Raw genomic sequence first — 144179 nt, 5'->3', positions numbered from 1 at the left:
TTTATAATATTCTCTCATATTTTTTAAAAGTCAAATATTTGAAACAGAAACATCATTGTGGAATGAAAGAAGTATTTTCCTTCTTTTCTATACGATTTTCTTGAACTTGACTGCAAAAAAAAATTTAAAAATTAAAAATCACCGTTATTGTTTTAACATGTGATCATGGTACACATTAGAGAAACTGAATTTAAATCTTTTCTACTTAGATATGATAGATTTCTAATGAAAAAATCAAATTTATTATCCAATTAGAAAGATAAAAAGATTATCTATTATCTGATGAGGTTCTGGCGGTTTTCCTTCCATATTTCCAAGAAAAGATTATTTGTTCATTGACCAATATATTTTGCCGTTAAAAATTCATGATAAGTGATATTCCCCAATTGTGTGATTGATATGAGGAACGTGACGATGAAGATTGTATAAACTGAATCTGTTGTAATAAATGCTGAGACATGGGCTAAGTTTATGATTACTTCCGAAGTAAGAACAAGGCAACCGGGCATGTGCCTCTCACATGGCCTCTTACTAATTGTGGATTTTGCTTCTCTTCACCTTTTTTCATGCTTAGTGAACGTGTACACATGCAGACAATTAATGGATTTTATTTTATTACCTAAGGAATTTATTGATTCTTTATGCTTTATTTTTTATTTAATTTAGCTTAGTTGATTAATTGGTTAAATAAAAAAATTAGTTGATTAATTTATTTAATTATATAACATGTAGTAGAATTTATTCCTTAAGTATACTTAACTCCATTTAATCAATGTAATTTAAGACAAATGTTTTAGTTCACCGCGTCATGCATTATGGTTGAATTATAGAGATTCAGATTGATTAATTATTATAATGATTGATGCCTCAAGCACGCAAGTGCTACGGATAATGCATAGACTGTCAATGGAGAAAAAGGGTTATAATTTTCGTACGGAATTTATAGTGGCATATGAAAGCTGTGTGTTACTAGCTAATACCTCGAAATATTAAGTATATGAAACAAAATTGCTTAAACACTGTTTATAACTTATAAGCCTTTATGACATGCATGTATCCATATCAATTAAATTTGTAATGAGTTTGATTAATTAATTAATTTTATAAATATGATTGTTTTTAATGGGTAAAAAATATTTTTAAAAGGAGAAATTGATTCTAATAATCCCACCTTTTATTGGTTTGTCAATAATAATCCTACCTTTAGATTATTATTCAATAGTTCCACCTTTATAGGGGATGTTCTTCTATTGGTTTATAACATGTTGATAACCGGTTTTGATAGGTTAAGATGACACGTGTCATTTAATAATTAGTTAAAAATAAAAATTAAAAAAAAATAAAAAATAAAACTACCACCTACCAGCCATCCCCCACCCACCACCACCGCGAAACCCTCTCCTTTACCATAGCCCCACCAAAATCGGCTGACAGCCACCCCAAAGCCTCGAAACGGCTAGCCACGAGACCCCCCAATACCAAAAACCACCTTGCCGACATAATATCACCCTCAAAATAACCACCTGAACCAAATCCCATTCCTGAATCCACCACAGCCACCACCTTGAAACTCCCGATAACCCCCCCCCCAAACCGCCGAAACCCACTAATACCAAAAACCACCAGAAAACTGTCGAAAACCTCTTCAAACCCTCTAATCGTCCCCTCGTTCGTTGTTGCTACTGCTCCTGCTATTCCTGTTGCCAGTGTTTGACCTGGGTTCGAATCAGATTAATTTGTGTAATTTTGTTGGGGTTTTGGCTGGTTGTGGAGGGCGATTTTTAGTTGTGGGGCAGCAAGAATAGTGGGAGCAGCAGCGAGCGAGCGAGCGATGGGGAGTCAGGATGTAACTCGCCGTTGGGGTTGTGTAGCCTGGTTGTCGGCAAGTCAAGGGGAGGGGGATGCGGGTAGAAGTTGTTTCGGGGTTTTTGTCCCTCGGGAGAGTTACAACACTGAAACTGGATTCAACTGAGGACGTCTGTACCTGAAAATCAAACAGACCTCCGGATGGTTGGGGGTCCGCCTCCGAAGATTAAGTCAGCAAACGTTCGGAAATAAAACGTGCGAAAGTAAAGTTATCTACTTGGATTCCAAGCTCAGGTAAAGTGAGATAAGTGATGTATTGTCTCGTATTGCGTGTCAAAAATTCTCTCTCCGTCATAAATGACATAATGTCCCTATTTATAGGGTCCTTTTGAAAAGTGTGCCTTCCTAGGATTTGGTGACCTAGTAATTAGGTTACGTCGTTTTGCGGCGCCTCGGGATTTGGGCCTTAGAAGGCCGCCATCCTAGGGCCAATGCCTGAGTGACACGTGTCACTATGCCCAAAGGATTTTGAAGCACTTTTTGTGTGACACATGTCGCCACCTGAATGGTCCCTGCTGGACCTTCAGTCCACGTAGGACGGTGAAGAGTCCACCCTCCACGTGTCATCATTCCATAGGTCCAAATGACACATATACGGAGGACACGTGGCACTTTCTGATTGGGCCACATGGCCGGGTATAAAATACCCAAATCATTTGCCCCTCACAGGGGTCACGTGCATTGCACGTGACTCCTGTGACAGGTGTCAGTATATGAGTGGTCAGATTCAAAAATTTATTGGAGGGAAAAAATTAGGGTTTTACCCCCCTATAAATAGTAAGGTTTGACCCCCCCTCTTGGATTCACACCTTGGCGAATCTCTGGAGAATCTTGGACTTTTTGACTTAAAGAATCTCAAAATTCCCTAAGCGTTTTTCAAGCATTCGACACACGGCTACCAGTTCGACCGTTCTTTAGTCAACCAGGCGTCTTTCTCCCTTCTTCTAAAGGTAACGCCTGTATTTTCTTTTTACTCTTCATTTTTTCTTTGTTTTCGAAAAAAATGGCTCCCCAATTGCATGCGGCACGGCATAGGATAGTGATTAGCCGGTCACCGGGGACGGCTGAATCTAGAACTAGCAGTATCGAATGCTTGGCCAAAGACCCTGCTTTGCGAACCTCTCCGAATCCGACCGTTTCCGTGTCTGTGCAGGACAATATGGACAGAATCAAAAGAACAAAAAGGCAGTGTAGCTCCGATGGAGTTTTCTACCATTCGGATGGGTCGACTGTTTTTTCAGACGGCTCAATAAGAGTGCCTCGAAGTGAGCTGTCGGAACACCCTGACAACCCTTCCTATCTTCCTCCTACCCCCACTGATTACCATTCGCCCACATCTAGTGGAACTCCCAATGATGGAATCTTGGGGGAGGCGGATGAAGAATATCAACCCGGTCCTTCTGGACAGGCGCCGGAAGAGAGTCTAGGGGAGGACCCCGCTGGCACTAGTCGGCGGTCCCCTAACTCTGATGAGAGCTCTGATGACGAGTCGGCCTCGTCATCTTCTTCAGAGAATGCCTCCGTAACTTCAGAGGAGGCTAGATCAAACATAGATTCTGCCAGAGAGTCCCTGGCAGTGAATAGGGGGGAAAGCTGGGCCGAGCCGAGTGCTTCCAGGCGTTTGGAGAGAGCCCCCTACTATCAGCATGTTCCGCCAGGCAGGCGGAGCGCCATGACATCCGGCCTTGCCAATTTTAGGCGCAAGGTCTTCCTAGGCTATGGCTACACTTTGTCGGTCCCTAACGAAGGCGACACCATAACCTGGCCGAGCCTGGCCAGCTATCAAGACAAAGCATTCGGCTGCTATGAAGCGGCCTTCCAGGCTGGCCTCCGCTTCCCTCTCCATCCGGCCGTGGAGAGGATCTTGGACGGATACCAATTGGGTATCTGGCAACTTGTACCTAACTCCTGGATCAATATTCTGGGGTACGTTGCCGCCTGTGAGATGTTGAAGGTGGAGGCGAGCTTTGAAGCGTTCGCCCACATGCACTATCTGAGCAGGGCGCCTGCTAAGGGCGGTGAAGGCTGGTACACCTTGACCACTTGCAAGGGGTACATGATGGCTGTTGGCAAAGAGAACAAGTGGAAAGACTGGAGGACTAAGTTTTACATAGTCAAGTCTGCCGACAGCCGCCTGAACCAAAAGTATAACAGGTGGAATAAGGATCCACCTCTCCTAGCAGGCAGGAGCGCATTGTCGCCTATTCCCAGGCGGGCAAAGGAGGAGATCATGGACGCGGGGCTGTTTACCGTGTCCGTGTGGACGAATGATGAGGGGGACAAGGAGGTCACCCCTCAATGTTATCTCCCTTTGTACAAGTGGTTTGAAGAAGGGACATTCTTAGCCGCCTGTGGGCTAAGTTCTGAGATGCCGAGAGGTAGTCGGCCGTCTGTTTTATAAGCAATTTACTTTTGCTTTTCAATACTTGTTTAATGATGCTAATCACTTGTTCATTTTTGCAGACAAAGCAATGGAAAAGCTCTCGGCCACAAGGAAGCCGGCTGTATCTGCTGCTCGATACAGGTCGAATGTCCTAAACAGGGCAGAAGTAACCACTCACACCAAAGTGGACGAGCAGAAAACTGGCGGCACCTCCAAGGTAGAAAATTGTTATACTTTCATTTCTGACCAATATTAAATTTGCCCGAATGATTTCTAACTTGCGTTTATCTTGTGTTGATGTAGGGTGCGCCTTCCAAATCTCCTTCAAAACCATCCAACCCTAAAATCCAAAAGACTAGGGCGGGTAATGTGAGCGCATCCGGCAAGGGCGGCCGGAAGCACATTGCTCATAGGCCCAAGAAGGGCCCTGACGCCTCTTCTCTCGAAGCTGAAAAGGAGATCAGCAAACCGGATGCCCAGAGGGCATTGAAGGGTGGCTTTAAGCAACCCACCACTACTGTTGGCTTAGTAGGTAAGAAGAGGTAACAGTCGCTAAAGCTCGAGCCGAGTCCGCCTTGGATCGAGCTCAATTTGATATTGCTCAGAATGAGTATCTGACGCTTGATATAATGTATTCGCAGGCGGAAGCCAATATGCAGGTGAAGAAGGACCTGGACTCGGCCCGCCTGCGCATCACTTCCCTTAAGAAAGAGATTACAACTCTTAAGGAGAAGCTCGTGCCTCTTCAAGATGCCAAAGAAGAGGCCGAGAGAGCCAAGCAGAAGGTGGGCCGCCTGGAGCAGTGCCTCAGCAACCAGGAACATCAGCTGAAGTCCAAGTTTAAGTCCGTGGCTGATCAAGAGAGAGAGGCTCTTGTTAAGAAAATGATGAGCGATTATGAAGCCATCATGTGGGACACTTGGGCGGCTGTACAGCCGGACTCGGACTATCAGATTTGGAAATCCAAATTTGACGAAGCCAGCAAAGCATACGACGCTCGCCTTATTGAAGAGGCTGAGAATGCTGAGGCCGAGGAAAGTTCTGGGTCCGACTCTTCTAGGGAGTCGTCCTCTGGTGGCGAGGAGGAGGATCAGGCGGAGGAGCAAGAGAAAAAGGACGAAGAGCAGCCGAAGGACGACAGGCCGGCTGCCATTAAAGAGGCTCTCCCCTGATCACTTAAGCTGTTATGCTTTTCTGCGGCCGAATGGCCATGTACTTTTCTTTTCCGGCCTGCGTGCCGAGTATTTATATCTTTACCGACCGAGGGGTCGGGTAATTTGACAATCTTTCTGGCTTTGCCAGATAACAATCTTAACCAATCGTCTGGTGACGATTGGTCTTTTTAATTTGAATCATTCGGCCATTTGGCTAAAGTTATCCATATTGTTGTGCTTTGCATTTTGAATTTTTCATTTCATGTTTTTGGCCAAGTAATATAACCTGTATACCATGCGAATGTTCTTGCCCCTGGACGGATGTCGAGTGGTTTCGGTTTATTGGATTGATTGGCTTAGAAATTTTTGATACTTAGAAGAGTATGCATGGTTTCTAAGTCAATCAATTACTATGGTGATTGCCCCAAACCACGCGGCAGACGTCCATCCAGAATTGGCAAACATAAAGTGTTCATTCGGCCATTGGCTCGAACTAACTCAAATTTCCAACTTAGCTAATTTGCTAAGGGTAAACCTCCGCCTGTTCTGCCCCACAAGCAAAAACAAGCGCCTCCGGCCATAGGCCTCTTTGAGATAAAATGCTAAGTTTGTAACTTAACCAATTTCCTTTAATAATAATTGTCTGCCTGTCTTGCCCCATAGGCAAGGATCAGGCGTCATTCGGCCAATAGCCTCAATAAGTTCTAAGTAGTTAAGTTAACTTGTATATTAATCAAATATTCTGCCTGTTTTGCCCCTGAGCAATAACAGGCGCATCCGGCTTTATGCCTCGCTTAGCCTCTACTTATGAAACAGTGACCATTTCTGAACTGCGCTAGATAGAAAATTCAGGTCTTTTAGATTTCACTTTCGATTAAAACAAACGACTGCGAATGCTGCCTTAGCATTCGGTAGGGCCGCTTGATATATTCGTAGAGCAATGTGCCACCCAAATGGGAGATGCTTCTCCTCGACGAATTCGCCCAAATGGACGTTGCCGGTTATCTGACTCATGTTGGAGCAGACGGTCATACTCATGTTGGAGCAGACTGTGACCATTCGGTCTCTTTTTGTTTATTAACATCCGGCCATGGGCCTCATCATGATTTTATCTGGCCTTAGGCCTCTTAAATGATTAAGTAAATATTCGTCAAGTGTTGGTGTAAACTTGATGAATTTCCTAGGAACGACTGTTCTAGAACAATCGGTTCCTTCAGAACGATTGGAGTGTCTTCTGTTGAGACAAACGCTCTACAAAAGTATTGGTCGTTTGTATTGTATACATGCGACATTAAGAGCTTAAATAAAAAGACAAGTTGGAAAATGAAGGCATATTCTCATTAACAATACGTGAGATTTACAAAATTGAGGTTTTTACATTCGTACTTAGAAGTAGTACTTTTTCAAGTTGTCTACATTCCAAGTTCTGGGCAGCTGCCTGCCGTCTGGGTCTTCCAGGCGGTAGGTGTCATCTCTTAATTCCTCATAGATTCGGTAGGGGCCTTCCCAATTCAGGGTTAGCTTTCCCTGTTCGTTCGTCCTATCGACTGCCTCCATTTTCCGTAGCACAAAGTCCCCCACTTTGAGAGGACGCTTGTGTACTCTTTTGTTGTATGCCTGAGTCATTCTCAGACGGTATATCTCATGACGCAAGGCAGCATTGCCCCTGCGCTCTGAAAGTGAGTCCAATGCTAGGCGCATGGCCTCCCAATTCGCCTCTTCATCATACAACATGATTCGAAGGGTCGGCCCATAGTGCTCAATGGGCAGAACAGCTTCTGCACCATACACCATTAGGAATGGGGTTTCTCCCTTTTCCCCTTTAGTAGTCGTACTGATGGACCAAAGGACGTGTGGTAATTCATCCGCCCAAAGGCCACCAGCCTGCTCAATTTTCTTTTTCATCCCGTCTGAGATTAACTTGTTGAAGGCTTCGACCTGGCTGTTTGCTTGCGGCCGGCCGACTGATGCGAAGAAGCTTGAGACCCCCCTGGTCTCCCAGCCAAGTCTTGAGTTGAGGCGTCTCAAATTGAGGACCATTGTCAAAAACCATAGACATGGGCACCCCGAAACGAGTGATTATGTTCCTCCAGATAAAGGAAATGACGTCTTTAGTCTTGAAGTTTTTGAGTGCCTCAACCTCTACCCACTTGGTAAAGTAATCCACAGCCACCAATATATAGCGCTTGCCGCCTGGTGCAGTTGTATATGGCCCCAAAATGTCCATTCCCCATTTGGCAAAGGGTATTGGGCTGTGGATGGTCGTCAAGTCTGTAGCCGAACGATGGATGAACTTGTAAAACTTTTGGCACTTGTCACATTTTTTCACCATTTCCATAGCATCCGACTCCAGAGTTGGCCAAAAGTAAAGTCGCCTCGCCTTGGCCGCGAGGGATCTGCCGCCTATATGGGAGGCGCAGAATCCCGAATGCAACTCTTCGAGAACTTCCTTTTCCTTTTCAGGGGTAACAAACTTCAACAGGGGTTTTAAAAAGTCAGCCCTGAAGAGCTCTCCTTGTCGCAACTCGAAGTTAGCTGCTCGTTTTTTTAGAACAGCCGCCTCTCGTGGTGAGTCAGGGAGCGTGCCGTCTGCAAGATAGGCCCGGATGCTGTCCATCCAGGTTGAGCTTCGGTCAATAATTCCAATGGGGTCTTCCTCAGATATACTTCTTTTTTCCATGACCTCCCAGAAGACTGACCGAGGCGTTTCACAGGAGGCGGATGATGCCAACTTTGACAGAGCATCCGGCTGATTGTTTGAAGACCTGGGCACTTGAGTTAGATGAAATTCTTCAAGTGACCCAACTTCACTCTTGACCGCCTGCAAATATTTTATCATGGCCGGATGAGTGGCCTCGTATGTTCCATTAACTTGGAGTACGACCTGTTGAGAATCAGAGCAGGCAGATATCTTCTTCGCCCCAGCCGCCTTGCAATACCAGATGTCGGCTAGCAGGGCCTCATACTCAGCCTCATTATTAGAGACCTGAAACTTGAACCGTAGTGCGTATTCGTACTTATCTCCTTCAGGAGATTGATAGATAATCCCCGCACCACAGCCATTCACAGTGGAGCTCCCATCCACATGCACTTTCCAAACCTGGCCTGTATTGTCCGGAATAACCGGCCTTGTCATTTCGACAATAAAGTCAGCGAATGCTTGTCCCTTTATTGCCTTCCTTGGTTCGTAAGTGATTTCTAATCCTTGCATTTCAATCGCCCATTTGAGCATTCGTCCAGAAGACTCCAAGGTTGTGAGTGGCCGTTTGATCAGTTAGTCAGTATAGACCTCTACCGCATGCGCCAAGAAGTAAGGTTTAAGCTTCTTGATGGCCATGTAAAGGGCAAGGCCGAATTTCTCAACCATGGGGTACCGAAGCTCCGCATTTCTCAAAACATGGCTTATGAAATACACCGGGAGCTGGATGTCGTCTCTTTCAGCTAAGAGGACGGCACTGAGGGCATGATCAGAGACGGCTAAGTACATGAAGAGCTTCTCTTTAGGCAAAGGGCTGACAAGCCTCGCCAAAGAGTGCAGATGAGTTTTTAGCCTTTGAAAGGCCGCCTCTGCATCATCCCCCCATTCAAAATTTGTCTTCTTTTTGATTGCCTGGAAAAAGTAGAGAAACTTGTCGCCTGAACGGCTGAGGAATCTCCCCAGGGCCGCCAGACAACCTGTTAATTTTTGCACTTCCTTCACAGTACGGAGCGACTGCATGTCAATCACCGCCTGTATTTTCTCAGGGTTGGCCTGTATTCCCCTTTGGTCAATCAAAAATCCGAGAAACTTCCCAGACTCAACACCAAAGACACACTTTTTTGGGTTAAGCATGACCTTGTGCCGCCTGAGTGTGGCGAATGTTTCTCGGAGATCAGCAAGGTGATCCGCCTGCTGTTTGGATTTGACTATCATATCATCAATGTACGCCTCTACATTCCTTCCGATTTGGTTAATGAAGACCGTATTAATCATTAGTTGGAAGGTAGCAGGCGCATTCTTCAAACCAAACGGCATCACCTTATAGCAGAACAATCCCTGATCAGTGATGAATGCCGTCTCTTCTTGATCTTTTTTCCACAGGGGGATATGATGGAAACCTGAATAGGCGTCCATGAAACTCATCAGGGCATGTCCGGCTGTTGAGTCGACCAGACTGTCGATCTTAGGCAGTGGATAGCTATCCCTTAGACATGCCTTATTGAGGACTGTGTAATCAACACACATCCGCCAAATTCCATTCGGCTTTTTTAATAACACAACGTTAGCTACCCACTCAGGGAAGTTGCACAGCCGAATGAACTTGGCATCTAACAACTTTTTTACTTCGGCAGCTGCCGCCTGACTTCTTTCTTTTCCATAGTTTCTTTTCTTTTGCCGGATGGGCTTCGTTTTAGGATCCACGGCGAGTTTGTGGACAGCGAGATCCGGGATGATGCCTGGCATCTCCTCCACTTCAAAGGCAAAGATGTGTTTGAATTCCTTGAGCAGCTGGTGAAGGTTTTCACCCAACTTTGCAAAGGCAATCGTCCCCAACTTAACAGTCCGCTCTAGACGGCTGTCATCTAGAGGGATATCAATGTACTCACCAGTAGGCTGGGGAAGAAGATCATTCGACCTTTCCCCGGTTAGTGATTGCTATTGCTTTTCTTTTTTGATCACCACCAGCTGATCAGTCTTTCTTTTCTTTCCGGCTGGTGGGGCCGACTGTTCTTCCTTGACATCGTCGAGGTCAATCATTTGCTTGCCCCGGCCGGATGCTGCGGTCGCAGGCTTGACGTCCGAGAGATAACACTCTCGAGCCGTCTTTTGGTCCTCATTAAGGGAACCAACTGTTCCATCATCCTTCTCATACTTGAGTAGCATGAGAGCAGGGATGATGACGGCCTTACACTCATTAAGAGTGGGTCAGCCAAAGATGAGGTTGTAAGCCGTAAGCTCTTCAACCACTAGGAAACGGATGGTCATGTGCCGACCGTCTCCCCTGCTTCCCAAGCGTACAGGTAGGTCAATTCGTCCGACAGGGTGCACAAGTCCTCCCCCAAACCCAACTAAGGTGTGGGTGACCTCCATTATGCTATCCGGTTTGTACTTGAGATTGGACAAGCATTTGAGGCTGATGAGGTCAGAGGAACTTCCTGTGTCAATCAGAATTTGGCCAACCAGCTGGTTGGCGACTTTACACTTAATGACAACAGGGTCATCATGCGGCCGACGGACTTTTCCTCTGTCATGTTCGGTGATGACAACTTTAGGGAAGGTGGATGTGCTAGCTGTATCCCCCTCCTCAACAGAATTGACCATCTTTCTTAGATGGTCCTTGGTACCCCGAATGGTCGGGCCACCACCGGCAAATCCGCCTGCTATTGTGTACACCGGTTCTTCATCAGTTTTGGCACTCACAGCAGGCTGGGGAGTCTTTTTCTTGGACTGCCCCGGATTTGCTTTTGAAGTCCCTTTGGACTTCACATAGGACTTCAGCTGTCCTTTGTCGGCCAGACAGTCGAGCTCCCGCTTGAGACTAAAGCATTCGTTCGTGTCATGGCCAACATCCTCATGGAAATGGCAATGCTTGTTCTTGTTCGATTTTCAGCGGAACCTTTCATAGCAGTCGGCATTTCAAGAGTTAGCCGATCCTTAATTTCCAAAAGGATGGAGAAGCAGTCCTTGTGGAATTCGTACCTTGGGACGTACGATTTCCACTCTTTTTTCTTCTACTAGGCCGGTTGATCAGAGTTATCAATGCTCTCTTCTGGCTTAGGAGCCGGCTGAGCAGGCCAACTCTCTTTCTGCCGGTCGGACTTCTTATGGTCCGACTGCTTATTGGAGGAGCAGAGTTCGGTCGCCTGTATGTAGGCTTCCGCCTCTCGCAAGACTCCTTGTAGGGTAAAGATTTGTTTGCGGACGAGTTCGTACTTAAAAGTAGACCCGTCCTTCAGACCCTTAAAGAAGACTGTGAAGGCGACCTCATCAGACAACCCATGAATCTGGATTCGGACCAGATTGAACCGCCTGACGTAGGATCGCAAACCTTCTCTATCTCCCTGCTGTACATTGCCCAAGTCAAGACTTGTCTTTTTGGCAGGGATGTTCATAGAGAAGTTTGATGCAAACAAGAACGCAAGCGTCTTGAAGCTATTTATGCAGCCAGCCGGCAGGTTGCCAAACCACTGCTGGGCTATGCCCTTCAGGATGGCTGGAAAGCAACGACACCATGCGACATCATCCAACCCCTGTAAATACATGAGGTGGGTGTATGCCAACAGGTGGTCCTCTGGGTTGGAGGTCCCGTCATAGGCTCCAACCAGAACGTTTTTAACTTTAGCCGGCTGCACGGCTTCAGTTATTTCTCTGGAGAAAGCAGAGGGTTGATCTCCAAGGTGTTGCAGCCTAAGCTGCCAGTCCATCGGTTGATAGCCGTATGCCGCCTGTCCTCCATAGAGGGTAGGTTGCATGTAAGGTACGACTGGCGCATGGTACAATGGTTGTGCCATGTACAGGGAGGACTGAATCACATGCGGCCCAGACTGAACCCTTTGGATGCTTGCTGGGGTCTCATATAAAGACTAGGAACACCTCACAGAGGTATTCTGAAAGCTATCAGGATAAGTTGACGTTGAAGCCGACTCTGATTGCTGGGTTCTCCTCTCCTCAATGTATTGCCGAGCGTCAGAGAACGTTTTCTTGCTACCATCCGGATGTATGTGCCGGATGGGTTTTCTTGCGCCCGTTTCTGGGAAACGGAGCCGGCTAAGGTCAAATTGGGGCCTGGCCTTCTCCTTAAGAACAGGATAAGGAGTCGGCTGACGGTCCCTGACCGACTTCTGTTTGCCAGCTTGGGCTGGCTTCTTGGCCGACTGCTCCTTTCTAGGAGTACGCGACTTCTTTGAGGCGAGCTGCTTGATTTCACCCCTGAGGCTGCTGAGGAGTGACATTAACTCATCCCGAGTGACGGGAGTTGATCCTGCCGCCTGGGAAGGATCAACCGGCCGCCCCGAGGGCTTCTTTGGCTGACCAGCAGTTTTTCTTGGTCCTGCCTGAACATGGGGACGCTCTCGCCGTTCCTTACTGCGGATGCGTTTAGAGATGAGGGATCCATTTGGATCCACATAGGTTTCGACATCAGCGTCGTCACCTAAGTCATGGTCCGTTTGGACCAGTACATCATTTGGAGGCCGAATGGCCTCCGGGTTTGGTACAGGTTCTTGTGAAGCCATTTCAGAGGTACTCTCCCTACAGACGGCGCCAAATGTTTCGGGGTTTTTGTCCCTCGGGAGAGTTACAACATTGAAACTGGATTCAACTGAGGACGCCTGTACGTGCAAAGCAAACGGACCTCCGGATGGTTGGGGGTCCGCCTCCGAAGATTAAGTCAGCAAACGTTCGGAAATAAAACGTGCGGAAGTAAAGTTATCTGCTTGGATTCCAAGCTCAGGTAAAGTGAGATAAGTGACGTATTGTCTCGTATTGCGTGTCAAAAATTCTCTCTCCGTCATAAATGACATAATGTCCCTATTTATAGGGTCCTTTTGAAAAGTGTGCCTTCCTAGGATCTGGTGACCTAGTAATTAGGTCACGCCGTTTTGCGGCGCCTCGAGATTTGGGCCTTAGAAGGCCGCCATCCCAAGGCCAATGCCTGAGTGACACGTGTCACTGTGACCAAAGGATTTTGAAGCACTTTTTGTGTAACACGTGTCGCCACCTAAATGGTCTCTGCTGGACCTTCAGTCCACGTAGGACGAAGAAGAGTCCACCCTCCACGTGTCATCATTCCATAGGTCCAAATGGCACCTATACGAAGGACACGTGGCACTTTCAGATTGGGCCACCTGGTCGGGTATAAAATACCCAAATCAGAAGTCTAATGGCAGGAGCTGGGGTGGGTTTAACTTTTTCCTTTTTAATTGTTTTACCATAAAAAAAATTATTGTTTTTCGACCAATTATTAAGTGGCATGTGTCACTTAAATAAAATAAAATAAAAATTACCCAATATACAAGTTATCAGTCATAAAGGTGGGGTTATTAAATAGTAATCTAAATGTGGGATTATGAATGGCAAACCGACAAAAGATGGGATTATTCTAATCAATTTTTCCTTTTTCAAATAGTAGGTTTCATAACATACTTCTTCTTTTTTATTAGTCGTATATTTTTGGAGAAGGTTTTGTGTGAGTCCATTTCATGTGAATACAATTTACAATGCATATTCCCATCCCCTAACCGCTGTCACTTACTAGCCGCCCCAGCCGGCGGCCGGTGACCTTCTCCCTCATATTCCCTGATGTCGGCGACCCTCCCCCATCAATACTTAGGTGTCGCGAATATATTTGAGGGTTATCGTTGGGGTAGCATATATAGGGGGGTTGTTGGAGGCAGGTTTAGGGTAAAGGAATATTCCGTGGTTGGGAACCTCTAAGGTAATTTGTTCAACTATAATTGGAGAATACATTTCCATGATTCCACATGTTGTAACAACCTAAATCATGTTCTTTGGTCCTGTTGTCTTCGTGGCTTCGGCCTCGAGACGACGTTGTTGACGATGGTGATAAACTGGTGTTGAGGTGGTAATTTTGGTGTAATAATCTTAGATTATAATATATATATATATATATAAAAAGTTGCAACTAAAAAAAATCTGAGGTAGTATATATATATATATATATATATATATATATATATATAACCTATTTTCTGACAATTATAATACAAAATGTGATATTTATAATCTAATATCTAACAATTATAATCTAGTTTTGGACAATTAAGACCTAATATCTGACAATTATAATCTAATACCTGATAAGTATAAGGAAAATTTGTCAAAAATAACACCACCTTTGGACGACGGTCTTTTCATAATAGCACCACCTTTTGATTATTTCAAAATAACACCACCTTTCATATGTATTTGCCAAAAATGAAAAAAAACCAGTTGGTAACATGTTGTACTAGTTTCCTATGACACGTGTCACATTGTCATTGGTCAATCATTTTTATTTATTTTTTTTAAAACCTAAGTAATTAAAATCAAGTTAAATTTTTTTTTAAAAAAAAAATACCACCACCTAGCCTCCCTGCTAGCCTCGCCGGCGCCCCTCCCCCCACCCTCGTCGTCGATCGACCTCCCTAGCCTTCCCCCTCCCCTGAACGACACCCCTCCACCCATTCCCCCACCCATAAACAACCCACCACCGAAACCCTAGCCTACGGAAATTAGGGAGAGGAAGCCGAAATTGAAAAGGGAAGGAGGGAAGGGGCCGAAATCGAAAAAGGGAAGAGGGGAAAGGGTCGACCGGAAAGGGGTAGGGAAGGGGAGAGGGTGGTGCAAAGGGGTCGAGAAGGGGAGGTGGGTGACGAAAAGGGGTAGGGAAGGGGAAAGGGTGACGGAAAGGGGAGGGGGTGCTGGAAAGGGGGTCGGAAACTAGGACGGGGGGCGGGGATTTGGTTGTTTCAGGTGGATGGTCTTGGTGTGGGTGGTGGATGTTGGCGAAAGGTGGTGGATGCCGGCGAAAGTTGTGAGAAGGTGTTTTATTTTTTAAGTTTTTTCAAAGTCAAAAATAAAAATAAATAAATTGACCAATCAAACTAGAACACGTGTCCCAGGGTTACCTGTAAAACAGGTTATCGGTTTTTTGTTTCATTTTTGGCAAATACATGTGAAAGGTGGTGTTATTCAGGAATAATCAAAAGGTGGTGCTATTATAGGAAGACCGCCCAAAGGTGGTGTTATATCTAATTTCTACACTTATAATCTAATATCTGACTATTATTATCTAATTTCTGACTATTATCATCTAATTTCTTACAATTAACATTTTTTTTTCTTAAACAAAAAAACAAAATTGTTTTTGTTTGTATGATTGGATTCACGTGAATCCGTTCTACACAATAATTTGTGATATTTTTGTAATTGTGGACTCGTAAGCAATTTTTGAAATAGTAAAATATTGATTAAACAAATCAAGAAGGCCCATATGAAAGGAAAGAGATAGAATTTATCAATAAAAGGGAAAGGGATGCATTTAAATTGAAATTTATATTTTAAAAAGTAATGCATCTAATAAGTTTAGGTTTTAGCGTAAGACAACGCAACTCGATTCTACTTGACTAAGCCCTGTGCTTGTTTAGGGGGGTAGGGGGGGTGGGGGGTTTTCCTTCTGATTCAATGATTTGTAAATTGAGACGGGACAACTAGTTCAACATTAAAACACTATTTTTGTTGTGATCCACTTGAAAAACTTAATGTACAGTTTGTAATTCACCGTACTTCTACTTTATATGACTAAAAGTGCTTTAATATATAACATAATTAAGCTTGTTTGACTTGGTAAGACTAAGCTAATATATAAATTATTTAAAGAGAGAAACACAAAGTTTGTATTTGTAATTTATTGGAGCTTTTGGCGGGAGGCAGAGAACATGGTTTAATTAACACAAACCTTTGACCATAAGAAAGCTTTAATGCTTTTAAATTTGAGCTACTTGTTTACTACAATGCTTTGCAGGAAGGAAGGAGAACATGAAGCACTTACTTCCTCCGCTTCTCAATGATTTCTTTTACATTCGGTTTAGTTCACCTTTTTTTTTTTTTTTTTTTTTTTTTTTTTTTTTAAGTTCCACTAAATTTTTATTTTAGGGATTTTACACAGTTCGACTTACATAAACTTTGCCCATTTTATTTCATAAAGAAAATGTTTAATTTAGGTATTTTACACTGTTCGATTTATAAGGTCATGGCCCAATACTGGTATAACAGTCTGCCAGTTGAGTGCATAAATTATTTTGCCACTCTATGCTAGATTTTTATTTTAGACATTTTACACTGTTTGACTTACATAAACATTAGAGTAGCTCAACAACTTTTACTGTAAATTACCGTTGATTTATGACATTAAATAATTTATGAGACAATGTAATGATAAATATCTGTTTTTTATATATACTACACAATTAAAAAAAATAGTATTCATGGTTAATGTAGTATATGTTTAACTAATACACAATTAAAAAAATATTCATGGTTAATAATCTATTTTTTAATTTGAAGATCAAAAGAAGTAAATGGTATAAATGTTAAGGGGCAAAAGGAATACATTAAGGTGTTGTTAAACGTCGCTCTCAAAAGGGAACTCTCGCAATTTCTTAAGGAATTTCCATTTTTACCCCTAGCATATAAATACTCAAAAAAAGGGAACGTCATACGGGACGTGTGCTCGGTTAACATGGATATGACTGCGGATGAGTTGACTGAGATTTGCAGTACTAAGATGATTTGGCAGGGCAGTGGGGTGTTGACTGATAAGATTTTTGGTACGGCGTTGGAGGCTCAGAGGCCCTTTTGTGTCCATTATTTTGCGTACATGTGGTTAGTGCTTGGAGGTTCACTGTTTTTAGAGAAGAGTGGTAACCAAACTCATCCTTCGTTCCTCCATGAACTAGTTGTTGAAGATACCCCTATTATGAGTATTGTTGGGTTAGCGCTACTTTGGCTTACTTGTATCGGCAATTGGGTACGACATCATGAAAAGATGTTGATTCGATCGCTGGTTGTCTCACGCTTCTACAAGTGTGAATTACAAGTACTTTTCATACTTTCGGCCTCAACGGTGTACCATGACGAGGGATCTTAATATCCCTCGTAAGTCTACTTGGGATGTTGGAGCGGGATGTCCTAGCAAGAACGTGGAGCGCCCCCTTTATTTTCGTACTAGATTGGATGCGTTGACTGACCTTGAGGTTAACTGGTTCCGAATGGAGTTGATCCTGCGCGACACATTCTGACCACCTTATATATTGGCTGCATCCAATACCGTAACACCATTAAGTCGTACATGCCTGATTGAGTGGTTCGACAACTTGGATTCGTGCAAGATATTCCAAGGAGCATTATCAGGCCAAAGAAAGCCAAGAGGCCGACCAACATGAAGATGTACTGGGTAGACTTTCCGACTGAGATGACATCTAATTTGTGAAGACTGTTTGTCCCTAGTTCATCTTTCGGTGTAATTTTAGGTGCCTTCACCAGACTTAGTTCTAGAGCTCCTACATTTGCTCATGTTTATAAGTAGTGGTTGTACAGATTTTCTCACCCTCGGGTATCTTCTGATTCAGGATTTTCAAACAATCTACCTGGGAGAACTAACACTGATTATGTAACTTGTTGTCTTTTATTATACTATTATTTCGACTACTAGTAATTGCTATTTATATAAGGAAAAATTGATTTTAATAATCATACCTTTGCACGATTTACTTTTAATAATCCCACGTTTAGATTATTATTTAATAGTCCTACCTTTGTAAGGGATCTTTTTCTATTTGTCCTTAGTGACTGCTAACCTATACATTAGGTAAACTATTTTGTTTTTTAAGTTGAGTGACACATGTCACCAAATAATTGGCCAAAAAGAAAAAACTAAAAAACTTTTAAAAAAGAATTCTCTTAAAAATACCCAGCCAACCCCCAACCCAACCACTCTAACCCCCAACCTCCACAGTCCATCCTCCCCATCCCCACCGTAGGAACGCCCATCCCTACCGTTGGAATCCACATCTTCACCGCTGGAACACCGGGACCACTATTCCCAACCCCACACAGCAAAACCTACCATTATTTTCAATGTATTAAGAAAAAAAGATTAAAAAAAAACCTTCAATAAGAAAAGGGGATGTCTTGGGCTGGAGTTTCGGCGGGTTATGGCGTTTTTCAAGGTGGTGGACCTGGTAGTTATGGTGATTTTGGGGTTGGGATTCGTTTTAGAGGGTGATTTCGTGGGTGCCTTTTGATCGGATGGGTGGGTTCTTGTATTAGGGGGTTCCGACCGGCCATTTAGGGGGGTTTAGGGTGGCGGCCGACTGGTTTTTGGTGGGGCTAGGGTGAGGGTTAAGGGTTCACGGTGGATGAGGGTGGCTGGTGGGTTTTTTTTCTTTAGTTTTTAACTTTTTTTTTAAATTTTTTTTCAACCAATTATAAAATGACACGTGACATATTAACTTATCAAAACCGGTTACCAACCGATTAGGCACCAATAGAAGAAAATCCCCTATAAAGGTGGAATTATTAAATACAATTCAAAGGTGGGATTATTAACATTGAACCGACCAAAGGTGGGATTATTATAATCAATTTTTCCTTTATATAATATGTTGTTGTCTTATTTGCATTGGATGGATCAGTCCATGGAGATTCACCATAGAGCACTGAACGAGTATCCTTCCATGTCGCGTAAAGTAAGAGCAATAACTAAGCAGCTTGTATTTGATTGGAAGTCGAAGATGGGGTTGTAGATTACTCTTTATTCGTAGTAGTGGTTGCATTTTTAATACTTGTCTGAACTATATTATATTTGTTTTTACTTGGCGTGTAATCCAAGAACTGAACTCTTTTATATTTTGTTTTTTTTTCTTGTAGTGTAAGAACTTAAATACTTAATTAGTTTATAACTTTACATTACACATAGCTACAATCATTCAGACTGAGTGAAAGCACATTAATAATTACATAAATAAGTTTACTACCTAATTAATGCATCCCACATGTTCCTTCTAACTTCATAATGTTGATCCCATCTATCAACACTAGCCTTGTGGTTCTCAGTCCACCAACCTGCGATTGGAGGAAAAGGTGAATCATTTGCAAGTTCAAGACGAATGAAATGTTACTCACCAACTATAGCGATCACGAACTCTCTACTCGGTGCCTTGACCCCGTTTTGTGCCCTCAACAGTAACACTGTGATGCATGGGTAGTAGCAAGGTTGTACTAGGCCTACACCGAGACAAATCATCTTTGCGTTGAACCAAGTAGCAATAAGAAATAAATCTTGGATTATTACCATCGAATGCCGCTCCCCAATCGTACCACCATCCCGTCGAATACGCTCTATATTCATCAAAAGTCTCCCAATTCCATAAATCTATTCGTACAACTATGGATGACCGGCGATCTCATTTGCTATTGTTTCTCGAGCGTTATACCATTGCGCTTGATGACCAAAGAAGAAGTCTGCCAAACAACAAAAGCCACAACTCCCATCACCAATGACATCCTTCCATGACGTGATGTACAACAACATTGGTCCCAGAACCTGCCGTAATTACCTACACTGACTACTGTCACACAGATCTTCTAAACAAAACTAATAGTCAATAATAGTAAAGCTACAAGATTATTTATAAAATTAATAGTCATTCAGTAGTACCTATTTCCTGGTTAACACCACGTTCAATTGACGGTTTACATGCTCGAAATAACTTTGATCACGCCTGGTATCATTGTTCCTCCGTCGAACTGGAACGTTGAGGTTTACATATGATATTATTATGGTCAAAATCATATGATATCGTGTGTTAATTAGTGGTAAATTATATCATAATAACTACATTATTAAGATTAATTATCATTATTGGATATCTTATAGGGTACCCAATAACGGATCCGAAAATAAGGGTACCCGAAGTTCGGGTACCCAAACTTATCAGTTTGGGTTATGGATATCACTTTCAGGAATTTTGGTTATTGGGTACCCGAACCGTTAGTAATAACGAAATGGGTACCCATCTCATGCTCACTCCTACATAGACCTGGTAACTCAAATCCCGCATCCTTGTTGTCTCATCATCAAATACTTTCAAACAATGTTGAGACACTTTACCATTTATACGTGACAGTGGCAATTGTCTGTACTTATGACCAATTTTAGATCTTGATGCTTCCAAACCATTACGAATTGTAATGATTTGATTACCAATATGACATTGTACTCGGGCCCGTACGGTATCCAAATAACATGCCATTGATTCATATTATTAAAAACATTATTTTTTTTAAATTACAACAACGAAGTAAAGACAACAAGTAATATAGTAAAACAACGAACATGTAGATAATTCAAACCACGTCTTCACTGTTGAATGTTGGCTCTCAACACTACAGTTGCTCGTGTTACCAAAGTGAAGAACTTGGTTTGTCCAATATATCACAAATTTTGTTTTATGACAAAGCCATGTTCTCTCAACATAAAGAATCACTGTTGAAAAACTTGCCCACCTAGCTTACATTATAGCTAGAACATGATCATACTCCACCTCAGTTGTAACATCCATGATACGTTTCCATTTTCCATTTTTAAAACTCTTACCAATATTCTTGTTTTAAAACATATCAGTCACCCTAGCCTCCACATCTTTGTTACTGTACCATCGACACAGTAAATGCGACATCCTTGGAAACACTTCTCACAAAGCCTCACAAAGGCCAAGTTCACGGTCTGACAAAAATACCGCTGGCTTTTATCAAACCCAATCAACTCCCTTTATCTTTGCAACACCCACCGATAGCTTGTCATGCGCTCATTGCGCATGAAAACATAACTAACTAGAAAATTCTGGTTTGTCGGTGTGACACCTACTATATCAAAGAACAGCATCCCATATTGGTTTGTCTTGTAAGTCGAATTCATACATATTACATGTGGGTATGTGTAGAGTATGTTGACCATGATTGGCTGCACCATAAATGCATGTTGCAGGACGCCGAGAGCATCGGCCATGACCCAGTAAATATACTTACTCTCTCTTGCCAAATGAAGAAATTGCTGAACAACTCCTCTTCCGATCCTTCAAACATCTCCGTCATCAAGTCATTTCAGCAATTGTAAATGTACCCAATGTTTGGATGATCATCAAGAAATTTCCCTGCAATAGTTGGCATGATGTTACGAGGCGCAACCTTAGACTTTGTCATGTCACACACAACCTGTTTTGCACTTGGGCTCAATCCACTAACTTTACGATGACCCTCTTGATACACGATCATCGGATGGTTATGGGTGCCGGTTGTTTCGGGGGTTTCTGATGTCCTGCGGGAGAGTTACAATTCCGAGACTGGTACCGGACGCCTGTACCTGCAAAACAAACGGATGCTCCGGATGATTGGAGATCCGCCTCCGACAGTCAAGTAAGTACTTGATTAAGGAGTAATTAATGCGGAAATTAAAGTGATTGGGTCTCTCTAGGTGAGAGTGTTTAATGTGTGTAATCTGCGTTTTTTAGCGTGTAATCTCCCTTAATGAGGATTAAGGGAGGTATTTATAACCTCGGGAAACGTGTCAATCTAGGTTTAGGTTAACCTTGGGCTGATTGGGCTTCCCTCGGGAGTTGGGCCTAGGTGACCGGTTATCCCAGGTGTCATGGGAAGGACACGTGTCGTGTCGTAATTGGTCCATGGTGGACGGATCATTGCTTGACACGTGGCAGACTCCTATTGGCCCATGTGACGGACACATGGCGGAACCTGATTGGTCCACTTGTCAGATGGTGATTGGTGGGGAAAAATCCCCTAATCACCGGTTTCATCATTTTTTACACGGATCTTCCAACTGTCAGTGGTGAATTCATAATATATCTTGATGTAGAAATGACAAGTATCGCATTCTCAAATTCTCTCGGCTTGGTCATCCGTCCCCGATCACATTTCAAATATCGATACGGCTGTCCATCTCTGGATTTGTTATAAAACGATTTCACCAAAAAAATATTAGATTTTTGGGAACATCATCCGCCCATTTACCTGCATCATCGAACGTTGGAAACGTGTCTGTGACGAAATTCATACTATAATTCACACCATCACCGCCTCTTTAGATTCCAAATCCTAGAAAAATAATATAAACAAAAGAATGGTCTAATACATTACGTTCTTTTTTTTCAATATTAATAATTATATTTTTAAAATAATATTAGAACTAATAATATAACTATTCACATAATAATAGAAGTAATAATGACAACCATAATACTAATAACAACAAGTACAAAAAAAACATTAATACTAATTAAAAAAAATAATAACATTATTACTAATTACTCAAATTACCAAAAACATAATAACCACAATCAAAAATAAAATTTAAAAACAAATTAATTTAATAACCACGTTAATAATTGTAATTAATTTAAATTAAAAAAAACAGAAAAAATTCTGGAAAACTGGACATCTGCCCAAAACTTCCAGATCCACCTGAAATTTTCGGATCCACCTAGGCAGATCCAGAAATTTTAGGCTGAAGTCATTATCTGCCCAGGTGGATCCGGAAATTTCAGGCGGACCCACCTAGGTAGATCAAAATTTCAGGCGGACCCACCTAGGCGGATCCCTTTTTTTTTGAAAAATAAAAAAAATTCTTACAGATTAATCCAACGACATCTTCGGAGTACGAATGTTTTCATCATCCTCCGTCCAAAACCCGTCGGTAAAACTTGATAATTAAAAAAAAAAAAAAATTTGGTGGTGGATCGAAAAAAAGTGGGGTTGGATGTTATGGGGACCGATGTGGTAGGCACATGATTTACGTGGAACAACTTAGAGGGGACCTTTTCATATAATGATGGTCACCAACGAAGGAGTTTTTTATACTACAACTTGCAAAAAGGGCAAAATTATCCATTCGTGTAAAAAAGGGAGTGTTCCCCTTGTAAATTGGGAGTGAAGTTTAGCAACTCACATACATTATCATCATATCCCACTTGCAGAAAATAAGGAGTACTTTTCCTTTTTTTCTTTTTTTTTTTCATTTTTTTTCGCTGCCCTGATCTTCACCATTCGCCATATTCAACCCCAAAAACAGTACTACACTTCCTTCTCTCTCCTCTACAAACCCAGTCTTCTTCTTCCTTTAGATCGACCCCACCATTCCTACTTTATTCAACCCACCTTACAACCACTAGCTAACGGCGACCACGATAACGACGATTAACCACCACTCTCTTTATCATACCTTCCCCTAAAGAGTTGATATGGCCCCACTTTACATATTTTGCTACCAGGGTGTCTAAATATTCGGCCGGCCGGTATCGCTGCGAAGCGGCGAATGTGGTTGTTGTGGCCACGGGAGGGGATGACAGGAGAAGAGCATACCACCTTCTTAACTTCAGCTGCCGCACCACCTACCAGATAAGTCAATTCGGGTTTCAGTGAAACTCTTAGGATGTAAAAGTAACACCGTACCAACAAACCATAGTTAAGGCTGGGACTTAACAACAATGAGAAAGTAAAATTCTTTATACTAATGAATTGACCTTCGTACCCCTTACTTTTTACGCGTAAAGATAATTATAGCCCTAGATAAATAACCCGGGTTTATCTAGAAGATCAACCTAGGCCAGCTCCTCATTTAAGGGAGCAAATTGGTATAAACTTGGATATTCAATCTATTTTATTTATTTATTAATGTTTTGGTTTTAGTACTGTAGGCGTCGTTCAAAGTGCGCCTACGTTAAGCATGTGGTGAATATGCTTGGCACTCATAGGAAGTGGGAATTGACATATACGATTAGGGGACAAGGAAAGTAGGGAGCCACAAACAAGTTTTTAAGGAACTTGTAAACCGTTCACGGATCATTTAAGGCGACCACAATTTAGGGACAACGAAAGGCAACAACGATTGACTCGTGAAGGTTACACCCCATTCATAATCCATGAGATTACTAACTCCATATGAATCAGAACCACGAAAGGAGGATCGGGGATTATGGTATGAAGTGAGTCATGGAGTCACATTCGCCAGTATTGGCATCTACTTGATTCTTATTATGAAAAGTGATTCCTGCGATATCAAAGGCATGCAAACAAAGATTCAATTTGCTTCAAACTATCATTAGACTAAATTGGTTGAATATTAATGTAACATATAATTCTAAAATGTCGTGATCACTTGATTAAACAACAGATTAAAAAGAAACCTAAACAGGTTGTCCAAATTATCTTATTAGGCGTGATTGTCAATTACATATTGCCTTTAAATATGAAATATGGTTATTAATAAATATAATAGAATCAACATTAATATTGGAAGCAATTTAACAATAAAATTGTTAGTCAAAGCAAATAATAATAAACCTAATCATGATACTAGCAATAAGAATATAAAATAAGTAATTAAATTAATTAACATTACGCACGTTCCTTAAAATTGCTACATCATGAATAAATTGTTAGTAACTTTAATAAAAATATAAATCAAATTGAAACAATTAAGTTAAATAAAAAGTAGAGTTGATTTGGTCCAAACCCTCAGTTAATTCTACCTATCACTGATGAAGGGTGGAACTAGGTCGTTGAAACTAATCCTCCCTCAGTCAAACTAAATTTATAAACACTTAACCAACCTAAATACTAGTATAGATGCAAGTCAAGGGTCGAACCCAAAGGAACAGTAATGTTCAAGCGCTCTCAATTATGAGCCTAACCTAGGTCGAAGACAAATATAAAGAGAGAACACTAACCAACTACCAATTATAGAACCAAACAAATAAAACACTAGGAATGAAGATCAACAAGTAATCATGACAATTGTAGCGACTCGGGAACAATATGCAAATCAATGGTTGTGAAGACTAATGGCAAGTTCAATCAAAAGAGTGAACAAGCTATCTCCTATAGGTCAAACTAGCGCCAACTACGAGAGACTCTAACTAGGAGCATCACTAATCAAGCTCAATAGACAATTGCAATTCCTAAATCAATGGTCCTTATCATTAGAAACTACAATGAAATCTAGCATAATTCTCAAGGCCTAATCAAATTACACACATGCAAACTTCCATTAATCACTTTACTCACAACAATTAATCAACACAATCCCCAAATTAAGCACAATCAATCAATCATACAAGTTTCACCCAATTCCTACCAAACAACTACTCTAACATCATCATCATATAATAAACTATCAACTAAAGAAATCAAGAATCAACAATATATGAAGAACAACTACACTAATAAAAAATCAAACATTAGAATCAAACCAAACAAATATGAAATCAAACAAAGCAATAAAGAGGAGAGAGAGTAAAGAATGCTCAATGATAATAAAAAAGATCTTCAACACAATTGTCACCATTGAATCTTCAATCTCTCAATCACCATTGAAATTCCTCATTTTCTCTATCTAAAATCTAATTCTAAACTAACCCTAGAACTAGAGAGAGAAGCTCTCAATTAAGGTAAGAATATGATCTAAATCTAAAATGAAAACTTGTTCTCAAAACTTCTTTCAAATATCAGGTTACAAAGATATATATAGGAGGCGCGGACAAAAATCGAGCAAAGAAGTACACATAGAGGCGCGGACGCGCGAGCAGGGGTGGTTAGCCCGCGCATGCATATGGCGCGCCCGTGCCCGTGCTTTGCACACCCGCACGATTTTGGGTTTCTTCGATCTTCTCGCGGCTTCATGCGTTCGCTAAGGTCTTCGAATGAACGCACAACATGATGATGATAAACACTAAGAGAGGCAGTCCCAAAAGCACTGGATTGTGGGTTCAACACCCCATTTTCATGAGAGCACGACTTGAAAGCGCAAGACCTAGAACTTGGAGAATCCACTTCCTTGCTTCTTGAGCTTTCCAATTGCCATGAGCTTGCTCTAAAAGCATCTCCCACCTTAGTAATTCACCAATATCAAGAACTGGACCTCGTAAAATACCTACAACAACGAAAATAGAGCAAATAAAGGAGAAAAGAGTAGAAAAACAAACAAAATGCATAAAAGCTACAAAATAAGAGAGGAAAGGTAAAACCAAGACCAAATGCATAAAACTAGGCATTTATTGAGCATGAAAGCCAACATGACACGACATGAGTATGACTTGTGATTGTGTGTGTGTAGTTTGAGTGTGTGTGTGAAGACACAAGCAACCGAAAATGCAAAAGCAAAAATTTTCCATCATTTTTGTCATGAGACGAGTGGAGGGTACCGACTTTCTCCCGAAAAATAAATACGTGAAAAATGATTTTATTTTTGAACATCCCTCGATAAAAATTTTGAAAATTTTTTTGAACATCCCCAAAATAAAATAAAGAAAAAAGGGAAGAAGTTTTGAACTTCCTCCTTGAGCAAGATGAAATGAATCGTATGGATTGAATTTCTTGTCTTGAAAATAATGTATGCATGATGCATGTTCTTAGACCAGGAGGCTAAGGACAATTACATCATGTGACACGATAGATTAATGAACCTAAGTCATGGAGCTAAGCATCATATATGGTGTCAAGAAGCAATCTTGAACGTCACTTATGTCTGGAAGCTAAGCACGTATATAGATGAAGTGATTATGAACGTTGCTTAGGTCAAGGAGCTAAGAACGATATGCTTTGTATTATTACAAATCATTGATATAGAAATATTACTCAGCACATTATGCGATGCATGAAACAATAAACATTGCTCAGGTCAAGAAGCTAAGCAAGTATACAACGTTTCTTCTGATGAATGTTGTCTTAGAAGATGATGAAGCATGCGCAATAAGGAAACAAGATTTCATGATAAAGGGTTCCTAAGGGAAAGATGATATGGATATGTATGTGTGAAAGAAGTGTGTGAAAGTGATACTAAGGTGAGGCTGCAAAGGTTATGGTGATGGAAATATATGTGTGAAGAGTCAAAGATGATGACTCTTTAGGCTGGGTAAGCTAATGTGATGTGGGTTCAAGCCCCCAAGTCTAGATCTAAATGGGTAGGGATATAGAGATAAGCATGGATATTCTTTGAATTGATCATGCATAGATATGAATATGAATGTGGCCGCACCTCAATGTGAGGTTGCCTACGTATCTGTTAGGAATCAGGCCGAACGTAGCTCTAACCGAACTTTGCACAAGTGTATGTACACCTCAAAGAGGTTTTTCAAGGGTTGTAATGTGGTTAAGTTGATGGTTTAAGGAAGAAAGAGGTAAAAGGCTCAAGACTCGAGAGAATCCCCAAGATGTGTAATTTTGAATTTGAAAATTTTGAATTTTGCAAGTTTATTTTCAACATTTTTTTTTTTTGCTTTTATATATATACATATATATATATATACATATATATATATATACATATATATATATACATATATATATATATACATATATATATATACATATACATATATATATATATATATATACATATATATATATATATACATATATATATATATATACATATATGTATATATATACATATATATATATATACATATATATATATATATATACATATATATATATATATATATACATATATATATATATATATATATATATATTTTCCTTTTGAATCAATGTAGGCAATCTCAGATCATGCGGTCCATCACTCACTTAGCATTCATGTTTCTCAGGCACGGTACCAAGCACTCGATAAGAGACGCAATTCAAGACGTGTTCGTATCAAACACATTGGAACACTTGCCTTTAGACATTGCTTTTATTGTTGCTTTGCTGCTTTTTTTTATTTGCTTTTTTTTTTACTTGCTTTTTGAATGTTATACAATTACACATCTTCCAATCCCGGGGTTAAGTGAATGTGGGTTGAAGAAATGAAGGTCAAACGTTAGACGAGGCTTAAAATGGTTGATGAAGAAATGGAATGTGATTGAACTATTAACAGGGAATGAGAGGGTTGCAAAGGTCCCTAAAGTCATTGGTGTACCTTGGGTTTAGTTCGGTAATTGATATTTTTTTTTTTTTTTTTTTTTTTTTTTTTAAGAATGAATGAATAAAAAATTCTATGATCGAGATGTAAAGGAAAATTGCTCATTTTATTAATGGAAAAGGTGAACGAAACACACGAAACATATAAAAATTCTAAGTGGAAAACCTATGCTAGACATGAATGGGGGAATGGAGATGAATGATAAAGAAAGAAATCATGAAATCTTGCACGAAGGATCTATGTGCCTTGTATTCATTACTTCTTGCCGCCTGGAGGGACATGAAGTTTGTTTGCATCCATCAAGTCTTGAATGACGTCCTTCAAATTCCAACATTGCTCCGTAGTGTGGCCCCTTCCTTGATGGTACTTGCAATGGGCATTAGGATTCCATTTGGCGCTCCTTTCTTCAGGTTTTGGCTCTAGAAATGGCCCAATAGGTGTGATCAAGCCTTGACCGTAAAGGCGATCAAAGGCCGCATCATAAGTCATTCCTAAAGGAGTGTAAGTTCTTTTCTTCTTGGGCAATGGAGTATCAAGAGCTAACACTTCATTGATATCAACTTGGCTTATATTGTTGGTAGTATTTTTGTGCTTAGGAGACGAAGAAGAAGGATGGTCGTTCTTCATGTTTTTTCAAGTGTTATTATTGTTACTACCAGCAGTCTTTATTAGCTCATCCTCGATATTGATGCCGATGTCGTATACAGCTTCGAAAGTGTTCAGTGGAAGAAATTTAAGATGTTCCCTATATTTATGAGTCATATTTTGAATAAAGAGGCGAACCATCTCTCTTTCTTTGGGAGGATCTACCAAGAGTGAAGCTGTTTCCCTCCACCTGTTCAGGTAAGCGGTGAAGCCTTCATTCTCTTTCCGTTTGAGAATGGAGAGTTCAAGTTCAGACGTTTTGGTTTGAATGTTACACTTGTAACGATTCATGAAACTGTCAGTGACATCTTGCCAAGTCGCAGTATGCTTGGCATCTAAGGAATAAAACCATTGTTGGCAAGCATGTTCTAAGGAGAGAGGGAACACCATAGGGAAGAGTGTTACATCTAATCCCTTAAGAGCCATGGTTGCAGAGAACGCCTTCAAATGGAATATTGGATTGTCAGTAGGCTTGAACTTTTGAATATCAACAGTGGAGAACTTTTCAGAGAGTCTGTCCTTCACATCCAAAGGAGTGGGAGGCCGTTCCTCATAAGTGAAATCCTCAGAAATCTTACTCATTTGTTCTTTCAGTTTGTCAAGGGTGGAAACAATGACCATGATGCAAACCCTTACCACTAGGGTCACTACCATGGAACAAAACAAGGTCATTGTTTCCACCCTTGACAAACTGAAGGTGATAAGTAATGTGGAGATGGCAAAGTTCTCTTTAAAGTCTATTAGATCTGATAGATTTTTGCGATAATGACTCGAACCGTATTAATTTATCCCTGTTCCTTGACCAAGTACTGTGAAATAAAATAATTCACTTAATTGTTTGACTCAGTGCTCAAGATAGGAAAGGAAGGAAAAAAATAGACATTTGAAAACAGGTGAGAAAACTCCACTCAATTTTTATTATGACGAAAAAAGGGTGCGTGAACCTAGTATACGATCATAAACGACCTGGTGCATGACTCGAGTCGGAACATAAAGAAAGTGTGTGGACTATACTTGACTCATGAGTGACTAAGTGATGTTATAAGACTTGTGGTATGACCGTATGGCTAGACATGTGAACAATAACCAAAATGACTGACGCGAGGACCAAATTAACACGGAAAACTTGACTGGATTTATTTCAAGCCGTGACACGAAAAATGGTACCGTGTCACGGTAAAAACTGCCGTGACGCGGTGGTTTTTTTTTTTATTTTTTTTGGAAATCCACCGTGTCACGGTGTAAATAGCCGTGACACGGTGAACTTTCCCGTTTTACGATGGATGCAGACGTGGCACGGGAAGTTTTTTTTTCTTTTTTTTTTTTGGAAATCTACCGTGTCACGGTGGAAATTGCAGTGACACGGTGAACTTTCCCGTGCCACGGTGGATGCTGACGTGGCACGAAAATTTTTTATTTTTATTTTTTTGGAAATCCACCGTGTCACGGTGGAAATTTGTCGTGACATGGTGAACTTTCCCGTGCCACGATAAACATTCTTGTGCCACGGTGGATGCTGACGTGGCACAAGATTTTTTTTTTTTATTTATTTTTTTTAGGAAATCCACCGTGCCACGGTGGAAATTGCCGTGACACGGTGAACTTTCCCATGCCACGATAAACATTCCCGTGCCACGGTGGATGCTGATGTGGCACGAAATTTTTTTTATTTTATATTTTTTTTTGGAAATCCATTGTGTCACGGTGGAAATTTGCCGTGAAACGGTAGAGTTTCCCGTGGCGTGGCAGTCTTTTCTTTTCTTTTTTTTTTTTGCTGCAGGTCCACCGCGCCACGGTGGAGTGTGCCGTGACACGGTGGACAGTCCCGTGTCGCGGCAACCCTTCCTTTTTTTTGTTTTCTTTTTTTTTCTAATTACTAAGTGAGTACGGTCCATTGGCAATCATTAGTCTAAAAATAATCCACCATAGACAAAGAAAGACCGTTAGGGTTAGGATCAAAACGACAAACATAAAACACGTAGGCACAATGATGCAAAGAATAGTTCGCAACCTAAGGTTAATTTCTATGTTCGACTATGGTCAAGTTTATTTGGTGTCAATAGGGTACCATGGTTAAGAGTTTGGACGCGTTAGCAAGGCAGGCTCCCTTGAGGGTGTATGCCAACGGGCGGCTCCGCGAGTTCGTGATGAAATCGAACTCGACTCCATGGTTTGGGTGGATTTAATAACTCGAATGAACCCTTATTGTCATGAGCGTTTTTGGGTTGATAGAACTTAAATCCCCTGGGGCTAAGACGTATGTAGAACACACACGTTTTTTCAGAAAAATCGAAGGAAGTTGACTGTGAGAAGAGAAAATAAGCCACCAGACTGATTTTAGGACTGCCGTGACACGACAAAGATTCCCGTGCCACAGTACGGAACACCGTCAGACGGTGCACTGTACCGTGACATGGCAGATTTTGTCGTGGCACGGCAGTCAGAATATATGACAGGTGCCCTGTTTTCCTTCGTACGCGATCAAGTTATTCAATTTTTCCTACGGGACAGACCTAAATGCGACGTTAAAACGTCTATGCATATGCAAAAATGTCAAATTAATCACAGGAATATTTTTCAAGAATATTTCAAGTCTCATCCACTCATCTTAATTAAATATCGATCACTCAAATCGATAAATAACCAAGAATCCTCCCCAGTGGAGTCGCCAAATTGTAGGCGTCGTTCGAAGTGCGCTTACGTTAAGCATGTGTGAATATGCTTGGCACTCTTAGGAAGTGGGAATTGACATAACATGATTAGGGACAAATAAAGTAGGGAGCCGCCAACAAGTTTTCAAGGAACTTGTAAACCGTTCACGGGTCATAAAAAGGCAACCAAGATAAAGGGACAACGATAGGCAACAACGATTGACTCGTGAAGGTTACACCCCATTCATAATCCATGAGATTACTAACTCCATATGGTTCGGAACCACGAAAGGAGGATCGAGGATGATTGTACGAAGTGAGTCATGGAGTCACATTCGCCCGTATTGGCCTCTACTCGATTCTTATAGTGAAAAGCATTCCTGCGATCTCAAAGGCATACAAAAAAAATAATCAATTTGCTCCAAACTATTATTAATCTAAATTGGTTGAATATTAACGCAACACATAATTCTAAAATATTTGTGATCATTTGATTTAATAACAAGATTAAAAAGGAACCTAAACCGGTTGTCCAAATTATCTTATTAGGCGTGATTTTCAATTACATATTCCCTTTAAACATGCAACATGGTGATCATAAATAATAATAGAATTAACATTAATATTGGAAGCAATTTAACAATAATTCTAACAATACAAAATCGTTAGAAAAATAATAGAAATAAAAGGAACATAATTCTTACTTAGATTCTGTTTGATTGCAACTAAAAAATAATAAACGAGTTAGTAACTTCAAGGAAATAATAATAAAACAATAACTAAATTAAATTAAATTAAATAGAATTGATTTGGGGCCAAACCCTCAAACTGTTCTACCTTTCACGCCTTGGCTTAAGGACAGAACCACGAGTAAAGTAGGGACTCCTTGGAGTACTTGAAGAAGGAATTTTGAAAGAATAAGGATAAGCTAGTGTTTAGGCTAGAACATAGAAGAGAGAAAAAAAATATAGAATTAATTAATGCCCCGTACATCAGAAATGAGGGGGTATTTATAGAAAAAATGTGCTGAGGGAACACACGGAACCCTAAAATGATAAAAACCCTAAAAACGTATCCCGCAACACGGCAAACTGTACCGTGACATGGGAAGTCCAACCGTCAGACGGGAAATATTCCCGTGACACGATGCAATTTATGAGTGACGCGGGAAATTTTTAGTAAACGGGGAAGAAAACGCGTTAAGGGTTTACGCGGAAAGGACACGGAATTCCCGTGTCACAGCTGGTTTCCCGTGTCACGGGAAATTCCACCGTCATATGGGAAAGATTCCAGTGACACGGTGGATTCTTGCCGTGGCGCGGGAATTTTCAGTCCGCTTTTCCGTCCAAATACATTTTTAACCCTAATTTCGTTCAGCATTTTAAGTGCCGATTGAATATTTTGGGCCTTTTTCTGATTTATTAATATTTGGGCTAAAATAAGAAAATAATTAAATAAAATAAATAAAAGGTTTGGGCCAAAAATAAATAATAAAACAATAAAATAAAAAAGGTTTAGGCTGAATTTAAACAATAAATTTGGGCTGAAATTAAAACTATGCTTTTACCAAACATCAAGACTAATCCATGGATTGTTCAAAAATACGAATTTAATCAAATACGATTTTTTAAGCACTCTCGGGATTAAATGCTGAACCCGACCAATAGTGGCGGTGAAAGGTTGTTCATCATCAGGTTTTGTTTTGGGGAGACATTTTTAGGTGTCTACAGTTATTAATCTTCTTAGTATCATGCCTAGGATCTTGCTGTTATATTATGCTTTAACATGATTGTTTTAATTATTATTATAATGATTATTATTATGTTTCTTGATGTCTATTATTATTGCTTGTTCACACCTTTTACGCATGTTTAAAGAGAATTGGTACTTGTAATCACGCTTAATAAGATAATTAATTATCTTGTTTAGGGTTAATTTGATTATGATTCAAGTGATCGCCAATAATAGATTTATTTGTGCATTAATATTCAACTAACATAGATTAAACAGGTTTAGGGTAATTATATCGATTGCATGTTAGTGAGAAAGCGCACATGAATACGAGAAGAATAAAGTATAGGCCTATTATTAGGGCAGATTCTTTCTCTTTTAGATTGGATTTGTACTTTCATCCCCGAACTTCCAGTCATGGTTCCAGACATATTGGAGTTAACGATCTCATGGATCGCTAAGGGGTGTAACCTTCACCCTATGAACGGTTTACAAATTCCTAAAACTTGTTAGCGACTCTTTTGCTCTAGCTTCCTTCCCTTTGGACGCCACCATGCTTAAGTGTATGATCACAGTGGGGTTCAAGTTTTGGGTAATGCTTGAAATATTCCCTACAATTTTTGGCGACTCCCTTGTGGAGGATTTCTATTTTAATTCCTGAAATTTATTTCGGCAATGATTTAGAATGAGTGGATGAGACTTGAAAAGTTATAAGTATTTCATGTGCGTAATTTTATTAACATTATTGTCATATGCATAAAAAATGTTCTCATTGGAAAGAACATCCGTAATGAGTAAAAAACATAGGATTTTTTACACGTAGGAAATTTGAGGAATATCTTTCACAACTAGGATCGAAATAATGCTGCGAAAAACTGGAAAATTTTACGAATACAGAAAGCTGCTGAGGCATGTAGGAATTGGCGTCTAGAAAACAGAGCTTGTTGCCGAAGATATGGCTCTGTCGCCGAGCGACAATTTTTTCGCTAGGTGACAGGGCTATATCGCGGTGATAGTCCCTGTTGGATGGCGTTGCGTTCTTCCAATACCGAGCCAGAAATATGCATTTTAATTTCGACCAATTCTAGCACTGTTGGCTCGATTCTACTTCCTAATTGAGTTTTTCTCACTTTTCTGAAACCTATATGTGTTCTACATATGGACATAACCCTTTGGGAATTCATGCTCCATCAACCTTATTGAACACTCTGAGCAACAAAGGGTACATTCGAGAATGTTGAATTCACCAAACCATGGAAGCGAGTTTAACTCGCGGCGTCCCATCCACTCACGCTAACCCTTCCAAAGGTAAGGCTTCCGCGCGATGCATCTGGACTCATAACCATGGACCCTCTTTGACTAAACCATATCCCGAACTTTAGAGAGCTAGAGCCATGGTTTGATTGCAAACTCATTGCATCATATTGTGCCTACTTGACTATTTGTGCATTATTTGTTGTGCATACTCTATGTGTTTTTCCTAACCGTTTGTTTGACTTATCTTTAAGCCTAAATAAACTAATTAATGACTAAAAAGGACTTTGCCTAATTAATTAATTTGAAAAATTAAAGTTTAATAAATTAATCAGAATTGACTTAGTACGACTTTAGGTCTGTCATGTAGAGTAAAAATATTGAAAGCAGACCCAGATTAATGTTCCAGTAATGGCGCAAAAATTTGGACTGCAGCGCCAAACGCTGTTGTGCAACGCTGTGCGACAACTCTGTCGTCTGGCGCTGCGCTGACGTGTGCAGCAACAGTTCAGAATTTTGCTTGAGTCACCGCGACGAGTCTAATTGAACAGTTTATTAAGTAGTTTGATTATTTTGCTAATGGAAGTAACCTTATCTACTCCTGAATTGAGTCTAAGCACTTATCCCCATGGTCTTACACAAGATTCAAAGCATGTCACTTGCACTCACAAATAAAGCACACACTAATATGTATGTATACTTTGACCATGTCTGGAGAGTCTTGTATGCGCGTGCTTTTCGTCATTATTTTTAGGGGGTAAGTCTGATATTAATCCTCCAATTAAAACACTTGTTTGAACCCATATACTTGATTCCCAAAAATATGCACCCTATTTTTGCTTTTTTCTTTTTCTTTATAGACTCGTAAAGTCAAAGTCAATTTGAGTCAAGTCATTAAAACGAGTAAAATGGTTTAATTTACAGCGCGTGGTTAAGAATTGAAGGGCATTTAATTAGAGAAAATATTTTCATCCAAGTACAAATTTTTTGATAAACCAATCGGTCGGAAAAGAAAAGCCAAGAAGATAATGGCTATTCAAGAAGAAGTCAATGAGCTTAAAAAGCAAATGGCTGGTGTTACCGAATTGCTAAAGACCTTAACCCTCCAAATCAATGACCCTGTGAAGCAACAACAAATGGAGCTCATGCAAGAGAGCTTGAGCAAGATATCTAATGACTACATGTTCCAAGGCCTTAGCTCGCAAGGGGTCTCGGTGGACAAGGAGCTTCTTCCGCAGAAGTTCAATGCCAACGACAACCCAAAGTTCAAGGCAACTGATAACCCTTATTTTCATTTAAGAGCCTTTGAGACTATAATGAACATTAAGGGAATTGATAGAAAAGTATTTCATTCTTTATTTTCTCTATCTCTTGAAACCGTTTGCCAACAATGGTTCTTTTCCCTTTACAAAGAGAAAACCTCCACTTAGGAATCCATTGTAAACGCTTTCATTGATAGATATAAATGTAATATTCAAGTTGAAACTAATCATAGGGCACTTGAAATACTTTAACAAAAAGAGAATGGAGGTTTCACATCTTTCTTTATAAATGGAGAGAAACCTCTACTAGGATGATTGAAGAACCAAGTGAAAAAGAATCTGTGAGGATGTTCATTAAGAACCTCCAAGAAAAGTACTCCAAGCATCTTAAATACCAAAACAATTTACATACTTTCAAGGCCGTCTATGATATTGGAATTAACATTGAAGACGACCTTGCTAAACAAAAAGTTGTTAACAATAACTCCAACAGTGGCTGGAAAGGTAAGAAGAACGATAATCCTTCTTCTTCCAAAACCACCTACTCAAATAATGCCAGCACCTTTAATTTGAGTGAACTCCTTGCTATAAACAACCAAGGACAAAAGAAACCATTTAGGAGGAACTTTACTCCTATTGGTATAAGTTATGACACCGCATTCGACCGACTGAATGCAAAAGGTCTTATAACTTCTATTAGACCATTTGGGGATCCACCTATCGAAAAGAGGACAGCTAACTGGAATCCCAATGCACAATGTAAGTATCATCAAGGCATGGGCCATCTCACAGAGAACTGTTGGAAGCTTAAGGAATCTATCCAAGACTTGATTCACAGCAATAAGCTTCCATTGCCCCCTGCAAGAATGAAGCCAAGCATCAACAATGCACCACTCTCCGATTCTTTGGCTATCTATGATGAGGAAAACCATGTTGATCCCTCATCTCTCATCAAACTAGTTGAAGAAATTCATGATATCGAAGAAGAGGAGGAAACCTTTTTCGATGCCATGAGTGATTTTCCTCTTGGACAAGAGCCTGCAACTACGGAAGAAGTATAGATTCTTATACAATCAATGTGGGAGGGAATATACTTGTTACGTGAAGCTATTGAATTAGCGAAGAAACAAGGAAAGGTGCTTCAAAGCAAGCATGTTAAAGTTCCACCCACGGAGAAGAAATCATTCCCTCTCCAAGTAATTGACACAACCAAGATGAGTAGTAAGCCCTACACTTTAATTGGGACAACCTATGCTAATATGTTCAATATGTTCTCCGAGAGTGATAAAGTCAAACCTCTCAAACCGAGACCATTTGAATCATTGAAAAGGACAGATAGGTTCTACTGTCTATATCATCAATCGGGAGGACATACCATTGAGAACTGTTTTAAATTCAAAGATTTAATTCAGAAGATGATTGATAACAAGAAGCTAGTTCAAATCTCTCAAGAACAAGACATTAGCATCAATGGGGTTTGGGACATTGATGATGAAGATGTCTATCTTAAGGATATAGAAGAAACTCCACTTTCAGTCATATATCCAATAAGTGATTTTTTGGATGAAGAAGATTCACCCATAGACGTCCTCACAAGATATGGGAGAATGCAACCTCCCATCTCTACACAACCTATTCCTACTGTGCAACAAGTTCCCATACCAATTATAGAGGACAATGATGTTGTCAAACAATTTAAGAAGACCAAGGTCGAAATGAATGTATGGAAACTTCTAGCTACATCCCGAGAACATAGGTGGGTGGTAATAAATGCCTTGGACAAGATAGGGATAGACTCCGAAACCGCTCATGAGGGGTTGGCTAACTTCCTTACGAGTGATCTGCCTAGTCTCATTAACTTGATCACCTTTTCAGACAAAGATTTACCTCCAGAAGGTGACAAGCATTACAAAGCTCTAAACCTCACAGTAGTCTGCAAGAAAATGAATGTCCTAATTACTTTTATAGATAATGGATCGGCAAATAATGTCTATCCGCTTAGAAATGCGAGGATGCTAGGCATAAGGGATGAAGATTTAACCCCGTCAACGCAAGGAATAAGAACCTACGACAACACTCTTCGCCAAGCTCTTGGAAAAAATCCCCATGAATGTAACGGCGGGAGCAGTAGAATATGCCACTACCTTCCAAGTAGTAGATATTAAGGCTTCCTTAAACCTATTGTTGGGACACCCTTGAATTCATGGCCTTAAGGCCGTCCCTTCATCCCTTCACCAACAAGTAAAGGGTATAGTTGGAGGGATCCCTATCAAAATCGATGCTTCACCTATGAGGATTAAATCCGTCGAAAATCCGATTATTAATGTGGAGCACGATAAGAATGATGAAGACTTGTGGGCCTTTAATGAAGAGGTCTCCTTAATCTAGGAGGATGAAAGGACCCCTCTTTTCCATGACACCCACTCTAATATGACGGTGAATGCTATTCTTAAGAGACAGGGACACTTTCTGGGAATGACTCTAGGAAAGAAAAAGAGATAGCGAAACAAATGGAGTTTCCTGGCCTCCCTAAGTTGGATACTTTCGGACTTGGTTTCGAACCGACTCTTGAAGATCTAAAGCAAACCCAGGAAAATTCTAAGGCACATAGGAACGCTCGCACCCAAAAGAAAGAAATCCCAATGGACCAATATCCTCTTACTCTCAATGGTCAGTTTATAAGGGAAGCAGAGGACTATTCATGCTATGAATTTCCCGAACCTTTCGTTCTAAATGGCATAAGGCAACCTGGGTTCGAAATCTTTCTGGATTGTTACTTTCTAGATGAGATCCCAACTCCTATTCACAAGGAGAAAGCACCCCCATGCTTTTACTTCAACGTCATGGGACTCCTCTTTGGGCGCGAGAAGGATGATACAAAGTATATAAAGGATAATTCCTCGCTCATTCGAACGGTCCTACAAAGCGAGAGTTTCGACCCTTCGAAGTTCATCACTCCAGCAGAAGGTTTAGTACAAGGATGGCGCAAACGGTCAAGGTGAATACTCCGAGTGGATGAAAAATATCAATAACAACAGGGCAAGGACCAGTGTTTGCAGAGTCGTCAGAGTCAAAGTCACAGTCTTTCCCTGAAGAGTCTTCTTAGTCCTTAGCTGTAGCACCTCTTTCTTCTTTTAATTCTTCTATTTTAGCATCCACTCCTTGGATAGTTAGCAATCAAGTCCCTGAGGATATCTCTTTATTCGATGTAATGATTTCTGAATTTAATAACATGTCTTCTTCCTCTTACTCCTCGTGTTTTTCCTTAACCCAAGATGACAAGCATTACTTAACTAACAATGAAAATGACAAAGAAATTATTAAAGCAATGGAAATACTTGAAAATAAAACACTTGTAATTGAGGATATTGAAACGGTTAATATCTCAAATGATTCAACCATTAAAAGAGAAGTTAAAATCGAATTAACGCTTAATAAAGAAGAAAGAACCGATTTAGTTAATCTACTTAACGAATTTATCGATGTATTTGCTTGGTCATATGAAGATATGCCAGGCATTAATAGAGAAATAGCTTAACATACCATACCACTAATTCTAGGAATGAAACTGTAGACACCCATTTGTGTCTCCCCAAAACCAAACCCAGTGATGAGTACCTTTCACGTCGAATCATAATCGAATGAAGCGAAAGTGTGGAAAGTCTAGTGTTGCGGAAAGTTTTAAGTTCTTTTCTCTTCTCTCTGTTTTTAAAAATTTATTTTAAGAAAGCGGCCAATCCAATTTGGTTGGTCCATGATATGGGTCCAATAACAGTGTAGTTGGATGGGGCTTGCAAAGACCTTTCCAACGATATATTATAAGCCCAATTCCGATGAATATTGAGGAAGTTATGGCCAATTTACTAAACTGGGCCCGGTTTGAGCTTTATGTACGGCCCAATGATCTAGGGGAGGGCCTAATATGATTTATCATTCCTAATGCAATTAGGAATGGTTTTAGTCTTCTATAATCTTCTAGAAGGTTCTTTTCATTCCTAATTCAATTAGCATTGATAAATTGAATTTTGACATTTCAGAGTTTTAATTAAAATCAAATAGCACTTTCAAGGAAATTATAAGATTTTATCCTCCAGTACGGTATATTTATCTTATTTTCGAAAACGCGTTAAAATCAGGCTTGGCGCCTAACCCCAGGCCTTGGCCCCTGGAACCAGGCCTGGAGCCTGGCGCTAGCCACTGGCGCCTAGCGCTAGTATTGGTGCCTGGCGCCAGCTAGCCCAGGGTGGCGCCAGCTCTGTTTTCTGTGCGTCAGACTCTGTTTTGATATTTTATCTTTTTGGCTGATTTTCTCTATAAATATCGTATTAAAAACTCCGTTTTCATTCACCAATTCTCATCATCCACGAGTTCTCATCCACAATCAGTTTTAATTAGCATTCTCTTAATTATTCAATTCTTTCTTCTTACTTTGCTTTTTCAAATAGAAAATTCCGCATTTGCAAGGTCTAGAAACACCTAGCCATATTCGAAATTGCCTTCGCCCTAGACGTGAAAGATTTTAATTTCTGAGGGTTTGGTCCCAAATCTCTCTTTCAATTATTTAATTTAATTGTTTGTTTATTATTTTCCTTGAAGTTACTATCGTGTGTATTTTTTTATTAGAAAGAGGTACGAAGCATCAAAGTAAGTACTTTAATTGATTTATTGATATTATAATGTAGAAATCATGTTTATATTGTTTTTATCATATTCCTAGTATCATGTTTAGGGAAAAAGTTATAATATCAAATATATTAAATATGATTGTTACGATGCTTCCTATGTTCTTCCTAATATTTATGATTGTTAGTATCATGTTAGATCTAAAGATTTGATTTTTATTGCTTAGTGACATGCTAGGGTTTGTTATTAATCTTGTTAGTATCATGCCTAGGATCTTGCTATTTTTATTTTGCTTTAATATTAACATGAATATGATTATGATTATAATTGTTATAATTTATGATGATTATGAATATTATTATTATATTTGTGATGATTATAATTATTATTTTTTATTTAATGTTGCTTGATATTATTTATTGTTTGATAGCCTTTTATGCATGTTTAAAGGGTTAATTATGTTAGGGTTAATTATGATTATAATTTCAAGTGATCGCCAATAATAGATTTATTTGTGCATTTATATTCAACCAACATAGATAAACATGTTTAGGGTTAATCATATTGATTGCATGTTAGTTAGAAAGCGCACATGAACACGATCAGAGTAAAATAGAGGCTTATTATTAGGGCAGGTTCAATCTCTTTTAGGTTGGATTTGTACCTTCATCCCCGAACCCTTATTTGGTTCTAGACCTTATGGAGTTGACGATCTCTTGGATTGTTAAGGGGTGCAACCTTCACCTCGTGAACGGTTTACAAGTTCCTAAAAAAACTTGTTGGCGACTCTTTTGCTCTATCTTCTTCCCTTTTGGACGCCGTCGTACTATAGTGTATGATCACAGTGGGGTTCAAGCTAGTGGGATTTAAAGGCTTGAAATTATTCCCTACAGTTTTTGGCGACTCCACTGGGGAGGATTTCTATTTTAATTCCTTAATTTGTTTCGGCAATGATTTAGAATGAGTGGATGAGACTCGAAACGTTCTAAGTATTTCATGTGCGTAATTTTGATTAATATTATTGTCATATGCATAAAAAATATCTCATTGGAAAGACCATCCGTAATGAGTTAAAAACATAGGATTTTACACGTAGGAAATTTGAGAAATATCTTTTACAACTAGGACTGAAATAACACCGCGCGAAACTGGAAAATTTTATCGAGCACAGAAAGCTGCTGAGGCATGTGGGAAGTAGCGTCAGGGGCCAGAGCTTGGCGCCAGAATTTTAGTTGTAGCGCCACACGCCAGCATTAGCGCCAAGCGCTACAGTTAAAAAAACTAGCGCCAGTCTTTGTTTGCTGGCGCCAATTTCCCCCAATACCGAGCCAGAAATATGCGTTCTAATTTCGACCATATGTTTAGGGTTAATTCTAATTTCCTATTGTTTGCTCGATCCTACTTCCTGATTGAATTTTTTCTCACTTTTCTGAAACCCATATGTGTTCTACATATGGACATAACCCTCTGGGAATTCATGCTCCATCTACCCGATTGAACGCTCCGTGCAACAAAGGGTACATCCGAGATGTTGAATTCACCAAACCATGGAAGCGAGTTTTTTTCTAAAACTCACGGTGTCCCATCCACTCGCGCCAACCCTTCACGATTATGCTTCCGCGCGGTGCATCTGGACAATTAACCATGGACCCTCTATTGACTAAACCATATCTCGAACTTTAGAGAACTAGAGCCATGGTTGGGTTGCAAACTCATTGCATCATTTTGTGCCTACTTGACTAAGTGTGCATTATTGGTTGTGCATATATATTCTATGTTTCTCTTAACCGTTTGTTGACTTGTGTTGAGACTAAATAAATTAATGACTTAAAGAACTTTTCCTAATTAATTAATTATTTATTTAATTTCAGTCAATGAAATCTAATATTTTAATCAGAATTGACCTAGTACGACTTTAGGCATACCCCAGTTGATTAATAACACCGAAAATAGTCCCAGACCGAAGCTCCAATATTGGCACCAAGGTCTGAGCTGTAGCGCTACATTATGGAGTGTAGCGCCTGACGACAGTTCTGTCGCCTGGCGCCAAGCTCCACAATGCGACGCCAGTCCTGTCGTTTGGCCGACAATTCGGATTATTGGTCGAGTCATCACCTAGTGTCTAATTAACCAGTTTGCTAATTAATTCGGTTAATTTTCGCTATCAATAACACATTGCCGAGTCATTAATCGAGTCTTAGTCACATAGTCTCAACGTGTCACCTACACTCACTAGTCTTAGCACACACTTTGAGTATATGTCACCTTGACCATGTCTTAGGTTCATGGATGAGTCGGTCTTTCCGTCATTTGAGTTGGGGGTATATTCTACTCCTAATTCTTCATATCCCTCCATCTAAATCTTCTTCACATTCTATTCCAACCTTTCTTCACTTCCTCCATCCATTGCATGTTGAATAAAGTTTGAGTCAAATAATTAACAATAGAGATCCCTAAATTCCTTTTCCACAATACTTGGTCAAGGAGAGAAGGACGATTAATTAAGGACAACCTCTTTATTCAAGTATCGCTTTTTAATAAACCGATTTGTCAAAAGAGGAAGGCTAAGAAGATAATGGCAACTCAAGAAGAAGTCAATGATCTTAAGAACCAACTGGCTACTGTGACTGAGACACTGAAGCTTCTCGCACTTAAGATCGATGATCCTGTGAAGCAACAACAGATGGACCTCATGCAAAAGAGCCTAAGCTGTTGTCTAGCGATTACAAGTTTCAAGATCTTACATCACAAGGGGTCTCGGTGGACAAAGATCTTCTTCCGCAGAAGTTCAATGCCAACGACATCCCAAAATTCAAGGCAACAGATAACCCTTACTTTCATCTAAGAGCTTTTGAAACCATAATGAACATTAAGGGTATCGATAAGAAGGTTTTTCCCTCTCTGTTCTCACTATCTCTTGAAACCGTTTGCCAACAATGGTACTTCTCCCTTGACAAGGAGAAAACCTCTACCTGGGAATCGATAGTAAACGCTTTCGTTGATAGGTACAAGTGCAATATCCAAGTTTAAACCGACCATAGACAACTTGAGATGCTAAAACAAAAAGAGAATGAAGGTTTTACTTCTTTATTTAATAAATGGAGGGAAACTTCCGCCAAGATGATTGAGGTCCCCACCGAAAAGGAGTTTGTGAGGATGTTTATCAAGAATCTCCAAGAAAGGTATTCAAAGCACTTAAAATATCAACACAACTTGAATACTTTCAAGGCCGTTTATGACATTAGAATTGAAATCGAAGACGACCTCTCAAAACAAAAAGCTACTAACAATAGTAACCACGGTGGCTGGAAAGGAAAGAAGAACGACAATCCTTCTTCTTCCGAAAACGCCCACTCTAGTAATAGTCTTAGTACCTTTGACCATAGTGGTGTCTTAGCCGTGGACAATCAAGGATCTAAAAGGAAACCCAGGCGAGAGTTCACATCCATTGGAATGACCTACGATGCTGCTTTCGACCGTCTTTACGATCGAGGATTAATCAAACCTATTGACCCTACCGAGGATCCAACACCAGAAAATCGATCTTCAAGATGGAATCCAAATTCCTATTGCAAGTACCATCGAGGGCGCGGTCATACTACTGATGAATGCTATAGGTTTCAAAACCTCATTCAAGATCTCATAGAGGAAAATAAGATCCCATTGCCTCTAGCCAGCGAGAAGACTGGATGATGTCGGAGCAAACAACACAAGACAAGAGGCGAGCTTCAACGACAAGATTTCATGACCTCTTTTTCTATTTCTTTTCATTTTTACACTTTCCCCAATAAGTCTAGCATAGTCACCCTTTTAATCTCCTTAGATTTATTTTGTAGGATCATTATTTATTTTCTTTTAATAAAATGAGCATTTATTTCCTTGCATATGATCATTGCATTGCATTAAAAAAAATAAAAAAAAATCCATGTCGAATCAAGCACAAAGTATACCAATGATTTAAGGCACCCCTTTTAGCCACATTCTATTACCTTTCACCCTTCAATTATACAATCCTTTCTTCATAAACCACTTTGAGCCTCGTCTAACGATAGACCTTTCTTTTTTCAACCTACATCTATCTATCCTTGGGATGGGATGGTGTGCAACTTTTGCAATTCTAAAGAAACCTTGAGAAAATTCAAAAGAAAGCAATAGCAAAAAAATAAGCAAAAATAACAATAATAATAATAATAAAAAAAAAGTGTACAAAAGGGTAAGTGTTCCTATGTCTTTGATATGAAAATGTCTTCGATATAAACACGTCTCAGATTGCGTCTCTTATCGAGTGCTCGGTACCGTGCCTGAGAAATATGAATTCCAAGTGAGTGATAGACCGCATGATCGAGATTGCCCACAGTTATTAAAAAAATAAATGCTAAAGCAAAAAAGAGATAAAAAAAAGAGTAGAAACTCAAGCATAAAAATACAAAGATTCAATAGCAAGGTTGCACACCTTGGGGGCTTATCTATGGTCTTGAGCCTTTATCCCCTTCTTCTTCTAACCTTTAGCCTAACCACGTTACAACCCTTAAAAGACCTTTTTGAGGTACACACACACTTGTGCGAGGTTCGGCTAGAGCTACGTTCGGCCTTATTCCTAACGGATACGTAGGCAACCTCACATTGAGGTGCGGCCGTAATAAACATGCATTCACACACTCACACCATGATCATATCAAGGGATTCCCTATGCTCATCCCTATTCATTTAGAGCAAGACTTGGGGGCTTGATCCCTATATCATTAGCTTACCTAGCCTAAGAGTCACCATCATTTGACTCTTCTAATAATAATATTTTCCCACACACTTAGCTCTTGCGGCCTAAATTTAGTATCACTTTCACACACATCACAGATACATGACCAAATATACTTCCCTTAAGAACCCTTTTGTCATTGAATCTTAACATAACGGTGAAGCATGCCTTGTCACATCACTCATAATTGTCATTACATCGAAGTATGAAGTGCATAGCCTCCGTGCCTAAGTTACCCAAATACTTTCATCATTGAGTCAACAGTTGAGATAGCCTAGGATGGATTAATCCTTGTACCTTGAGAGATAGTATCAAACAACATTTGACTAAGCTCATTCAACATGCACCTTCAAAAACTTCGCTTCTTTCTTTTTTCGCGTTTTTTCTTTTTCGGGAGAAAGTCGGTACCCTCCACAAAAATGACGGAAAATTTTTTCTTTTTGCATTTTTGAGTCACATTGAGTCAACACTATGCACACACGGGTCATGAGTCACACGTGTCATTTCACTTTGAGTCGAGTCAACCTCGAGTCAGTCGATCACAGCGAGTCAAGTTTATGCCTTGAGTCGTGTCAAGTCAATGAGTCAAGCACTGCTAAACCTTAGGTCAACGCTAAGATAATTAAAGGGATTGGCAAAGTTCTATAGTCAAAATAAATACAGGTGCAGTAGAATAGGGAAGACCCTACTCCAATTCCTGGCGCCAGAGATATTCCAGCAGCGACTGAATAGCAATTTCGGGTTCCTTGGTACACCAGTTAGCCCCTATAAGCAATTTGACATGATTAAGTAGTCAGTTTGATTACAATCACAATAAGTGGTCGACCTGATGAAAGATCTTCTCACTTAGCTTAAGCGCCTAAGCACTAGCTCATTACAAGCACCAACGTATCGGTTTAAAAGCAAGCGTTCAGACGACAATATTTCCAAGTATGGATTGTCGCGCATTCTTATTAAACGACAAATTATTCCAAAAATTGGATTGTCATCCCCAACTGACAATATTTCCAAGTATGGATTGTCGCGCATTCTTATTCAACGACAATTTTTCCAAGATTGGATTGTCATCTCTAGTAAAGTTTCCAAGCGTGGATTGTCGTGCTCCTTCTTTGTTTGACAAGTTTTTCCAAGTTCGGATTGTCATACATTCATAGATCGCTGGAAAGTTTTCTGAGATTGATTGTCATACACCCAGTTCCCTATGGAAAAATTTCCCAAAGGATTGTCGTAGGTCTCTACTCATCATAAATTTCGGAAAAAGTTCCTCAACGTGGATTGTCTTCAGCAAGTGGCAAATTTTCCCGAAGTGGATTGTCGGTCGACTTTGTTTTGCAAATGTTCCAAGACGCGGATTGTCAAGTGTGGCAATATTTTCCTAAAAAGACTGTCGCATAGCATTGGCAAATTTCCAAGGTGGATTGCTTTCAAAAGTTATATTCGAAGATGTGGATTGTCGATTGTAGCAAAATTCTTATGAAAGATTGTTACGAGGCATTGGCAACTTTTCCAAAAATTGGATTTTGGCAAATTTTCCGAGCTACGGATTGTCGCTTCATCGTAGCAACATTTCCAAGGATGGATTGTTACGTGGCATTGACAACTTTCCCTAAATCGGATTGTCATACATTACACAAGAGTTGTGTTGGAAACTATTCCCAAATAAAAGAGGATTGTCGACATACTGGTTCAAAGCAATGGAAGAACCGACGTACATGCATAGCAGGAGCAAAGTTCAGGAGAACTTTTAAAGATCAACAGGCGTGGATCTTCGGTAATTCCCTTTGGAAAGTTATCGCATCAAATGAGGATGACTTCAAGAGAAGTTATCTTCGACAGCGTTCCCTAGCTTGCGGAGAGTTGTCACAAACAACTGGAGGTAATTTCGGGCGAAGTTGTCTTCGATCATATTCCCTTAGGCATGGAAGATGGTCATAATGCGGATGAGGATTATTTCAAGAGAAATAATCTTCGATAGTATTCCCTTGGACGCGGAATATTATCAATGTGGATGAGGATTGTTTCAAGAGAAATAATCTTCGATGATATTCCCTTGGACGTGGAATATTATCATAGCGGAGGAGAAGCGTTTCAGGCGAAGCAATCTTTCAAATTTGGAAGCAGTTACAGGCGTAGCAGTTTTCAAGCGGGATGGCATTCTCTAGCTTGCAGGAGGTCATCAAAACAATCGGTTACTTTCAGAGACGTATGCTCGACGGTGCAAGATACGCGTTTTTTAACTCTTTTATCTGTTTAACTAACGATAGTTTTGCAGATATCGGCGTTGCAAGATTGATTTAGGATCGCAGAACGTTCAGAATCATTCTCCGTCCCTATCGATACATTGACTTTTGTTTTTGAAACTTGCGTTTCTCCAAACTCAGACAAAGTGGGGGCTTCTGTAGACACCCATTTGTGTCTCCCTAAAACCAAACCCAGTGATGAGTACCTTTCACGTCGAATCATAATCGAATGAAGCGAAAGTGTGAAAAGTCTAGTGTTGCGGAAAGTTTTAAGTTCTTTTCTCTTCTCTCTGTTTTTGAAAACTTATTTTAAGAAAGCGGCCAATCCAGTTTGGTTGGTCCATGATATGGGTCCAATAGTAGTTTAGTTGGATGGGGATTGTAAAGACCTTTCTAACGATATATTATAAGCCCAATTCCGATGAATATTGAGGAAGTTATGGCCAATTTACTAAACTGGGCCCGGTTTGAGGTTTATGTACGGCCCAAAGATCTAGGGGAGGGCCTAATATGATTTATCATTCCTAATGCAATTAGCAATGGTTTTAGTCTTCTAAAATCTTCTAAAAGGTTCTTTTCTTTCCTAATTCAATTAGCATTGATAAATTGACATTTGACTTTTCAGAGTTTTAATTAAAATCAAATAGCATTTTCGATGAAGTTATATGATTTTATCCTCCAGTACGGTATATTTATCTGATTTTCGAAAACGCATTAAAATCAGGCTTGGCGCCTAACCCCAGGCCTTGGTGCCTGGAACCAGGCCTGGCGCCTGGCGCTAGCCACTGGCGCCTAGCGCTAGTGTTGGTGCATGGCGCCAGCTAGCCTAGGATGGCGCCAGCATTGTTTTCTGTGCGTTAGGCTCTGTTTTGATATTTTATCTTTTTGGCTGATTTTCTCTATAAATATCGTATTAAAAACTCCATTTTTACTCACCAATTCTCATCATCCATGAGTTCTCATCTACAATCAGTTTTAATTAGCATTCTCTTAATTATTCAATTCTTTCTTCTTACTTTTCTTTTTCAAATACAAAATTCTGCATTCGCAAGATCCAAAAACACCTAGCCATATTCAAAATTGCCTTTGCCCAAGACGTGAAAGGTTTTAATTTCTGAGGGTTTGGTCCTAAATATCTCTTTCAATTATTTAATTTAATTGTTTGTTTATTATTTTCCTTGAAGTTACTAACGTGTGTATTTTGTTATTAGAAAGAGGTACGAAGCATCAAAGTAAGTACTTTAATTGATTTATTGATATTATGATGTAGAAATCATGTTTATATTGTTATTATGATATTCCTAGTATCATGTTTAGGGAAAAAGTTATAATATCAAATATATTAAATATGATTGTTACAATACTTCCTATGTTCTTCCTAATATTTATGATTGTTAGTATCATGTTAGGGCTAAAGATTTGATTTTTATTGCTTAGTGATTTGCTAGGGTTTGTTATTAATCTTGTTATTATCATGCCTAGGATCTTGCTATTTTTATTATGCTTTAATATTAACATGAATATGATTATGATTATGATTATAATTGTTATAATTTATGATGATTATGAGTATTATTATTATATTTGAGATGATTATAATTATTATTTTTTATTATTATGTTGCTTGATATTATTTATTGCTTGATCGCCTTTCATGCATGTTTAAAGGGGTATTTGGTACTTGTAATCACGCTTAATAAGATATTTAATAATCTTGTTAGGGTTAATTATGATTATAATTTCAAGTGATCGCCAATAATTTATTTATTTGTGCATTAATATTCAACCAATATAGATAAACATGTTTAGGGTTAATCCTATTGATTGCATGTTAGTCAGAAAGCGCACATGAATACGATCAGAATAAAGTAGAGGCCTAAGATTAGGGCAAGTTCAATCTCTTTAGGTTGGATTTGTACCTTCATCCCCGAACCCTTATTTGGTTCTAGACCTTATGGAGTTCACGATCTCTTGTATCGTTAAGGGGTGTAACCTTCACCTCGTGAACGGTTTACAAGTTTCTTAAAAAACTTATTGGCGACTCTTTTGCTCTATCTTCTTCCCTTTTGGACGCCACCGTACTTTAGTGTATGATCACAGTGGGGTTCAAGCTAGTGGGATTTAAAGGCTTGAAATTATTCCCTACAGAAACCTGTAAAAAAAAAGTTGCGTCGAATGAAACCCGATGTAGCTCTTAAAATAAAAGAAGAAGTTCAAAAGCAAATAACTGCAGGTTTGATAAGGGTATCCAATTACCCCGAATGGGTAGCAAATGTGGTCCCAGTTCCATAGAAGGATGGAAGAGTAAGAATGTGTGTCGACTATCGATATTTAAATAAGGCAAGTCCAAAGGACGACCTCTCTTTACCACACATCGATATTTTAGTAGATAATACAGCAAATCATGTGCTTCTCTCGTTTATAAATGGATACTAGGGATACAACCAGATTCTCATGGAGGAAGAAGACATGGATAAAACAACATTCATAACACCTTGGGGTACTTACGGTTACACGGTAATGCCATCTGGGTTGAAAAACGCGGGTGCTACTTACCAACGAGCAGCAACTGCCCTACTCCATGATATGATGCACAAATAGGTCGAAGTATATGTGGATGTATGATCGTGAAATCGAAGGATCGCCCGGGACATCAAGTAGCCTTAAGAAAGTTTTTTGAAAGGCTAAGAAAATACAACATGAGGTTGAATCCATCCAAGTGTGCTTTCGGAGTCACCTCAGGCAAGCTCTTGGGATATGTCATAAGCTCTAGAGGAATAGAGATAGACCCAACCAAGATCAAGGCGATTATGTCGTTGCCACCGCCCAAAACCGAGAAACATATTCTAGGATTTATTGGTCGGTTGCAATACATAAGTTAGTTCATATCGAAGCTAACAACGATATGCAAACCAATATTCAAGAAGCTCAAAAAGAATGCGCCAGTAATATGGGACGACGAGTGTCAAAATGCCTTTAAAAAGATCAAATCCTATCTCGCAAATCCTCCCGTATTAGCACCAGCACTTCCAGGGATCCCTCTTAGGTTGTACTTAACAGTCACCAAAGAGACAATGGGAGCTATGCTTGCACAAGAAGTAGAAGGAAAAGAAAATGCAATCTACTATAAGCAAGAAAATGCTCCAATATGAAGTACGCTACACACCGCTTGAGAAATTGTGCCTTGCATTAGTGTGGGCCACATCCAAGCTAAGACATTACATGCTCGTGCATACTGTCTTTGTAGTTTCTTGAATGGATCCACTTAAGTATCTGTTCGAAAAGTCTACACTCAATGGGCGCATATCAAGGTGGATAGTCAACTTTGCCCAATTTGATGTAAGATTCATGCCTCAAAAGGCTATCAAAGGATCTGTGGTCTCAAACTTCATAGCGGATTTCCCAATAGAAGATTTGACGCCGGCACACGACAGCGAATTTCCAGATGAAGACTTGATGGTTACATGAGATGATACTTGGACCTTACACTTCGATGGAGCCTCAAACCAAAAGGGATGTGGCGTTGGAGTACTATTAGTATCACCTAAAGAAGAGCATGTTCCAATCTCTATAAAGCTAGATTTCGACGTTACCTACAACCCTGCTGAATACGAAGCATGCGTGGTAGGTCTCGAAACAACTTTGGCATTGGGAGTAAAGAAATTACGAATATTCGGAGACTTTTTTTGATCATCAACCAAATTTCCAAAAGATGGGAAGTAAGGAGTGAAATTCTAGCCCCTTATCAAACTTATCTAGAAACTCTCACCAACCAGTTGGAAAAGGTAGAATACACCTATAGCCTCAATGGTTAGGATTCCTACGGAAATCGAGCAAATGCCTTTAACCATAGAAAAAAGGCATAAACCGGCCTACATTCAAGCCATAGAAGATGATGAAGTGGCCCAAGATGAAGAAGAAGAAGAACCATGGCATACGTATATACTCAATTACGTCACCAAAAGAGAATATCCTCCTCATGCTGACAAAAAAGCAAAACGAGCACTAAGACTCTTGGCCTCCCAATATGTACTCATAGAAAACAAAATACACAAAAGGGTACCTAAGGATCAAGCTCTCTTATGTGTAAGGAAAAGGGAAGCCCAAAGAGCTATGAGGATATTCCACGAAGGCATTTTTGGAACCCATGTTAATGGCAAAATGCTAGTCCAAAAGATAATGCGAGAAGGATATTATTGGACTACCATGAATAGGGATTGTCATTAATATGTAAAAAGATGCCCTAAATGCGAAATATACGCTAACTTGCAACATGTTCCTCCATCTCTACTCTACACCTACATTTCACCATCTCTACATGGGGAATTGATATTACTGGTAAAATTACCCCTCCTGGGACAGGAGGTCACGAATACATCCTAGTAGCAATTGGTTACTTCACAAAGTGGGTTGAAGCACAGTCATATGCTAAACTCACTGAATGCAAAACATGTAGCACTCTTTATCGAAAGGAATATTATATGTCGATATGGAGTTCCACATGAAATGATAAGTGACAGGAACTCACTTTCAAGCAGAATGTGAAGAATTGTTACAAAAATATGGTATTCAACACCATCATTCTTCCCCTTATAAACCTCAAGAAAATGGAGCAATTGAGACGGCTAACAAAAATCTAAAGACTATTATTGATAAAATGACAGAAAATTACAAGGATTGGCTTGAAAAACTCCATTTCGCACTTTGGGGTTATCGCACGTCAATTCGTACATCAACAGGAAATATGCCATTCTCCTTGATTTACGGAATGGATGTCGTACAACTTGTAGAACTAGAGATACCGTCTCTACGCATCGCATTAGAATGTAAACTTGATGAAGTTGAATGGACTAGAGCAAGATATGAAGAGCTAATTCTACTCGTTGAAAAGCAACTAGAAGCTCTACATCACACCCAATGCTATCAAACCCGTATGTCTAAGCACTTTAATAAGAAGGTCAAGACAAGAAACATCAAAGTAGGAGATTTGGTGTTAAAAGCTTTAAGGAAAAATGTTTTGGATCCAAGAGGCAAATTTAGGCCTAATTGGTCCGGACCATATATCGTCAAAACCATTTTGTCAGGAAGTGCAGGAAAACTAACTGATATGGACGGCAATGAGTTCTCAAACATGATGAACCTTGACCAACTTAAAAAGTACTACCCATAATGACTTGAGTAGAACACTCAAGAGAGCTACGTTTGGCCTGATTTCTTAGAAAAGGATACGTAGGCAAACCTCTACAGGGTGCGGCCACTTTAATTATCGCAAACCACGCATCCCAACAGCAATAAAAATTCAACGCAATAGCAACGTATACACCTAAAAATGTCTCCCCAAAACCAAACCCGATGATGAACAACCTTTCACCGCCATTATTGGTCGGGTTGAGTATTTAATCTTGGAGTGCTTAAATCCATATTTCCATTTCATGAACCAACCCAACTTCTAGCCCATTTTTCCAAACCATAACTTATTTTCCTCTTTTCGTGCCTTTAAACCCAAAATAATTCATTTCGTGTCCTTTAAAATCATTCATTTCGTGTCCTTTTTATAAAAACGTTTAACCCAGTTTTTTTTGGTCCATAATCTGGGTCCAATGATTGAATAGTTGGATGGGGATTTAAAAGATCTTTCCAATCATATATTATAAGCCCAAATCCGAGTTATAACGAATAAGTAATGGCCAAAATATTAAACTGAGCCCAAACTGAACCTATGCCCACTTTACCTACGACCCAATGATCATGTGGAGTATCCAAATGATTTAATCCAATTCCTAAAACAATTAGGATTAATTAGAAAATTATATAAGTTTATAAAAGATCTAATTATCCTTTTTGAAAAGATAAGATTAAAGTGTTTGAAATTGAATAAAACTCCTTTTTTTAAAGTCCTAATTTTATTCGAATTGAAAGACATTCAAATATAGACATATATTATTTTCTTGCCTCATAGTTTTTATCCAAATTTTATATGGTTGGATATCCCTTGAAATTATCTTTCCAATGATATATTATAATATCAATTCCGAGCTATAACGGAAAAGATATGAATAAAATATCAAACTCTATCCAAAAGTGACACCGTCTCACTATTTCGGCAATAACTTTTATTTTACAAAATATTTTAATCTGATTCTAATTGGGTTAGAAATTAGACTTCAAGATATTTTCAAATATATCTTATTTTTTTATTCTGATTTCTGGATCAAAAGATAAGATAAAAACAAAAACCGCAAAAACTGTTGTCTATCGAATTTTATTCCGATTTAATTCTGATCTTATCTTGTTTTTTCGACCTTCTTTTATTCTATGAATAGAGGTCATATCTATTCTTTTTTCAATCATCAAAAATCTTAATCATCAAATTTATTCTCTTCTCCCTCTTTACCCTAAACACTAGCCTCCCCATTCTTTCACCATTCTTTCCTTAAACACTCCAAGGGGTCTATACTAAACCCGAGGTTCCGTCCTTAAACCAAGGCGTGAAAGGTACAAATAATTGAGGGTTTGGACCAAATCAAAGCTACTTTTTATGTAATTTAATTTAATTTTCATTTGCTTTATATTTTTTATTGAAGTTACTAACAGTTTATTCATGATGTAGCAATTCAAGGAAACGCGGAAAGTGAGTAATTATTCACTTAATTACTCTTATTTTATTCTTATTGCTAGTATCATGATTAGGGTTATTTTATATTTGATTTGACCAACAATTTATGGTTGAATTGCTTCCAATATTAATGTTTATTCTATTATTTTTATGATCTCTATATTGCATGTTTAAAGGGAATATGTAATTGAAAATCACGCCTAATAAAATAATTTGGACGACCAGTTTAGGTTCCTTTTTAATCTTGTTATTAATTCAAGTGATCACAAATATTTTTGAATTATATGGTGCATTAATATTTAACTAATTTAGCTTAATAATAGTTTGGAGCAAATTGAATATTTTGTTTGTATGCCTTTGAGATCGTACGAATCACTTTTCACTATAAGAATCGAGTAGAGGCCAATACGGGCGAATGTGACTCCATGACTCACTTCATACCATCATCTCCGATCCTCCTTTCGTGGTTCCAAACCATATGGAGTTGGTAATCTCAGGGATTATGCATGGGGTGTAACCTTCACGGGTCAATCGTTGTTGCCTATCGTTGTCCCTTTATCGTGGTTGCCTTTTATGATCCGTAAACGGTTTACAAGTTCCTTAAAAACTTGTTGGCGGCTCCCTACTTTCCTTGTCCATGATCGTTGTCCCTAATCGTAATGTTAATTCCCACTTCCTATGAGTGCCAAGCATATTCACAACATGCTTAACGTAGGCGCACTTTGAACGACGCCTACACAGCGCCATAGCAAGAAGTCTGTCGCTGGACGACAGACTGCGGCGCAAGGCGACAAGGCCTGTCGCCCGGCGACAAACAGCAACGTCTGGCGATAGACGAAAAATAGAGGCACCAATTTTCTACGAATATCTGGGCAAGTTTCGGTGTATTTCAGAAAATTTTCGACTACCGTACTCGAGAAAATTTCTGGAAAATAATTTAAGTTGTTTTCATTGCTTTAATAAATTAAATTTAAAAGTTGATTTAATTAAAAATTCTGAAATTGCATTAATAAAATAAAGTAAAAAAATTACAGTACATTATTGATGGAATTTAAATAAAATCTTAATAAAATAAATTGACTTAAAATTTAAACTAGTCTAATAAATTGAAAGTTAAGCAATGCTTCAATCTTTGTTCTCTTTCTTTGCCATCTTCCAATTTTTATCTGCATCCTCTTTATCATCCATGACTTTAGCTAGTAGGCATCCTTTAGAGGACCTACATTCAATTTTAGAGTAAATGGTTTCTCCCTTAGCTAGGACTCCATGCTTATTTTCTACTCAAACCTTCTTTTCTGAAGTGTCAGCTTTTCTTTTCCCTTTATCTTTCTTCTTAGGTATCACAGGTGTTTTAAATTCAACTTTTTCACCCAAGCGTTCCTTAACAGGAATCACTTTGTCACCTAGATGGTTCTTCACATTGGTTCTACTCTGATTTTTCTTCATGTCCTTAGTAGGCTTATTAAGAAGCCATTTCTTCACATTATTGGGCAAGGAAGGAGGAACCTTTTGGGTAATCACTTCCCATAAAGGCCTAGCACTCCAATATGTGTCAAATTTCTCCACTTCTTGTGAAACAGAAAATTCATAGGGACTAGAATTCATAAACAAGTGTATTATTCTGATAGCGGGTTCAGAATTATTAGAAAGCAAATGTATTCAGCAAGGTCAAGTGATCGGAATGCCTGGGTGGAGGCCGTTTTCGATCAGTAATATTAATGTATAATTAATATTACAGCTTAATCTTGACTGAACCCTTCAAGTCACACCCTAGCAAATATACAAACCGACTCGACGAATTAATTCGGAAGAAATTAATTCGTCGCCCGAGTATTAAATATTTAGACGTTGGAAATTCGAGCTTAGAGCGTCGAAACCGAGCGTCAGAAGTAGAGTCAAAATAATTAAAGATGAGACACGAATATAATAAGTCATAAAAACCAAAATACCCCAAGCATCGGAATGCCTCGAGCATACCGAGTGCTAGGGGCATTTGGTATAGCATGGTGGCTAGCATGCGCACCAAGCCGAGCCTAGGCTGGCTGGTGTGTGCTAGCGCACAAATGCTAGCATCGCATGCTAGCAGCGCTGGCCAACGCACGCAAGGAGCATCGACACTCAGCAGCAGCCCGCATCCTTGATGCGCGGCTTGCTGGCGAGTGCACGAGCAGCCCGCACAAGTCGTGCTAGGCTTGCTGGCCAGCAACGCCAAGTAGCCCGCACGCTTGTGTTGGGCATGCTGGCAGCCGCACATGGCAGCCCACCTGTGGTGCATTGTAAGAGGAAGCTTGAGGGTTCAGTTAGCTGGTTTTTGGAGAGGGAGTGGGGAGCAAGTTTGGTCCCCCCCTCCTCCAAATGGTCCTCACATAACCTCTCATGAGCTTGCCACTTGTTGATTCATTACTAGTTTGATTAATTATTTTATTTTAGCTTTAAAATAAAATGGAAAAATCAAATTCTCCCACATTGATGGGAGAGCTTTTTCACTCTCTTGTTTTCCCTATAAATACCCAAGTTGGGGTATTGGGAAAATCACTAGAGTGAGAGTTGAAAAAGGAATCACCATTGTGAAAACCTTTGAACTCATTTAATCACTCGGGTTTTGGTCGGACCTTGCTAACTGCAAGGTAACGGACTTAAAAGTCGGTGTTCGTCCTTTGTGGGTGGATACCGTTGGAGGCTCGGTATTTTCGGAGCTAAGCTTTCAATTAAGAGCCCATTAGGTCGGGCGAAGCATGCGTCAAAGGTAAATACCGATTTTATCCTTTTATGTTTATTTGTTATGCTTTATGGTTTCATTATTTGCGAGTGGTTCTTTGGGTAGGGGTCGTTTCCGCGGTAAGTTGGAATTACCAAACTCCAACAGCGGTATCAGAGCCACGATCGTTTATTTTTAAAATCATAATATTTTTTAAGGTGATTTCTGTGGCCTAATTTTTCTGGTTTATGTTGCTAATTAGATTAGTAGCTCGTATTATATATTTTAACCTCCTATTTAAGCCACATTCAGCCTCGAACCTAGATTTCGACCCAAAAATAGTGAATTTTGAGTGGAAAATGTGTTCTGGGAATAGTTTAACCTTCTAGTCAATGGTTTTTAGCCAAAAAACGACCATAAATGCTATTTTCGAGTTTTTTTTTCTGTTTTTACGAAAAACTTTAAGTCTTTCTAACCTTGAAAATTAATTGCATATTTATGGTGGTTATGTAATTGGTTTAATACATATTTTATATGCAATTTTAAACCTCTTTAGGCATGGTTACTTTATAGTAATTTGTGCTTGAATGCTGGATTTTATTTTTTCACGGAATTGCAAACTAATTGCATTAAGTGTGAAATTGTTGTTCTTTTAGGCTTCCAAGTATTAAAGATTTCATCTTTAATTATGTTAATTGATTGAAAATTTATATTACTAAATTCCATGAATTTTTGTTAAACTTTATTGATTTAATCATTTTTTAGTTGATTGGAATCATAAAGTTTGAAACTTTGTGATAGAAAAATTGTTTATCTTCATATTGGAAGATATAATTTTTCAAGGATTCACAAGTATTAAAGTTGGATTCTTTATTGAATTTTTGTTTATTTTTCCAACTTCCTCTTATTTTGTCAAAAACTCAAAGTTAATTTAAATTAATTAAATTAATAGTGAGTATTTGCCTTATTATTTTTGTTGCACCAAGTTAAACCAATTTAATTAAAGAATGGTTCTTGGGAATTATTTTGGTTGCATGCACTTTAAAAATTTTATTTGAGTTATACTTGTTTAAATTTTAATTTTGCTCATTAAATTAGTTCTAAAATTAATTTAGAATTAATTTCGAAAGTCACGCAAAATTTTGGGGATAAAATCCCGTGGCTAATGGCACGCAAAACATGGCATGAGTGCCCTTGGCTAGCCGGGCTGCATAGCAGCCCGCATGTGGCTACCAAGGGGCTGCCATGCCCTGTGCATGCAGCCATTGCGTGGCTGGTGTGCACGGCCGCAAGCAGCAGCAGCACAAGCGACACAGCACAGCAGCAACATGCTGCCATGTGCGTGCGTGCGTGTGCGATGTGTTGCGTGTACTTGGGGCTGCTGTGGCGCGGTCATGAGGGGCACGAGCACATGGTGCATCGTTTGGACTTGGTGCATGCATCGTGTAATTACGGTATGCGTAGACGTTGCTTGCAAAGCAATGTAGTGCAATGAATTCGTTCAACATGGCCATCATGGGCCACGTTTTTGATGTGTGAAAGTTCACTGATGTGGGCGGTGTAACGCTTAGCGACATCGGGCCCACTCCCACGTTTATTGAGCATCCAACGGTTGTGCGAAATGTGAGCACTCCATGTCTTAGTGCTAGGCACTTAGACATTTTGGACTACGTATTTTTGCTTAATAATTGTCGTTTTAATTATTTTATTGATCTTATTTATTTTAATTATTTTAATAAGTTTTGGAGGCTAGGCCTCGGTTTTGAGCGGCATTGGCAAAATTTATTTTGAGAAATATTGGGAATTACCGGCTTACTTAAATCGATTAATTAAGTTGGATGCGGAATTTAGTGGGAGATTCAAATGTTAAATTGGGCTTATTTACATAACCATTTAAAACAACTTTAACTAGTTTTAATTAGGCGTGTTAATTGGATTAACCACCTAGATTAGTTACTAGTTCACGTGTGTTTATGCATTGTTACTTCTTTATCGTTGTAAAATGCATGGGCCATTCACAAATAGTTAATGGATGAATGGAATGCATATTCTCTCACAGGTTTTATGAAATGGGAACTAGTGGGGCCCGATTAGGATAGAAAATACGGACTGCGATCCGTGATGTATTTTTGTAAATCTAAATACGGTTTGTGTACAGTTGAGTGTTTTTGTACCTTAATATTTAGATTAGTCCTAATCGTAGATACTAGTAGTTGCATTTAATTATGGTCAAGTCTTGAAGATGGAGGTTCTTGGAAGACGTAGACATGAAGTTGCAAATGAAGACCTTTTGAAGATTTAAAGATCTCAAGGGGTCATGGTAGTTGCCAAATGCATCTATGTTTATGTTTTACGATATATATATATATATATACATATATATATATATATACATATATATATGTATATATGTATATATGTATATATATATGTATATATGTATATATGTATATATATATATATGTATATATATATATATGTTTATGTATATGAATTATATGTTAGATGCATGTTTAGAATTTAGAATGTTGTGATGATTAATTAAGTTCACTTAAATCAACAATATAGAAACCCTAGGTCCCTAAATATTGAGTAAAAACTTGCCATTCCAAAACAACACTTACCGGCCAAACGAGGGTAGTGGTGGGCTACGCCAAAGCGAGGCATCACTACCTCTTCTAGGAAGTAAGGCATACCGGGTATGCAAGTTTGTTTTGGTTATACTCAACGATATGAGTGATGGAGTCCTAACATGTCGTGGCAAAGTGAATAAATTGTTGAGAGAGCATTAGATGCGACGATTTATTTAACCAAGAGTGGCTTGGAGCCATTAGCAAAGGTTGCTTACCTTAGGAGATTGAGCGTTAAGACAACCCAAAGCATGCTTAACCACTCTTTGATTAAAATGCATGAATTCAATCTTATTTAAATTTCATGAATGGTTTTCATTTAAAAAATTCTTTCAAATGTAGAATCATGTCTTCAACTATCGACAACAATCTTATGTTCCCATAACTTCCCGATAAGTTATCATTTAGCTTGAATTTGGTAAAACTTCAAGGAATGGGAAGAGAAACTCTGTTTGACCCTCCGCAATTGCTACCTAGAGCATATCTTGGATACTCCCATCCCGAGTTTCTACTCAAAAGGGATTATGAGCGATGTGGCTCATGAGGAGTGGAGTTATGATTGCAAGAGAGTCTCTCGACTCATGGCAAACTCCATTCCGGAACAGTGGAAGAAGAAATTCTCTAACTACCTTCCGGATGTACTTATCAAGGCTCTAGAAGATGTGGTCAATTTGAGGGTAACAAAGAGCGACAAGGGCAACTATGATGGACTCGTGGAAGAAGTGACGAGGTCATTGTCTAACATGAGGATCAAGCCACCGCAAGATGGATGTCTTAGAAAAGAAAGGCAAGAAGTATGCGCTAGGGTCTATAGTGCAAGACTTAGACCCGGGATGCCACTTGAAGCCCATGTGGAAAAGATGGCAAGGTTATTTAACCATATGGAACTGATTGGTAAACCGGTGGAGGATGAGCAAGCGGCTCATATTCTTCTAAGCTTACTCCACTCGGGGTATGTTGTAATTAAGACGCGACTTACCAACAATCGTAACAAACTGTCCTACAAGGAAGTTGGCCAAGAGCTCCAGAAAACCTATTCTTGCAAGGCGGCTACGTTTTCTTTGATGCTCAAGAAAAAGGAGTTCAAAAACAAGGCAAAGATGCGCTACTTCTATTGTAGTAAGCAAGGCCACTACAAAAGAGAATGTAGCGAGTATCTGGAAGATGAGGCAAGAGGAAAGATAGCTTCAATCTCAAGTATCATCCACACACTTGAAAATAAGTAATTTATAAGGTATTAGATACTTGAAAATTGACTCATTTTATGCTCTTATTTCAGGAACGAAATGAGCGATGTTTTTCAAGTGGTCATGAGTACACAAGTGGAAGATGAAGAAATTCTATCTAAAGAAAGCTTGTAATCTCATGTATTTTGTCTAAAACTTGTTAAGTTTTATCTACCATACTTTGATCTTGCGACGTCGGACGTCATTTTAAACCTTGATCACAAGACCTTTTGTTTAAATGTCTTGTTTATATTTATGGAAATTACACCTTTTGTGTGTTTAGACAAAATTGTTTATGATAATACCAAAAGATCTAAGACCATGGAGTCAAACCAAACTTACTTGTGGCATTGTCGTCTTGGCCACATTAACATCAAACGCATCAAGAGACTTCTACAAGAAGGTGTTCTTGACTCTTCTGATTTAGAATCGTTTGAGAATTGTGAGGAATGTTTATTAGGCAAGATGATTAAGCAGCCATTCTCCAAGCTAGGAGAAAGGGCAGGAGACTTATTAGGTCTAATACACACTGATATATGTGGACCAATGAGCTCAACCACAAGAAATGGACACCGATATTTTATCACCTTCACAGATGACTATAGTAGATATGGTTATGTCTACCTAATGTCACATAAATCTGAATCGTTTGAAAAGTTCAAGAATTTTAGAGTGAAGTTGAAAATCAGCTTGGCAAGAAAATTAAAGCCCTTCGATCGGATTGAGGTGGTGAATACTTGAGCCAAGAATTCGATGACCATCTGAAAGAAAAAGGTATACTTTCATAATTGACACCTCCAGGAACTCCTCAATGGAACGGAGTATCGGAAAGGAGAAATCAAACCTTGTTGGACATGGTACGATCAACAATGGGTCTTAGTGATCTTCCTATCTCTTTTTGAGGACTCGCACTTCTAACTACAGAACTAACACTTAACCGTGCACCATCAAAAGCTGTACAAAAGACTCCATATAAATTTTGAACAAAGAATCCTCCTAGGTTGTTGACAAAGGAATAATTGTGTCGTCAAACAACTACACCTAAATCAAATACAATTTATAACACTTGACTCAACCTATTACAAATATAGGGCAAGTAGAGGGGTCGAACCACAGGGAGAAATGCATAAACACCGCATTCATTACCTAGAGTCTAAGCTATCTCGGAACAAGAAGTGTGAATAACTAAGAGATTAAACTAAGAACGAAATGGATTAAAATTAATATAACTAAGCACCAAGGGAAATGGGTAGATGTAGATGTCGCTTGATCATGCAATAACAAAGTAGCAAATCAATGGTAAACTAAACATGCATGAATATCGAAGTAAGGCCCAATCTAACCGCCTTCCGGGGTTAATCGCTTTTGCATAACATAGCCTCTATGTTTCCACACTAGAACCATATATTAGAAGGTGCAATCGAAGAACTATCGATAGTAATGAATCTCAACTAAGTCAACTTATGTTCCTTGTTAGCAAAGATTCACCTTTAATCAACTAACAATGTGCACTTGCAAGAAGATCAAAGAATATCAAGGATGCAAAGACTTTAATCACCATTAATATAACCCCGACATTATAAGCATGAACAATTAGCAACTACACCATCCCCACACCCTTGGCTAAGTGACTACTCACAAATCATATTCAAGACAATATCAATCATCAAATCAACAATCATCAACATGATCAATAAGCAATGAAGGAAAACCAAAGCAAATAAGCAAAATAAAAAACAAAGGTAAAGAGAAAGAGTAAGAGATTGCTCATTAATTGAAGATGAAGGTCTACAAAGGATTGAACAAACTCCTTCTTCAAAATCCAAGTTCATCAATGAAGAAAACCACACTTTCTCTCTCTACCAATGAAGACTAATAGTGTTTCTCTCTCTAGATTAAGTTAAAAAGTGCAGAAGATTTAAACTAAGTTAATCTAATTGCCTCAAAACGTTCTAAGATGGGACTTATAGAGTCCGTACAGAGCCAGCTGAGAAAAGGAGAGGTCTGACCGAACAATGGGAAGGTTCGGCCGGACTACATGGTAGGTTCGGTCAAACCTCCCTGATCTTGGTCTGGTCGAACTTCTGTGGTTCGACCACTCCTGCAAAATTGCCAAATTGCATCTTGTCCCTGCCTTGACGTTCGGCCGGACCACTGAGCAGGTTCGGCTACACCTTGGTTCGGCCACACCTTCAGGTGGTTTGGCCGAACCTCTTCTAAATTATACTTCCTGCAGCTTCCCTTGAGCTTAGCTTCCTCCTCTTGAAAATCCTGATGGTTCCTACAAAGCATAAGCATGAAAATCACAATAAAAATAAAGCGAGAAGACTAAGAAAAGGAAAGATAGAGGAGAAAGAAAAGAGGAAGCCAAACTAAGTAAAAATGCTTAGAAAAAGGGCCAAACAAGTGCAAATAAGGGGAGAATCCTTAGAGAAAAAGGATAAAAGAGTGGCATAAATGCCACTCATCAAAATCCCCCACACTTGCCTTTTTCTTGTCCTCAAGCAAGGATACTAAAACAAAAAGACAACACACACAACAAGCATAATATGACAAGGGTTAAGAAAATCAATCAAGCTTCACGATGGGAAATGCTCCAAATGGACTCCAACATAGGGACATGAATCAAAGAATGCTTACTTTTCTCAACTCAAAGAGTGGAGCATGTTCTAAGATGCTCATGGTTGAAGGAGACAAACCTAAGCTAAGTGTAGAGAACTAATGATTTCATCCTCTGCCCTAGCCCCAACCAAGACGGTCCGCGTTCTCTCCACTAGCTTCAAATCATCCCCAAGTTAGCTCCTCATGATTCCTCGAGGGAACCGGAAAAAGAAATTTTTATGTGGAATCATAAGGTTACCCCGACATCTCAACTATGCACACTCTCTCCATAGGGTTGAAATCTATCTCCCTCCACTGCTCTTTGACCGCACTCCTCCAAGTCCAAGGGTCTTAACTCGGGTTGTAATGTCATGGCTAGGGGTTAAGGTTGGGAATTAATTTGAAACTTTTGGTGGCAAATCCTAAGTGAAGCAAAAGAGTGGCCATCTCTCAAGAACAACCTAAGAATTCAACCTAAATTCAAATTGCAACCTTCAATACAAAATTTCACAACATTACTTCATTTCTCTCATCATTTTCTCTTTCTTTTTTTCAACTCTTTTTTTTATTTTTTTTTTCAAATTCTTTTTCTTTTCTTTCTTTTGGTCTTTATACGTTGCATCCTTCCTCACAAACTTTTTTCAAATATTTTCTTTCATGAACAACTTCCAAAATCTCACTTGAACCAATATTCACAACTTTCTTGCCCCAAAACCAACACTCTCAAATTCGAACCTCACAAGCCAATGCTTCACTAACTACAAGGGTTAGTAGAACATAGGTCGATAGGTTTGTAATATGGCTAGATCAAGACAGGGGAATGAGGCCCAAATTGGTTAGCAAGTGGGTGGATATAAAAATGAAAACCAAATTTGTAACAAAACACAAAGAAAACAATGAAAAATGAGAAGAAATGCCCTCTTCCTCCTTTACAGTTGTTTGGTCACGATCTCGGGAGCTAATTACCAACACAAAGATTAAGACATGCATAGTTAAGGATCCAAAGCGCCGCTCACAAGAATGATGAAGGCTAGAACAAATGACGCTCACACGGGATAAAAATAAGCAAATACCAACCAAGGGAATCCTATTCACTACGGAGAGCAACACCATCTTACCACTTTCCCGTGAACTAGGGGTTCAAACGTCCTCAAAAGTTCTAAACCGGGCTACCTTAGCTTATAATGTATCTAATTCAACCTTAAGCATTCTCAAATCATGTAAACCCTCATTAACTAGGAAGGTAAGCATTCAAAGACATGTCATCAAAAAGGCACACAAATTCTCAAATCCAAATGTATGAGCAAATCCACATAAAAAAATATTTCAACTTGCCATAGTCATGCTTGTTACACAAAAGAGAACAAGAAAAACACACAAGAAAGAGGAAAAGGTTCATAATCGAGGCATGTAAATCAAATAAATCCCAATCGACATACAAGTGATCGTTGATATCAACATCAACGATCCCAGGTTCCTTATAACAAAAATCAATCAACCTCGAACCATTTAACTCTTCCTAAACTAGACCTAAACTAAGCACTCAAAGAAAAAGAAAAACAAAAAGAGGAAAGGTCTCACCAAATGCCGCTTGAAATAGAAGACAAGGTAATATATCCGATCTCACCAAGGGAGCTAGTGTTGCACCTTAACGTCCTTCATCTCCGCTTTCAAGCTTCAAGAAAGGTGAGCCAAACAAAAGAAACTACAACAAAACAAGAAAAAGTTAGAAAACAAAGAGTAGGACTAAAGAAATAAACAAAAAGAAGAAAAAATAAATAAAAAGTTATCTACAAAGTTTGGATTAAGGGGATTTGGATTTTCGAGAATTTTAGATTTTTTTCTTGGGAGCATCTCCACTTACAAAAACTCGAGAATCATCAAAGAAAATCATCAAAAATCAGCAAAAATAATCATAAACATCATCATCATCACCATCACAACACCATCATCATCACAACATCATCATCTCATCACAACACCATCACAACATCATCATCACAACATCACCATTACAACGCCATCAACAATAACGAGGCCACTATCCTCACTATCCTCCTTATGTGCAAGCTACTACCCTAACACTCTACCCTCCTATATACACTTCAACCAACCAAAAGGACATCCTCCCCCACCCTATTCTTTTGCTCATCTCGAGCAAAAGTTACAAGTTAGAAGATCGGGGGGAGGGAAGGGAACCCTCATCACGGGTTATCATCTCCTTGCCCCCTAGGTCGAGGGGGGTTAACAGGATCAAACCCGGGAGTATCCATGAAAGGGTGGAAGGGTTGGTTGAAGTTCTCATAGGGCCACCCTTAGTCACCCCAACCTCCATAAAAAGGAGTAGGGGTAGATGTGGATGCCGGGTCATAAGCCGGATCACACCCACCCGGACGATAGGGGTTGTATGGTGGGGTGCCAACGTGTTGGGTAGGGTCGATGGGACCTTCCCAATAGGCGTAGCAAGGGGGGTGGGGTGTTGAGGGTCATAGGGCCCCCAATAATTGACCGGACCCTCTTGAGGGGGGTGGTAGGGATAGTTAACATAGGGCGCTTGGATGCCCGCTTGTACAAGGTTATCATAATTCATCCTCCCGTAGTACCCCCATTGTTCAATGGAAGCTTGGTTATCCCGACGGATATCCTCGAGGGTACTATGGAGGCCATTCATATCAAAAGGAGGAAAGGAGGAAGAGGAAGATGCCTCACCTCCCCCTCTAAGGGGGGAAATGGTTTGCTCCTAACGGAGGACCCGCGGAGGTTGAGGAACTCCACCTCGGGCTCTAGTTTGTCTCAGCTCATTGGGGATGTTTTGCTGAGGGATCTTCCATTTGAGAGGAGCGGAGTGGTCCACCGTAGTGAGGTCGGTGTCCGGGAGGACACACCATTCGATCTCCCTATCGACCAAGAGGATGAATCGGCGCTTGCTAGTGGTGTAGTTGAGGAAGCGGCTGTGACGGAGGGCGCTTATGGAAAGAGCAAGGGAGGGAACTCGTCGGTGAGCTCTTCTCGTTTTTGGTGCACGTGTGGGAGCAATTCAATTTGATATTTGTATGCTACATTCTTCAAAGAAAGAGCAATGATAGTAATCATGCCACCCATAAAGATCTCATCACCGAGACGGTTATCCCTAGTATCTAAGAGCCGTTGGATGAAGGTGGAAGAGCATTGAAATTTGAGCCGCTGAGGGTTATCGGCCAAGAATAGGCAAGCAACCTCATCTTTTACCATGGAGCCGAGGTTTGCTTTGAAGAACACGGAATATTGGAGAAGCCGTACAAAATACCTCAAGGCTAAGTGAATTATATTGTTGACTTTTGAGGCATTAGTTTGAAACCTATCCTTGTTGGTGATACTCCTCCACCACTCTTGCTCGTTGTAAGGTATGCGATGAGTGGAGGTCATTTCGGATGGGTGATCAAGTCCGGTGGCATGCCAAAAGAATATCTCATTTAGCTCACTTTCCGTTAAAGAGTGATCCTCGTTAAACATTCTAAAGTGGATCATAAGTTGAGGATCCTCATCAACATCCTCTGGCTCAATGACTTCCTTGCAAAGAGAGGCAAGGAATTTCAAAGTTACACGCTCGCAAGTGTAAGCGTGGAGGTGAATGAAGTCACCCCATCCAAAGTTCTGAGCCAACCTGACCACCTCATCCAAAATACCTAGCTTCCTCAAAGTTGTGGGGCAAAAGAATCTTGTAGAACGGATTGGACGCTTGATGAGTGACTCATAGATGGGCCAAAATTGCTCGTCCGAAGCAACAATGCCGTGATCATTGATGCCGGGAGGAGGTGGGAATTGTGTTCCTGAAGATTCACCCACTCTCTTCCTCTTTGAATTTCCTTTGCCTTTGCCGAACATTTTGATTCTAAAAATTCATCAAGAGCATATCATTAAAACAAATTGATAAGAAATGACATAAGAAGCCAAGTAGCTAGCCAAGGTAAAAGTGTATGCATGAGAGTATACAATTCAAGGCATGCATGAATACATTTGAACCAAGGCTTGAATAAGAATTCCTATGTCATTCCTCTATGAGTCCTAACAAAGTCTAGGTGAAATTTGGCATCATGTCCCCTAATTTTCATGGAAACCATTCATCAAACCATCAAAAACAAACCAAAACAATGAATAACAATCTCCAACAACATCCAACTCATGAATTTCTCAATCATAAAAAAGTAACATGAACACCCTAGTATGAAATCAACATTCTTAAGCAAAGACATTGAGATCAAAATAGAACCAAGGCAAACATGCATAATCATCATAACAACATGTTCTACTATCAACAACCAATCATTTGCAACAAGTAAATCCAAAGAACCACATGAATCAAACAAGTTATTACTAACAATTTCAAGAATACAACAATTCATACTTAAACATGTAAAACATGGTAAAATTATGAGAAATTGAAGAAATAAACTTGCAAAAGCTAGGAAAACCATACCACAATTGATTGGAAGCAAGTAGAAACCCAAAAACACCAAAGCACTCAAACCCTTGAAATTGGGGAAAATGAAAAGATGGGATTTTGTGAGTAATTTTTGGTGGAGATTGTAGAAATTGAGTAGAGGATGGAAAATAAGTGAGAAAAAGTGAAGATTGGAGTGATTTTGATGGAGATTTGAGGTTGTAAGAGGGGTTGTAATGGAGGTTTAGAGTGAGAAGGAGGAGAATGGAGAAAGGGAGATGCGAAAATGGGAGTGATAAGCCACGAAAATCTGCAGCAATAATAAAATGGCAGCAGCTTTTTTTTTCAAAACTGAAGTATGGTTCGGCCGAACCAGGGGTATGTTCGGCCGAACTACAGCAAAAGTTTGGTCAAACATAACCCAGGTTCGGTCGAACCTAACCTGCAGATCAATTTTTTCAAATCCTGGCAGAATGTTACAACAATTTTGCAAAAATGGAGGAGTGACCGAACCTAGGGACGGTTCGTTCGAACTACAGAACAAGTTCGGTCGAACCATCCCAAGTTTCGGTCCAACCTTAACTGGAACTTGATTTTTGCAAATTTTGGCAGAATGGACTTGAAATTTTTCAAAAATTGAGGAGTGACCGAACCAAGGACAGTTCGGCCGAACTACAGTAAAAGTTCGGTCGAACCATCCCTAGGTTCGGTCGAACCTTCTGTCAAAATGCAAATTTGATCCCTTTGGCAGAATGCTGCCATAATTCCTTAAAAATGCTGCAGTGGCCGAACATAAAGTGGTTCGGCCAAACCCCTTAAAAAAATCGCACAAGTAAAAATTGTCCTTAACACACATCTAAACACCATACAGTCATTCTAGATGCAAAGCATATCAAAAATCCCAACACAATCAAAACTCATAAATCCCAACAATCCAAAATTGTAGATAGAAGGATAAAAGCAACAAGAAAGGAAGAAAGTAGAAAAGGGTTAGAAACTCGGGTTGCCTCCCGCAAGTGTTTTGGTTGACGTCTTAGATCGACGTTCCTTGAGTTGATCAAGGAGGGTCAAATTGACGATGCACATCAAGAAGTGTCACAGAAATCGGTTCATCACTTGGGAATCCTTCATAATAGGGCTTGAGACGGTGACCGTTGACTTTGAAAGGAGAGTGGCTGTCTTGGGAGATTTCGTAGGCTCCATATGGAAATACTTTCGTGACAATGTACGGCCCACTCCACCTTGACCTAAGTTTGCCAGGGAAAAGCTTCAAGCGGGAGTTGAATTGGAAGACTTTTTGGCCTTTGACGAATTCCTTCTTGACAATTTGAGCATCGTGCCAAGCCTTAGTCCTCGCCTTATACATGTCTGCGCTATCGTAGGCATTCATCCTCAACTTCTCTAACTCATTTAGCTCTAGAAGCCTTTGCTCACCCGCACTATGGAGATCAAAGTTGATTTGCTTGATTGCCCAATGCGTTCGATGCTCCATCTCTACAGGCAAATGACAATTTTTCCCGTAAACAAGCTTGTAGGAAGTGGTCCCTATTGGAGTTTTGAAGGTGGTCCTATACGCCCATAAAGAATCAATGAGTTTGGTGGACCAATCCTTCCTCGTCCTAGCAACCGTCTTCTCCAAAATCACCTTAAGCTCTCTATTGGTGACCTCCGCTTGATCACTCGTTTGAGGGTGGTAAGCAAGCCCTCGCTTGTGAGACACCCCATACTTATCAAGTAGTCAAACGAAGGTGTGGTGCTTGAATTGGGATCCCCCGTCACTAATTATTGCTCTTGGAACACCAAATCTCGGAAAGATCACTTTCTTGAAAAGATTGACCACCACCTTAGAGTCATTCGTTGGAGAAGCTACGGCCTCCGCCCACTTGGATACGTAGTCAATGGCAACCAAAATGTACTTGTTCCCATGTGAAGAAATGAAAGGGCCCATGAAGTCTATAGCCCACACATCAAAAACTTCAAGCTCAAGGATGGGGTTTTGCGGCATTTCATCCCTTCTAGAAATATTCCCCATCCGTTGACATCTATCACAAGTATTGACAAATATCCAAGCATCCTTGAATAGAGAAGGCCAAAAGAGCATAGATTGAAGGACCTTTGAGGCGGTCTTTTGAGCACTCATATGCCCACCACAAAGAGAAGAGTGGCACATATGGAGAACACTTTGAACCTCGTCGTTGGGGACGCATCTCCTCAACAAACCATCGACCCCTCTCTTCAATAAAATGGGATCATCCCAAATGTATCTCTTGGCCTCGTGCTTGAGTTTTCGACGTTGTTGCAAAGTGAAATCCGGCGGTACGACACTACAAGCTAAGTAATTCACAATATCCGCATACCACAGCTCCGATTTCACTTCAACGACATATAGCACATCATCTCTTAGAGCGTCCTCTATTGGCAAGCTATCATCTTCAAACCTTGCACCGCCCAACCTCTAAAGGTGATCCGCCACCACATTCTCGGCTCCCTTCTTGTCTCTCATCTCATAATCGAAGTCTTGGAGGACTAAAACCCATCCCAACAACCTTGGTTTAACTTCCTTCTTCCATATCAAATATTTGAGAGCTGAGTGGTCGGTATACACAATTGTCTTAGAACCAATGAGGTAGGTTCTAAACTTCTCAAATGAATGGATAACCGCTAGGAACTCCTTCTCGGTAGTTGTGTAGTTTCGTTGGGCATCATTGAGAGTTTTAGACAAATAATGTATGACATGAAGTTTCCCATCCTTTTGTTGTCCAAGAACCGATCCAATGGCCTCGTCGCTTGCATCGCACATGAGCTCAAATGGAAGAGACCAATCCGGACCTTGGACAATAGGAGCGGTGCAAAGGGCTTCTTTCAACCTAAAAAAGGACTTATGACAAGCATCATCAAACACAAACTCCTTATCTTGTTGCAATAGGGATGTGAGAGGCTTAGCAATCATTGAAAAATCTTATATAAAGCGCCGATAGAACCCGGAATTGCCAAGAAAAGACCTCACTTCCCTCACGTTGGTGGGGGGAGGAAGTTTTTCAATGACCTCAACCTTGGCTCTATCAACCCCAATGCCGGCATGGGAAATTTTGTGTCCAAGAACAATCCCACTTTCCACCATAAAGTGGCACTTTTCCCAATTCAACACGAGGTTAGCCCTCTCACACCTTTCTAAGCAACGAGATAAATTAGATAGACAATCTTCATAGGTGGCTCCTCCAACGGAGAAGTCATCCATGAAGACTTCTATCTCATCCTCAATCATATCACTAAAAATGGACATCATGCAATGTTTTCATGTTGCGGGGGCATTACAAAGCCCGAAAGGCATCCTACGATATGCATAAGTACCGTAGGGGCATGTGAAAGTCGTCTTCTCTTGATCCTTGGTGTCAATCGGGATTTGGAAAAATCCCGAGTAACCATCAAGGAAACAATATAAGGAATGCTTTGTAAGCCTTTCCAACATTTTATCAATGAACGGTAGTGGAAAATGATCTTTGCATGTACTTGTGTTAAGTTGGCGATAGTCAATACACATGCGTCAACCGGTAACAAGTCTAGTGGGTACTAGTTGATCATGATCATTTTTCACTGTCGTCATGCCCTCTTTCTTAGGCACAACTTGCACGGGAGATACCCAATCACTATGAGAAATTGGGTAAATAATTCCCGCATCAAGAAGCTTAGCCACTTCCTTCCGTACAACCTCTTGCATGGAAGGGTTAAGATTTATTTGCCTTTGCCTAACGGGTTTGGCATCTCCCTCTAGATCAATTTTGTGCATACATAAAGATGGACTAATACCTTTAATATCATCAATGGTATAACCCAAAACTTTCTTGTGTTTTCTCAAAACATTGATCAAGAGGGAGGTTTGCTCCTCCGTTAGGTTAGAATTTACAATCACGGGGAAAGACTCATCGGGACCAAGAAATACATACTTCAAGCCCAAAGGTAGAGGTTTTAAGTCTACCTTTGGTGCTCCCTTACCATTAGGGCTCTCTTCTCTTTCTTCAACTTGAAAGAGGTCATGAATGTAAGGAGCCTCTTCTTCCATGCTCGCATCCTTGCACTCCTTCTTGCTTTCCTCAAGCAAATCCTCATAGAATTGTATGTCTTCTTTGTGAGTACCTATCTTTGATTAATTCAACAACACACTTTCAAGAGGATCATTAGTAGCATGCAAGTGGGAGCGAGAAAATTCATTAAGAACGGTATCAAGAACATCTACCCTAAAGCATTCACCACTTGAGGAGGGTTGTTGCATGACATTATTCAAATCAAAATCAATAGAATCATTGTCAATCTTCAAGGATATCTTCCCCTCCTTCACATCGATTATAGCTCTAGAAGTAGCTAGAAATGGTCTACCCAAAATTATAGGAATCCTCTCATCCTCATCCATCTCTAGCACATAGAAATCCACGGGGAATGTGAACTTTCCTATTCTAAGGGGAATGTCCTCAACTTTTCCCTTGGGGAACTCAACGGAACGGTCCGCTAATTGGAGATAATGTTAGTGGGGGAGAGGGTTCCTACACTAAGCTTTTGGTAGACAGAATAGGGCATGAGACTCACACTTGCTCCTAAATCACACAAGGCTTTATCAAATTCAATGCCATTGATAGAACAAGGGATTAAAAAGTTACCCGGATCTTTCAATTTGGTAGGAAGTTTGTTGGAAAGAATTGCACTACAATTGGCAGTCAAACTCACCGTCTCACACTCCCTTCTCCCACTCAAAAGGTCTTTCAAAAATTTGGCATAGTGGGGCATTTGCTTCATAGCATCAACAAAAGGGACGGAAATATGCAAATTCTTAATGACTTCCAAAAACTTCCCAAATTGGGCATCAAGTTTAGCTCTCACAAATCGTTGTGGAAAGGGTAGCTTCTCCTCTCTAGGTTGGCGATTTAGGGGCAAGGGGGTGGCTTCTTTTTCCTTGGGCACCTCAACATTTTTTTCCTTTTCAACACTCAATGGCTTTTCACCCTCATTCTCTAACTCCACCTCTTCATGGGGTTCTTCCTCAACTAAAGGGTCACTCCCTACTACCTTCCTACTCCTAGTTGTCACGGCATACAAAGGTTTTGGGTTGACTCCTTGACTTGGGATGTGAGAAGAAGAAGAAGAAGAAGAAGAAGAAGAAGAAGAAGAAGAAGAAGAAGAAGAAGAAGAAGAAGAAGAAGAAGAAGAAGAAGAAGAAGAAGAAGAAGAAGAAGAAGAAGAAGAAGAAGAAGAAGAAGAAGAAGAAGAAGAAGAAGAAGAAGAAGAAGAAGAAGAAGAAGAAGAAGAAGAAGGGTCTCAAGCATTTTCATATGAGCATTGGTTCATTTTTGGGCCTCTTCATGTTTCTTTTGATCCTCCTCACGCATTTTCAAAAGAGCATCTGATTTAGCCATCACGGGATAAATTGGAGGGGCTTCAAGTTGAAGAGGTTGTTGAGGTAGAGGAAGTTGGGGTTGATGGAAACCCGGAGGCCTATTAGCTTGGGCATAGTTAGAAACAAATTGGCTCCTATTGTCTTCGGTGCCTTGGTTAGGAACATTGCTTTGTTTATTATTTCCCATGTTACCTTGATCACCAAAATTTTGATTTTGATGGTCATGGTATCGGGAATTAGGTTGTTGGTTTTGATTACCATACCCCCTTTAGTTAGAGTAGCCTCTTCCATTGAAATTGGAAGGGCCTCCCCCACCATGGTATTGGTTATCATAACCACCACCACTTTGGTTCCAACCACGGTTTCCACTTTGATTCCAATTCCCCATTTGATTGGATTTTGGCCTCAAGTTCCCTACATTTCCCATTCTAGGAGCAAAATTCATAGCATTGACATTTTCCATATTATCATCATGTTCATGGGAAGGGGGTTGAGCTTCACAAGCATATACACAATGAGAGGTATCATGATCATAGGTTTCACAATTAGAGCAAAACATGCATCCTTGGGGAATTTTATTGTAAGAAGAGGAGGAGAAAGTATCCATACCATTTCCTCCCTTGGTTAAAGGGGAGGTATTACCATGAGGGTTGAACCTTTCTTTCATCAATTCATCCATTTGCTTGGTCATTTTGTAGATTTGGGTAGAAAGGTTGTTGATTGCGTTGGCTTGCTCCAATGCATAAACACCCTTACTAAAAGTAGCATCCCTTTCTCCTTCGTACCAATCATCATAGTGCTTTACGGCCTCCTCTATAATACACTCCACTTCATGCACTCCTTTGTTCATGATTGGACCTCCGGCTGCGGCGTCTAGGCTTGTTCTTCCTTGAGGTGTGAGACCTCCATATAAAGTGTGAATGAGTTGATACTTGGGTATCCCATGGTGTGGGCATTGACGTTGAAGCTCTTTGTATCGTTCCCATGCCGTACTTAGAGACTCACCACTCTTTTGGAGAAAACCTTGAATCAAAGACCAAGCCTCGGCGGTCTTCCTATGGTTATAAAACCTCCTCAAGAAAGCCGTAGTCACTTGGTCCCATGTGGTCAGAGAATTAGGGGGCACCTCCTTCTCTAGCCATTCTAGACCTCTCCCAATTAGCGAAAATGGAAACATTTTAAGGCGAATATATTCTTGAGTCACTCCATTGGCCTTTATTGTGTCACAATATTTCTAAAACTCTTTTAAGTGCTCATGAGGACTCTCAACCTTTCCACCCGAGAATTGTTTCCTCTCAATCAAAGCAATCAAATTAGGCTTGATCTCGAAATTGTTGGCTTGAGTAGTAGGAGTAAGGATCCCACTTTGCGCTCTAAAAGCTTTGGGGACCCCAAGACGACTCAAAGGCGTATTCTCTCCCATTTTAGAATCTTCTTCACTCTCGAACTTATAGGTTGAGAAAGGGTTGATTTCCGAACTCGAAGATGAGTTAGGGATAATTCTTCACTTGAGGGTGAAGAGGGTGGAGTATCTTCTAATTCTCTTACTTCTCTCGTTGGAGTGTGAGAATTTCTACTCCTTGCTCTTGCTTCTCTTCGAAGTAGGGACAAAGACCTCTCTAGCTCTAGATCGATGGTAATCAAAGATCTTGAGCGGGTTCGTCCTCTGTTCATACAACAAAGCTAAGAACGTAAGCACTGACAAGTAACAAAAGTAGCAAACACTAACAAATAAAATATGAGATAGTCTCAAACAAGCAATGAAATAGCAATGGAAGCTGTCTCCCCGGCAACGACGCCAATTTGACAAAGGAATAATTGCGTCGTCAAACAACTACACCTAAATCAAATACAATTTATAACACTCGACTCAACCTATTACAAATATAGGGCAAGTAGAGGGGTCGAACCACAGGGAGAAATGTATAAACACCGCATTCATTACCTAGAGTCTAAGCTATCTCGGAACAAGAAGTCTGAATAACTAAGAGATTAAACTAAGAACGAAATGGATTAAAATTAATATAACTAAGCACTAAGGGAAATGGGTAGATGTAGATGCCGCTTGATCATGCAATATAATAACAAAGTAGCAAATCAATGGTAAACTAAACATGCATGAATATCGAAGTAAGGCCCAATCTAACTGCCTTCCGGGGTTAATCTGTTTCGCATAACATAGCCTCTATGTTTCCACACTAGAACCATATATTAGAAGGTGCAATCGAAGAACTATCGATAGTAATGAATCTCAACTAAGTCAACTTCCGTTCCTTGTTAGCAAATATTCACCTTTAATCAACTAACAATGTGCACTTGTAAGAAGATCAAAGAATATCAAGCATGCAAAGACTTTAATCACCATTAACATAACCCCAACATTATAAGCATGAACAATTAGCAACTACACCATCCCCACACCCTTGGCTAAGTGACTACTCACAAATCATATTGAAGACAATATCAATCATCAAATCAACAAGCATCAACATGATCAATAAGCAAAGAAGGAAAATCAAAGCAAATAAGCAAAATAAAAAACAAAGGTAAAGAGAAAGAGTAAGAGATTGCTCATTAATTGAATATGAAGGTCTACAAAGGATTGAACAAACTCCTTCTTCAAAATCCAAGTTCGTCAATGAAGAAAACCACACTTTCTCTCTCTACCAATGAAGACTAATAGTGTTTCTCTCTCTAGATTAAGCTAAAAAGTGCAGAAAATTAAAACTAAGTTAATCTAATTGCCTCAAAACGTTCTAAGATGGGACTTATATAGTCTGTACAGAGCCAGCTGAGAAAAAGAGAGGTCATACCGAACAATGGGAAGGTTCGGCCGGACTACAGGGTAGGTTCGGCCGAACCATGGGTAAGTTCGGTTGAACCTCCCTGATCTTGGTCTGGTCAAACTTCTGTGGTTCAACCAATCCTGCAAAATTGCCAAATTGCATCTTGTCCCTGCCTCGACGTTTGGCTACACCTTGGTTCAGCCACACCTTCAGGAGGTTCGGCCGAATCTCTTCTGAATCATACTTCCTACAGCTTCCCTTAAGCTTAGCTTCCTCCTCTTGAAAATCCCGATGGTTCCTACAAAGCATAAGCATGAAAATCACAATAAAAACAAAGCGAGAAGACTAAGAAAAGGGAAGATAGAGGAGAAAAAAAAGAGGAAGCAAAACTAAGTAAAAATGGTTTAAAAAAAAAGGCCAAACAAGTGCAAATGAGGGGAGAATCCTTAGAGAAAAAGGATAAAAGAGTGGCATAGATGACACTCATTAGTTGTCTTTTCTTAAGATATGGGGATGCGAAGCATATGTCAAGAAATTAGAAATTAATTTCTGAAAAACTTCATCCCAAATATGACAAGGTTTACTTTATGGGCTACCCAAAAGAAACCAAAGGGTATTACTTCTACAACAAATCGGAGAACAAAGTATTTGTTGCTTGTGATGGTATCTTTTTCGAGAAGGGACACCTTTCCAAAATGATAAGTGGGAGGAAAATCGAACTCGACAAAGTTCATGAGGATGAGCAACAAAATCAGAATGACAGTCAAAGTGCTCAAACAACATCTATTGATCAAAATGTGCAAAGTCAAACCGACAATGCAAATGCTCAATCCATTACCCTACGTAGGTCTCAGAGGCCGAGATCTCAACCTGATAGATATCTTTGTTTAGTATTAGCCGAGATATCAGAGGACGTCCTGATTATGGATGGAGATGAACCGGCAACCTACAAGAAAGCGATGGCAAGCACCGACTCTACTAAATGGCATGAGGCCATGAGATCTGAAATGGATTCCATGTTTGAAAATCAAGTCTGGGACTTGGTTGACTTACCCGAAGGTTACACACCTATCAGATGTAAGTGGATTTTCAAGATGAAAACCGACAAAGATGGAAATGTATTCATTTACAAAGCTAGATTGGCGGAAAAAGGTTATAAATATGTTCATGGTATTGATTACGATGAAACCTTTTCAACAGTCACAATGCTTAAATCCGTTCGGATCCTCCTAGCAATTGCTGCATATTATAACTATGAAATATGGAAGATGGATATCAAAACCGCCTTCTTAAATGGTATTTTCAAAGAAACTGTGTACATGACATAGCCTGAAGGTTTTGTTGACCAAAACAATGCTGGGGAGGTTTGTAAGCTTAAGAAGTCCATTTATGGACTAAAGCAAGCTAGCAGAATTGGAATCTGCGATTCAATGAAGCCATTGGTAAGTTTGGTTTTATCAAGAATTTAGATGAATCTTGTGTTTAAAAGAAGGTCAGTGGGAGTGACATCGCCTTCTTAGTCTTATATGTCGATGACATATTGCTCATTCAAAATAGCATTTCGTTGCTAGAGTCTATAAAGGCCTGGCTTGGAAAATGTTTCTCAATGAAAGACTTAGGAGAGGCTCAGTACATACTAGGCATCAAGATCTATAGGGATAGATCAAAAAGGATGATTGGATTGAGTCACCTTCAAATGTCACATGGCATAAACCCCAAGCAAGAAGCAGTGTCCACAGATAACTGATGAGCGGGAAAGAATGAATCTGATTCCATATTGTAGACACCTAAAAATGTCTCCCCAAAACCAAACCTGTTGATGAACACCTTTCACTGCCATTATTGGTTGAGTTGAGTATTTAATCTTTGGAGTGCTTAAATTCATATTCTATCCATTATATTTCATAAACCAATCCAATTTCTAGCTCATTTCCCTAAACCATAACCCATTTTCCACTTTTCGTGCCCACATCGCAAAACTGAGAGAAATTGATTTTATGACTATACAATTTTGATCCAATTATTATTTTTTTGGATATTCCTTTAAATAAGCTTTCCAACCATATATCATAAGCCCAATTCCAAGCTATGACGAAAATGATATGAGAAAAACACTAAACTCGGACTAAAACCGACACCCTTCCACTAAAACGGCCATATCTTAACATTTACATATTATTTTGACTTGATTCTAATTGGGTTGGAAAGTAGACTTTATAAGATTTCCAATGATATATTATATGCCTTATTACAATTTACGGATAAAAAGTTATGATTATTTTAAAAACGGGTAAAAACTGAAATTACCGCGCAGCAGCAAAAATGCCGCGACGCGGCAAAAGCTGACGTGTTACGGGGCTGATTCCCGTGACACGGTGCCCATTTTTGTATTTCTGCACAATTTTCTCCTGTGTCACGGGATTTTTCACCGTGTCATGGTGCAATTTCCCGTGTCACGGTGCCCATTCCGTGACACAGGGATATTCCATGTAATTTCCGCATACTTTTTACACCGTAACACGGCATACTGCACTGTGCCACGGTGGACAATGCCGTGTCACGTCATTTCTTCCCGTGTCACGGTGCACATCTCGTTCCACAGGATTGCTCCGTGTTTTCTCTGCGTAATCCCTTAACGCGTTTTCACTTCCCGTAACCTAATTATTTCCCGCGTCACTCAGTTTTTCCCCGTGTCACGGGATCTTCCCCTGTCTAACGGTGCCTGACACCGTGTCACGGTGCTCTTTGCCGTGACACGGTATTATTTTTTAAGGTTTTTATCTTTTTAGGGTTCCGCGTGTTCCCTCTGCTCATTTTCCCTATAAATAGGACTCCCCTTTCTGCAGTTCCGGGCACCAATAATCATTCTCTCTCACCTTACACCAAAAATCATTCTCTTCTCCCTCTTTAACCTAATTTCTAGCCTCCTTATTCTTCCGTAATAATTCCCCTAAGCACTCCAAGGAGTCTATACTTAACCCGAGGTTCCATCCTTAAACCAAGGCGTGAAAGGTACAAATAAATGAGGGTTTAGACCAAATCAATTCTACTTTTTATTTAATTTAATTTTCATTTATTTTATTTTTATTGAAGTTACTAACAATTTATTCATGATGTAGCAATTTAAAGGAACGCGCGGAATGTGAGTAATTAATTAATTTAATTACTCTATTTTTATTTTCTTATTGCTAGTATCATGATTAGGGTTATTTTATATTTGATTTGACTAACATTATTATTGTCAAATTGCTTCCAATATTAATGTTTATTCTATTTTTTTTATGATCACCATATTGCATGTTTAAAGGGAACATGTAATTGAAAATCACGCCTAATAAGATAATTTGGACAACCGGTTTAGGTTCTTTTTTAATCTTGTTAATTAATTCAAGTCATCACAAATATTATAGAATTATGTGTTGCATTAATATTCAACCAATTTATCATAATAATAGTTTGGAGCGAATTGAATATTTTGTTTGTATGCCTTTGAGATCGCAGGAATCACTTTTCACTATAAGAATCGAGTAGCGGCCAATACGGGCGAATGTGACTCCATGACTCACTTCGTACCATCATCCCCGATCCTCCTTCCGTGGTTCCGAACCATATGGAGTTAGTAATCTCATGGATTATGAATGGGGTGTAAACTTCACGGGTCAATCGTTGTTGCCTTCGTTGTCCCTTATTCGTGGTTGCCTTTTTATGATCCGTGAACGGTTTACAAGTTTCTTAAAAACTTGTTGGCGGCTCCCTACTTTATTTGTCCCTAATCTTATTATGTCAATTCCCACTTCCTATAGGTGCCAAGCATATTCACCACATGCTTTTTACGTAGGCGCACTTCGAGCGACGCCTACAAATTGGCGACTCCACTAGGGAGGATTCTTGGTTATTTATCGATTTGAGTGATCGATATTTAATTAAGATGAGTGGATGAGACTTGAAAGATTCTTGAAAAATATTCCTGTGATTAATTTGGCATTTTTGCATATGCATAGACGTTTTAACGTCGCATTTAGGTCTGTCCCGTAGGAAAAATTGAATAACTTGATTGCGTACGAAGGAAAACAGGGCACTAGTCAGATTTTTTTGACTGTCGTATCACTGTACAGTGCACCGTCTGACGGTGTGTCGTACCGTGGCACGGGAATCTTTGTTGTGTCACGACAGTCCTAAAATCAGTCTGGTGACTTATTTTCTCTTCTCACAGTCAACTTCCTTTAATTTTTCTGAAAAAACGTGTGTGTTCTACATACGTCTTAGCCCCGGGGGATTTAAGCTCTATCAACCCAAAAACACTCATGGAAATAAGGGTTCATCCGAGTTATTAAATCCACCCAAACCATGGAGTCGAGTTTGATTTCATCACGAACTCGCGGAGCCGCCCGTTTGCATACACCCTCAAGGGAGGTTGCCTTGCTAACGCGTCCAAACTCTTAACCATGGTACCATATTGACACCAAATAAACTTGACCATAGTCGAACATAGAACTTGACCTTAGGTTGCGAACTATTCTTTGCATCATTGTGCCTACATGTTTTACGTTTGGTCGTTTTGATCCTAACCTTAACGATCTTTCTTTGTCTATGGTGGATTATTTTATGACTAACGATTGCCAATTGATCGTACTCACTTAGTAATTAGAAAAAAAAACGGGGGGAGGGTTGCCGCGACACGGGACTGTCCACCGTGTCACGGCACAGTCCACCGTGGCGCGGTGGACTTGCAGCAAAAAAAAAAAAAAAAAAAGTCCGCCGCACCACGGGAAACTCTACCGTGTCACGGCAAATTTCCACCATGACACGGTGGATTTCAAAAAAAAAAAACCACCGCGTCACGGCAGTTTGTACCGTGACACAGTACAGTTTTCCGTGTCACGGTGCTCTTGAAATAAGTCCAGTCAAGTCTTCCGTGTTAATTTGGTCCTCGCGTCAGTCATTTTGGTTATTGTTCACATGTCTAGCCATACGATCATACCACGAGTCTTATGACATCACTTAGTCACTCACGAGTCAAGTATAGTCCACACACTTTCTTTATGTTCCGACTCGAGTCGTGCACCAGGTCGTTTATGATCGTATACTAGGTTCATGTACCCTTTTTTTGTCATAATAAAAAAGGAGTGGAGTTTTCTCACCTGTTTTCAAATGTCTATTTTTTTTCCCTTCCTTTCCTATCTTGTGCAATGATTCAAAAAATTAAGTGAATTATTTTATTTCACAATACTTGGTCAAGGAACAGGGATAGATTAATACGGTTCGAGTCGTTATCGTAACAGTCTATCAGATCTAATAGGCGTTCAAAGAGAACTTTTCCATCTCCACATTACTTATCACCTTTCAATGGCCACTAAAGAAGACATTGAGAACATCAACAAATCCATCGAGGCACTGTCTTCCATGATGAAAACCCTTACCACTAGGGTCACTACCATGGAACAAAACAAGGTCACTGTTTCCACCCTTGACAAACTGAAGGAACAAATGAGTAAGATTTCATAGGATTTCACTTATGTGGAACGGCCTCCCACTCCTTTGGATGTGAAGGACAGACTCCCTAAAAAGTTCTCCACTGCTGATATTCCAAAGTTCAAGCCTACTGACAATCCAATATTCCATTTGAAGGCGTTCTCTGCAACCATGGCTCTTAAGGGATTAGACGTAACACTCTTCCCTACGGTTTTCCCTCTCTCCTTAGAACATGCTTGCCAACAATAGTTTTATTCCTTACATGCCAAGCATAGTGTGACTTGGGAAGATGTCACCGACAGTTTCATGAATCGTTACAAGTGTAACATTCAAACCAAAACTTCTGAACGTGAACTCTCCATTCTCAAATAGAAAGAGAATGAAGGCTTCACCGCTTACCTGAACAGGTGGAGGGAAACAACTTCACTCTTAGTAGATCCTCCCAAAGAAAGAGAGATGGTTCGCCTCTTTATTCAAAATCTGACTCATAAATATAGGGAACATCTCAAATTTCTTCCACTGAACACTTTCAAAGTTGTATACTACATCGGCATCAATATCGAGGATGAGCTAAAAAAGACTGCTGGTAGTAACAATAATAACACTTGGAAAAACAAGAAGAACGACCATCCTTCATCTTCGTCTTCTAAGCACGAAAATACTACCAACAATATAAGCCAAGTTGATATCAATGAAGTGTTAGCTCTTGATGCTCCATTACCCAAGAAGAAAAGAACTTACACTCCTTTAGGAATTACTTATGATGCGGCCTTTGATCGCCTTTACGGTCAAGGCTTGATCACACCTATTGGACCATTTCCAGAGCCAAAACCTGAAGAAAGGAGCGCCAAATAGAATCCCAATGCCCCAAACTTCATGTCCCTCCAGGCGGCAAGAAATAATGAATACAAGGCACACAGATCCTTCGTGAAAGATTTCATGATTTATTTCTTTAGCATTCATCTCCATTCCCCCATTCATGTCTGCATAGGTTTTCCACTATGAATTTTTATATGTTTCATGTGTTTTGTTCACCTTTTCCATTAGTCAAATGAGCAATTTTCCTTTACATCTCGATCATAGAATTTTTCATTCATTCATTCATTCTAAAAAAAAAAAAAAAAAAAAAAAATCAATTACCGAACTAAATCCAAGGTACACCAATGACTTGAGGCACCTTTGCAACCCTGTCATTCCCTGTTAACCATTCAATCACATTCCATTTCTTCATCAACCATTTTAAGCCTCGTCTAACGTTTGGCCTTCATTTCTTCAACCCACATTTACTTAACCCTGGGATTGGAAGATGTGTAATTGTATGACATTCAAAAAGCAAGTAAAAAAAAAAGAAAAGCATATATAAAAAAAAATAATAAAAAAAAAAGCAGCAAAGCAACAATAAAAGAAATGTCTAAAGGCAAGTGTTCCAATGTCTTTGATACAAACACGTCTCGAATTGCGTCTCTTATCGAGTGCTTGTATTGTGCCTGAGAAACATGAATGCTAAGTAAGTGATGGACCGCATGATCTGAGATTGCCTATATTGATTCAAAAGAAATATATATATATATATATATATATATATATGTATATATGTATGTTGAAAATAAACTTGCAAAATTCAAAATTTTCAAATTAAAAATTACACATTTTGGGGATCCTCTTGAGTCTTGAGCCTTTTACCTCTTTCTTCCTTAAACCATCAACTTAACCACATTACAACCCTTGAAAGACCTCTTTGAGGTGTACATACACTTGTGCAAAGTTCGGTTAGAGCTGCGTTCGGCCTGATTCCTAACGGATACGTAGGCAACCTCACATTGAGGTGCGGCCACATTCATATTCATATCTATGCATGATAGAGTCAAAGAATATCCAATGCTTATCTCTATATCCCTACCAATTTAGACCTAGACTTGTGGGCTTGGACCCACATCACATTAGCTTACCCAGCCTAAAGAGTCACCATTTTGACTCTTCTCACATAAATTTCCATCACCATAGCCTTTGCAGCCAGCCTTAGTATCACTTTCACACACTTCTTTCACACATACATATCCATATCATCTTTCCCTTAGGAACCCTTTATCATGAAATCTTGTTTCCCTACCGCGCATGCTTCATCATCTTTCAAGACAACATTCATTAAAAGAAACATTGTATACTTGCTTAGCTTCTTGACCTGAGCAATTTTCATTATCTCATGCATCGCATAATGTGCTGAGTAACATTTCTATATCAATCACTTATAATCATACAAAGCATATCGTTCTTAGCTCCTTGACCTAAGCAACGTTCATTATGAAATAATCACTTCATTTATATACGTGCTTAGCTTCAAGACCTAAGTGACGTTCAAGATCGCTTCTTTACACCATATATGATGCTTAGCTCCATGACCTAAGTTCATTCATCGTTTCACATGATGTAATAGTCCTTAGCCTCCTGGCCTAAGGACATGCATCATGCATACATTATTTTCAAGACAAGCAATTCAATCCATATGATTCATTTCGTCTTGCTCAATGAGGAAGTTCAAAACTTCTTCCCTTTTTCATGTTTTTTTCCTTGTAAGGAAGTTCAAAAAACTTTTTCAAAATTTTCTCATCGAGGGAAGTTCTAAAACAAATCTTCATTTTTCATGTCTTTCTTTTTCGGGAGAAAGTCGGTACCCTCCACTCGTCTCATGACAAAAATGACGGAATTTTTTTGCTTTTGCATTTTCGGTTGCTTGTGTCTGCACACACACACACTCAAACTATACACACACAATCACAAGTCATACACATTTCATGTCATGTCATGTCATGTCAAACTTGGTCAAGTCAGTTGGTCAAGTCAATCATAGTCTATAAGAGTCCCTTGGCAAATTGTATTTTGCAGGTCTCAATTACAACCCACGTTGCGGGACAAGCGAACCAACTACAGCTCTCGTCCGGGGACAAGCGGACCATCTACAGCCCACGTCCGGGGACAAGCGGACCATTTACCGCCCACGTCCGGGGACAAACTGACCATTTACAACCAGCCCACGTCCGGGGACAAGCGGACCATTTACAGCCCACGTCCGGGGACAAGCGGACCATTTTCAACCAGCCCACGTCCGGGGACAAGCGGACCATCTACAGCCCACGTTCGGGGACAAGCGAACCATTTACAGCCCACGTCCAGGGACAAGCGGACCATCTACAGCCCACGTTCAGGGACAAGCAAACCAACTACAGCCCACGTTCGGGGACAATCGAACCACCATCATTTCACGGCGCAAGGTTCTAGATACACAGAGACTTGTAATCTCATCGTCTGTCGACTTTCCTCAAGCATGGAAAGTATTATCCAGTGGATTTCTTCAAGCATAGAAAACCGCCAAATTCATACGTCGGCTTTCCTCAAGCATGAAAAGTATCATCTGGTAGATTTCTTCAGGCTTAGGAAGCTACCAAATTCATAAGTCGGCTTTCCTCAGGCATGGAAAGTGTTTCAACAAACGTCATCCGGTGGATTCCTTAAAGCATAGGAAGCTACCAAGCTCATTTGCCACTGATACACTGGTGTTAGATAAGCATTCTATCTCTTTACTCTTTTATCTGTAGAACTAACATTTCTCTGCAGGTTTCGGCGTATACAGAATGATTTAGGATCGTAGAACGTCTGAAATCACTCTCCGTCCCTATCGGCTACTTTGACTATCGTTTTCGAAACTGACGTTTCTACAAACTCAGTCAAAGTGGGGGCTTCTGTAGACACCTAAAAATGTCTCCCCAAAACCAAACCCGTTGATGAACACCTTTCACCGCCATTAATGGTCAAGTTGATTATTTAATCTTTGGAGTGCTTAAATTCATGTTCTATCCAATATATTTCATGAACCAATCCAATTTCTAGCTCATTTCCCTAAACCATAACCTATTTTCCACTTTTCGTGTCCACGTCGCAAAACTGAGAGAAACTGATTTTATGACTATAAAATTTTGATCCAATTATTATTTTTTTGGATAGGCCTTTAAATAAGCTTTCCAACCATATATCATAAGCCCAATTCCAAGCTATAACAAAAAAGATATGAGCAAAACACTAAACTCGGCCTAAAACCGACACCCTTCCACTAAAACGGCCATATCTTAAAATATACATATCATTTTGACTTGATTTTAATTGAGTTGGAAAGTAGACTTGATAAGATTTCCAATGATATTTTATATGCCTTATTCAGAGTTAAGGATCAAACGTTATGATTATTTTAAAAATGGGTAAAAAACTGAAATTACCGCGCAGCAGCAAAAACGCCGCGACGCGGCAAAAGCTGACGTGTCACGGGGTTGCGTGACACGGTACCCAATTTTTTATTTCTGCACAATTTTCTTCCGTGTCACGGGATTTTGCACCGTGTCATGGTGCAATTTCCCGTGTCACGGTGCCCATTCCGTGACACGGGGATATTCCATGTAACTTCCGCGTACTTTTTACACCGTGACACGGCATACTATACTGTGCCACGGTGGACAATTCTGTGTCACGAAATTTCTTCCCGTGTCACGGTAAAAATCTTGTTCCACGGGATTGCTCCGTGTTTTCTCCGCTTAATCCCTAAACGCGTTTTCACTTCCCGTAACCTAATTATTTCCCGCATCACTCAGTTTTTCCCCGTGTCACGGGATCTTCCCCCGTCTGATGGTGCCTGTCACCGTGTCATGCTGCTCTTTCCTGTGACACGGTATTATTTTTTAGGGTTTTTATCTTTTTAGGGTTCCGCGTGTTCCCTCTGCTCATTTTCCCTATAAATAGGACCCCCCTTTATGCAGTTCCGGGCACCAATAATCATTCTCTCTCACCTTACACCAAAAATCATTCTTTTCTCCCTCTTTAACCTAATTTCTAGACTCCTTATTCTTCCATAATAATTCCCCTAAGCACTCCAAGGAGTCTATACTTAACCCGAGGTTTCATCCTTAAACCAAGGCGTGAAAGGTACAAATAACTGGGGGTTTGGACCAAATCAATTCTACTTTTTATTTAATTTAATTTTCATTTACTTTATTTTTATTGAAGTTACTAACAATTTATTCATGATGTAACAATTTAAAGGAACGCGCAGAATGTGAGTAATTAATTAATTTAATTACTCTTATTTTATTTTCTTATTGCTAGTATCATGATTAGGGTTATTTAATATTTGATTTGACTAACATTATTATTGTCAAATTGCTTCCAATATTAATGTTTATTCCATTATTTTTTATGATCACCATATTGCATGTTTAAAGGGAATATGTAATTGAAAATCACGCCTAATAAGATAATTTGGACAACCGATTTAGGTTCTTTTTTAATCTTGTTAATTAATTCAAGTGATCACAAATATTATAGAATTATGTGTTGCATTAATATTCAACCAATTTAGCATAATAATAGTTTGGAGCGAATTGAATATTTTGTTTGTATGCCTTTGAGATCGCAGGAATCACTTTTCACTATAAGAATCGAGTAGAGGCCAATACGGGCGAATGTGACTCCATGACTTACTTTGTACCATCATCCTCGATCCTCCTTTCGTAGTTCCGAACCATATGGAGTTAGTAATCTCATGGATTATGAATGGGGTGTAACCTTCACGGGTCAATCGTTGTTGCCTTCGTTGTCCCTTATTCGTGGTTGCCTTTTTATGATCCGTGAACGGTTTACAAGTTCCTTAAAAACTTGTTGGAGGCTCCCTACTTTATTTGTCCCTAATCATATTATGTCAATTCCCACTTCCTATGAGTATCAAGCATATTCATCACATGCTTTTTACGTAGGCGCACTTTGAGCGACGCCTACACATATGCTTCGCTAATTGGGTCAATCATGTATGCCATGATATGTACTAGGCCAGGTGTATCGTATGCCTTGAGTGCTACGAGCCATTACCAATCAGATCCAAGAGAGGCCCATTAGACTACGGCCAAGAATATCCTAAAGTACTTGAAAAGGAACAAGGATAAATTCCTGGTATATGGTGGTTCAGAAGAATCACTGTTTGAAGTTTATACCGACGCAAGCTTCTAGACAGACAGAGACGATTTCAAATCGCAATCTGGATATTTGTTCTGCCTAAATGGAGGAGCGTTCAGTTGGAAGAGTGCCAAGCAGAGTACAACTGCAGATTCTACAACTAAAGTCGAGTACTTAGCAGCTGCTGAAGCGGCTAAGGAGGCTGTTTGGATTCGTAAGTTCATTGGTGAACTTGATGATGTACCCTCCATAAAGGGTCCAATAGCCCTCTATTGTGACAATAATGGAGCTACTGCTCAGGCTAGAGAGCCGAGGAAACATCAAAAAGTCAAACATGTCAAACAGCGATTTCACATGATTCGAGAATGGAAATCAGAAGGTGAAATCAGAACTTGCAAAGTTGGAACGGATGACAATGTAGTCGATCCACTTACTAAACCTTTGCCTCAAGTGAAGCACAACAAGCACGTTAAGGCAATGGGAATCAGGCATGTAGGAGATTGGCTTTGATTTCCCTATTTAGTGTTTTAATTAAATTTTAAACATTTAATGTAAGACACTAAGAAAAATCATTCAAGTTTTGGAGTAATATAGATTTCATGCAATATTTTATTACTCCGTTTTCTATTTAATTGCTGCTTAGGATTAAATAATGAGTCCATTCGATTCTTGGAATATTCAAAATAGGGTATCATGACAAGTCTTGATAAGGAAACACCTATTAAGTGAACATAGAATATTATAATCGAAAATTGTCCCTAATCGAGGTCATTTAAACGATGGACGATTAATGACCAATTGAGATTAGTGTGTAGTTTGATTTATAGCACTGTTTCTTGTGCTACGAGGACATTATTGTCATAAATCATTTGCATAGGTATTGGTTTAGAACCATACTGGATCGACCTATGAGAATACCTTAAAGAGCTTAAAGATCGTCATAAAATATACTTCTCATTATGGTTATCGGAACCTATTTCCTTGACCGTGAGTATTGTGAATTCTCTTGTTTGAGTACTAGTCCATTTTGATGTGTTTAAACGTCTGCCGTAATAGGGGATTATAACGGCAACACTCGGACGACTAAGTCCTCTCAGTAAGAGGAGCTACATTACAAGACTGGGAATGTCCCCCTACTAAAATAGGGAAGATGTCTTTGTTGTATACAAGGCCTCTCGTAGAGCGAGACTGTAAAATGCATGGCCGTGCTCAGATGGATTTTAGAAATCATCTGTTTATTAACAGTCGGACTTGGAATCGAGAAACACTTCTGGACGTAATAAGGATGACGAAATAATCTTACCTTATAGTTCATGAAGAGACATAGGAAAAAGGCTATATTCTAAATGCTCACTTGTCCAGAAGGACAAGTGGGAGATTGAAAGGAACGGTGTCCTTCGAATAAGTGTATTTTTCTAATAGCGGGTTCAGAATTATTAGAAAGCTAATATATTCAGCGTCAAGTGATTGGAATTCCTGGGTGAAGGCCGCTTCCGATTAGTAATATTATGTATAATTAATATTACAACTTAATCTTGACTGAACCCTTCGGGTCACACCCTAGCAAATATACGAACCGACTCGACGAATTAATTCGGAAGAAATTAATTCGTCACCCGAGTATTAAATATTTAGACGTCGAAAATTCGAGCTTAGCGCGTCGAAACCGAGCGTCGGAAGTAGAGTTAAAATAATAAAAGACGAGACACAAATATAACAAATCAACAAGACCAAAATACCCCTAGCATCGGAATGCCTCGAGCAACCCGAGTGCTAGGGGAATTTGGTATATCATGGTGGCTAGCATGCGCACCAAGCTAAGCCTAGGCTGGCTGGTGCGTGCTAATGCACCAATGCTAACATCGCATGCTAGCAGTGCTGGCCAACACGCGCAAGGAGCATCAACACTCAGCAGCAGCACGCATCCTTGATGCACGGCTTGCTGGCCGAGTGCACGAGCAGCCCGCACAAGCCGTGCTGGGCTTGCTAGCCTGCAGCGCCAAGCAGCCCGCACACTTGTGTTGGGCCTGCTGGCAGCCGCACATGGCAGCCCACCTTGGGTGTTGTTTAAGGTAAAAATACCCTAGACATGTGGACCAATGAGATAAGGCCACGTGACGAGTTCAGGATGGCCCAAGTGGCCCAATACCCACTTGACACGTGGCCCCCTCAGACAAGCCCCTAAAATGGCGGTCTTCAACGGCCTTAATCCGGAAAAGCACTGTAAAACGGCGCAGTCCACTAAAATCTAGGTCAAGTGACCTAGATAGGGGTACACTCTCCAATGACCCTATAAGTAGGGAGATATTTCCCCATTTTGGGGACACATTGAATCATTTATTACACCAACTTTCTCTCTCATCAAAGTAACACCTGAGCTTGGAATCCGAGCAGATCCCAACCTATATTTCTGCACTCTTTATTCTTCTTCAAGTTACTAACTTGATCGTCGGAGGCGGAGCTCCACCACCCGAAGTCTTCGTTGTTTTGCAGGTACAGCTAGCCAACCAATCTTTGTGACGTAACACTCCCGAGGGACCAAAACCCCCAAAACATTCAGCGCCGTCTGGGGGGAGAGTACCTCAAAGATGGTTCAAGAGTCTGTTGAACGAACCGGAAGTCTTCACTGACCAAGAGGATGATGTTCCTCAGGTTGAAACTTATATAGCCAGTGACGGCTCCCTGATAACCAAGCGCATCCGCCCCAGAGATACTCTGGAGCGGGGTGCCAGCCAGGCGGGTACAAAACGACCCCTAGACAGCCAGAAGGGGAAACCCATACGGCCAGTGGAACAGCTCCCGTCACCCGAGATGAACTCATGAAGTTCATGAAAAGTTTCAAGAGTGAAATTAAAGATCTGATCACGAAGAGTCGGGCTGGCCCAAGCAGGGGTCAGTCGGCAAAAAAGACACCTCTAGATAAGGGGAAATCAGTTAAAGATCGGCAGCCAACTCCTCATCCAAAGGAGAAGGCAGTTAAGACCATTGATTGGTCCAAGATTCTTTTACCTAAGAGGAATGTCAACAATCCCTGCCAGGATCAAGAGTGGTTCTTTGGGTCGGGGTCGTTTTTGCGGTAAGTTGGACTTACCAAACCCCAACAAGGATGACGGAGATCCCTAGAAGGAATTGTTTGGAGTAGACCGTACTGCCTTTTTACCCTGCAGGGATATTAAAAAGTCATCTTGGTTAAGCTTGGAAGACGGCAGAAGGGTTGCTTGTTGACACCAACCATCTTCTCAATTTTCCACCATTGGACGACCCACTTGATAGCAAAGTTGCAAGAAGCAAAGACTTTACTCCACTCATGGAGACCCATCTTAGAGAAACGCTTCTTTCGCCTCACAAAGCAATTTGGTGTGTATTTTTCAATGTTGTCAGGAGGACTAATTAATTCTAGTCTCTCCATTAGCCATATCTGCAAAAAAAAAATCAATGCAAATAATTAATATTACTATACAAAAATATGTTTTTAATTTCTGTAATTAAAAATATTATTTTTCTACCTGTAATAAAATTGGAGAGCCCCGAAAAGGTGCTTTTGGATTATTCTTCTTTAATTCATCTATACTAAGCATAGTCTCTCCAACAATTAACGGCATTGGATTCCTTCCAGATTTAATTTGCTCTAAGGCAGATAATATAATTGCTTGACCCTCATTAGTTCTACCACTAATGAGAAGATATTGGTTAAGCATGCAAAAGAGAAAAGCCCTTCTTCTATAAACATGAAAAGACTCAAAATACGGTCTATCAAAGTAGTGGCGTACAAATTCTTTTAGATTGACTAAGCTACCATCTACAATATTTGTTAGATCTCTGTCTTTTAAATTAAAGAAGCGCTCAAAATCTTTATAATAATATTCATTCACTCTAGGGATTACCGCAAGGTCTAATGAAGGGAAGCCTAGGATGGCACCAAATTCTTCTAGTAAAGGGCTAATTTCATCACAACCTAGTCTAAAGCAATGTGTATCTGTGACCCAATATTCTAAGGCGGTATGAAAAAAATCTATGTCAAGATCTACCCCCTTTATACCATAAGTACTCCCATGTGAAAAAAGTCTAGTTCTTTTCTCTCTTTAGCAGTTAAACACCGACACCATTCAAGAGTAAAATTGCTAAAACTCTTAGTGACTAAAAACATGATTATTTGTGGAGAAGCTAAGGTTACAATTAATATGTTCAAATTATACAGAAAATCGGCAGGTTAGGGGGCTATTTATTTAAAAAAAATTGATGCAGTTTGACTCTGGAAAGGATTCGGAGCCAGCGCATTGCAGCGACGGACGACAAGCCTTTCGCCTTGCGACAGAGTCTGTCGCCTAGCGACAGCAGCAGCGCTCGGCGACAACGCAAAGCGCGTGGCGACAAGTGGCGCTGCAGCGCTTCCTCAGCGTACCGCGTTTTTCTTGCTATGACTCGAATTCGTACAATGACTTTATAGTTTTGCCTTTTGTTCAATTACCCCATACATATTAATTTATCATATTTTCCTTCTTTTTAGGATTTATTCACGCTTAATTAAATTTAGGATTGTTTTAAGTCCGATTTATTTTTCATTTTTTCTTTTTGGGGGAGAAAGTCGGATACCCTCCATTAGTAATAAAAATGACGAAAATTTTTGCGCACACACATATGCACACAAAATGAAAAATAAATGAAAATATAGAACAGTCATAATAAATAATAGTTTGTATATACAAATATGTCTAACAAATGTGTCTAATAAATGAGTCAGTTGGCAAAGTCCTACAAAAGTCAAAATAAAATAAACACAGGTACAACTACGGTGCCGGAAGGCGCAGATGATGAGGGATGTTCATCATGTCGAAGAACATCGCAGACCAAGGAGTATGCTCCTCCCCAGCTCCGGACTTGCCTGGAGTCAGAAACCTCAACTCAGAACCGATCCACCCAGGGTTGCCCTGGTGATGAATCAGCAAAGGATGAGGTTGCGGAGGCTTCTACGACGACGACCTCGTACGTCCCACCACATACCGGAGCCGATGTCGCCTCTCCTTGGCCCGTCGGCCCAGTCCGTGCACCCTCAGAGGAAGAACCCGAGCCCTCCACTGCCTCAGTCTGAGCAGCATCAAATCGGCCACCTCGACCACCAGAAATAGTGCGGCGACTCCTCGAGCCAGACCTAGCCGGCTCCCTCCGAGCCTCGGGTCTCGTCCGAGTACGTGAAGGGATAGGTTGTCCCTGCAAAATTAGAGCAAGTCAGATGCAATGAAAATAAAAAATAAACAATGCGAAAATAAAGAGTAAAAAGGAATACCTCCTGAGCAGTGTCGTCGTGAAGAAGCCACGTTCCTCATCCGCACCAGCTGGCTCCGAAAGGCGTCTATGCACCTCGTCATCGTCGTCGCCACCTTGCGCGAGAACTTTCTGAAAATGAAGTTAGAATAAACAAATAAGCTATAAGCAAATAACTCACCCGAGTCTGGTGATGAGGGATGGATCGATCTACAAAGCGCTGATCTTCAGGAGCTGGGGGAATCAACTCCTCAACAGGGCCGTATGTCCCCTGATAGCTGATAGACATCCGAGGAGGAACAAACACAGCAGGCTCAGTCTGGCAAAAAGAAAAAACTAAAGTGAATAAAACACCACTTGACCGAGCAAAGAGCCAAAAGACAAAAAGCATACCGCCGCCCCCTAAGACAAAACAGGGGCCGGAGCTAACAATAGAAGCAAGTCCTCCTCATAGCATCGCCCCGAGCTAACATGAGATCACCAAGGGGTACTAGCAGGCAACCTCTTCGCCAAGTTAATCAGCATCGCATCATGGAACATGTGGCGAGGCGGAGGAGCACGGGCAACAAAGATCTCCGAAGAGTGTTGAATAGCGACTCTCTCACCAAGGTACACCGCCACCTCACACGTCCCCTGAAAATAGCGATGCTCGGTGGTGTACTGCGTAGCCAGCGCAGGAATAACAGACCGTCCCATGTCCGGTATACTACCTTAGGCTCCTGCAAAATATGTCTATGAGATAAATCTCTATCAAAAGGCAATACAAAGACGAAAATTGTTCAAAAGAACATACCGAGAGGATCAACTCTCGAACATGGGCAGTGGTCGCCTGATCACTAATGAAACCTCCCAAATAGGCGCCAACAGGGAGCTCACGAGGAGATGGTCTCCCCGGCGCAAGCGATGGAAAGTACTCGTAGAACCAGATCTACAAGGATAGAAGGAAATCAGTAAATGCTAATAAGAGTCTAGAGCTAATTTTTAAAGAGATAAAGTGTACCTCTACGACTCTCTAGAAGCTAGAGAGAGTGATGTTTCCTGTGAAGGCTCTAAGGCGACAGGAGTTTTGCAATCCCCGCAAAAAGTCAGCATAGGCCAAGCTGGCCCAATCGTAAGTCCCGATCAGCTGAAGATCGCGGAGATCAAGAAGGTAGTAGAGCAGCACCCGACTACCCTTTTCAGGGGAAAAGGTCCCTGGCAGCAAAATAAGCACAAAGATGTGCACCCGCTGCTCTCTGGTGGTCGTATCATCCTCAAAAGCCATCGCCAGAGTCGACCGGCGAATGCACCTAGAGCTAATTCGTGCTGGCTCCACCTCGGCACGGGCCCGAATAGCGATCGGACCCAACAGCTCCTCAACTATCAAAGAAAAAGCACTAATAGTGCTGTCGAATGGCAGCGTAGTTGAGAGAAACTCCAGTCCAGAGATGAGACTAAAGTCGGCTGGGGTGATAGTCATCTCACCCTAGGGAAAGTGAAAAGTGTTGGTGGTGTCCCAGAAGAACTTCACCAAAGCACGGACCACGTGGTGGCCCGCGTTGAACGAGTACATGGCCTGAGTAGCCTGAAATAGGGTAGTCAACCCACAAGGCTCCCAAAGCCGTCGCATCCCCTCATCACCGCAAAAATACTTGTCGTACAGATTGCCTATGGACTCGTTGCCCGAACCATGGCTACGCGTCCTACCGCTAATAATCCCACGACGGATCCAGGTCCTCTCCTGCACGGACTCTTGCTCCGGGAACCAAAACCCCGCTATCTAGCCATACTACATTGTGCAAAGTTGATAAAAATTAAAGTTCTATGGTATCTAAGGTCTGCCTAGCCGCATGATACTATGTTCGCAAAAAACAGAGTACGTAGTACTAAAACAGAGCACAATTTCAATCCAAGCATATATGGCATTTTTCAAGCAATCAAACAATTTCTTGCAATATTTTTATAATTATTGTGACAAATTGGACAAGAATTGCTAGCAAAAACACGAATAACAAGCCACATTGTTCTCACGACCTTAAGAGGTTCAACAATGGTGAATCGCTCATTTCTCCACCAAATTGAGTCAAACAAGTCTCAAAATACTCCGAAGGCAATATACAAGCATAATCAAGCAATTTCATGGCATAAAATTTGACAAACAAAGCAAACTAAGCAACATAAATTTTGAATTTTCAAGAAATTTGTGAATAAACATGTGCAAAATTCCGAAAAATCTAAGTGAGTTTGAAGAAAATTTACATATATCAACAAACTAAATGAATAAAGCATTGATTTGCAACAAGTTTGAGCGAATTTGGTTGAGAAACGAGCGAAAACGGACGATTTGAAGTTTCGTGGTGAAATTTCGAATGAAAACAGCAGTAGCAGCGAAATGAGGAAGAAAGGGTTTTCATTCGGAAAACCCGAGTGTAGCGCCGCGCGACAGAGGCTGTCGCTGGCGACAAGAAGAAAAAGCGGCGACAACAGTTTCTTGCAGCTGCTGCAGTGGCAACAGGATGTGAGGCCTCTCAAAATGATTATTTGGACCTCGTGCGGCAGTTTGGGTTCCTTGGTACGCCAGTTAGCCCCTCTAAGCAATTTGACATCAATTAGTAATCAGCTCGATTGCAATCACATTAAGTGATCGACCTGATAAATGATCGTCTCACTTAGCTTAAAGCGCCTAAACATTGGCTCATCGCAAAGGCACCGACACAATGGTTCATAAACAGCAAAAGCACCAACATATTGGTTCACAAACAACAGAAGCACTGACATACTGGTTCACGAGCAGCAAAAGCGCCGACGCACGGGCATAGCAAAAGTAAAGTTCAAACGAACTTTAAAAGATCGACAAGCGTTGGTCTTCAGTGATATTCTTTGGAATATTATCGCAACAAATGAGGGTAGCTTTAGGCGAAGCAATCTTCGATATGTTCCATGGCTTGTGGAAGATGGTCATAAAGCGGTAGGAGATCGTTTCAGGTGAAGCAATCTTTGATAGGATTCTCTGGCTTGCAGAAGACTATCACAGCAGAAATTTGAGGCAGTTAATGCGTAGCAGTCTTCAGGCGGTATCCCCTAGCTTAAGGAAGATCGTCAAAACAACAGGATGGCGTTCCCTAGCTTGTGGAAGGTTGTCACAACAACAATGCAACAAATCGGTTACTTCCAGAGATGTGTGCTCGACGGTGCAAGATACGCATTTCTTAACTCTCTTATCCGTTTTAAACTAACGCTAGTTTGCAGGTATCGGCATACAAGAATGATTTAGGATCGCAGAACGTTATGAATCATTCTTCGTCCCTATCGATACTTTGACTTTTGTTTTCGAAACTTGTGTTTCTCCAAACTCAGTCAAAGTGGGAGCTTTTGTAGACACCCATTTGTGTCTCCCCAAAACCAAACCCGATGATGAATACCTTTCACGTCGAATCATAATCGAATGAAGTGAAAGTGTGGAAAGTCTAGTGTTGCGGTTAGTTTTAATTAAATTCTCTTCTTTCTCTCTATTTTCGAAAACCTATTTTATGAAAATAGCCAATCCAGTTTAGATTAGTTCATGACATGGGTCCAATAATGTTGTAGTTGTATTGGGCTCGAATAGAGGTTTTCAACGATATATTATAAGCCCAATTCCGATGAATAATGAGGAAGTTATGGCCAAATTCTAAATTGGACCGGGTTTGATCTTTACATGATGAGGCCCAATGATCTAGAGGAGGGCCTATTATGAATTATCATTCCTAATGCAATTAGGATTGATTATAGTCTTCTAGAATCTTCTAGAAGGTTCTTTTGAATCCTAATGTGATTAGGATTGATAATTAAGTTTATGAGTTTTATTTGGAATAAAAGAAGTGTTTTAAATGAAATGACGATTTTACCCCTCGTACGGACTTTTACGCATAATTTTATCAAAAAATAGAAAAACGTGTGGAAAATCGTCTGCAGCGCCGCACGCCAGGCTGTCGCCTAGCGACAAGCCCTGTCGCGCAACGACAGAGGCAATTGCGGCGCCAGCGTCGTGTTTTATTCCTCTTGAAATTCCGATTCTTTTTTATCTATTCTGGACTATTTTCATTATAAATAGCGTCTTTAGACCTTCGTTTTTAATCATCAACTCTCATCAAGAATTTCTTGATTCTCTCTCTCTTTCAAAACTAGCCTTTTACAAACACAATTCCTCATACATTAGCACTAGACACACCTAGCCAAGTTTGAAGTTGCCTTCGCCCTAGACGTGAAAGGTTTGACATTTCTGAGGGTTTGGTCCCAAATCTAGTCTAAACTTTCTCAAATATCTATTTCAATTATTTAATTTAATTCTTTAATTTTATTATTTCTCTTGAAGTTACTAACGTATGTATTTTGTTATTAGAAAGAGATATGAGGCATCCAAGTAAGTGCTTTAATTGCTTTATTGATATTATGATATAGAAATCATGTTTAGATTTTTATTTTGATTCCTAGTATCATGGTAGGATATTTTATTGATTTCTAGTATCATGTTTAGGGTAACAACTAAAGATTCCTAATATCAAGTATGATTAAAAGAATGCTTCCTATTTGTCTTTCTTAATAGCATGTTAGTATCATGTTAGGGCTAAAGCTTTGATATTTGATGTTTAGTGACATGCTAGGGTTTGTAAATTAATCTTGTGAGTATCATTCCTAGGATCTTGCTATTATATTATGCTTTAACATGATTATTTTAATTATTATTATTATGATTATTATTGTGTTGCTTGATGTCTATTATTATTGCATGATCACACCTTTTATGCATGTTTAAAGGGAATTGGTACTTGTAATCACCCTTAATAAGATAATTAATAATCTTGTTTAGGGTTAATTTGATTATGATTCAAGTGATCGCCAATAATAGATTTATTTGTACATTAATATTCAACCAACATAGATTAAACAGGTTTAGGGTAAACCTATCGATTGCATGTTAGTCAGAAAGCGCACATGAATACGAGAAGAATAAAGTAGAGGCCTATTATTAGGGCAGGTTCTTTCTTTTTCAGATTGGATTTGTACCTTCATCCCCGAACTTCCAATCAAGGTTCCAGACCTATTGAAGTTAACGATCTCATGGATCGTTAAGGGGTGTAACCTTCACCCTATGAACGGTTTACAAGTTCCTAAAACCTGTTCACGACTCTTTTGCTCTAGCTTCCTTCCCTTTGAACGCCACCATACTTAAGTGTAATCACAGTGGAGTTCAAGTTTGGGGTAATACTTGAAATATTTTACAGACATGAAATGAATGATTTTAAAGGACACAAAATGAATTATTGTGGGGTTAAAGGCACGAAAAGAGGAAAATAAGTTATGATTTGGGGAAATGTGTTAGGAATTGGGTTGGTTTATGAAATATATTGGGATTGAATATTGATTTAAGCACTCCAAGATTACATACTCAACCCCACCAATAATGGCAATGAAAGGTTCATCATCGGGTTTTGTTTTGGGGAGACATTTTTAGGTGTCTACAAGTACAATGCTAAAAACTTACCACAAACAAGACTTAACATACTGTTGATAATGTCTGCCCTTTGCAAATCAATAAATAAATAACTTACAAAATTAAAAAAAAAACAAACAAACAAATAAATAAATAAATAAAATAAAAAGAAAAATAAAATAAAATTGAACTTTAGCTTATAGATATGAAATAAAACAAATAAGGCTTAGATTACCTAATAATCCAACGTTTAGTAGCATTTTGTCTCGGCTTTTCTGTGATGTTGTAAGCACATTAGAGGATTGGCAAACCCCTATTGCCCTTACTCTGAGTCCCTGACTAGCCTTTTGCTCAAATCTAGTACTCCCTCAGTCTCAAAATACAGTTCATGCTTTTCTATTTTGGAGACTCAAAATATTGTTCCTGTTTTCATTATTGGACAGTATGTAACGACCATTATACCCTCAATTTTTTAACTTTATTCATTGAACTTCCTAATTTGCCCCTTAACTTATCCACTTGCATTGTACTTTTTCCACTTACCCTATCTAACTTTTGTCCAAAATTGCACTTTTTACTTTTTTCCCTTAAATTATACACTTGTCTTGTACTTTTGTCTAACTTTTTTTCACTATTAATTTCCACTTTTCCCCAATTTTAAATACCATAAAAAAAACACAATAAAAACTATATTATGGGACAAAGGAAACTTTTTCTCCCAATTTCTTAAATACCATGAAACAAAAGACAATAGAAACTATATTATGGGACAAATAGAGTATATAATTACCTCTGTTTATTTTAATTGACACCCATTCCTTTTAGGAAGTTTATTTTGAATTGATTTCAAAAAAAAATTAAAAAAAAAGTTAATTTTCAATTGTCATATTTCTGTTTTGGGTAAGTTTTATACCTTGTTCTTCCTCCGTTTTCAAATACTTGCTACATTTCTCCATGCGTGGATTTTTAAGAGAAATTGGATAACGTAATAAAATATGAAAATAATAGAGTAGCTAGGTGGAAGAATAAAAATTGTAAAAAGCAAAAGTAATTTAGAGAATTGGAGGAGAAAGAATATAAAAAAATTTATTAAAATATGATTTATATTAGATCCACTAGATAAGAGAAATAAATTTAATATTGCAAAAGATTTTCAAATAAGGAAATAGAGCAAGTATATTAAAACGGCAGAAATTAAAAAGTGAGCAAGTATTTAATTCCAAAAAAAAAGGAAATAGAGCAACAATTTAAAAACGGCCGAAATTGAAAAGCATAAAGACTTGCGTGGACCTGGTCCACAATAATTGGTCCACAATAATATTATTGTGGACCCGAGGTTTACATACAAGCAACTAACATTATATTGAATATAGTGACCCTTATTTTTAACATAGTAACCTTAATTTTAACATAGTAACCTTTATTAAAACTTGTATAACGTTTAATATTATTATGAACTTGAAGTACGACGTTGTGACCCTAATTTTAATATAGTGACCTTTATTTATTATTCATATTGACCAGTATATAAAATATTTCATTTAAAAAATTAACCTCTTATAGCCTATATATTATCAAAATGACTTTTATTTCAACATAGTGAATTTTTTTTTTTTATTATAGTGACTTTTTTTTATTAGTAAAACAACCATAGTTTCTTTAATGTTAGTGGTCCACAATAAATTAGTATGAACCAAAATCCAGTTAAAGAATTTGTAATTGAAAAGTGGACTAAGTGCTTAAAAACAAAGGGAGTGTTTATTAGTGTAGTGTGTACCCCCACTTGCTTACAACCAATTAGATAATAGATTTATATATTATTTTAAAATTAAATAATTCTAATATCACATATGCAAAATTGGCAAATGAGATTTAAAAGTTTTAATTAATTAAATACAAGATTTTGTCTTTTGATATTAGAAATAATTTTATCTAAATATACAACGAACGACAAGAAATTCACAATTTATTTTAAAATACAAATATAAATGATATACGGAGTATTACGTAAAACAAATAAAATAACAGATTTTACACCCTCCGTCCCATGTCTATAGTCCCTTATGGACATTATTCTACATTGAAAAAGTAAATTGACATTGAGTATGCAAAAAAATAGAGACCAAAAGTAATAAAAGTACCTGGAAAAACAAAATTAACATAGGAAATTTAAATTTGCATAAATATTATTACAAATTGAAGGGAATTTTGGTAAAAAAAATTAATATAAATGATTGTTGGAAAAACAAATGGTGTGAACATTTTGGGACTAAAATTTGTCCATAAAGGACTATCATTTGAGGACAGAGAGAGTATCACATAAATACAACAAATATTTATTTTAAAAAATACAAATAAACCGTACATTGCACGGGCTTTATCTAGGTTTTATATATTTATCAGTATTAAGGTTTGACCAACCAACCCCCTAAGAAATAAATTTGTCAAAATACAACTTCACCTTTGTTCCAAAAAAAAAAAAAAAAGGAAAGAAAAAACCCCTACTTTACCTTAGCCTCAAGTTGTACCTATAAAGGCCATTTCTGCAATATTGTATCTATTACTCTGCAAAGCTTATTGACATTTTTGTCATCAGCTACTTTTACATAATACGAAGTAATTTTAGTACAAATCACTGATTCAATCAGCTGGTCCAAACAACTGATACAGGAAACTTTAACATCAGCTGATACATACTATTTCAACTAATTGTTGAGCAAGGCATAATCAGTATGATGTGAATGGTTCAATCTGACCCAAGTAGACTCTGCAAAAGAGGGGTCAATACAAAAATTTAACATATACAATAGGCAGTAGAAAAAATGCCTAAATGCATCCTAGATTCCACTAAATCCAACCTATACATCAGATCCATGACAATGTAGTATGAGAAGGCAATTCCGAATGACGAATCACCCAAGTACTCTTTGCTTATCATTCATCAAAACACACGAAAATCCAAGCCAGCTGCTAGAACTGAGCTTCTATGAGGACTTAGTTGGCCCTGGCGAGTTCAAGTTAATCAGAGCAAGCCATCACCCAATTCATTTCACCAGTACTCTCATCTTTTAGTAACAAAATTAGTTAAAGAGTCAATTTTGAATTGGCAATGAAATAGCCCCGAATAGTTTGTTGAGCACTGAGTCACAAACAGGCATCATCAGCTAGCCAACTCTAGAAAGCCATCTTACTTGCACATTGGTGAGGAAGTGTATTTTCTAATTCACATCCTTACATATGGTTTATAGACATCAGCACCTTCCGTGACATCAGATCGATATTATTCAGGAACATGCTTGAGTGACAATGTATCATCTCTTGGATGAGCTACTTCTACCTGAACTTCAATTTCATCTCCAACTTGAGATCCCACTAAGACCCATGCAGAAGCTTGAAGCCCAACCTGCAATCCAACCCAACCCAATTAGCAGAAACTTAATCACCGATTAAGTTAAGCATATTAAATGCATGCACAAGCGCACGCGCCGTGAGTGTGCAGACACTCACACTAAATTAAATAAAGGTTTAGTCATCCAAAGAAGTCCAAATGTATAAACTTAACCTACATCCTGCATGGAAGACTAGCACAAAATGCAACCTAACCCTTCTTTGGGAGGGGAGGAAGAAAAAAAAGGAGATGATACAAGTTATAAACCACAACTAACTGCTTTCCGGAGAAGAAAAGATAATCAAAAAATTGAGACATCTTAAGAAAGGCAGGGGTCTTCTATCCAGTACAAAATGAGCTGCGAATAAAATAACTAGACCCCAATATCTTGATGTAATTCCTTTACAAGAATTTATAGTTTTTTTCTTGTTTGGATGGTTATCATTGGGTAATTGGTGGAAAAAGAAGTAGCTATATTTCTTGGTAGGGATTTTAATATTTGAAAGGGGTTTTTTTCTTGTTTGGATGGTAATCACGGGTAATTGATGGAAAGTAGCTATATTAAGAAAAGGTAAATTAGTGTTAAAGAACATTTGTGAAAGAAATACATTCTTAGGTTCAAGATGCACTAACTGATGGCATAACATGCAAATTTATACAGAAATCTTTTAACTATTATCAAACTTTAATTTACAACCTGTCATAACATGCAAAATTACACAGAAATATATTATCACCCAAGTTACAACCTTATACTAAACAGAATCAAGTTATTAAGTAAAATTTTACACAGTGATAACTATAATGCATAGTTGAGTGTGTCATGGTAATATATATACGCACACAAGAAACATTGCATACTTGAAGAGTTAGATATTGGTTAAAAATAAGTTTTTGTAGGATTCATATGCCAAAGATGGTTATAGAATGCACCATTCTCTTAGTCTTATTGAAGTGGATTCCTTGTTTTTATTCAGAGTAACAATTCAAGTTGCTAACAAAAACTGCTAAATGTTATAAACTCTCCTCCCCTTTTTTTTAACTTTTCTTTTACATCACTTGATGATGCATGGAGCTTTAAAAGAGTTTATTTGCTCTTACAATATATTGGGAAAGAACAAGTGACTAATTAAATTTTTACTCCCTCCATCCTTTTATTACATGTCTGTATTCCTATTTTGGGTCATCGAAATTAAGTGTCAATTTCTATTTATATGTTGTACTTTTTTACAATATTATTCTCTTTTTGATGATTTGTCATCCTTTTTCTTTTTCTTTTTTGTACTTTAACATTAATTCCCAACCACTTTTTCTTTCTCTTTATCTCTCTCTAACCTCACATTTATACGCCAAATTATTAGTTTTAAGGAATATTTAACTTTCTTAATTGCCGTGTAAAATGAGATATAGGCTTGTAATAAAAGGACGGAAAGAGTATGATAAAAGTACAATGGGGATCGTGAATCAGAGCATGTGAGAGAAAGTAGTTTTTTTAACCATTTAATTAGTGACCATGAAAGAGAAACGATAAAATATTTCCAGTGACGCTTTAGGGAAGAGAGAGAGATGATTAAATATGGTAATATATTTAAGGAATATAAAGTGATGCAAAAATAAAAAAATAAAAAAAATTAACACCGAACAATAACAAGTGATGCAAATATGAAAAATAACACCAAATTGCACTTCTAACCAAATTGCGCCGCAAAATGCAGTTTGGTGCGGTGCGGTTTAACCATATTTTTTTTAATTATAATTTTTTTTTTAAACAAAACTTTTATCTTATTTAGTAATTACTAATTATTTATAATTCAAATATTAAACTCTTTTTTTTTACCTTTAATTAGCTAATAGTCAAAGATTAGCTCACTTAGTCTAGTTCTTTTATATTTTTTAAATACAAATATAATATTAAAACTGCAAACGTACTTCAATTCGATTTAAATTTTTTTAAAAACAACGCCAAACCACAAACCGCGATTTGGTCCTTTATAAAAACCGCACCGCAATTTTGAAATAGCAAACCGCACCAAACCACAAAAATGCGGTTTGGTGCGGTCTACACCGCACTCTATACAACCTTAGATACAATATAGTTTGAGCACTTAATAAATATATATAATCAAGACCTCAAAAGCCTCAATTATCATACAATTAATATATAAAGCTATACTTCTAGTCAAGCCATGAGACAACATTACTTGTGTTTCAACTTTTCGCCAAGTGTTGTGCGACATTTCGCCTGAGCCACATAGGCGAAATGTCGCACTATGTACCAAAAAAAAAACATTAATACGACACCATAACATTAGATTAGTAAATTAAAGATAAAATAATTTACTTTTGAGTTTTATTTCTAATAAGACTTCTAAAATTCTACTCCCTCCGTTTTTAAATACTTGTTTCATTTCTCTATGCGCGGAGTTTTAGGAGAAATTGAAAAAAGTAATAAAATATGGAGGTAGTGGGGTAAGGGGAAGAATAAAAAATTGTAAATAGCAAAAGTAGATGAGAGAATTAGAGGAGAGAAAATATGAAATTAATAAAATATGATTCATGCTGGGTCCACAAAGTGAGAGAGATGAATTAAATATTGTACAAGATTCTCAAATAGGGACATGGAGCAAATATTTAAAAAAACGACCGAAAAAAGATAGTGAAGTTTTTAAAAACGGATGGAGTATATATGTATGAATCTATAAGGGAATTTAAAATAGATTTATAGGATAAAAAAATGAAAAATAATAGGACTTTTAATACTCCACATATAAAATAGATTATAAGTTTTTTAGAAAACATCTTATAAAATATAATATTTTTTCATCATGAAATTCGTTAAAATGTTGTACAAAACAATCCATTTATGATATAATTTAATCAGCTAAATTGAGAAGTAAAACTATTCAATGTAAAACAAAAAAAAAAACCCACAAATTAATAAATTAATAACAGAATCCTATTATTTTACATGTTTTCTCTCGTTAAGATCCATGTTTCTTAATTTACTCTCTAATTCCAAATGGGAAGAACAAATAAGATTGGAGGGAGTATAACACAACAGTGCAAGCACGTTCAACAAAAAAAAAAAAAAAAAAAAAGTGTACCTCCACCAAAATCAAGGCTGCGATGCGGTCCTTAATGAATCTGAGAATCAAAGCTCGGAATTTTCTTTCCTTTGGCTGCCTTCTTAAATATTCTAGTACCCAATACCGGAGACTACTACTGAAAAGCTTTCTTGCAACTCTATGCTGCATATTAACTATTGATGCTATCCCTTCTAGCTGACCTGCTGAAAATGGAGGGGCATCACCCCTAATAAAAGACTTTACCTGAAAGGCAATCAACCCAGTACTAATGTTACGGAACAAGAACGTCTATAGAGTCTATTTTTCTTTGAAGGCATGAGGAAACATAAGGCTAATCAAAATTTAAAAGCAACAATAAAACAACTTCAACAGCATGGAGACCGTAGTTGAACATAGATGTCATGAAATCGACAAATGTTCTAAATAAACAAAATGACACCCCGTGGTAGATAGTAAATCAGATTCATGACTAGAGAGCACAATTTTTATGAACAGAGCATGTATAAGTTTGGTCGGTCCTGATCTAATGTATCAGCCATAATACAGAAGCCATCATCTGTTCTACAAAAGGACGAATACGAAAATTAATGAGGGGCAACTCTATATATACTAGCTTGGTTGATGGATCAACAATTTTTAATGGTGGAACAAACGACTCTCACTTGTTCTCTTCAGTTAACTTTTATAGATTAGCCCTTCATATAGGTGAAATGAACACAACAAGAGGTTGTTTATACATCTGTGTACTCGCTTCGTTGATCAATGCTAGATTAACAGATGTTTTGATGGTGGAATAAACAACTCTCATTTGAGCAACATTCTCTCTAATACGCAATATATACTTAAAACCTGAACAAGAAAGAAATGCAACACTACTTTCCAAACCAAAAACTTTGGAAGTGTCATATAGATAATAGTGAATCTTGTTTATTAGTATTAGCATGTAACATTATGCTGTCTGCATAGGAAATGAAAACAGGCCCAAAAAAAACCAAATGATTTATAAATATCTGGACCAAAAAGTGAAGAAAAGGCTAAAAAGATACTTCTTCCGTTTTTAACACTTGCAATGCTTCCTTAAAATGAAAATGTCACTATACTTGCAATACACTACAGTTGGAAACTTTTTTGGATGAAAGTTGTACTATTTCCCTTACTTAAAGGTCATGGCCTATTTAATTAACATCCTAACAATCTCTCAACCCCATTTTAAGTGTGTAAAATCATGTGAGGCCCACTTTTAATAGATACTATTGCATCAATCTATATGCAACTTATTGCCGTGGCCTAATCAGTAATCCCTCCAACTCGACAATAAAAAAATTCTGAAGCCATTCACAACTCTCCATAAAGTTTTCAAACACACAGTTCCCTATGCATAAACTGCCTTCAAGAGGCCCACTTAAGTAACTATGGAGCAAACTCTGCCCACACTAAAGTAGCAGGCTACTCAAGAGCTTCCTTTTTTTTTTAGCATATTTAAATTACGAAGATCAGCAACTAAGACAACAATATCATCTACTTATTAGAAGGTATACCTAAACTTTTGTCACCACCCTAAGACCCAAACTTAAACCTTCGAACATATCAACTGCAGTGAATAAAAAAAGTGACATAAGATCCCCTTCCATAACCCCCATGACAAAGAAGTCCACTTCGTGGGAACGCCATTCACCATCACCTAACACTTACCTCTTTGAATTAAAGAGTCCCAAGTTCCTAACCAATCTAGTCCAGAAAAAACAAGTGATTGCCAGTCTTGTTATCACAATAGAGCACACAAACACTGGGAGAAAGGCTCTTTAATTATGTCTCTTAGGTTGGAATCTGTCATCAATGCTGGATTCATCCAATATATGACAAATTGAGCAACAGACCTTTTATCTTTTTGAAGCCTTAGACTTCCATATGAAATATGATAAGTAATAAAATTTGAGCATCAGGTGTTTCTCGCATACGTAGTTACAAACAGCATATGCATTTTAAGGAAAACAAATGCAGAATGACCCCTGCTGCTACATCGCTTTTACCAAGATGCCTGGAGCATTAAAGAGGAAGATGCTAGTGGTACATGCTTTAACCTTGATTCACTAGATTTCCTTTCAAATGCTCATATATGCACAAAGAAAGGGAACGAATTATTCCTACACTAATACAGGCATTTTATCAGCTCTCCTAAGTCAAAACAAGTTTAGTTAACTAGATGTTTTTCCGGTGTCTTTACTAGGCTTTTTGATTAGCTGTCACCAAAGGAGAAATTTATATTAAACCAGCATACATGACTTGCTACATCAAAGGAAAGATAAAAATTACAAAAATAAACGTTTTATGAACCAATAATTATCAGAATGACTTAATTTTACAGGATGACCACCGGGATATGATCACCACTCAATTGCTTCAATATTGCACATTTAAACATGGGAGAGAACTTTCACTCAACATGAATTATTTGGAACTATTACAACTGAAAAGTGAGAAAAATAAGCAGTAGCTAATCTCAGACTAGACAAAATGGATAATAAACAACACAGTGGAATATGTATGACTATTAAAACGTTTATCCAGTGTAATCAACATCAAGGGAAGAACAAACCTGATAATGGGCAAGAAGATCCATATATCTTCGTATAGGAGATGTAAACTGAACATAGCCAGGAACTCCTAAAACACCATGGCGTATTGGCTTCCTAAAATCATATTCAGCAGCACGCATTGTTTTAACTAAGGCAGCACTCCGAACTGGTCCCTCAGGAAGATGAGAAAATGTAGATACATCTATATTTGACTGAGGCTGTCCTCTATAAGGTAAAGGAATGTTGTTACAAGATCCAAATGTAGCAACGACTTCTCCACAAAGAATCATCATCTCCGAAACCAGGCGCATTGCAGGATCAGCTTGATTCTCTACATACAGATTGATTTGTGGTTCTGGATCATCAGGATTAGCCACTTTGACACGTGCTTCTATCATTGAGGTGTCAACGGCACCCTGAAAGAGAAAGTGATCCAACAAAGTTTGGAAATTTAAATAGACATCAAGCCACAACAAATAATCTATATTATAATTACAGAGTCGTTTTGATGAGTGCTCCAAAACCCAAATGCTCAACTCTCATGCATTTAGTTTGGTTTTTTTTCTTTTTTTTTTTAAAGCAAAATAACTACCCATTCCCACTACTTAATTTTTGTTTTTATTTGTCATTTTTTAAAAAAAAAAAAATCAATAACTAACCATTCACTATTTCCTTTTGGTTTTTCTTTTCCTTTTTTTTTTTTTGGGACTACTACTAACATTTCACTTTGGTACAATAGTATAATATATGTCATGCATTAGCACGAGTACACAGTTTTTTTATCAACAATTCACTATAGTACTCTAAATCCCCAACCCTTCAATTATATGCATTTTTATAGGACTACCCTCCAAACATTTTCCACTTCTTTAATCATCAAAAACAAAAAAAATGTAGAACACGTTTTTGTGCAACTAGCCTTAGCGAATAACTACTTGCAACAAAACAAAGTATGTAACCCCTAGAGCAAGACGCTAACCCATATGACACTAACCAAGTAACACGAGTAACCCCTATAACACTGAACGGGTAACCTCTATAACTTTGAAAAAGTAAACCCCATAATAACATTGCGTGACCACCGACATAAAAGAGTTAGATCTTGTTTTTTGAGCTTCTAAGCAACGCATAGAATATCATATTTCAACATAGCACAGCAAGTGTCAGCACATTATTAATACAACTATTAATACTCAGTACAACAGAGCTAATTAGGGTTCAACAAAATCGTCCATTACAGCTCAAGTCTAAATTACAACATCAAAATCAACTTTCCATATTTTAAATATATTTTTTCTTATATATCCCGTGCATTTTGCACGGGTAAAACTGAAGAGATGCATATGTGTGCCAATAAGATTTTTAAGGCTCACCCAAAGAGAATTGTGATTGCAGATTACAAAATTTGTCATATATCAAGACTTCAAAAGAACAGATATTCAGGTGAAAAATATAGCTAAATAAACAACAAAAAAATTGCAAAGTGAAGTACGCCAAATACAACATGAAGAAACCCAGAAAATATTACTACACTGTAATTGAGAAATACAAGCTTTAAATATAATACAGAATACAAAGATGTAACCAGTTTTTTATGTCAAAAAAATTCCCACACGGCATCTATTGTGGTAACTATACAGGTCCACAAATATAGTCTTCACAAAATATGTGAATGAACTAGTAGGGAAATTTTTTTTAAAGAAAGGCTGGTAGAGGAGTTTTGGATGAGAGACCTTAGTCTTGTCATAAAATGTTGCTATAAAAGGAAATTGGACAGATATTTGATGGCACAAGAAATACAAAGAGTCACTATATTGGGGTATACAAACATGGTAAGATGAAATTAGCAGCTAGCAGCCATTACGACTTTTACAAGAAATATATATATTGTGAAAGTTATATTTAACCTGCTGTCTTCGCCAATGCAAACGTAGAGCTGCAGCCTCAGATAGAATCTTTAATTCAGGCTCCTCTTCAAGATTCAAATGTAGGAGCTCTGATGCACTTTCATACGTGAGCATGTAGGTAGGTCTTATAATGGTGTTCTCTACAGAATGCTCAGTGATGCTGCAGTAGAAAGGAGCCAAACATCATAATATGCCCATCATGTATGCACTACGCAAGACAGGCATTGAGTATTCTCATGTACGCACTATGCAAGATAACATCACTTTAAATGAAGCTTGAAGTTCATCCCACAACACATTAGCAGCAAGTGGTGCACTCGTTCTTCTGGTGCCACTTGTGTAACCAAGTGCCTTTAGAATAGGTTGTTTTCTGAACAGGACAGAACAAAACCACATGTTGCCCATTTATACTATATCCAAACATTTGTTGCTTAGGCAGTAAAAATTACAAGAATAATCACATAGAGGTAGCATAAGCCTTACACCTTTAGTTGATGGTTGCTTGGCATACATTTTGCAAAGGATAGACAGTATTTGGTGAAAACCTGATACCATTATAACAGTTAACGAATACTGAAAGCATTTCTAGCTCAGATAATGACAGCTTCAAAGTTATGAAATTAGGAATACAAAAGTATCCTTGAAAGTGAATGTTTGTCAGCTATGCAAAGGATCATTCTATGCAAGAGGTAACATAAACAACCATCTTTCTAGTACTGATGCTAATTGTGGCAAGAGTCATCAATGTGCTTTTGAGGTTTGATATTCATCCAGTTAGAATTTGTCCCTTTGCTGGCCAAGCTTGGGAAGAAGCACAATTGAGTAAGGTTCTGGTAAAAATCTTCTGGCACTTTGCTATTGACTAATTTGTCCTTTGTGCAGAGAGTGTTATGATGCTGGCATAATACATTTTGTTTGCTCCAAATTAGGAGGCACATAGTAGCTGCATAATCAACCGAATAGATTATCCTAGAGGACAGTGATGCAGCTTGCGACACTGCAATTGGCTCATGGCAGCTCCCCCACCACCACCAAGCAGGGTACTTTTCAGTTTAAGGTGAGCAGCCAGTGGCTTGGGGGTGATTATCAGAAAAAAAAATTCTGGTGAAGCGGCTATTGCAGCATATAAATATATTATTGACAGTTGAGAACTGGTGAAGGCGGAAACAAAGGCTTCCTTTTTTTAGGGTTCTAATATGGTTCACCAAAGTGGCACTGAAAACTATCTTGGATAGTAAATGTCTTAATACTTGTTTGGTGAGCATTAAAGTGTAGGAAACAGAAATTCATTGGAATTGCAAATGGAGTAGCTATTTGGTTATCAACAAAAAGTGAATGGGGGATGTAGAAAATCATGAGAATGGGGAACTTCCCACAAAACATAGGAAATAAATCACCAACCTACCCACCAACCCACCCCAGGTTAATTGCAAATGTAAAGTAATTTCCCATGAAATGTAACTTCCTACAGGAATTTATTTCCAAGTAAACCAAACAAGCACTAAGATAATTTGTTTAGTTTGAGATTTCATTTTCTAAAACTGTCAGTCTAGGACTTCTTGGTGATGTAGTTGTAGATTTGCTAGTCTGGATAGCAGGTTTATTTTTTGTTTATGGGGACCATGTTCATAGGTATAATAAAAGAAATTCATAACCCTTAGCTCATATGCCTCCCTATGAAGTTAGTGCTTGAATGGTAGATGGGTGTCCTGAATTCCTAATGTTGAGATAACATAGTATCAGAAGATAGCTGTATTCTGCAAATAATTAAACAAACCCAAAAAATTATCACAACATATCTTCATGCACCAATGTTATTCAAAATAAATGAATGAAGTCAAACCGGGGATTACAGTTGTGATTCATGTAGAGTCACATGGAACAGACTTGTCCATATTTCTAACCCAGATGAGAAAAGTGGGCAACCAGATAGAAAGAGATGTGCATCAACCAATCAACAAAATGGTTACCTGCCATCAGAATGTAGAACAACCGATACTGTCATGGTATTGCACTTGGTCCCTTGTTTTAAGCTCATTCCTTCCATTGCAAGCCTCTCTGGAAACATAGGATAAGTAGCTGTAGGAAGAAATATAGTAGTTCCTCTGCTCATGGCCTCTCTGCAGGTCTCAATAAATTAAACGAAGTTAAGAAAGACATTAACATTTAAAAGATAAAGTAATATATGGAGGAGGAAAGAGCAAGTAGAACAGTATCAATGGATATGTCAAATGGGTGCATGGATTACTTGTCAAGATTGCTTCCAGGTCGAACCAAGCAGGTTGGATCTGCCACATGTATCCACACTTTGATCCGTCCATCTTGCAATCTTGCCGCACTAAGTGCATCATCAAGCTGCAAGTACAAATTTCGTAATAAGATTACAAGGCATTGCAAAGTTCATGCAAAGGTGTCACATGCAAGTTTAGCCTTCAAAAAATGGCTAATCACTCATCAGTCAGCTCTGCACCTAGGGTGTTCTCTCTGAAGATTCCCAATCTTCCTACGAGTTGTTAGGGGTTTAGAGCAATAACACGTTCAGTCAAACTGCAAGTACTCTGGAAGTCCGTTTGTCGGTAGAATAATAAGCTACCATGTACTTCAAACTTTATTTGCTTGTAAACAAATGTCACTAGCCACTACAGAGCTTCATGAATCAATTCAATATATGATTGTGGCTAAGCAAGATATAGTGAGGTATAGACCCACAACCTATAGTGAAAAACAACTCCATAAGAGAAGCGACCCAACAGATTGATAAGCAAAATGATGAAGGGAAGGTGCTGTAGAAGACTTCTGTTAGAGTCCTCCTACTGTACTACAGCAAGCAACTAATGTAATTGAGAAAACGGATGGAGCACCATTACTTGTGGAAGCAGAGACAAAGAAAAGTTTATCTAACATCAAGAGAATGCTGACTTCAATAAGTATCATAATTTCATAAACACAAGAAATTGTAGATGCACTTGCAGGAAAAATGTATAGCTTTTCAGCTGACAGAATCTTGAGAGTCCCAGTACCTATTCAACAAGCAGGATCTTTAAACCGATAAAAATTTGTGAAGGGTATATATATATATATATATATATATATATATATATATATATATATATATATATATATATATATATATATATATAAGGATTGATAGAACTGATTGGGATTTGAGGAATGACCGAATGAGCAAAAAGAAGACAGATTAATAATAATGTAATCACAAGTTGATGAATATCATAAACAAAGTTAGTCTAACCACACTCCCATTTACTTAAAAATTTGGGTGAGCTGAAGGAAATAGGGTAGCTATGTAGTAGGGAAACATTGCTGACTTCATGGTTCAAGGTTTGCACTTCATAACGCCAACAATTGGCAAGTAAAACATTTCAGAAGTAACCACCTAGCAATCGAGACACTCTTCTAATTAAAATATCCAGATCTGAGATTTGTGACATGTTTCGAAATGCATTGTGTTCGTTTCAGCATCAAAATGCCAGAGTAATGAAACCATTTTGTGAACGGGAACATTACAATACTCTGTCTCTCTCCCATCTCGATCACAGTTCAGAGGCCGCCGCCAACAAGTTCTCACCGTCAAAAGCAAGACATTGCAGAACCTGTGCTTTGTTCTGGCAAGTCATTCTTTCTTCAAATTCATTGTCTGTGTGTGTGTGTGTGTATGTGTGTCAGATGGAGTGTAAGATGGAGATGATTCTATCATATTCGAATTACAATTACCTCATCAGCCTCGTCTACATCAATGGCATAGACCTTCAAATGAGTAAGGTCTTTCCTTCGAATCTGAAAGCAATGTGGTCGAGTAAGTCATAGAGCACACTGGAAACAGATTTAAAATACATAAATAAAAAAAAAAAATTAAAAAAAATTAAAATTAAAAATTTTAAAAAAATATTTAAAAAAAAAAAAAAAAAAGAATAACCACACCTCTCCTCTCCTAAATAAGCCAGCAAGAAGTGAAACAACTCCCTTAGAAATCGTCACTCAAAGCTACTACCTAAATACTTTAATTAACCTTTTTGGGCATAAATACATTATTTGACCTCTTTAGGAGACGATCATAAAAAATTACCTCATCAATATCACGAGATTCTGACAGCAAATCTTCAGCAGCCAACACAATTTCTTCTGGGTGATTGGTGCGAATGTTCAGCTTCAACAGATCAAGATTAACATGTACTGGAAAATAACCAATATCTATGAGAAGATTTAATGCTGATGACGGTGTTTTCGCCAACCCCATGGCTGTAAGAATCTGAAAAGAGATGTTTACTAGCATTAGACATGGCATAGAATACATGTTTTGTTTATCGAGTACAGACTGCATATAAATGCCAAAAGAATAACCACTCTGCCGCAATAAAGCAGTCCTTCCATTCTTGCTTGTCAAATTTTGAATATAGTTAAATATAGTCAGATAGGATATATGGCTACATATCTTGTTTGATAGCACCAATCCTCTAGATTAGCTTTATGAGGGAGAAAAGTATATGCAGTAGATTATGAATGACAGATTTTGTTATATCAGCATTTCATAATATCTAAACGGAGAGGAAAGGTTATATATTGTGTAAAGGAAGTACAACTAAGAACAAGATGTTTAGAAGAGTAAGAGCACATGAATATATCAACTAAAGAAGTTCAAGATAAAATCTTGGTCCATGATCACAAGCAATTAATGACAGCAAAAAGTGAACTTCTGAAATATACCTATTGTAATCACTTTTTCAAATAGGTTGAAATTTTACTTCCTCTTACAAAAGACAAATCTATATTAGGACAACTTAACACAAAAATTGGACTGTTTAATTAGGTACTTAGGTCAGACAGAACATATTTATTATAATCAATAAGCTCTGACAGTTGCAAGGGATTGTGGAATTTAGCTGTTCTCAAGTAGAATAATTACCGTCCCAGCTGTTCTCTTCTGGGTATCACTGCAGAATGATTCAACTGCATAAGCAGCTAGAGCCTCAATACGATCGCAAATTCTGTCCTCTGATTTCCACGAGGACCTAGGAAGCTTCGCATCCATAGATCTTGCTTTGGCAGAATATAATAAGTCTATGAACTCCTGAAATTCCTTTTCAGCAGTCTCCTTGGCAAGTTTCCTCCTCATAAGTTCCTCAACCTAGAATTTCATGAGATAATATTCCATCTAGTAACCATCAAAAACAAACCAATATAGACAGACGGACAGAAAGCAGTGCATATTGAGGAAATATATTTTGCAAATAGAGAGTGTAGTAAAAGTATGGTCAAATAGAGAGTGTAGTAAAAGTATGGTCAAATAGAGAGTGTAGTAAGTGCATCATCAAGCTGCAAGTACAAATTTCGTAATAAGATTACAAGGCATTGCAAAGTTCATGCAAAGGTGTCACATGCGAGTTTAACCTTAAAAAAATGGCTAATGACTCATCAGTCAGCTCTGCACCTAGGGTGTTCTCTCTGAAGATTCCCAATCTTCCTACGAGTCCAGATCATCAAATAAGCAAAAATAAGATGATATAAACACAGCCTTAAGGGGGTGAGTTTGTTCCCTCACATCAAAGACTACTTGCAATATAATGATCCATGAGAATGAGAAGTTTAAAAAGGTAGTCAAACAATATAGAAGGTACAAAAATCAGCAGTAACCTCAATAAGGTGAAAACCCCAGCCAGTATCATGCACCAGCACAAACAGCATATATAAAGAAAATAAATTTAAATCTCAAAGAGTGTACGGTATATTATATAGAGCTCAAATATAAATCAATGCTATGCTCATCAATTGTACCACTTCCAGTCCAAATGATTATGAGAAAATAATATTTTATAGAGCCAAGCTAGACTCACAGGAGAAGTATACAAGAGGGAAAAAGGCTAAACAACCTAAGAAAAATACAGAATATCTAGAGCAAAAAGGATGAATCAGATGGTTTACCTGATCAGTAGACCGAGGAGTGTAAACAGAGCAATAACCTTTACTCTCCAGCACAGAGAAGTAGATTTCATCCTTTGACAGCAAGAGATGAGCACAATAACTCTCAAGTGGTTCAGCAATTCCATAAATCATCTGTATAATGAGCTCACATAGTCAACATCAACTATAAATCAGCTCAGCCCAGGCAAGCTCAAGCAGAGATGAATCCTATGAAGCAAAGATATGTAGTACCTCTGCCAACTCCTCTGGAGTCACTGACTTATTCTTCTCAAGCAGCTCAGCCCAGGCAAGCTCAAGCAGAGATGAATCCTACATAAATTAATACATTTGATCAATTAGTTTTTTAGGTCCAAAAAAATAAGCACACTGTACTCAAGGTAATTCACTACAGGACCAGACTAACCAAGTTATCCTGAGCTTTCTGCATAAACTCTGAAATTTGGGTATGGTCAAAATTCTCAACACCAGGAACAACATAAGTTATCTGCTGTGGTTTTATAGAGCACGATGTACCATTCTGCTTGAAATTAGGGGGAAATGAGTGAAGAACCAATAATAAAGGAAGGATAAATCAATTCACTCTGAAAAACAAGTATACAATAAGTTTTCTTGCTTTTGAAGCAAAAAAAAAAATGATATATGCTCAGAATTTTAAGTTTTTAATATATTCTTCATGTATATGAACCTGATCTGACACCATCCAGTTCTTCTTCCCATCAGGTTTCTGAGCAACTGCTAGCAAAACCCTTTCGGAATCCTTTTTAAACTCTAACAGCAAACCGCCTCGAAGTCCCTGCTTTTCAAGCTTGTCTTTAAGAAGCTCTCCACTGCTCGTTAAAACCAACCTCCAAAGAGAAGCACCTAATCAGTAGGGAGCTAGACCTTTTCTTTGATAATTGCTAAATGAGTAAATAATAATTGTGCAAGAGATCATTAACTGTCACTCAAAACGAAATATTATAGGTGTGAACAAATATGCTACCGTTAGAGTGAAATATTATAGGTGCGCCATTATGTATATTTGTTCACATGTATGTACACTAACGGGAGTTTTTCAACATGTATGTACACTTTAAGTTTTACCCTTAGTATTATAATGTTTATAGCTCATAACAACCTTTGACTAATAAAGTAAAAATTTATTTTTTTCGCAGCTCCATACCAAGAAAAGAAATCGTTTGGCACAAGCTCGTTTTAATGACATGGTCTATGTCAAATATAATCGAACTTTGCAACGCCGATATGAGAGGCGAAACACCATTGACCCCATTCTTTTGGATGATAATGATGAAAGTAATGAGTGGCTACTTGGGAAAATGGATGAAAACTTGGAGGAAGAACTTGTATTTGAAGGTGATGACTTGACATGGAGTGCGGTAAGTAAAGCCACCGGGGCTAATGAGCCTTCCTATGCTACTAGAGGGGCATCAAGGATTAGAAACAATGCTCCATCATCATCTAGAGGGAATAAAGGTAAGGGACCAATGGTGATTGATGATGATGATGATGATGATGAGTGGGAGGAGGACATTGGTGAAGATGCGGATAATGAAGATGTTGAAGACTTTGATGTTGATTTAGAGACTCTTTAGTGCTTTAGGAGACCATCCACTACCCTATGTTTGCTTTTCTTTCTCTCTTTTAATTAAACTATGCTAATTATGTCTTACTCTAACTAGTCTCTAAGTACTTCTCTAATACTTTTGCATTTTAATGAGTTAGCGATGATTTTTGTCAAATTACGCTTCCCTTTATGCATTTATAATAGATGTGATATGTTGCTTTAAGTACAATATTAGTCTAGAAATCATTTTGGATGGTTTTAGGGTCTTAAGGTGCGCCTTGACTACGAAAGGTGCGTGCCTGAGCCTTGCCTAGGCTCTAGGGACCTTTTGCGCCTTGGTGCGCCTCACGCCTTTTAAAACCAAGAGAGCCAGTGTAGGAGTTTAATACTTCAACTATAACACAGAATAATACTATGGCTAACCTTTTACATGAATATATGAGATTAGTCATTGAAGATGATGAAGACGCTGAATGGCCAGAATATGATGAAGAGCATGATAGTGGTAAAAACTAAAAACAATACATCCCTTGATGATTGTGAGATAAATATTGATGATCATACTGGTTGATCTTCTAAAGGAGGAATTGGATAACACATCATCCACTCACTTTTTACAAAGTTTTCAAAATCAAAAGTCTACAATAAGCGAGTTGAGCTTTCGGAAACCGGAATATATATTTAGAAAAAAAAAAATCTAACTTTTTGTCATCTTAACAGGACTTCCCTGTATAAGCCTTCGGGATAATCTTCCTTACCGGCAAAATTGGCAGTTTATAAACTTATCATGACAGATAAATAAAAAGCATGGCAATTTTTGCCATCCATAATTCCATAGTCCAATTAATCTACGAACGCTAACAAACAGGAACCACTAAACAGATGCTAATAAACTTCTCAACTCTCAAACAGACACAAAAAAACCTCTCTTTCAACCGTCTGAAGGTTCACTAAATCCACTACTCACAACTGCATCCCTCAACACTGGGATAGGTCGTCTCTTCCCTTATCTAACAGATATACTACAATACTACTCAGACACCACCTCTACAACTAGACACGGCATATAAATCCAAATGGAACCGAGCTAGTAAACAAATTCACCCATGGTTCAGTAAGTTACATCGTTTCACTTCAAGTTGCTCCCAACCACTCAAATCAACCCTGAAACAATGCCATCAATCAAACTATCAAAGTAACTCAATTCTTGATAAATTTTGCATCCCCCAATTTCTTTGATGACGATCTTTAACTCAAAACGTTGGCTTACCAATTCCATGTAATTTCATCCATTCGTTCCATATCAACACCGCTAGCACAACATAACAGTAAGCAACTAACTAAACAAATCAAATATCATCAAAGGATAAACCTGATTCAGGTAGAACAACCAATAAATTCAATTTTAAAAAAAAAAAAAACAAACAAATTCCACCAAAACTCCAAGCAGCAGAAACTTATCTCACAATATCTTATTCAAATTCTCCAAATTTTTAAGCAAAAACAAAAAATTTTGCGAATTAAAATAATAATGAAATACAAACATACTACCTGTTCGAAGCTCGAATTTGTCTTGTCCTACGCCTTTCCTGAAGCTCCTCCAATACACTATCGACCAAACTATGAACCGCAAAAACCCCAAATTTTCCGGCATAACCATTGAATTGAAGCTTGAAACGGCAATTAGACGAAATGAACCCTAATTTAGAGCGAGTCTGAGGTCGTAATTGATGAAAACAACAAAACAAAGAAGAGAGAGAAGGGGAAGAACAAGCAGATGGCCGAATGATAGCGCAGCCATTCACAGCACGAACCGCCATCATCCTCTTTCCTGCGGCAAGAATTCTAGAGATTTGAATAGCTCATGTGGATTTTAAAGGAGAACACAAGCACAAATGTAATGGAGTGATGGAAATGAGTTACAAGAATGGTGGTGTGGGAAGTTGTGGAGTTTGGGGGAGTTGGGAGTTTATGGGCCGGAAGCTTGCCGATGTTGTTGATAAACGCGGGTAAGATAAAAATAGTGTACGCCTTTTCTTTTTTTTTAAAAAAAAAAAAAAAATCGGAATTACAAAAAAAAAAAAACATTAATAAAATTAAAATACATACTCTAACTACACTTAGGTCTCGTACACTACACTATAAAAAAAAAAAAAAAAATATTAAGGGCTTGTTTGGCATCAGCTTTGGTTTTCAGTTTCTTGTTTTTTTAAAACCAAAACTAAAAACAGGAAACAAGAAAAAGGTGTTTCCACTTTTCTGTTGTCAGTTTTCAAAATTATCATAATTTTAATAAGTTTATATAATTTTTGATTCATTATGGGATTCATATCATATACTTTTAGAAAACAAAAAACCAAAAAACAGAAAACCACAGCAATGCCAAACGAACCCTAAGTGAATAATTTCAATTCATTAAAATTAATTTCAGATCGGTAAAAATAATTTCAATTCAATAAAAATCAGTAAATTTAAAGAAGAAATATAATAAAAAAATCAATAAAAAATAGATTCAGTTCAACAAAAATAATTTCAATTTAGTAAAAATAAGTTATGTTCAGCAAAAATAAATTTAGTTCAGTAAAAATGAATTCAATTCAACAAAAATAAGGTGGAGTGAACGGGGTTGATCATACAAACAATTCCTAAAAAATTTAAAATTCTAACATTACATATTACTATAGAACTAATTACATTGTACTATTGTAGATTTCTATTAAAAAGAAAAAAGTTTAGGTCGGAGTGAATAGAGAAAGGAAGGTATTGATGTTTGGCAAAAGTTGCAAACAAGGTATTGAAGTTTCAATAGTTGCAAAGAAGGTAATGAAACCTTCACTGTAGGTAAAAAAAATCGGTGGCTACTTGCTCCAACCGGTTACTGCAATTTTTACCTTTTAAAAAAAGGAAAAGCTGATTTGTAGCATTGGAAAACGAAAAACCATCATTACCTTCTTACATTGACACGAGAATTGGAAAGGTTAATGCCTTTCTATTCTTTCCTCCACCTATTGGCTTCTGTTTTGGGTAAAATTACCCTTTCCACGTGGACCAATCAGAGAGGGCCACGTGTCAAGCCTAGGCAGGTCTATTTGGGCCAATTGGCAGCTAACACGTGTCAACCTCGGATGCTTCTTGAATTGCGGCCTTCAAGGCCCAACTTCCAAGAACGTCGTAAAATGGCGCAGCCCGCCAAATCTAGGTCAAATGACCTAAAAGGGTGATGAGTCTATTTTATATATATTTTTATTCCCCGTCCCACGGTCATATTTGTGCTTATTTTAGCTCTGTGGAGCTATTTTTATTACTAATATACGTTTTCTAGTGTTTTTGTAGATTTGGTATTATTTTGAAGGAATTTGTAGATTTATGATAATTCCTAAGCTTATTAAGCCACTATGAAGACATTAGAGTCGGATCGTATTTTATAACCGTATATTTGAAGCTTAAAGTCGAGCTAACTAATTTGATTCGAGGATTAAAGGCTTGGTTCGTCAGAGTACTAATTTTATTACAAGTCCAATACCGGATATCAAGACAAAGGATATTGGGTCAATTCGTATGAAGCCCAATTTATAACCCAAGAAGCATACATGTTGCTGCCAACATAGGCGAAATTGACGGGCCCAATCGGATGGACTAAGGGCCCGATCGGTTTGGCGATTTGCTATATAAACCGAAGTTCGAAACAACCAGGGGCAGTGTTTTAGATTTTTTTCTTTGTTTTCTTTTACGGATCTTTTAGGATAGTTTTAGGAGAAAAACTCATAATTTTTTTCTTGAGTATTAGTTGACTTTAGGATTAGTTCACGCAGCTTTCTTTTCTTTTTCTTTCTTATTTTTAAGCTTTTTATTATAAGTTCTGAAGTTTTGTGCTGGGAATTAAGATTATTACGTTCTTATTAGTTATTACGTTCCTTCGAGTTGCTCGTTGAATGTTTTTATTTAAACTTAATTATTATTGCTTTTGTTTCATTCACACTAGTTTTATTATTATTGTTTTGAGTATGTTTGTTTTAATTGCCTTTATTAGTTTAGTTTCTATCATGTGTGAGTAGTTTTATTTCTAGGGTTTATGGGGATCCATAAATAATATGAAGGGGTAATTTATTGTTGTTAATTGTCAATGCTAGATTAATTCCTATTGATTGATTTAATGCTCTGTGACTAGATTAGGCCTTATCTTTTATGCATGAGTTTGACAATATTGATTCGAGATTCGACAGATGAGAATTGATGTTTAAATCTAGTTTCAATAGGCAGGTTAATTTATAAATGGTTAGGTCGAGATTCGAAAGATGAGATTTAATACCGGTAAATTAATTGTGTGATTATAATACGTAGCGAAAGCCCTTTATAATCTGATTAGTATATGCATTGATGAATGATTATTATATTCTACCCTGAAATATTATTTATTGGTGAACCTATGCCCTGGATCCTTTTTTATATTATTTTCTCCTTATTCTTGATCTCCGTAGTTTAGTTTATCATTAAAATATAAATATTGGTTACCTCATAATCTAGATTATAATAGTTAATTAGGAATAGAAAGATTTGTTTCTCTATGGATTCGACCCTACTTCCCTATCTACATTAGTTAGAGTATTTAGGAATTACTTTTGATTTGGGGATACGACTTTACCCTGTCAAAATTTGGCGCCGTTGCCGGGGAGACGGTTTTATTTTTATTTCTGATTAATTTTTTTAGTCTAGATTATTATTTTTATTTTTTATTATTTATTTATTTTTTTTTGTCTCATGGAACGTAATTTCTTTGGGACAGTTTCTCATATTTATTTGTTTAGTACAGATCAAGAATCAGAGATGACTACACCACCACCACCTCCTCCTGTTCGCAAGCTTAGCGACTACTCGCAGCCGAAGCTCACAGATTTCCCGCATCTTACTCCCACTCCGGCTCTAGATGGAGTTCAATTTGAGATCAAACCCCACTATAATAGAGAGGAAGCAATTCAGTTGAGCTAAGGGTGAAGATCCTAATCTTCACGTTGCAGATTTCTGCCAGTATTGCAACACCATTAGACAAGCCGGGGTCACGCAGGACCAAATTAGGGAGATTCTTTTTCCCTTTTCATTATGTGGAAAAGCTAAATTATGGTTTAATGGTTTGAATAGAACTGCACTTGGTATTACTGACTGGGAAACTCTTGCCTTGAATTTTTATAATAAATATTACCCTGCAGAGAAACAACTGTACTAAGGAGTGTTATTCAAAACTTTGCCCAAGAGGCCGATGAAACTCTATATGAGGCTTGGGAGAGGTTCAAGGATCTACAGAGAGAATGCCCCCACCATAATATGGCACAATGGCAGTTGATCCAAGCCTTTTACAATGGACTTGGAAATTCATCTAGATCAATTCTAGATTCTGCAACTAGTGGGAGATTCATTAATCTTAATGTGGAAGATGTAGGACAAGTTGTTGAAGAGATGACTATTCATAATTCCCAATATGGGAATCCCAGAGGGTTTGCAAACAAGGGAAAACACCAAGTCGATTCTATATCCTTTTTGCAGACACAATTGACTTCTATTAGCCAGAAACTAAACAGTATTAATAATTATAATTCATCTTCTGTTGCTAATGTTTCTGCTATTGGTACTAACTCTACAATATTTTGTGAAAATTGTGGTCTTGTAGGTCATTGGGCACATGACTGTAGGAGTTCAATTGAGAAGATTAATGCTTTTCAAACCTATAAGCAAATTAGTCCATACTCTAACACCTACAATACAAGGTTGAAAAATAACCAAAATATGTCGTACAATAGTACGAATGTGCTTAACCCTCCACCACAGGTACAACAACCACAACAGAGGTACTACCAACCTCCACATCAGAGACCACAACATGTTGTTACTCCTCCATTTGATTATGGCCTATCAGAAATCAAAACGATGTTAGCCAATATGCATAAGCAGATGCAGAGTAGAGATACGCAAATCGACTCATTAATAGCACATAATAAAATAATAGACACTCAGATTGCGCAACTTTCCTCTACTCTGCAAACTCGCCAGCAGGGAGCCCTACCATCACAGGCAGTACAAACAACAGAATACGCAAATGCAATTACTCTGAGGAGTGGTTCACACTATGATGGGCCTCCTATGCCCAAAGATGATGAACCTGCAACAAAAATTGCTAATCTTGATTCTGTTAAACCAAACAATGTTGTTACTAGCCCTGCAGGGCTATAGGGTAAAACTAACTTTTCTGATAATTCTTTGCAGGGTAAACCCCAAGATAAGAGTGGAGATGTGCAGGGTCTTGCTATCAAACTTCCATTCCCTAATAAACATTTAAAGAGTAAGTTGGATAAGGAATTTGGTAAGTTTCTTGAGGTTGTGAAAAATTTGCATGTAACAGTTCCTTTCACAGATTTAATTACTCAAGTTCCTGCATACTCTAAATTTATGAAAGAAATTTTGACTAGAAAAAGATCTATTAGTGAGATAGAGACTGTTGCTTTTACTGCAGAATGTAGTGCTATATTACAGAATAAATCTCCACCTAAACTAAAAGATCCGAGTAGTTTTTCTATTCCATGTCATATTGGTAATCTGATGATTGAAAAAATTTATGTGATTTGGGTGCTAGTGTAAGTGTTATGCCATTATCTGTGAGCTCTAAATTAAATATGGGTAGATTAAAACCTACCAATATTACTCTGCAAATGGCTGATCGTTCTGTTAAATACCCTATAGGTGTTTTATAAGATGTCCCTATTAGAGTAGGTAAATTTTATATACCTGTTGATTTTGTTGTTCTTGATATGAAGGAAGATTTGCAAATTCTGATTATTTTGGGTAGACCATTCCTTCATACTGCAGGGGCAATAATAGATGTCAAGAGTGGTAAACTTACATTATGTGTAGGGATGATAATATTACTTTTAATATAAATAATGTCCCTAAAAGCCCAATGGTAGAGGAAAAGTGTTTTAGTATTGGTGTGGTTGATGTACATAATTTTTCTAATAAGCCCCAAGCTCCCGTTAGAGATCCCTTGGAGGCGGTATCTTGTGTTGCATCTTCTGCAGGAAAAACTAGTACATGGAAAGATGAAGTGGATGCTATAGAAAGAGCTTTAAATTGTGTTGGACTCGGGTTTGAAGATGAACAAGTGGAGATTGAGAAACAAGTTGTAGAGTTTGAGCCCGTAGTGAAAGTTTCACCCGATCGAGTGATAAATGCTCAATCTTGTGGAAAAACAATGGAAATCAAATATAGTAAATAATTTCGAGCAGTAAGTAAGAAGAGGATGCCAGTTCGGACCTTAGAGTCGGGCCCGATCGGGCCACGCTCGCCCGATCGGGCGCGAGAGCGCAACGGCAAAACTGCTCAACTTCGACTGGCCATAACTAACGTTCCTTAACGAAATTTTGCGTGTGACCTACCAATGGAAAGCTCTTCAAGTCTACTTTCCAATGGAATTGGAATCACTTAATTATTATTTGTATAAAACGTTATGAGCAAAATAGTGGACCTGACTCGTTTTTGCTTCTTCTCTTACTAACACTTTGTTTCTGTTTTGTTCAAATTTGTACCCAGGTGATGCATTGCAATGTTTGGGATGGTGGTGGATACGAGTTTAATGATGAGGTTGTTTCCCTTTAAGCCAATGAGGACATTGTCTGATTTAGCTTGGGGGGGGATTTCTTTTACATATAGGTACTCTTTCTTTCCCTTTTCTTTTTATTTTCTTTAGTGTGCTTAGTTTAGTTTTTAATGCTTTATTAGTATAGATTTATTGCTTTCTAGTGTATTTTTATTGTTTTCCTATATGAAAAATACAAAAAAATGAAAAATTAAAATATCCAAAAATACGTTCTAATGAATTATAAATCATGCTTCCCTGTGCCCCATACTCAAGAAAATTATTTTGATTCTTGGTTATTGATGATAAATATTGTGGATTAGTTGATCATGACTTGAAGTTTGATTGCTTAGATGCCTTAACATGCGTCAATTTTGTCCAACTACCTGTGAATATAGTGCTTGACTAGTTGATTTGGTTAGGAATGTGTGTTAGTTCCTTGTATGTTAATGAATTTGAGTATTGGTTTGCAACTATGAGTAGTGTTTCATGGCTCATTATTATGCACATGTGGAGGACGAAGGCGTTCATTCTTTTAGGTAGCCTTCAGATAATTTAGATACATTTGTTCCCCTCTTGCTACCCATGTTGTTGCTTGTGCCCTTTTATTGTTTATTAACCACATTACAAGCCATTTTTGCCCCATTGGTTACTAGTCCCAAGCTTGGCTTGGGGGAGCTATTAGTGAGTGAGGTGAGGGAGTTTGTAGTGTGCTTATTATTTGCACAATTTGGGTGGGTTTCGAGAAGTTATTTGTTCTTGATCGTATTTTATTTTTGATGAGTTTGAAAGTTGAATTGTCTTGAAAAAATAAAGTATGATGGTATGAAAAAAAAGAAGTTCGAAAAAAAAATAGAAAAAATGAAAAAAGTGAACTTCAAAAGAAAAAAAAAAGGAAAGAGCAAAAAGGAAATAAAAATGTTTAATGTTCAAGTGTTCTAAGTGAAGGTTGATCAAAAGAAAAGAAAGAAAAAATTGAGTTTCAATGAAAATATTTCAAGTTTGATTGTTTAGAGTTTGTTTATTCACTCTAGCTCTACATTATTATATTTTTATGAGTGAAATTGTAAGAGTTGGGATTGTTTATATTTTTTGGAGTTGTATTTGGTGGATTTTTGTTAGAGTTGGTATGTTGGAGATGTATGATCATCATTTATTTTTTATCATGGGTTTTATTAGGATTTGGCTCCCTTAAAGCATAGCTTTTCTCTCACATATTCCCAAATATATCCTACCCTCTACCCTAGCCTTACATTACAACCTTTAAAGACCTTCCGACCTTGGGCATAGAGTTGTGTGGATGTGAAAGTGTTGTTTATCAATGCAAGTTATGACTTGACATATTCCGAGTCGACTATTAAGGTTGAGTGCTTATCTCTTTAAACACACGAGTGTTGTGAGTTTGGGAGGGCATTGTTCATATTAAAGGGGTTGGTTGGAGAGCGATCAAGTACATCTTTTACTTGCCACATAAATGAGAGTCGAGTGTGTGAGCACTAGTCTTGAATTCTATATGCTCTTGTGGTTTGCTCTATTTGACAATTGTTAGGGAAGATTGGTAGTTGGATGAATTTGATTGATTGACTTTGATACATATTTGTCGTATTTACCTTGAATTATATTTATTGATTTTAACTTTAATTGGGGTGAAGTATTGATTTATTTATTCATTGCTTTGCTTAGGGACAAGCAAAGGTTTGCTTGGGGGAGTTTGATGAGTATATATATATATATATATATATATATATATATATATATATATATATATATATATATTTATTCCCCGTCTCACGGTCATATTTGTTCTTATTTTAGCTCTGTGGAGCTATTTTTATTACTAATATACGTTTTCTAGTGTTTTTATAGATTTGGTATTATTTTGAAGGAATTTGCAGATTTGTGATAATTCCTAAGCTTATTAAGCCACTATGAAGACATTAGAGTCGGATCGTATTTTATAACCGTATATTTGAAGCTTAAAGTCGAGCTAACTAATTTGATTCGAGGATTAAAGGCTTGGTTCGTCAGAGTACTAATTATATTACAAGTCCAATACCGAATATCAAGGCAAAGGATAATGGGTCAATTCGTATGAAGCCCAATTTATAACCCAAGAAGCATACTTGTTGCTGCCAACTTAGGCGAAATTGACGGGCCCAATCGGATGGACTAAGGGCCCGATCGGTTTGGCGATTTGCTATATAAACCGAAGTTCGAAACAACCAAGGGCAGTGTTTTAGATTTTTTTCTTTGTTTTCTTTTACGGAGCTTTTAGGATAGTTTTAGGAAAAAAACTCATAATTTTTTTTCTTGAGTATTAGTTGACTTTAGGATTAGTTCACGCAGCTTTCTTTTCTTTTTCTTTCTTATTTTTAAGCTTTTATTATTAGTTCTGAAGTTTTGTGCTGGGAATTAAGATTATTACGTTCTTATTAGTTATTACGTTCCTTCAAGTTGCTCGTTGAATGTTTTTATTTAAACTTAATTATTATTGCTTTTGTTTCATTCATACTAGTTTTATTATTATTGTTTTGAGTATGTTTGTTTTAATTGCCTTTATTAGTTTAGTTTCTATCATGTGTAAGTAGTTTTATTTCTAGGGTTTATGGGATCCATAAATAATATGAAGGGGTAATTTATTGTTGTTAATTGTCAATGCTAGATTAATTTCCTATTGATTGATTTAATACTCTGTGACTAGATTAGGCCTTATCTTTTATGCATGAGTTTGACAATATTGATTCGAGATTTGACAGATGAGAATTGATGTTTAAATCTAGTTTCAATAGGCAGGTTAATTTATAAATGGTTAGGTCGAGATTCGAAAGATGAGATTTAATACCGGTAAATTAATTGTGTGATTATAATACGTAGCGAAAGCCCTTTATAATCTGATTAGTATATGCATTGATGAATGATTATTATATTCTACCCTTGAATATTATTTATTGGTGAACCTATGCCCTGGATCCTTTTTTATATTATTTTCTCCTTATTCTTGATCTCCGTAGTTTAGTTTATCATTAAAATATAAATATTGGTTACCTCATAATCTAGATTATAATAGTTAATTAGGAATAGAAAGATCCGTTTCTCTGTGGATTTGACCCTACTTCCCTATCTACATTAGTTTGAGGATTTAGGAATTACTTTTGATTTGGGGATACGACTTTACCCTGTCAAAGGGGCACGTTCTCCAATGACCCTATAAATAGGGATATATTCCCCAAATATTGAGACACATTCAATCATTTATTACACCTATCCTACATTCTCTCACATCAGAGAGCACCTGATCTCGGAATCCGAGAATATCTCATTTTACTTTGCGCACTTTCTCCTACTCACATTCAAGTACTAACTTGACCGTCGAAGGTGGAGCTCTAAACACCCGGAGTCTCCGTTGTTTTGCAGGTACAGGCGTAGTCGGATCAGTCCTTGAGCTGTAACTCTCCTGAGGGACAAAAACACCCAAAACATTTGGCCCCGTCTGTGGTGAGAGTACCTCAAGGATGGTTCAAGAGTCTGTACCACCTCCTGACCACACGGTTAATCAGTCGGAGGTCTTCAGTGACCACAAGGATGATGATCCTCAAGTCGAAACATACATAGCCAAATATGGCTCTCTAATCACCAAGTGCATCTGTCCTAGAGACACTCTAGAGCGGGGTGCAAGCCAGGCGGGTACAAGCAGGCCCTTTAGTCAGCCGAAAGGGGAAACCCAAACGGCAAACGGATCCGCCCCATTCACCCAGGACGAACTCATGAAGTTCATGACTAGTTTCAAGGATGAAATCAAAGATCTGATCACCAAAAGTAAGGCTGGCCCAAGCAAGGGTCAGTCGGCAAGGAAGACTCCTCCATAGAGGAGGAAGCCAGTTAGGGACAGGTAGCCAACTCCGCATCTAAAGGACAAGGCAGCCAAGATCCTAGACTGGTCCAAGATCCTTCTGCCCCAAAAGAATCCAAGAAATCCTTGCCGGGAGAAACAACCGGTGGGTAACAAAAAATCTACTCCTGACGCTCAAAAGATCTGATCACCAAAAGTCTTGACTTGAGTACCGGGTAGCAGGGAGATAGAGAAGGACTTCGCTCATATGTCAGGCGGTTCAACCTGGTGAGAATTCAAATCCAGGGGATGTTTGATGAGGTAGCCTATACAGACTTCTTTAAGGGTCTGAAGGACGGGTCGACCGTTAAGTTCGACCTTATCCGAAAGAGGGTATTCACCCTCAAGAAGCGTTGATAGAGGCGGAGATCTTTATTCAGGCTATCGACCTCTTCTCGTCCAGCCATTAGTCGGACTCCAAGAAGTTTGACAAGCAAAAGGAGAGTCGGTCTGCTCAGAAAGCTAAAGAGAGCAAAAAGAGAAAAGAAGTCTGGGCAGAGGAACCTGGTTAGCCGTCCAAAAAGGGGAAGAAGGAATTTAAACCGTATGTCTCACAGTATGAAATCAATAAAGACTGTTACACCATCTTTAGAGAGGTGAAGGACCGGCTGACTATTGAGAAGCCGAATCCTATGAAGAGTTCCATTCAGTCGCGGAACAAGAATAGATTCTGCCACTTCCATCAGGAGGTGGGCCATGACACCAACGACTGTTATAGTCTCAAGAGGACTTTGGAGCATCTGGCTGACAAGGGCTTGCTGAAGTCCAATGTCATGAAGTCCAAAGCGAATTCTAAGACGAATCTGGGGCAGTCATCAAAAACTGTCACTAGTGGAAAAAAGTATATTTGTAACAGCTTAATCGTAACGGGCATGTTGTTGCCCGTTACAATAACATCATTCGTAATGGGAGAAATTAAGGTCCGTTACAAAAAAATTTCAATCCGCGTAAAAAATGAGTATTTGTAACGGGCGGTCAGGTGTCCGTTACAAATAAATACTTATTCGTAACGGGCACCTTTCTGTTCGTTACGAATAAGTTTTTATTTGTAACGGGCAATTACTGACAATTACAAATACTAAGTTATTCGTAACGGACATTTTCTGTCCGTTACAAAAAGTAAAGTCAAAACGAGATTGACCGACTTATTTGTAACGGACTTAAAGTGTCCGTTACGAGTAAATGTTCAAAATTAACCCTAAAATCTTTTCAATCCCCTTTTTTCATTTTCCCTCACTCACGCTTGTAGATTCCCATTTGTGTCTCCCCAAAACCAAACCCAATGATGAATACCTTTTGCGTCGAATCATGATCGAATGAAGTGAAAGTGTGGAAAGTCTAATGTTGCGGTTAGTTTTTATTAAAAATCTCTCTTCCTGTTTTCGAAAACTTACTCTATTTTATGAAAATAGCCAATATTTTTAGTTTGTTCCATAAAAAGGGTCCAATAATAGTTTAGTTGGATAGGAGTCGAAAAGAGCTTTCCAACGATATATTATAAGCCCAATTCCGATGAATAATGAGGAAGTTATGGCCAAAATACTAAACTGGGCCCAGTTTGATTCTTATATGCGGCCCAATGATCTAGAGGAGGACCTATTATGAATTATCATTCGTAATGCAATTAGGATTGATTATAGTTTTCTAGAAGGTTCTTTTGAATCCTAATGGGATTAGGATTGATAATTATGTTTTGTGAGTTTTATTTGGAATAAAAGAACTGTTTTATGTGAAATTACGAACTTTTACGACTTTGATTTTATCAAAAAAATAGAAAAAGCGTGGAAAAACCTTCTGCAGCGCCAAACATCAGGCTGTCGCCTAGGTGCTGTTGTTGGCGACAGAGGCGTGTTTTATTCCTTTCGAACTCTGATTCTTTTTATCGATTCCGGACTATTTCATTATAAATAGCGTGTTTAGGCCCTCGTCAATTTTCATAAATTCTCGTCAATTCTCATCAATTCTCGTCAATTCTTATCAATTTTCATCAATTCTCATCAACTCTTAGCCAGAATTCTCTAATTCTTCTCTCTCTCTAAGCTAAAGCTTATTCTCTCTCCCTCTTTCTAGCCTAGTGTAAGGAGGGTGATCCCATCGTAAGGGGGTCCTTCCTTAGATGCCCATCGACCCTTTAGAATCCTAGGACTTTACACTTATTAGGGTGTATTAGGATTTGAATTCCTGACTGTTTGGGAGACCTTGAATTAGAAATGATACTCTCATCACGCTTTTTTGTAAGAAACAAGTAGGAGTCGCCAATGAGTTTTAGGAAAACTCATAAACCTCGTTCTTGCCTTTCTTCCATGTGGAGTTCATGGAATAATTAGCACGAATCATAAGTTTACCCATGCCCAAATTGGTCTACATAAAGCAGAAATGAGTTCGGGAGCGAGGGTACTAAAATAGCGTTCCTTTTAGGGAGGAATCGCTATTCTAGCCCTAGTACGACCTCTACTAGCTCTTCCTTTTTCACAATTTCATTACCAAACAATATATGCAACGTGATACTTAAAGACTAAGTTAGTTGATTTTATTTACAAGCATTAATCACGTAGGAATTACATTGCAAAAGTCGTTATTCTTATTTAATCAATATTCGTGAAAGAACAATAAATAAGCAATATTCGCCTTGTCTTAAGTGGTAAAACAACAATTAATTATTCAAATTCTAGTCTTGATTAACGAAAGAATACTATGTGAATTAATTAATTAAAATTTTGTTTAAAGTGATCAAACAACACTATTTATTCAATTAAAGTTATTTAAACAATAAAGGAAAAGCGATTTATCTAAGTGCTCAGGAAACTAACCGTTCTTCTTTTATGTTAAATCTCCGTTTAATGTGTTTATGGACTTTATTTCTTCTTCGTACCTCCAAGGACTTCAATAGATTCAATTAGGGTTGGAAAGTATTTGGGATGAGAGAAGAAATAGTAGTATAATAGTAAGAGAAGTTGAGAGATTAGGGTTTTGAGAATATTAGGCTTTTAATTCTGAATTTTTTGGTCCCCGTAATGCTGAACGAAGACCCCTATTTATAGGCGTAGGGATCCAGGTTTAGGGTTTTAGAGCCACGCCGTCAGGTGGCGCTCGCAACTCTCTGAGTCGCGCTAGGTGCCGCGCGTAACTAATTGATTGCAGAGTCGGATTAAGGAGTGTGAATTTCTTCCATAATATGAATGTCTTCTAATCAATTTCGTTGGAATTATGTTAAAATATGTTATGGATCAAAAGTTATGGCCGTTGGAGTGAAAGGGTGTTGGTTTTAGGGCCTGGTTCAGTGTTTTGATCATAACTTCTTCGTTTTGTCTCGAAATTGGGCTTATAATATATCGTTGGAAAGCTATTTGAAAGAGCTATCCATTTTTATTGGCCTTTTATGGGAATTTTATAGTTGGTTCATTTGTTTGGCTCGGTTTTTCAATAATGTAGGTTCCATTGGATCCAATCATTACATTTGACTCATTTGTGTCCGTTATAAATCGAGTTTAAACATGTATGAACATGTTTTAGGCCTAATTAGTAATCGGACAAGGCTCTAAGATAACTTGGTCTCTAATATGGGTTTTAACTTACTTCATAATGCTTTTCGTAGTCCATAAACACTTCAACTTTGATATAACATGAAGAATGGATTTTTGTAACATCATCGCACTTCCTTTCGGAACAAGAGGCCAAAAGTAGGTGTCTACACCTATCCTTTTACAAACATCATTCCTTATACATTAGCACTAGTGTAGACACCCAAATGTGTCTCCCCAAAACCAAACCCGGTGATGAGTACCTTTCACGTCAAATCATAATTGAATGAAGTGAAAATGTGTAAAGTCTAGTGTTGCGAAAGTTTTATTTTCTTTTCTCTTCTGTTTGTTTTTGAAAACTTATTTTAAGAAAACAACCAATCCAGTTTGGTCAGTCCATGATATGGGTCCAATAGTAGTATAGTTGGATGGGGCTTGCAAAGACCTTTCCAACGATATATTATAAGCCCAATTCCGATGAATATTAAGGAAATTATGACCAATTTACTAAACTGGGCCCGGTTTGAGCTTTATATACGACCCAATGATCTAGGGGAGGGCCTAATATGATTTATCATTCCTAATGCAATTAGGAATGGTTTTAGTCTTCTAGAATCTTCGAGAAGGTTCTTTTCATTCCTAATTCAATTAGCATTGATAAATTGACTTTTTCTGACTTTTCAGAGTTTTAATTAAAATCAAATAGCATTTTCGAGGAAATTATATGATTTTATCCTCCAGTACGACAAATTTATCTGATTTTCGAAAACGCGTTAAAATCAGGCTTGGCACCTAACCCCAGGCCTTGGCGCCTTGAACCAGGCCTGGCGCTAGTGCTGGTGCCTGGCGCCAGCTAGCCAGGGTTGGCGCCAGCTCTGTTTTTTATGCGTCAAACTCTGTTTTGTTTAATTTATCTTTTTAGCTGATTTTCTTTATAAATATCGTATTAAAAACTCCGTTTTCATTCATCAATTATCATCTACATACACCAACAATCAGTTTTCATTCGCAATCATTAATTCTCTAATTCTCTCTTAATCATTCTCCAATTTTCATGATCTACAATCAGTTTTAATTAGCATTCATTCATCGTTCTTCTCTAAAATTTGTTTTCACATACAAAATTCCGCATTCACAAGATCTAGAAACAACTAGCCATATTCGAAGTTGCTTTTGCCCTAGACGTGAAAGGTTTAATTTCTGAGGGTTTGGTCCCAAATCTCTCTTTCAATTATTTAATTTAATTGTTTGTTTTATTATTTTCCTTGAAGTTACTAACGTGTGTATTTTGTTATTAGAAAGAGGTACGAAGCATCAAAGTAAGTACTTTAATGATTTATTGATTTATTGATGTAGAAATCATGTTTATATTGTTATTATGATATTCCTAGTATCATGTCTAGGGTAATTTTATTATTAAGTATGATTAAAAGTATGATGCTTCCTATATTCTTCCTAATATTTATGATTGTTAGTATCATGTTAGGGTTAAAGATTTGATTTTTATGGCTTAGTGACATGCTAGGGTTTGTTATTAATCTTGTTAGTATCATGCCTAGGATCTTGCTATTTTTATTATGCTTTAACATGATTATGAATATTATTATGGGAAATTCTCACTGGTAGCCTTGTGTTTTTGCTTTTTCTCAATGATAGCCAATTTTTTTTCCAGTTCTCAATGGTAGCCTCAAACTTTTAAAAAGTTACAAACGTAACCTTATTGTTACAAAAACGTTAGTTGGCCGTTAACTTTTAAAAGTTACGGTTACATATATGTACTGAGGTTAAATTGCCCATATTTTTGGCTCCAAAGTTTCCCTCCAAAAAAAATATTTCCCTCTTTTATAAAACCCCATTCCTATCCCCTGTTTCTCTATTTCTCTGTATCTCTCTCTCTCTCACCAAACACTTTCTCTCTTCTGCAAACTTCAGTTTGGTGTCAATGGCTGAACAATGGACGAAGATGCAAAGGTGCAACTGCTATCCACTAAAGTACAAAGTAAAAACACAGTAATAATGTCATACACATAACTAGGACTTAAAAGCTAATTGTTTTCACTTTAAAACAGAAACATCACATATATGTGAACTTGAGTGGGAATCAAAAAGGTTGGGAAGCAGCTAATGGCCCAACAGATCTTGACCTTCCTCTTGTTAGTGGTTGAGAAGTTGTTGCAGGCTGCTCTTTGTGCTGTTGCTTTTTTTGCTTATTCTTTTGCTTTGCTATCAACCTTCCTTTGCAAGTCAACTGATTGTGGCCAAATGCATTGCACTTACTGCATCTGATTGTCTTAGCCCTTTTGCCCTTCTATCTTCATCATCAACCCTTTTTCTCTCCCTACTTGGTCTCCCTATGGCCCTTTTCATGGTTGGTGGCTTAATTGCTGGCATGTTGATGTCTGGCCACTGTTCTACATCTGGTATAGATCTAATACCAGAGCTATATGCTTCTCTGTACTTGCTCACAGAATACCACTCACTTACAAATGAGTGGGGGTCTAACCTTGCATGAATTATGGCCCTAATACCATGCTTACATGGTATTCCAGTTAGCTGCCAGACATTACACAAACAAGTGTGTTTGTTTAGGCTCACTGGAAGGGTAGACTTACCATCCATTACCTCATACTCTCCTTCACCACACATGTATGGTATGCAAGTCCTACTCTCTTGACAGAGCTGTTGAATCCTTCTGACAATGTTAGGGAAAATGTCCTGCCTCTCCCAAGTCTCACATACTTGTCTCCTTGTGGCTATCCTAACCATTGTGTTTCTTCTTATGCCTACAATCATGACAATCATTGTTAAACATACATAACAATAAGTCAAGTGATGTAATTTGATGTATAATGCAATACCTTCAAGTAATGTAAGGACAGGCCTGCATCTATCTATCCCTAGAGTGGCATTAAAGCTCTCTACAAAATTAGATTTATTGACATCACACTTCAATTCAGGGTTGAATTTGTGTTTGGTCCACCTCTTTTGTTCACCTAACTTTGAAAACCAAATTCTTCCAGGTGGGTTAACCTTCTGCATTTTTTCCATTGCTTTCCTAAAAGTGAATTCTGAATTTGCCCCAACAGTCAACCAAAACAAAGAGAATAACAATGGCCCTGGGAAAGATTTCTTCCAATTTGCACAAAGGTGCTTGCAGCAGTACCTCCTATCAACTTCTGACCAACACTCAGTCAATGCCACATCAATTCCCTGCAAATGATGGCTTAGTCAGGTTAAGTGTGTAACAAGCTATTATTATAAACAAAAAATAACTTTTGAAAAGCACTACAAGCTCACTTTCTGCCTATCTGAAATTATGCACCAACTGTCTCCCCTTCCCAAGCCTTGCAACAGGTTTTTCAAATGCCAGACAAAGAACATCCAGCTGTCTGAGTCTTCAGCAGTTAGAATTGCCCAAGCAAATGGGAACAACTCATTGTTCCCATCCAAGGCTACAGCTGAGAGCAGAACACCTCCATGATTCCCCTTAAGGTGTGCACCATCAACACCTATCAATCCCCTACACCCTTTCAAACCATCTGTGACACCTTTGAATGCAACAAAAATGCTTTTGAACACTAGTGGCTTCTCAGGCTGTTCTGCTAGCTCAACCCATGCACAATGAACATCAGATCCTTGGTTTGTGCTCTTTATCATCTCACAGTATTTGGGAAGTAAGGCATAGCTTTCATCATGAGACCCATGAATCTCATTTAAAGCATGTGTTCTCACCCTATAAAGTGTACTCTGGGCCATTTGAACACCATACCTCTGGAAAAGTATAGCATTTAGGGACTTTGCTGATATATCATTGTTGGCCCTCACATCTTCCATCAGCACCCTTGTAGCCCATGCACAGTTCACCATTGGGTTATTCACATCTAACCCAGAACAAGTGTGTTCAGAATTTTTTATGGACTTAATTGCCCATGTAATTCCATCAGGTAACTGAGATGAGTGTAGTCTCCACTCACACCCCATTGCACTACACTTGACAGTGTACCTGCTATTTGTTGCCCTCTCAACTATGACTGAAAAGCCACTTTGAATACAATAATCCCTCACCACATCCCTCACATGTTGCTTATCAGTAAATAACAACCAAGGTTTAAGGACAATCTTGCCAAATTCTGCATCTTTGTAAAGCTCACCATTCCTATATAAGTTGATGAAATAATTGTCATCATCTTTGCCATCATCAAACACCTCATCAGTGAAAGGATCAAAATTGTCATGTATTGCAACAGCCCCATCCATCTCTTCTTCATCATCCTCATCATCAACACTCTCATCATCATCATCATCATCATCCATCAGCACTCCCACATCATCATCAGGGATGTAATCATCTTCATCATCATCTTCAAACCCTATCAGGGTGTCATCACCTAAACTGACAATGACCTCCCTTCTCCTTCTACTCCCAACCCCTTGACTGAGACTGTTGCTCCCCTCACTGACTGAATTCTCTATTACTATCCCTTTCCTCCTAACTGTTGTAAGAGGAATCTTCCTCTTAATAGTAGTGAAAGCTTGGGAAGACCTAGTTGACCCTGATGCCTTTCCTTGCTCCCCTATTTCAGGTGTAGGGTTGAATGGAGTATGATTAAAAGAAGGTGCAATGGGGTTTCTTGTGTTTGAATGTCAGCATGGTCATTGGGAAGAGGGGGTTGGTTTAGGTGTGCAGTATCGTTGGGTTGAATTTCAGCTACTGGTGATTGGTCAGCATTTTCTGGAACAGGGGTTGGGGCTTTCTTTCCTTATTTTCTTGGGCTCCTCCTCACCACATGAACTGGGGGTGTGTGTAATTCAGTGTTGGGGATGTGATCTGCAGGAGGCATTTGGGTTTGAGTTTGAACCCCAGGATTGTCCATACCCAACCACTGCTGAAAAGTGTACCCAGTACTTTTACCCCTCCCTCTGCCTCCTCTCCCTCTGCCCCCTCTGCTACCTCTACCTCTCCCTCCCCCCCTCTTCCTCTCCCTCTACTTCCTCTACCTTTTCCTCTGCAAGAGTCCCTATACATCTCTTTTTCTAATTCTATGTCAGCCATTGTCATGTCAGGGTCAATCTGCATATCACTTAATTGCTGATGCAAAATTTGATTTTCCCTAGCCTGCATTGTACTATTCAAAGGTACTAATTCCATTGCTTTGTCCTTATCTCCACCTCCTCCAAGCACATACCTAACTGGTGGTTCCTTTAGTCCAGATTCTACTACTTTCCTATGTTGATTAGGTTCATTGACAACTTTTCTTCCTTCCTCTACCCGTTGTTCATGTAGTTGTTTTGCTAACCTACTAGTTCTTAAATTAAATGCAGCTTGTGCAATATCTGTTTCACACTCACCATTATCAACCTAAATATAAATCAGAGTTTTACCAGGTAGCCTCTCAAACATTTCCATGAATTTAAAATCATTCCTAATCTCATATTGTCTCATCTTCCAACAATACTCAAACCTAGGGTATCTAGGTGTTTCCAATTTCTCTATCCTACATATTTCCAAATAGTCTACGATCACATCAATCAGAGAAGCCTTATCAATGTCATCTATAATAACTTCAACATCAGTATGCTTATATTGAAACTTAAGCACCACTGGATAATCCATTCTGCAACAATTAAGTATGAATTTTTTTTTTAAAAAAAAGAATACAAATGATCTACAAAAACAAGATACAAGCTTTCTCATAACGCATGTAATTTTACCCCTAAACACATACAACCTTGCGCATTTCATGCAATTTTACCCAAAATTAACCCAAACAGCAAAACCTAAACAAAAAAAACATACAATTTATACATATAACAACATACAACTACGTAATTCAGCAAAAAACCCTAATTTTTTCGATTTCACTTGATTTAACCATTTCACAACTCATGCAACATCAAACACCAAAATTATACAAAATAAGAAGGAATAATTGTACATACCTTGCGTTTTCCAAACAAAGGATAAGAAAATCGCTTCTTAATTTCCGAAATCCTTCCCCAAAGAACTTCCCAGAAATAGCAATCCTCACGCAGAACCAAGGTAGAAGATGAATGAGATGAGTGAAAGAGAAAGAAAAGATTTTCGAGTTAAATGAGGGTTGGTGGGAGTTTTAATTACTGACTAAATTTAAATGTAACCACAAAATCATTAATGTAACTTTTAAAAGTTAACGGCCAACTAACGTTTTTGTAACAATAAGGTTACGTTTGTAACTTTTTAAAAGTTTGAGGCTACCATTGAGAACTGGAAAAAAATTGGCTACCATTGAGAAAAAGCAAAAACACAAGGCTACCAGTGAGAATTTCCCTATTATTATTGTTATTATGATGATTATTATTTTAATTATGATTTATGATTGTCATGATTATTGTGATTATGATTATTATTTTTATGATTATTATTATTATAATTTTATTGTCATGATCATAATTAATTTATTATGTTGCTTGATTTTTATTGTTATTGCTTGATCACGCCTTTTATGCATGTTGAAAGGGAATTTGTACTTGTAATCACGCTTAATAAGATATTTAATAATCTTGTTAGTGTTAATTTGATTATAATTCAAGTGATCACCAATAATAAATTTATTTGTGCATTATATTCAAACAACATAGATAAACAGGTTTAGGGTTAATCCTATTGATTGCATGTTAATTAGAAAGCGCACATGAATACGATCAGAATAAAGTAGAGGCCTATTATTAGGGCAGGTTCAATCTCTTTTAGGTTGTATTTGTACCTTCATCCCCGAACCCTTATTTGGTTCATGACCTTATGGAGTTGACGATCTCTTGGATCGTTAAGGGGCGTAACCTTCACCTCGTGAACGGTTTACAAGTTCCTAAAACTTTTTGGCGAATCTTTTGCTCTATCTTCTTCCCTTTTGGACGCCACCGTACTTTAGTGTATTATCACAGTGGTGTTCAAGCTAGTGGGATTAAAGCTTGAAAATTATTCCCTACAACTAGACACCTAGCCAAGTTCGAAGTTGCCTTCGCCATAGACGTGAAAGGTTTGGTTATTTCTGAGGGTTTGGTCCCAAATCTCTATTTCAATTATTTAATTTAATTCTTTGATTTTATTATTTTCCTTAAAGTTACTAACGTGTTTATTTTGTTATTAGAAAGAGGTACGAAGCATCCAAGTAAGTGCTTTAATTGTTTAATTGATATTTTGATATAGAAATCATGTTTAGATTGTTATTTTGATTCCTAGTATCATGTTTGGATGTTTTATTGCTTCTTATACCATGTTTAGGGTAATGAATAAGTTTCTTATATCAATTATGATTTCTATGATGCTTCCTATTTTCTTTCCTAATAGCACGTTAGTATCATGTTAGGGCTAAAGCTTTGATCTTTATTGTTTAGTGACATGCTAGGGTTTGTTATTAATCTTGTTAGTATCATGCCCAGGATCTTGCTATTATTATGCTTTAACATGATTATTTTTATAATTTTTATGATTATTGTTATAATTGTTATTATGATTGTTATAATTTTGATTATGATGTTGCTTGATATATATATTTATTGTTATTGCTTGATCACATCTTTTATGCATATTTAAAGGGAATTTGTACTTTTAATCACACTTAATAAGATAATTAATAATCTTGTTTGGGTTAATTTGATTATAATTCAAGTGATCGCCAATAATAGGTTTATTTGTGCATTAAATATTCAACCAACATAGATTAAACAGGTTTAGGGTTAACCTAATGATTTCATGTTAGTCGGAAAGCGCACATGAATACGAGAAGAATAAAGTAGAGGCCTATTATTAGGGCAGGTTCAGTCTCTTTTAGGTTGGATTTGTACCTTCATCCCCGAACTTCCAGTCTTAGTTCCAGACCTGTTGGAGTTAAAGATCTCCTGGATCGTTAAGGGGTGTAACCTTCACCTCGTGAACGGTTTACAAGTTCCTAAAACTTGTTGGCGACTCTTTTGCTCTAGCTTCCTTCCCTTTGGACGCCACCATACTTTAGTGTATGATCACAGTGGGGTTCACATTTTAGATAATGCTTGAAATATTCCCTACAACGTTGTACGTTGCTCTACTCGATCTGTTCCCCATTAAAGCGCAATCTCATCTTCTCTGGTGGTCCTCTGATTCTCCGTCGCCGGTCCTTGTCTCTTCACCCTTTCTCCTTGCAAGCTTAGGTGGTCCGGCCTCTTTTTCTTCGTCCCTTCTCCCTTTCTCCCTTACAAGTTTAGGTGCAGTACCGTCGTTTGCTCCTCGCAAGTTCCGTAATTTGCCCCTCACAAGTTCCTTCATTTGCTCCGGTCTCCTTTACAAGCTCCCTCACAACTCCGGTGGTGGTGTCTTGCGGTTTTTTCAAGCGGCCATGTGAAGAACTCAAGGTAATAAGTTTTACTTTTTTTGTTAGCCTTATTTTTAGAATAATTAAATATATTAAGTTTGTTAGCCTTAATTTAAGTAATTTTAATTAATTTTTTTGGTAGCGAGGTGAAGAACAATTCTGTTAAATCATTTTTTAATTTTTTCAGTTGAATTTTTTAATTAATTTTTTTCTTTGAATTTTAATTAATCTATTAATTTTGTTATCATTTTTGTTTGAATTTAGCATTTGTATATGAGAAATTTCTACTATTTATGAAGAATGTGATAATTTGATATCAATTGTAAGTCTTAATCTGATTTATTTTAGACCATCAACTGTTATTTTGATTATTTTTGTTCTTTTTGAATTTGAAGTTTTGGTTTTCGATTCATTGTTTTTGCTTTAGTTTTTGCTTGATTTTAGATGATTGTTGATTTAGTGATTATTGATCACGTTTTCGCTGTTCTGATTAATTTTGGTTTATGCTGGATATATTAGGGACTATTTTAATTTGGCAAAAGCTAATGAGCGCCCCCAGGGCGTTAGATAAGATAATTAAAGTGCAAATATTAGAGTAAAATTAACATTAATTACACCGAACGACGCGTGATTTTGTCATGAATTCCTAACTTAATATCATTTCAACCAATATAATTTATCCTTATCTTACGTCCCGGGGCGTTCGTTAGCAAGATCGTTTTAATTTATGTTAGAATTCATGATTATTTATGAAGGAAGAGTAATTGAGCAATGGTTTCAGCTTATAATTTAGGCCTGTTAATGCAATTATTGATGAAATTTGGTTGGGGAGAGTGATGATGAAAATACTGACACAACTTCCAAAACGGTATATTCCTGTGAATATGAGGTTTGATAAAGAATTGGAGTTTCGAGTAGTCGGGAAATATGTGAGGGGACAGATTGGGGTTCAATAGTGCGCCAGGACGGTATATACATGAGATTTAGGAAATAATGTACTATATGATAAGTAGATTGACCAACTTGATTAATTGAGTATCATTTCCTTCAATTTATCTAGCATTGTTAAATCGCTTGGTTTCTTATGTAAAAGTTATTCAGTTTTGTTTTCCGTTCGTAGTTGTTATGAAAGGTACTGAGGCCTATTTTAAAACAGAAATAACTAAAGTGAGCTAACCTGGCAATAATATATTGCATATTAGCTATTTGTATATGAATGACTAGCTAGTCAACAAGAAAACTATAGTAATCGAGCTAACCTGACAATAACACATGGTCGATTTTGTAACGATTTTTTTTTTAGTGTTCAAATACATTTGGGGCATTGAGCTACATATTAAGGGGCGATTTGATGTATTGATTACTGCCTTATGTAATACCTTACCAATTTAAGATGTTCTCTTTATGGTCATTTTTACAAACCATTTAGATTTTGCATGGTTTAAGAGGCCTTGTAATTTATATATTTCGTCCTTTTATCCACATGTGTGAAATTTTTTCTCTACACTATGATCATGAACCATTTGGACTTTTTTTCAAGGTTTATCAAGTGCATGAGACCATGGCTTTTATGAGTTCTATCTTCAAAAACTTACCATTGTGTTTTAATCACTTAATGCGTTTTTGTATTGTCTGCAGGAACCGTGTGGCAGTAATTAGTCTGGGATAGCCAGTTTAGTGAGGTCAGGACAAGCTCTGGCGCCTTTATCAGCAAGGGCAAGGTCTGATTTTAGTCTTAATTTTCGGTATTTTTGTTGTGGTGTAGTGTATTTTGTTGATTGATTTTGTTTTATCTTAAAATTTTAACGATGATTTGTTTAGTTGAACCTGATATGAAACTAAGATTGATTGTGTATTAGATAATGTGATTAGCATAGAAATTTTGAATCCCGGGTAACATTTTGTTTGAAAAACAAGTGATGATGAAGAATGAGTGTGTTAAATGAAGAATGAGTGTTACTGTGTAAGAGGATAGGAAATGATATTTATGTGACGAATTCCTAAGAATTAGAGGCAGAGGTGAATATTTTTCTCGCATTTTAAAGATAGAAGTCCCTTAGGCAATTTTAAAGCCTTTTTGGCTCTATACGCTCCCAAAAGTGAGTAAATGGTCATTTTTCATTAATTTCAATTCATAGGAACCAAAATATAAGTTAATTAAGGATGTTATGTGTTTTATTTCTATATTTTGAGTTTTATTTCTATAATTTGGACCATCACATTTATTCTAATGATTGTTTTTATTATGTATTGTTTTTATTTTGTAACCTCATTCATATGTTTTTTTTTATAGGATTTTTGTCCAAGGACAGCCCCGTATGATGTTGACGAGTTGAATGTGGTTCGAGAATAGTGGGCGCAATACTTTAGAACTAAATATTTATTGAATGCATAACTATTAGCTTAGGTAGAACAAAGTAATATTATTAGTGTTGTTGTATGTGTTGGATAAGTTTATACAAGTTTTTATTTGTAATGTTTTACTACTTAAATTCTTCTATTACGTCGTATTAATTTTTACGAAAGATTGTTCGGTATAATTATTTATTTACAGGAACATGTTTTTTATAACAGGTTTTAATTAATATATATTAATTATATATAAATACATGTTGCCTGTAGACACCCAAATGTGTCTCCCCAAAACCAAACCCAGTGATGAATACCTTTCATGTCATTTGATTATCGAACAAAGCGAAAGTGTGAAAAGTCTAGTGATGAGAATGTTTTTATTAAAATATCTCTTCTTTCTGTTTTTGAAAATATTTATTTTCTTACCTTATTTATGAAAAACGTGCATTCCAGTTTAGTTTAGTCCATGACAAGGGTCCAATAATAGTGTAGTTGGATAGGGTTTGAAAAGACCTTTCCAACGATATATTATAAGCCCAATTCCGATGAATAATGAGGAAGTTATGACCAAATTACTAAACTGGGCCCAGTTTGATATTTATGCGCGGCCCAATGATCTAGAGGAGGGCCTAATATTGATTTATCATTCCTAATGCGATTAGAATTGGTTATAGTCTTCTAGATTCTTTTAGAAGGTTCTTTTCATTCCTAATTTAATTAGCATTGATAAATTGATTTTTTAGAGTTTTAATCAGAATAAAAGGAAAATATGATTTTGCCCTCTCGTACAGCTAAATTTTATAAAAATAAGAAAACGCGTGAAAATTTATTTCCAGCGTCTGGCGACAGGACTAGCGTCTGGCGCCTGACCTGGCGTTTGGCGCTGCACTCTAGTTGGCGACAGGTGCATGTTTGGCGCTGCGGTCGTGTTTTATTCTTTTCGAAACTCTGATTCTTTTTTATCATATCCGGCTGATTTTCTCTATAAATAGCCTCATAAAACCTCTGTTTTTAATCATCAATTCTTATTCTCTCTAATAAATTCTTCTCACCAACTCCATCAAGAATCTCTTGATTACTCTCTCTCTTTTCTAAACTAGCTTTTCTCAAACAAAATTCCGCATTCACAAGATCTAGACATACCTAGCATTGTTCGAAGTTGCCTTCGCCCTAGATGTGAAAGGTTTGATATTTATGAGGGTTTGGTCCCAAATATCTATTTCAATTATTTAATTTAATTGTTTTGATTTAATATTTTCCTTGAAGTTATTAACGCGTGTATTTTGTTATTAGAAAGAAATACGAGGCATCCAAGTAAGTACTTTAATTGATTTATTGATATTATGATATAGAAATCATGTCTAGGTTGTTATTTTGATTCCTAGTATCATGTTAGGATGTTTTTCTTAATTTGATGTTTAGCATGACAACAATGAGTTCCTAGTATCATGTTTAGGGTAAAGTTATAATATCAAATATGCTTATTATGATTTCTATGATGCTTCCTATTTTCTTTCCTAATATTCATGTTAGTATCATGTTAGGGCTATATATTTGATTTTTATTGTTTAGTGACATGATAGGCTTTGTTATTAATCTTGTTAGTATCATGCCTAGGATCTTGCTATTATTATGCTTTAATATGAATATGATTATGATTAAAGATTATGATTATTATGTTGCTTGATATATATTTATTATTTATTGCTTGATCACGCCTTTTATGCATGCTTAAAGGGAATTGGTACTTGTAATCACGCTTAATAAGATAATTAATAATCTTGTTTTGGGTTAATTTGATTATAATTCAAGTGATCGCCAATAATAGCTTTATTTGTGCATTAATATTCAACCAACATAGATAAACAGGTTTAGGGTAAACCTAATGATTGCATGTTAGTCAGAAAGCGTACATGAATACAAGAAGAATAAAGTAGAGGCCTTTTATTAGGGCAGATTCAATCTCTTTTAGGTTGGATTTGTACTTTCATCCCCGAACTACCTGTCATGGTTCTAGACCTATTGGAGTTAACGATCTCCTGGATCGTTAAGGGGTGTAACCTTCACCTCGTGAACGGTTTACAAGTTCCTAAAACTTGTTGGCGACTCTTTTGCTCTATCTTCTTCCCTTTTGGACACCACCGAACTTTAGTGTATGATCACAGTGGGGTTCAAGTTTGGGGTAATGCATGAAATATTCCTTACATTGCCGAAATTTAATAAAAAAAAAAATTTAATTTCTATGCTAATCACATTATCTAATACGAAAAATCGGTCGAAATTAGAACGCATATTTCTGGCTCGGTATTGGGGGAGGTTGGCGCCAGCAATCAGAGACTGGCGCCAGCTTTTACCTGTAGCGACTGGCGCCAATACTGGCGCCTGGCGCTACTTCCCACATGCCTCAGCAGCTGTCTGTGCTCGATAA

The 144179-nt window shown here is 38.2% G+C and overlaps 2 protein-coding genes across 3 annotated transcripts; both read right to left on the bottom strand.

The window, feature by feature from the left end:
* Positions 1-100120: 100120 nt before the first annotated feature.
* On the bottom strand, positions 100121-118172 carry LOC110724157 (ribonuclease II, chloroplastic/mitochondrial-like). 2 transcript variants are annotated; one of them, XM_021903547.1, is made up of 14 exons: positions 117593-118172; positions 115163-115322; positions 114881-114994; positions 114709-114786; positions 114478-114609; positions 113462-113683; positions 112625-112807; positions 112273-112335; positions 110786-110892; positions 110508-110657; positions 108538-108697; positions 106651-107046; positions 104073-104297; positions 100121-100983 (listed from the first exon to the last, which is right to left on the bottom strand). In XM_021903547.1, exons 1-14 carry the CDS (start codon positions 117862-117864, stop codon positions 100861-100863), a joined length of 2385 nt encoding a protein of 794 aa, XP_021759239.1. In that variant the 5' UTR covers positions 117865-118172; the 3' UTR covers positions 100121-100860. The 2 variants fall into 2 exon arrangements, with proteins under 2 accessions (XP_021759239.1, XP_021759240.1); XM_021903548.1 differs by having other exon boundaries at positions 115163-115304.
* A 9930-nt stretch (positions 118173-128102) lies between these two features.
* On the bottom strand, positions 128103-135329 carry LOC110724045. The gene is made up of 5 exons (XM_021903443.1): positions 134370-135329; positions 133931-134282; positions 133695-133855; positions 133350-133625; positions 128103-128354 (listed from the first exon to the last, which is right to left on the bottom strand). The coding sequence occupies exons 1-5, from the start codon at positions 135327-135329 to the stop codon at positions 128103-128105; spliced, it is 2001 nt and encodes a 666-aa protein (XP_021759135.1).
* Between the last annotated feature and the right edge of the window lie 8850 nt (positions 135330-144179).

This window comes from Chenopodium quinoa, unplaced genomic scaffold, assembly GCF_001683475.1.
Source record: "Chenopodium quinoa cultivar QQ74 unplaced genomic scaffold, ASM168347v1, whole genome shotgun sequence".
NCBI classification, from domain to species: domain Eukaryota; kingdom Viridiplantae; phylum Streptophyta; class Magnoliopsida; order Caryophyllales; family Amaranthaceae; genus Chenopodium; species Chenopodium quinoa.
The sequence above is the reverse complement of the archived record's forward strand: the minus strand, read 5'-3'. Positions and strand labels throughout refer to the sequence as shown.

Excerpts from the sequence above, each read along its gene's own strand:
- LOC110724157 (XM_021903547.1), bottom strand. The coding sequence starts at position 117,864 with ATGATGGCGGTTCGTGCTGTGAATGGCTGCGCTATCATTCGGCCATCT. Across the intron at positions 112,336-112,624 it reads AATCTCGTGATATTGATGAG|ATTCGAAGGAAAGACCTTAC; the intron begins GTAATTTTTTAT and ends CATTGCTTTCAG. Across the intron at positions 107,047-108,537 it reads TGCATTGGCGAAGACAGCAG|GGTGCCGTTGACACCTCAAT; the intron begins GTTAAATATAAC and ends TTTCTCTTTCAG.
- LOC110724045 (XM_021903443.1), bottom strand. The coding sequence starts at position 135,329 with ATGGATGGGGCTGTTGCAATACATGACAATTTTGATCCTTTCACTGAT. Across the intron at positions 133,856-133,930 it reads TGTCCTTACATTACTTGAAG|GCATAAGAAGAAACACAATG; the intron begins GTATTGCATTAT and ends TCATGATTGTAG. Across the intron at positions 133,626-133,694 it reads GTGGTGAAGGAGAGTATGAG|CTAACTGGAATACCATGTAA; the intron begins GTAATGGATGGT and ends AATGTCTGGCAG.